Below are 121,896 nucleotides of genomic sequence, written 5' to 3'. Positions count from 1 at the left end.
TTCCATGGAAGCAGAGAGCTGCCCAATCCACAGCTACACAGCAATCCCGAGGTGCTTTCCTGGCAGGACTGTAATCAGAAAGCCCAGTGGGTGAGGTAAGCAGGCAGCTGCCCCCGGCTAAGGGTTGAGAATGGAGACTCAGGTGCCCCAAAGCAGCTCTGGGGGGTGGGGGGGGTCAGGGGCCTGCCCACATGCAGGCTCCCCAGGCACGCCCATCCAGCCACAGGGAAAAGACCAGACTGGTCCCTGCTCCAGCCCTGGCGGCACTCTGAGTCTCCGACAGTTAGAAGCCCTCTGGGGAGTCCAGTGGGGGTGCAGACAGCTTCGGGCCAGTCCTACTGTTCAGCAATTACCACATCAGAAAGCAAATGAAAACAGACATGGAGAGGCTCAGCTTGTCACTGTGACTTTGGATCCCCTGTCTCTTCATTTCAGATCAGTACCTGACCCCCAGCGGCCCCCACACCTCCTGTAAGCTCCTTCCCCCGCCCTGGGGTCCGGCTCCCTAACAACCAGGTGTACAGGTGCCATGGGGGCCCCAACAGACCCTTCCCAACGGGAAGAATCTCTGCCTAACACCAGCAGAGTCCCAGGGTCTCGTCTGTAAGACAGCAGCAAGAAATCCACCCCGTACAATCTTTTTTTTTCTTCTCCCAATTCTAAATCCCCAAAAGCTCTTGGCTGCTCAGTTTTCTTTCATAACTTATGCCAAAATCGGTCCTGAACCAAGCAAGGTAAGACTATGTATGGTTTTTATTGAACCCAAATCGTCTGACTTTTCACAGAATTCTTTGCAAAAACAGTCACGTGCTTGATGGTGGGGAGCTGCTTTAGAATGCTGGGGTGTTAGGAAATGCACAATAAATGGCTCTTATTCTTTCTCAAATCCAAGTTTTCTGATTTCAGAGACCCATCCAGCCCCAAGGATTTCAGGAGAAGGGCTGTGACCACGAGTGCTGTTAAGTATAACATGAAAGGCTGCTGACCCGTGCTTGCTCACATCTGTGCTGGGGATTCTGTGTATGGACACCTGGCCATTCTAGCAGTTTCACCCATGGATGGAGTCATTGGCAACTTTCTAGGGAAACAAAGGTCAAAACACACCCAGGCCCAGAGATTTCAGTGGTGAGAAGGGGGCGGGTGAAGGGTTGGCTGCCACGGGAGTGCAGGGCCAGGAGAGACTTTCGGGCACCCGTCCCCAGGCAGTCCTGGGATGGCTGAGGGCAAGCACTGGGCTGGAGTGTGTGCATCCTCACTCCTGCCCTGGCTCGGCCCCCGGGGAGACCACAGTGCAAACATTCAGACAGGGGCTGGGGACCCAGAGGAAGGCTCGGCCACATCCTGACCCTCGGTGAGCCCCTGCTGCCTGGCCTGGAAGTCCCAGTGCGCCCTGGCAGTGGGCAGGGAGCTGGGCAGGGCAGGGGTGAGCCACGCATTCCAGCCTCGCTGCCAGTAATCTGGCCCCCACTCCCCACCCCACCTGAGATACACTGGGTGCCTGTGTCTTTCTGGAACAGGGGGAGGGGCTGGCAGCCTCACAGCCTGCCAAGAAAAGCAGATGCGTTTTCAAAATAAATAATGTTTTTTAAATCCCCCCTTTCCACTCCAAACCCAGGAAATGGCAGAAGAGAATATGTAAAGGTCCTGGTGCCCGCTGCTGCCTGGTGCAGCCCTCATGGGATCACCCTGGAATTCTCGGTGGTTCCTTCGGGCTCACAGCTGCTGTGGGATGCCCTGCTCCTTGTAGCCTGTGAGGAAGAAGCAGAGGAGAGATATTTAGAAGCCTGCTTCCTTTAGGATTGCTCCAGGAAGTGCCTGTGAACTGCCATATGGTCATGAGATCTTATTCACACTGAGGTGTGAATGACTGCTATACTCAGGGTCCACCTGTTCGCAAGGGCATGGACTTTACAGTCCCGAGAGAACTGCGGGACTTTGGGTTTAGCAGGGATAGAGGACAGGAGGGCATTGGGGTGGGGGTGGCAAAGTGATCAACGTGCCCCTGAATGCACATCCGTGAAGCCACTGCTCAAAAACCCGGCCTGGCATGACTTCCCGAGGCAAGTCTTGGGAGATAGTGCTCAGCCAGCCTTCCTCCCCAAGCACCAGGCATCTGGGACATATGGACAGAGAGGAGGACAGAAAGAAAAACAAGAAGGTGGAACACCGAAGACTGTCACTGTGTGCGTGTTCCACCAGCCGGACATCTGGGACACAGACAAACATGAGTGAAGGTGCTGAGCCTTTAAAACACTGTTGATCGTCATGAGACCGGTGGGGAAATTTAGCCGTGAAATATTTAGAGATGAAATTATGAGTTTGGAATTTGTGAGATGCCCCCCCTCCAACCCTGCCATGAGCTGGCTTCTGTGGACTGGATGGTTGTTTTCTCTCATTATTTACCAAATTATTCACCAACTTTAAGCCTAAATAGAGTGGGGGAAATGCAGGAAAGAGATAAGATGTCACAGATAACAGGACAGTGACCATGAGTTCCTGAAGCAGGGGTAAGGCCTGAGGGGCTTAGGACGCTAGGCCCTCAACTTTTGTCTGCTCTACAACATTTTCCAAAATCAAAAGCTAGAAATCCAAACAAAGACGCAAAAAGAAAACACCACAGAATAAACAGCAGCACACAACAATAAAGAAAATAGATAAAAAACAGAAAGAAGATAAAAGCCTGGCAGCTGGCTGGGGTGAGAGTGGGGGAGGGGTTCAGGGGCGCGAGGAGGGGAGCAAGGGGGGGGTGGCAGGCAGCGCCCATCAGCAGACTCACCTTGGGAAACTGGGACAACACAGGGATGTGAGGCGGCAGGAGGGAGAGGAGGAAAAGAAAAAGAGAAAACAGGGTGAAAACAGAGGCCAGAGGGCCTGGCTGAAGTCTAAACAGTGGCCAGCCGTGTGCGTGCTGTGCCTGTGGTCCAGGGGCCGGCAGGTGGGTGCGGGGCTGCAGGGGTGTGGCCCCTCCCCTCCCCTCCCCAGGTGCACAGCCTGCAGCCCCACCTAGAAGCCCCCTTGGGGGCCACCTCCTGCCCCTCGCTCTGGGTTGCCGGGTCCACCTGCAGAGGGACGACTGCAGGACACACTCGGGATGTGAGGTGCTCCCTCCTGGCCCCAGCTGGGCTCTGCTGGAGCCGCATGGTCATCCCGCATAGGGACAGGAGCCACGTTCGAAGAGCCTAATGCCTTGGGACAAACCGAGGCCAGGCCACGGGGCAAATAGGTTTTGTTGTACAGACATCTCAATCCACAGGCGGTGGCACCCGAGCTCCGAGCGGAGAACGCGTGGATGGATGAGCAGAAGGTGTCACGATGAGGTTAGCGGTGTCTGCCGTGGGCATGGCAGCAGGGAGAGGACAGCAGAGGAAGACCACGTATCTCTCCACCCTCCGGCAGGATTGGCTCTTGTTGGCTTGTTATTATCAGAGCGGCTTGTAAAGTCCCTGGCTTTAACTTCTACCTAGATCCCTTCTTGTCCTCTTGGGGGGTTTTCTTGATAGTGTGTGTATAGATGACCCCCCGGACACTCCTGTATGGAAGTCATCCTCGGGGCGTCTGGGTGGCTTAGTCGGTTAAGTGTCTGCCTTCGGCTCGGGTTGTGATCTCAGGGTCCTGGGACTGAGCCCCAGGGAGGGCTCCCCGCTTAGCAGGGAGTCTGCTTCTCCCTCTCCCTCTGCCCCACCTCCTTCCTGCGCTCATTCTCTCTCTGTCTCCTCTCTCAAAAAAATAAAAATAAAGGACGCCTGGGTGGCTCGCTCAGTGCTTGAACATCTGTCTTCAGCTCAGGTCATGATCCTGGGGTCCTGGGATCGAGTCCTGCATCAGAGTCCCTGCAGGGAGCCTGCTTCTCCCTCTGCTTATGTCTCTGCCTCTCTCTCTCTGTCTTTCATGAATAAAAAAAATAATAAGTCAATAATAAAAAATAAATAAAAATAAAATCTTAAAAAAAAAGTCATCCTGTACTGTTTCCACTGAGAAGTTTCCTTCATTTCTGCAGGAAGAGCCTGGAGTGGCCCTATCCAACTATCAATTAGGACAGACGAGTCATTCACAGGACCTCCCTTCAGGGTGGGCATCCTGGGACATGGACGCTGCTCTGTTGCTCAGAGCCATCCAAGCCTGCAGCCCCATCCCAAGGGTGGCAATTCCATATCCTTCCAGGGTGAGTTTTCTTTCTGGAACAAGCGGGAAGGCACCCTGGGGAGATGGGTGGTTGAGTCTGGCAGGCAGAAGGGGTTGGTGGGCAGCAGTGAGATGTGGTGAGTTTTCTTGTGCAGCCAAGTCTGAAGAGTCGGGCACAAAAACAGCATCCCTGGAGCCTGTGTGCAGACGTCCAAGAAGTGTACTGGCCACAGCAAAGGCCTGGGGCCCTGGAGCAGGGTGGGAATGTGGGTATCCTGCAGCCTGATTATACCAGACGCACCAGCCATAAGATAAGGGTTTCTGACTGAGCCCACCATCTGGGGTGATGGAAAGAGAAGTCACCAGGTCCCCATCTTGCTTCTTGGGGTCCACAGTCCCTCATCTAGGACCTGACTGGGGGGCCCTTTCAGTTATCTCTAAGACACAGACACTGTGGTTCCTGGGTTTAAGGGTAACCAAGATAAAAATAACCAGAAAGCTCTATAGATTAGGCGCCAACTCACTTTTATTAAGATGTGGGTGTGTTCCACTTTAGCAGAAAGTTCCCTTCCTAACATGTCCAAGTGCCTGGCCAAACTCTGGGGTGATATGGAAAGAAGAAGTCGAAGGAGTCAGGCCTTGCAACCGCAGCTGAGGATGCTTCCCAGAGCAGGCCTCCCAGGTTCCGGCCGGGAAAGGGTCAGAAGCCTGCAGGCCGTGCCACAGGCCCCTAGGGAAGTGACCAGCATGCATCACTCCCTGCCTGTCTGCAGTGCTCTGCAGGCTCTGCTCAAGTGCACAGGGAGAGGCTCCCATAAAGGGCCTGCCTTACTCGCTGCCTTCTCAGCCTACTCCCCTCCCGGGGTCCGTGTGCCTCGATGTCCTGACAGGGCAGCACAGCCCTGAGAGCAGCCTGCACAGCCTAGCCCGCTATGGGGCCAGCCCACCCCCAGCTGCCAGCCAGGGCTGGTGTTCCCCTGCTGTTTCTCTGGCTGTCCCTGCCTCCCAGGACCTGCCTGGTTTGCCCTGACTCTGGGATGTCCCGACACAACATCCACCCACTCCTTCCCTGACCTCTGCTGCTGAAGACCTGCATCCAGGCAGCCACTCTGTCCAATCCACTGGCTCTGCTGGATCTCACTCAGGCTCCAGGACTTGCATTTTCTCTGGCTGAGTGGCTTGCCTGGTCACTGACCCGAGGCCTCGCCTGGCCCTGGCATCTGTGTGTGTGCCCTGCATCCTCTGAGGATCCTGAATGCACAGTCCGCTACAGGTGATCCTAGATCATTCCTCTCCTGTCTCTGCTGTCCTTCTCTCTAACATTGACAGTCCCATCTATGAATGGTTTTGCTGCTAGGACACCAGGAGGCGCCTGGGGCATGAAGAGAGGCAACGTGGTGCCTGAGAGGATTCGGATTCTCCTGGGCAAGGGCCTCGTGGACAGGGGCCCTGTGCCATAGACAGACGTGTGAAAATGCAGGAGACGCACACGGGTGCCTGGCCACCCGCGGGGCTGCTTCCAGGCACGTGCGCTGTCTTTCTGGGTTGTTTCATAGATGGTAAGTCGTTTTGGTAAACTTAACTTGGTTCCGTTAACACTTTCACAAAACAGTTTTGTGTCTGAACCATAAAGTGCTAAGTGATTGGCAAAGGTCCCCTCAACAATGAACAAAGCTTAGATCAAAGGAAGGAGAAAACCGTGCTGTCCCGGCTATAAAAACAAAACAGAACAACAGCCGCAGCTACAGGGTTTCCTGTGGGTGGAGAGGCCATATACACTTTCCTTCTTTCTGAAAACCCATGATGGAGATGGGGCCGCTAGGCACAGGGTCATCACCTCACGTGGGCCACACCCCAGCTACCCAGGGCAGTCAGGGTCTATTCCTTTGACAAATAGGATGCCCCATGCATCCAAGCTGAACAGAAGCTCTGTCCTGTCTTGTTCACATCCTCTGGGTGAGGTTTCGATGGGTCTACACTTGGGACTCCCTGCAGGCATTGGGCTGGGAGTGCAGGAGAGGGGGAGGGAGGGTCCCCTCTGCCAGGCGGCTGCAGACTCTAGTGACGAGGACACAGGGGAGCCCCCTTGAGTGCCCAATCTCCGGGGAGGAGTAGACCTCGCCACAAAGCACCAACACCCTGCAGGAAGGATCACAATCACCCAGACCATTGGGCTCCTGACCCTCCTCCAGCCCTGGTCCAGCCCCTGACCCAGAAGGCACAGTATAGGTGGCTACTCACTGGCAAGGATGACCATGTCCATGCCCCAAAAGATGCTCATGATCCAGCCCACCATGACGATGGCCGTGAGGGTCTGGATGAGGGCCGCTGCGATGTTCAGCCAGAAGACACAGCACACATGCCTGTCCGGGAGGTCGGTACGGGCTCCGCACAGCACGGCAAAGGCCGAGACAAACGTCCCTGTGAGAGGCGGGATGGACAACCTCCTGAGGGCACTGGGGGTACAGCCACACGTGTGCTTCCAGCTGGCCTGGGGCCCAGCCACCCGCCCCCTGGCAGCTAGGAGAGGGGCGACCCGGTGTCCAGCACCTTTCCACTCAGACCCAGCCCGCCTCTCTTCCCCGTGCTGGAGGGGCTGATGTACCAGCCGCAGGAGGCCCGGCACAGTCCTGGGACCATCACAAGCTGTCCGTCCCATGTGGGAGCCACAGTGCAGCCACCTGCAAGGACTCTGAACAGCCCAGTGGAAAAGGTATTGATCTTGTGTGGCAAAGGCTATAAAGGGCCTAGCAGTTCAGAAGAGTCAGCATCACTGGGGTGACACAGAAGCCACCCACAGAGGTAAATTAGGAAGTGACCCCCAGCACACACACTAATTGCAAAGGGATGGGAGCTCAGGCCCCAGGTGCCTGCAGAGTGGAGAGAGCACAGGCCAGTGCCAATCCTTCAGAGACCCTCCTCTGATGGTATTCCCCCAGAACCTCCAGACCTGCAGCAGGGGGCGGGGTAGGGTTAGAGCCCAAAGCGACATAATGTGTGTGTCCAGCTCCCTTCCCTGGCATGACTTCTCAGATCCCTGCAGGTGACAGCGCTGCCCTTAATGACATTTCCCCAGAGTCAGGCTCTTCTCCAACACGGGCTCTGAGCCTGCAGCATCCCGCAGGGCAGCCGACTCCTGCCTTCCTCTGCTAGGGACCCTTTGCATTGGGCTCACCAGATAATCCAGGGAAACCTCGCATCTTACATCACATCTGCAGACCCTCCCCTTGATTGTATTAAGTAACATCCACACAGGTTCTGGGGGGGTCAGTGTGTGGACATCTTTGGGGGAGCATGATTCTGCCTCCCGCACTAACACACTGCATTAACTAGATGTCCCTTGTGCTTCAACACCTGGAGTCTTGCTGCCCCTGGAGAGACAGCCCCTCAGGGCTAGCTGATTCCTAGACCTGGTACTCAACCCCCGAGTCCAGAGCCCACACCTCAAGCAGCTCCTATATGGGCCCTCACACTCCAAGCTGCGAGACCCCCACCCTGATCGCTCAGGGCCAGATTCAGGAGAGCCCCCTGAAATTGTTCAAACTGGTCAGCCCCTAGCCTGCTGACCCTACTTTGTGTGTTCCTTCCCTGCAAACTACAGCGAAGGCCCATGTTTGCCCCTTGTGACCTCTGTCTCCTGACCATCTCTGGCACCTCCTCATGTGGACACCTGCACCATGGCATGACCCCTCCTTTTAGGAAGTGTGACTAACTATCCTTTCAATGACTGTCATTTCCTGATCTGTTGGCCTCTCCATATCTAAATAATAACAAAACCTACATTTTAAAGTACATGCACACTACTGGGTATTTACCCTAAAGTTACAAATGTAGTGATCCAAAGGGCCCCTGCAGCCCAATCTTTATAGCAGCAATGTTCACAACAGCCAAACTATGGAAAGAGCCCAGATGTCCATCGACAGACAGATAGATAGAGATGTGGTACATTTATACAATGGAGTATTACTCAGCCATCAAAAAAATGAAATCTTCTCAGGTGTGGAATTTAAGAAACAAAACAGAGACTTAGAAGAGAGGAAAAAAAAAAACAAGACGAAATCAGAGAGGGAGACAAACCCTAAGAGACTCTTAATCCTAGGAAACAGACCGAGGGTCACTGGAGAAGAGGGGAGTGGGGGGATGGGGTCACTGGGGGATGGACATGAAGGAGGTCACATGATGTGATGAGCGCTGAGTGTTATATAAGACTAATGAAGCACTGATCTCTACCTCTGAAACCAATAATACATTATATGTTAACTGAATTTAAATAAAAACTTTAAAATGCAAAAAAAAGAGACTAAAAAAATCCCTAAAAATAAGTGCACACATTCAAGAATCAAGTATCCTGTGCAAGGTCATGGTCATAGGCAGGGACTGACCCCACGGCCATCTGAGGCCATGTTCTTGCTGGCTGTCTCTGCCTCACAGTAAGTGCAGACGAGAGAGCAGGACATTTGCAAAACCAGTCAACAGAGCAGTAACCATCCTCACACTCCCCCTCTTCCTCTTCCTCTGGAGCTCCTGCTCCTCAAGGAAGCTGCCTTGGCATCCATATTTCTTCCTCTCTGCACTCTGGCTCCTGGCCCTTCCCTGCCCAACCCTGGTGGCTCCCACTGGCTTCCAAGGTGGCCTTTCCCTGGCTCTACACCCATGTGCCCCAGATCCAAGGCTGATCCCTCAGGTGCATGTGCTGATTCCCAATCCCAATCCTGCCCATCCTCCTCCTCTTTACAATCACCACCAATTGGGTGTTTCTGCCTCTTGAGGGCCTGATGGTCCCTCTTAGACCCCAGGTGGCATCCCATACACTTTCTGGCGGGAAATGATGTCACCAGGATGATGACACAGGTCCTTGCTGATATCATTCTGCTTCACAACAAGAATAGCCAACGACTATGTATGAGCAAAACACCACTAGAGGATCCCACCCTGCCCACCCAGAGGTCTCCCTTGAGCATTGCAGGTCACTTCTGGGGGCCCCTACTCTGATCTAGCTGTACAGGGATTGCAGGCAAATCTGTGGGGCCGGAGCACCGGAATCTGACTGTGATGCGGGTGGGAGCATCCAGTATGGATCTACGACAACCAGCAGAGACCTTGGCACATGGAGTTCACACCAGCACAGCCCAAGTCATCATCCCAACAGTGGAGAGGGTCTACCTACCACATGTAACCCGAGGGCCGGAAGGAACACGTGGAAGCCATGTGGCCCTCTAACCCTCCAGCCAAGAGACAGGCGGCAAGCAAATCATCCCTAGGGCAAAGCCATTGCCCATCATAGAGGGTTTCCCCACTCTGCATAGGCAGGAGGATTAATTCATGGCCAAGGCTGGGGGTAGCTCCCAGACCCTCCCAAATGGAGAGTCTGGGAAAGTGAGAGGAACCCCCCTACCCCCACCCAGATAAGGCATGAGACATAGGGGCAGCCCTCAAGGGATGAGACATGGCCCTAGCTGCTATGGCTCTCAGCCCCATTGGACCAGAAGAGCCTGCGAGCACACCAGGAAGCTGTATTTGACTGCTCTGGCTGGGGAAATGGCAGGCAAAGCCAACAGAGCAAAGCCACTGTATCTGTTCATCCAGGGCACTGGGGGCATGGGTTGGCCTGAGTGAAAACAACAAGCAAAAAGCTTTCCTGGCATTAGAGCTGCTTCTCCCACTGTGCCAGGCAGGGAAGCTAATTCTGCTTTTGCCAAATACAGCCAGTATTTGGCCCGCCCGACCAGAAACTTCACCAGGCCATCCTGTAGCCCTGCTTACAGCAGCACCTGGACAGAGAGCCTGACCTGTGGCTTTCCCCATCTTCAAAGTGAAACTGATAACCACACCTGGGAAGTCAGTGAAAGAATAAAGTGGGAAGCATCACACTTCCTGATGTCAAGCTAGACTATAGAGTGAAGCGTCTGCCTTCGGCTCAGGTCATGATCTCAGGGTCCTGGGATCAAGCCCTGCATCGGGCTCCCTGTTCAGCAGGGAGTCTTCTTCTCCTTCTGCCTTTGCCCCTTGCTTGTGTGCTCACTTGCTCTCTCTCTCTTGCTCCCTCTCAAATAAATAATTTTTTAAAAAAGATATACTGTAGAGCAATAGTAAGCAAACCAATATAGTACTGGCATAAAAGCAAATAGACCAATGGAACAGAACTGAGAGCCCAGAAATAAACCCAGGCATATATGGTCAACTAATCTTTGACAAGAGAGCCAAGAACACTCAATGAAGAGAAGACAATCTTTTCAGTCAATGGCGCTGGGATAACTGGATATTCACATGGAAAAGAATGAAGCTGGACCCCTACCTCACACCACTCACAAAAATTAACTTGAAAGGGATCAAAGACTTAAATGTAAGACCAGAAACCAAGAAACTACTGGAAGGAAACAGACACAAAGCTCCCCAGCGTGGGTCTTGGTGATGGTTTCTTGCATGTGATACCTAAAGCTCAAGCATCAAAGTAAAAAATATACAAGTGGAACAACATCAAACTAAAAACTTCTGCACAGTAAAGGAGACCATCCACAAAGTGAAAAGACAACCTGTGGGATGGGTGAAAATATGTGCAATCCTTATATTTGATAAGGGGTTTATCTCCAAAATACAGAAAGAACTCATACAACTCTGTAGCAGAAAAACTACTCAATTAAAAATGGGCAAAGGACCAGAATAGATGCTTCTCCAGCGAAGACATCCAGATGGCCAACAGACATGAAAAGATGCTCATCATCACTCAGTATCAGTGAGATCCCACCTCACACCTGTCAGAATGGCTAAAATTAACGACATAGGAAATAACAGGTGTGGGCGAGGATACAGAGAAAGGGGAACCCTCTTGCACTGTTGGTGGGATTGTAAATGGGCGCAGCCACTGTGGAAAACAGTATGGAGGTTCCTCAAAAATGAAAAATAGAATGACCATATGGTCCAGCATTCCAATTTGGGGAATATATATATTTAAAAAATAAACACACTAATTCAAAAGGTATCTGCACCCCATGTTCACTGCAGCATTACTCACAGTAGCCAAGACACAGAAGCAACCAGTGTCTACGGATGGATGAATGGAGAAAGACATTGTGGTACGAATGTGTACAATGGAATATTATTCAGCCATTAGAAAACGAGGAAATCCTACCCCCCGTGCAAACATAAAGCCTTCAGTACACTAAGTGAAGTAAGCCCGACAGAGAGAGACAAATACTACAGGATCTCACGGATACCTGGAATCTAAAACAAAAACTATAAGTGAACTCAGGAAAAGAGATGAGACATGTGGTTAGCAGAGGCGGGGGGCGGGGGGGGAGCCGGAGGGAGGGGGTCAGGAGGTGCAAACCCCAGGTGCGAGGGTCGCAGGCACTGGGGGGTCACGTAGCGGACACTGTTATGGGGCGCACACGAAAGTTAAGAGTCGATCCTGAGTTCTCACCGCAAGGATGAAAGTTTTTTCTCTCTGTCCTGTGTCTGCACGAGAAGCTGGGTGTGAGCAGGACCCCCCGTGGTGACGGTTTCACAACGACTATAAATCAACCCACCGCGCTGTACGCCTCGGACTTACCCCGTGAGGGATGTCAATTATTTCTCAGGATAGCGGGAAACGATGCAGATGCCTGAGTCCCACCTACGATCCAAATTTAGATCTGGGGGTGGGGGTGGGGGACAAATCTTCATTTCTAAGCAAGTTTCTCCCTCCTCGCAAATGCCCACTCAAGTGTGAGCTGCACGGATCAAACAAGGAACCGGCCCCTCTGTGTTCCCGGCACAGAGCCAGCCAGGAAACTCGGGACCTGGAAGTGATTATTCTCTCACCCATGGACAGCCGGTCGGGGACACAGACAGCTGCTGGATCCTCCTTCCTAGGAGATGTAGCTGGTTGCAGCACCTAGGTCTCTCTGCAGCCCATCCAGACACCTGACTTGGTCCATGCCCTTGGACTCCCCCAGATGAGTGAGGAAGCTCCTTATCCCCACCTGATGGAGGAGGAAGGGAGCGAGGGTAATGCCCTGGTCTGCAGAGGGGGGATGATGGAAATGGCACTACAGCCTCCTCCCCCAGGCAGGAGCAGGACAGGGTGCTGTGGGGGCAGGGCCCGTGACATGGCCAGGGGTGGCCAGCTGCTGGGTCCTGGCCAAGGGTGCTGCATGCCCAGAGAAGGTGCATGCCCCTAAGCTGGGGGCAATGGAGCTCTGGCAGGGTTTTGAGCAGGAGAGCGAAGCAGGAGAGGGATACAATGGAAGCAGTGATGGAAAACGATCATGTGTCGGCAGGGTGCTGGGTGAGTAGGCAGTATCTGAGATGGACAAGCAGGGCTGCGGAGGGATGGGACATGGACTCAGCGCTTGGGAGTGGACACAGAAGGAAACAGAGGACTTAGGGCCCCGCGGGAAGTGTGCCTCAGTCCTTAACCTCTGCTGGCATACTGTGCATGGTGGGAAATGAGATAAACACATGCTGACACCATTAAAAAAAAGGAGAACACTAGAGAAGTGGCATGATGGCAGAGCTGAGCAAGAGCAGGTGGGGGAAATATTAAGTAAAAATAACACAGATGCCATTCCCCCCACACCTACAGTGTGCGACACCGTGTACCCTCCCTCTGCCTACCTTACCTCTAATCCTTACAGCTCGGAGCTAATTATTAACACTCCCAGTCTACAGATGAGGGGGGTGGGGCCGGGCAAGTCTCAGAAAGGTTGAATGATCGGGCCAAGCAGCGCAGCCTTGATTTAGACCCAGATCTGTCAAGTTTAGAAGGCTGAGCTCTGTTTAGCCAGAATGTTGCATCTTTACATTAAAAAATAAGGAAAATTAGTACAGCTGCTGTGGAGAACATATGGAGGCCCCTCAAAGAAGTAAAAATAGAAATACCAGATAGTCCAGCTATTTCACTTCTGGATCTGTACCCAAGAGAATTGAAAGCAGAGTCGCAAAGCAATATCTGCACCCCCGTGTTCACAGAGGCATTGTTCACAAGGGCTGAAGCATGGGAGCACCCCAGGGGTTGAGAGGTAGATGAGTGGATAAACAAAAGGTGGTGTACACATACACTGGATTATTCATCCTTAAAAAGAAAGGAAATCCTGACACCTGCTATAACATGGATGAACCTTGAGGACATCGTGCTGAGTGAAATAAGCCAATCAAGAAGGGACAAATACTACGTGATTTTATTCACGTGAGGCACCCAGAGGGGTCGAATTCATAGGGACAGAAGAGGATGGTGGTGGCCAAGGGCTGGGGGCAGAGGGAATGGGGGCTTAGTGTTTCATGGGACAGAGTTTTAGTTTGCAAGACAAAAAAAAAAAAAGATATCCATCTGGAGATGGATGATGGGGTTGGTTGCAAAACAGAGTGAATAGACTTCATGCCACTAAACTATATGCTTAACAATGGTTAGGATGGGGCGCCTGGGGAGGGGGGGCTCACTTGGTTAAATGTCTGCCTTCCTCTCAGGTCATGATCCCAGAATCCTGGGATAGAGCCTCGAGTCAGGCTCCCTGCTCAATAGGGAGCCTGCTTCTTTCTCCCTCTCCCTCTGCCTGCTGCCCCTGCTTATGCTCTGTCAAATAAATAAAATCTTTTTTTAAAATGGTGAGGATGGCAAATTTCTTGTTATGCATATGTACAATTAAAAAAATGAAAAACATAAGTAAAGAAACCTCATCCTTCCTGATTTTCAAAATATCCTTGAAGCCCTCCACCACCCTCCTGCCCCAGCCAGAATCCCTGATGGGAGGCCCTGGAGCAGACGGTGCCCTGACCTGTGGCCAAACCTCAGCCTTCCTGCCTCCTTCCGCTGGGCTGAACCACAAGAAATGGCCATTTCTGTGGGTTGATCCTCAGCTGAAGAAAAGAAATTTGCTATGGCTTGGCCTGCTACATGTATGGATATTTTGAGCATAACAAAACTCTGTCCTTGAGCTCAGAAGTTCTGAGTTAGAAGCCATCTGGTCCATCTCTTGTCAAAAGATGGAAGCTCACCAGAATCACCAAACTGATGAGAGGCCCCTGGGCCTCTCCATGCATCTGCCTGCCTGCCACGGGGAGAGGACGGCCCAATGAATCCACTGCTCTGCAGAACTCAGAGTTGTACAAAAGGCAACACCAGCAAAGACCCAGGCTCTGCAGGGAGGAGACGGGTTGGCCCACATTTCGTCTGAAAGAGGAGGCAAACTCAGGGCACCTGGGTGGCTCAATCAGTTGAGCATCCGACTCTTGGTTTTGGCTCAGGTTGTGATCTCGAGGTCTTGGGATTGAGCCCAGCGTCAGGCTCTGAGCTCAACACAAAGTCTACTTCAGATTCTTTCTCCCTCTGCCTCCCACTCAGATTCTCTCTCTCAAATAAATAAAATCTTAGAAAGAAAGAGGAGGCAAACTTATGTGTGTGAGGTGTGGGGGGGACTCCTGGTCACTCCTTTCACCCACATGGACATGTTCAGGATTACTCTGGGATATACATAGAAACACAAGCACCACGTGTTTACTTACTGATTTGTACAACATTTATATGCACATATGTTACCAGCAGTTGCTTTCATTTGGATAAACTATTCATCAATTATTAATTAGGATCAATAATTTTACTAATTAGGAAATGATGGTAATAGGTCCCTTTGGCCATATAAAGTTAAAAGTGCTATAGAAAGGATTAAGTGAATGGATTTATAATATAAAAACATCATTTTAATCTTTCCAGCAGTAAGTTTAAAGAATGATTTTAGCACATTTTCATATGAAGAGGTGTTAATTGTTTTAAATGAGTCTTACCCGCTAAATAAAGAGCCCTACCCAACGGCAATGTGTTAGTTCTAATTTATCCCTCTGAGTGCCAACCTCATGCCAGTGAGCATTCCAGAGTCCGGAGCTAGAGCCCAGCCAGGCGAGGGGAGCCCCCCCCTCTGGTTGGCACACCAGGTCACAAAGGGAACAGTGACAAATTCTGTTCGGTTGTATCAGGGAAGACTTCACAGGCAAGTAAGTGATTGTGGGGAGAGGTCTGGAAGCTGATGGAGATGGTCCACGGAAGAAGGAAAGGAAGAGCATTCCAGATACAACCCAGCATGTCCCTCTAGGAGCTCAGAGGGTGGCACAGGGTACAGAGAGGGGAGCGATGAAAACAAGGCTGGCTCATACTCTGTCAAAAAATATAATAAGTTGGGGTGCTTGGGTGCTCATTAAGCATCCAATCTTTTTTTTTTAGCATCCAATCTTAATTCCAGCTCAGGTCACAATCTCAGGATCATGAGATGGAGCCCTGTATCAGGCTCCGTGCTGGGTGTGGACCCTGCTCAGGATTCTCTGTCTTTCACTCTCCCTCTGCCCCTATCCCTAAATAAATAAATAAATAAATAAATAAATAAATAAATAAATAGGATACCTTAAATATCCTAAATTAAAAGAATGAGGCCAAGGTGGGCCAAGGGCCTTGCTATGGGGTTGGGCTACCCTCTCCAGGCAATGGCAATCAACAGGGAATTATACATTTGGGTTTTAATTTTATTATTTTTTTTAAGATTTTATTTCTTTGTTTGAGACAGAGACAGAGCAAGAGAGAGAGCACAAACCGGGGGAAGAGCAGATGGAGAGGGAGAAGCAGACCTCCTGCTGAGCAGGGAGCCCAACATGAGACACAATCCCAGGACCCTGGGATCATGACCTGAGCCGAAGGCAGACGCTCAACCAGCTGAGTCACCCAGGTGCCCCTCAGATTTTAATTTTAGAAGAAACACTGTGACCCCAAGGGGAGGACGGGGTGGGGCGAAGGGCTGAGGCAGGAGGCTGGGAGGAGAGACATCGCCAAGATCTCTGTGACAGGCCAGAGGGGGGACACAAGGAGTGGCAGCAGGGACAAGCTGGGAAGGAGCTCAAGGAGGAAGAGCACATCGTCGTGTCCCCAGGACCGGGTGACCAGCTGCATGACATGAAAGGAAGAGGAAGAAGGTCCAGACAGGTCTGGGCTTCTGGTTTTCCACACTATGCTGTAAGGGGGAGGTCCCTGGAGAACTGGGGGGCATTGTCCAGGAGAGCCTGAACAGGCAGCCCAAAACCATACCTGTGCATGAGCTCCCCGGGAGGCTGTAGAAGGCAAGGACAGAAGGTCAAGGCAAAAGCCAGGGAGACATCAAGACCCCCAGATGAGCAAGGACAGGGAAGGTGGGAGGGATGAGGGCATAAAGGTGGGGGAGCAGGGCAGAGGGATAAGGCTTGGGATCTCAGAAACAGGAGGCCGACTCAGGGAAGATGAGCCAGGGACAGGCCCCTGCAGCAGAGAGGGCCAGTGACAGGTACTGGGTGGGAGCATGGCCACATGCGGGTTGGAGAGGAGCCCTCAGCTCCGGGTCTTGAGAGCAAGCCAAGGTAGGAGCAGGATGTCAGAGGCCTGGGAGAGAATGAGGTGTGGATTCCAGGATAAGAGAGAGGACCAACCACTCTTTCAAAAAGGATATTCAAGGGGCACCTGGGTGGCTCAGTGGTTGAGTGTCCATCTTTGGGTCAGGGCATGATCCAGGGGTCCTGGGATCAAGTCCCGCATCGGGCTCTCCAAAGGGAGCCTGCTTCTCCCTTTGCCTATGTCTCTGTCTCTGTGTGTGTGTCTCTCATGAATTTAAAAAAAAAAAGTATATTCTAGAAACATAAGCCAGTTTACCCATTGGGAAGTCACTGCGTGGCAGGAGAGGCTAAAGCCCTAACTAGGCAGGTGCAGGTGGGTGTGAAGCCTCCTGATAAGATGAAGGGAGGAGGAGAGAAGAGGAGGAGGGGAGGACGGGAAGACGGGAGGAGGGGAGGAGGGGAGGAGGGGAGGGGGCCTACTGCAGTTTTCCAAACCAGTCTGCTTCTCAGCATGAACTGGGATCTCTAACAATGCAGCTCTAGGGCCCCACCTCCAGACCACCAGAGGCATAGCGATGAACCTGGGAATTAGCTGTTTAGAAAAATAAAACCCACCTCACCTGACCCTGATGTACAATCCAGTTTCAAAGATTTTTTTTATTTTATTTATTATTTATGTATTATAGTCACAGAGAGAGAGAGAGACAGGCAGAGACACAGGCAGAGGGAGAAGCAGGCTCCATGCACCGGGAGCCCGATGTGGGATTCGATCCCGGGTCTCCAGGATCGCGCCCTGGGCCAAAGGCAGGCGCCAAACCGCTGCGCCACCCAGGGATCCCCTGCAATCCAGTTTCAGAAGCCTTCTCTGAGGCAAAGAGAGATCGGCCTCTGAGACACAGAACCCAAAAGTTGCACACCCTCGCAGGAAACCTGCACACGATTCCAGCCATTCCCACTGCCCAACAGTGTCCCCACAACGCCGGGCCGACCTGGGGAAATTACTCTCCACTGCACAGGCAGGACAGGGAACTCTTCCCGGGGGCAGGGGGTGGGGGGAGGCCAGGCCACCACCACCTGGCACAGAGGGGTAATGATACTAGTGAACTGCCACCCAAATCAGCCTGTGACCAGACCGTGAACGCTGGCCTGGACGTGAGCCTCGCACACAGGTCCTACTGTGACCCCAAGGGAGGAAGGCCTGACGAGGAGCCCAAACACACACAGAGACTTAGAGCAAAGATGCCCCAGGGCTTTGCAACCACAGCCCTCTCTGGCCACCACAATTCATGTGGGAGCTGTGGGAGGTGCTGGGCTGGAGAGGAGGTCTCAGGGAAGGTGATCCCAGATGCCATCTGCAGCTGGCTCTGCATTCAGAGGCACCACTGGCCACCTGCATGTTCCCTGTCACCCTCCAGGAAGGGCTCGCTGTGCACAGCCCTCTTTCGGGCAGAACTCTCAGGAGATGTAAAGGACAGCTCGGCCCAGACTTTACAGCCAATCTGGGAGGATATGCCACTCTCTAGGACAGAGGTCCCACAGCTACCTGCTATCTAGTCCAGGCAAGAACGAGACAAATGGAAGGTCACACTTGGGGTCACACTCCAAGCAGCTTTGCCTCTTAGACCTCAGGGGGCATAAGAAGTAGCAGAGATGGTTTTAAAACACCATCCTGGGCCCCAGCCTCCAAGACCCGAATGCAGCATGTCTGGGCATCCAGTTCTTCATCACATCAGTTATTCCCACCTGGAGGCAGAAAGGGAAGGACGATAAGGTCACAAAGGATTCTAGAAGGAAGTTCAGGGCAGCGTGGACATACACAGGCCCTTGGTGAGCCACAGTGGGCGGCAGAAGAGGAGGCCTTGGCCTCCGCAGGGCTCAGCGCATCCTTCCATCCTGCACACACACACCCATCCATGCTGTTCTGGGGAAGGGGCAGGATGGGGCGGATCTGCCGCTTGTGTTCACATGGGAAGGCGCCGCCGGTCTGCAGGCTTCAGCTGCGTGCGTAGAGCAGAGTGAAGAGAGTGAAGGAAGAGAGGGACAAAGCAGGAGAGGGCGGGGTGCCAGAGCAGGTGGAGCGGGCCGGTGCAAGTCGTGGAGGGTGAAGGACGGTTGCCCAAGGTTCAAGGCTGCAGAGGGCAGTGGGGGCGGCTGTGTCCTGGGGCTGGAAGCATTCTGTGGACCCAGCACTGCCCTGAGCCTCATGCCCTGCCTGGCAGGGAACTCGCAAAGTGGAGACTCTATAAAAGCCAGAGACAGAGGAGCACAGAGCAAAACACAGACAGTTCTGGGACTCTAGTCATCCTGACCACACTCAAAGTTCCTGGAAATGAACCTGCCCATGCCTTCGACCGGTCTATGCTGGACCAGTGGTAAAAGGGTCTGTGGACGGTCTTCCACATCCCGGCGGCACACAAACCCCCCAGTGAGGTCACTCGGGCCCATTGCACACTAGAAGCACATCATCTCCCGGCAGTGACCAGACTGCCCCCTGCGGTCAGCAGCTCCTATTGACCCCTCTATCCATCTTTGATCACTTACAGATGAGGAAGTGCACTTATTAGGACTTAAATATTTCTGAGCACAGGTATCAAAGAAGAAAACCAAAGGAGGGCCTTGTGGTCCCTCCACAGGGAGGAGGTGGAGGACATTCCGAACAAACCTCCTGGCATTCGACCTTGGCTGCTGCCCCATGCCCAGTCCCTCCAGTCCCAAATGGGGGGAAGAAAGCACCAGCTCGGGGTACACACTCCAATTCTTCCCGGGGCCACAGAAAATGTGGAGGGCTCGGGGAACGGTGGCAGCAGAAGCCTTCAGGTGAATGGGGGGTTACAGGTGACACTCGGTGGCCACCACAGCCATGGGGTGGGCCTTGCATTCCCCACCTGAAAAGGCCTCGTGGCATAAAAGTGGTCGGGCAGGGAGCCCCCTCTACTGCTACAAATAAATCTGTTGTCCTTCTGGAGGACGGAGAACCAGAGACCAACTCCCTGTGTCCACTGTGCCTTCACCGTGACACCAGGCTGACGATCCTGCTAGAGGCTAGGTTGACAGGAGCCGATAATTAATTTTAACAGCGCTGCGTGTTGCATCAGCCTCCCTGCACCAGTTTGCAAAGCTCCCCTGCCCTCCACCATGGCCTACACCCCCAAGTCCATGCAGAGCAGAACAGGACGCCTCAGGTCTCTCTCAGGGGGCCCAGGGAGGCCCCCTGATCTCTCCCAGGATGTGGAGCCCGAGTAGAAATGTAAATGCATGACTCCAGGTTCCCCAGTTCCGAGCTGGGTCACGATGGGTTCTGGGCATGAATGCCAGAGGGTGAGCTGGGAGAAGTGGGGAGGGGGCGCACTGGAAGGTCTACAGGGCTGAGGCCCTTGGGGGCCAGGTTTGTCCTCCCCACCTTCCAGCAGGGCCAGGGTTATGGCTGGTCAGTCAGGTGGACAAGGGCAGGGAAGGACAGGCGTGGGAGAGGATGACACGCTCCCGTCTGCTCAGAATCTGCAGCCTGATGAGATGAAATTTCCATGGATGGGCAGACACTGAGATTGGAAACAGAGAGGGGCTCGGCCCAAGGTCACAGCTGCTAGGAGCCTCGAGATCCATGCAGGGAGAACCCACCACATGAAGAGCCCATGGGTGGCTCTGTGAGCAGGGATCCCCAAGTCCTGCAGTGACCCCTGGCCTTTGCGGGCATCTTTTAAATGTTTTTTTTTTAAGATTATTTATTTATTCATGAGAGACAATGAGAAAGGCAGAGACATAGGCAGAAGGAGAAGCAGGCTCTGCAGAGTCTGCGAGGAATCTGATGCGGGACTCCATTCCAGGACCCTGGGATCACGACCTGGGCCAAAGGCAGACATTCAACCACTGAGCCACCCAGGTGCCCCTGCAGGCGTCCTTTATCCACAGGCTCATGGCTGAGCCTCAGTCAATCGTTCAGGCCTCCAAGTCACATCTGTCATTCATAACACGTCTACTGCATCCTCAGCTCTGAGCTTGTAAAAGGAGTCACCGTGTCCTTATCCACTCAAGTCCTGAATGACCTGGGCCTCCAGTGCCAAGTGTGCATGAGGCCAGGCGTGCCAGGCACCAGGGAGGCTCACAGACTAGAGTGACAGCCCCAGGAGGGTAGGATTGAGCTGTTTCCAGGCGCCCTGAGTTGTGCCACACACCGCGGCATCAGGAGGACAGTGCAGCCCTGCATCTTGCCCCTGAGCCCACAGCAGCAGAGGCTTCCTAAGCCTCCCAGGTCCTGAGCCTCCCAGGTGCACTGCAGACAGCAGAGGAACATTTGCAGTCAGGGTCCCCAGGCGTGGACACCCACATTCCCAGGCACAGAGCTGCCTCTTCCTTACAATCATCTCCAATCATTTTGTCAGTTTGGTTTCCCCACATACCATTTATGAAGCACCTGCTGGGTGCCAAGAACTGGGCTAAATTTATATGTGCCCAACAAAAAGGCAGCATCCCGGCCCTCAAAGATCTCCCAGGGTAGTGAGGACAAGTAAGCCACGGAACACAAGGCCACATAGTTGGTCCTCGGAGATGGGCAGAGGCGGGATGCTGCCCACAAAGCTGGGCCCCAGAGTCAGAATGCCAAGAGCCCGAATCCCAGCTGAACCACAAATATGCCATGAAGCCTTTACTGGAAACATGATGTGTTCAAACCTCAGTTTCCCCATCTGTACAATAAAGATAATGATAACAGCCTGCCTCACAGGGTGGGCATGAGGACCGAAGTCGTGTGTGTGAAGCACTGAGAATACAAAGTGGCCCTGGGGGCGGGGGGGATTTGTAGGTAAATGAAGGGGGCCGCAGCCCTGTCCCATGGGGGCAGGTGATCAGGAAAGTCTTCCCCAGGAGGTAATACCTGAGCAGAGCCCTGAAACAAGGAGTGATGTGCTGGGAACATAGCGATGAGCTGGAAGATCCTAGTCTGTCATCGTGATTTGTGGCCAGTGGTGATACTTTTCACTCCACCTCCTAAAGAAACCTGTTACAACTGCAAAGTTCACTCTGCCAGCTGCATGAAGCCCAAGGCCTGGGGCGTCAAGCTCCAAGTCTGCAAGGCCGTCCAGCAAACAGCATCTCAGTGGCCATGGAGAAGGCCACGGAGCAGTCAAGCAAACTACAAGATAGAAGGCAAACAGACACTAGACACAGAAAATAAATGTGGCTGTGTGACAGTGCCGGCGCTGTGCCAAAAAGCCCCTGAACTTCCAGGAAGGCATCTGGGACGCAGCCCCAGATCAGAGAGCGTCATTCCCGGTGAAGCAGAAAGAGCCAGGCTCTCAGCTGAATAGATGGTCTGAGCTGACCTGCTGGAGGTGGCACAGCGGGGGGATGCTAGGGGTTCTTGTTCAGAAACCAGGAAAGGACTCCAGTCCTAAGGGACCCCAAGGAGCCACACTGTGCATCATCCAGGTGGCTGCATGACGGCAGTAGAAATGGGCGGCTGGGCTACACTGGCGCCCCAGCCTCCCAGAGGAGCAAGGAGGAAGAAGGGAAGTGGAAGGAGGCCCGTGGGGCTCATGCTCAGCTGCGCCCTGCTGGGCCGGGGACACCTCGCATGCCTGGCAGATGCACCTGCTCCTTCTTGGAGCCAAGCAGTGCAGGGTAGCACTCCCAGGCCAGAGACAGCATCCTGCAACAGCTCAAGTGAGTGGGCTCAGGATGGCCTTCTCCAAGCACTCACGCCATGGGGACTGCCACACTTGCAGGGAGGGGACCAATGCTACTAGAAGGACTGGATAGTACTGACACGGGGCTGTGGGGCCACACAGGACATGGCCTTTGACCCACACAACTGGAGGCCACGGCCTGGGATGGGGAGGCTGGGCCACTCTGACTCCTGCAACTCCTAGACACAGGACTGGATGTCTTCTTGCCACCCCTCCAGCCCCTCTTCCCTGGAAGCATGACAGGCTGGCTGGGGCTCAGAGAAGGACTGCAGCTGACCACAAGGCGTGAGGGAGGAGAGGAAAGCTCCCTAAGGATCCCTCTAGGGGCACAGGGACAGACTCACAAGCCACCAAGGAGGGAAAATAAGGAACTGCTTTAGGCCATCTTTTGGGCTAACCTGCTCCCTCGATGGTCCCAAGAAGGGCCTTTCTACCACCCAATGGCAAGGTAGCAGCAGCAGCAGGATCAGGGGTACAAGTCCATGCTGCACCGAGCCCTCGGGAGAGAGGGACATTCCACCGAACTGACCCTGCCCACTTCCCCCCATAACCCAGGGCTGCCTCCTCTTTGAACAGATAAGACCTAGGACAGAGGGTGCATTCCCCGACTAGAATGCACTAGAATGCTGGAGTGGCCCCAATTATGGAGAAATCCCCCTGTACCTACGTCCTTCGAAATGTGACCCAGCAACTCCTTCTATCACAAGGCAGTCTCTGCTTCCCCACTCTCTGGACTTGTGATTTTCACAGGCCGACATCATGTGGTATAAGTTGCATTGTGCCAGTTCTGAGTGGAGGCCACAAGGGCTGCGTGGGCCTCCACTTGCTCTCGAGATCTGTCCAGCCTCCATAGGATGGGTCCAGGGAGCCCACTGGAGGACGAGGCCCAGACATCCAGCCACCCTGGCTGAGATCAATTAAGCTTAGAGCCTCTTGAGCCCAGCCCAAATGCAACCCACAGAATGTGGACTAAACCAGTGGCCATTGTTTTAAGCCACTAAGTTTTGGGGAGCAAAGTCAACTGAGGCACCAGCTGTGCCCGTTTTTCCAAACCTGGTGGCCCCCAGGACAGGGGAAGGAGAAGCCACCACCCGGGCTTCTGCTGGCGCCCCTACCCTACAACTGCAGAACGCTTTTCCAGAACAGAAGAGCCGAACAAACATGTTCTGGTTTCCCATGGGTTGTCTCTTCCAAAGAGCCCACCTCTGGGGCAGCACTTCAAGACTCACTTGCTGGTTTCCTACAGAGGCAAAGAACAGAATGGATCTGATAAACCTACTTTTTAACAGGAAACTTAGATCAGGAAAGGATCCAGAATTGCAACCAGCTTTGTCCTGATGGAGGCCTTCTGTCCCCAGATCCAGGCGTCTTAGACTTGACTTCCACTGGAGCAAGGCCCCTAGGACCACAGCTTCCAAAAGGAGAGCCAGCGAGGCTGCACGGGGAGGGGCAGGAGGCGGTGATGCCGATTGGGAAGACATGTGAGTAGGGTGGGAGAACACAGGAGCTGGGTGGGCAGCAATTAGAAATGGAAAACAGAAGGAGTTCAGTGGAATCCCAGAGAAATCCTGGCAGCTTTGGAGGGAGCACATGCTGTGCCACTAAGGAAGTCCAGGTAATGGCTCTGCCTGAGTCACCATAGCCTCCCAGAGACCCGAGGGACCAAGCCAGGCCAGCTGGGGAAGGAGCTCGCTTAGCAGGGTGGTGGAGTGGTAGGATGGCAGGCCAGCAACACCAGCTCCTCCCTGAGCACCCCACTTCCTACCCCAGCCACCTCTTCCCAGCTGCCTTTGCTGGTGTCCTATTCTTCTCCCCGCCCACTGGCTGGCTCCCCGTGCTCCCCAGCCTCTCTGCTTATTCTCCCTCCCACTGCACAAGCCACCGAGCGCTCCAGCTCAGAGCCCAGAGCCCAGGCGGTTTGCAAGCAGCCCACACTCCACCCTGGACCCACAGCTCAGATCACCCCTTCGTGCTATTTATGTGCAGATCTCCTCTCACCATGGCACAAGACTTGTCTGTTCATCTCTGAGGCCTTCCGAGTTGCCTACAAGAAGAAATGGCACATCAAAGACGCTTAAACACCTAATGAATCTGAACTTCCTAGAATCCCTTCGTGTGACTATAGTGAAGACAGTTCCCAGGTAGATGGCGGTTCTGAGAAGGTACACCTGGTCCTCTGCACTAGCTATGAGCCCCCTGGGGTGGCACAGCCCCGAAATAAGAACACCGACTCTCAACATGGCCTGCTTGGATTTGAGCCCCGACCTAACCACTTATCAGTGTCCTGTGTGACCTTGAACAAGTCACTTAACCTCCTTATACCTTGGTTTGCTCACTTGAGAATGAGAGCAATAACCTCCACCTCTCTGTGTTGTTCTGGACATTACATGACATGCAGGTGCTTAGAACAGCAGTGGACACCCCATGGGCACTGTAGAAGTGTGCATGTTAGCTGTCTTTCACCAAAGCTGGGTTTGCATTAACCCCCTTTCCAGCCTGGCACATGGCAGGCCTTTAGTGAAGCTTCCTGAATGAACAGATCTCCACTAAGGCATCAGCTGGGGCCTGGAGTTCTGTGCTCCTACAGGACTGGACAAGCTGCCCTCCTGTCCTCTTCTCGGGCGTCACATGGCTGGCACTGGGTGGACCGTGTGCTCCCTGAGGGTGAGCCTGGGCACTTGGCTTACTTTGTAGGGACGTCTCCACCACTGGGCTCCCACCACCACCCACACCACCACCACCCCCCACAACAGGTGGCATGCACAGGAAAAGTGGTGCCCTTGCGGCCCATCCTAGCTGAGAAGCCCATGGTTATTCAGGCAGAGGAGACTGATCTGCCCTGCTTGGTCCCTGCGGTGAGGGACGGGCTGAGGTACCCCCCAAGACAAGCAGGCTGCCTACATGCCCTCTGACCTCAGCGCCACATGGTAAAGGAACATGGAGCTGCTGTCCTGGCTTCCAGCCCTCATCAGGCTCCTATCACTTAGGACCTTGGCCATCACGCCCTCTCTCTGAGCACCCTCCCCCCGCCCCCTCCCCCTGGGACGGTTCTTACTGGTGTTATTATGACTGGCACCTCACAGAATTCAGGGCACGGGATGCTTGGGCAGGGCACCACTTTGCCTTCTGAATGACCCCGCTTCTCTGGTGGTGGCACAGTTCAGCAGATAGCTTCCTCCCCCTCCCACGGGCCTGGCAGGGTCTGGGAAGGAGACAGGAAAGGGACAGAAGCCTTCAGGGGACAGACAGCCTGACAGCAAGACACCAAAGCCCTGCGGGGAAGGCTACTAAGCAGCACAAGGACTGTACATCCCTGACCATCACACACAAACTGGAGCACACATCTGGGGAAAGGTCCCCGAGGGGCTTGGCGCCAAATCACAACCCCTGCAGAGAGATGCCAGAAACGACAGAAGATATGGGGAACCCCCGCCCTTAGCCCCAGAGCAGGTGCATTCCCTCTCTGAGCAGCTGACTGTTCACACTCGTTCAGGTGGAACTCAAACCCTGCGCAGTGGCCCCAGGACCCAGGTCAGGGTGCAGAGTTGGGGGTGCCTCGCAGGTTCCCCCTTGACAGAAGTCCCTTGACAGATCAGCCACTGTATTCACTTTGCTTGGCTGCAAACATCTCTGGCCATTTCCAGAAATGAATTTCACCCTTCTTGGGTGCATTTTTGGAACAATTTAGAATTTTCAAAAGACTGCGGTGCTGAACATGACAGCAGCTCCCCGGGGGGTCCTCAGCTTGTTCTGAGCAGCAGCCACCCCACTGGAACTGCGGAGACTCAGGACAAGTGTCTCCATAAATGTGCATCTCGTAAATGAGAACGGATTCCACTTCTGAGTCACCCCTTCAAAGGTGACAGTGTTCAGAGGCAGTTCTGCTCTCATATGTTCTTTTCCTTGTGCTCCGCCTGGGGATGGGCACCCAGGAGGTTTGGAGGCTGGGGAGCAGTTGCAGCCTTCAGTCCCACCCCCTCCAACCTCATCTGGAAAGGGGAGCTTGGCACAGAGTCAGGCCTTCCCTGCACTTCCCACTCGGCATGTCCCCCACTGATGTGCCCCAGGCCACCTCCAAGGGGCTCAGAAACACAGGTGCCAAGGGACAGGGTCACTGGGACTCACACAGCACTGCCGGGGGTAGTGCTAGCTCTACCCACTGAGGTCCTGGGGTGGGAGAATATGCATTCAGCATAACTGGCTCGCAAACCAAACATGGTAACATACTCTTCGTCATCTGTATTTACAATTAATGGCAGGTTTATGTCATTATTGTGAGTGGTGAGTTGCCCCTGATTTTATGCATTGTTTCCCAAGATAAGCAATGGAAGGATCCAGTATCACTACCTACAGGTGGTGTCTCTTAGGGTACCTTGGGTTGGAAGTGACACAAAGCCAGAGCAGGGCTCACAAAGCCAGCGGTTTCCCTTTCCCTTCCTACCTCAGGGGACCCCCTCCCAGGCAACCAGATGCTCCGAGTCATCCTCCTCAACGCCATGAACATGCTCAATGCCACGGAGCTGTATGCTGAAAAATGTCGACAATGGTAATTTTATGCTACATATACTTTAGCACAGTAGGAAGAGTGCCCTTGGGACGTCCGCTAACTCACCAGTTACCAGGAATCTTAGGGAGAGGCAGGTCTGTGCCCAGGATGCACGCACCCAACGCAGCCACCCTGGGGAGCCTCCCTCGTGTACGATCCCATCAGGACTGAACTCCATTCTCGCACGGCTTCTGGATTTGGGACAGAATCCCTTTTCCTTCCCTTGACTAGCATGCCAAACTAATTAGAGAGGACCGATGCACAGGGCTGTGGGGTGTGCCCACCAAATCAGGGCTCCGGGCCACCCAGGAGCACCTGGGCTGGGGACCCCAGGACACACTGTTCCAGCACTGTCCCTCTAACTCTACTCTGCAGCCACCCCGGCCAGCAGCTCCAGGAGACTGTACATCACCCCCTCTAATGAGGTCCTTCTGAGCCCTGCCGTATGGACAAGCCATCCATCCACCTGCCAGTGAGCCACTGGGAGAGCAATGCTCCTCCTGGTGATCGTCTGATTGCTGAGCCAAGGAGAGAATTACAGGGCCAGACGGGGCTGCTGCGACAGTGGACGGATTTCTCAGAGCAGGGCTCATTAGGTGGAGGAAGACTTATCTGGGGCTTTGCAACCCTGGGCAGTACATTCTGGAGCTGGGGCGGGCAAGACTCGACCCTGGGCCAGATGCCAAGGCAGGCTCTGGGGAGAAGCTCACCAGCAGACATTTCCTATTAGGGCAAGAAGACTGCAATGTGACAGGTTGTATTTGTGTTCAGAGTGTGGTTCCCTTTGATATTCCGGCAGTGAGAACTAGCTTCTGTGGGCTCCAATCCGCCTAATGGGGGGCTGAGAACAGGTGGCTGGTAAAGGTACATGGTTCCCGTGGGAATGACCATTTATTTCTTCCTCCTGGAGATGGCACAGGGAGGTCTTGTCCTCTGCTGGACTCCCAGGAGCACCCTCACATTTCCCCCCATGGCCACCATGTAGGAAGAGGCTGGCCCATGCATCCATTTCCCCTTACCCTGCCCCTGCTGTCACCTGGCCACTCCCACTGAGTGCCACCACTCCCACTGAGCTCTCCAGTGCCAGACACCAGCCGGGGCTAGCCACATGCTTTGGGGATCAGCTCACCTGTGTCCTGCCTGCCTCTCACATCAGCCACCCAACCGCCCCACCTGGAGAGCCAGGCCAGGCCAGTCTGTCTTTCCAGGAGCTCTCTGTCCCCCAGGGGTGGTGGTGGTGGTGGTGATTGGGCCCCACTGCTCACTTGTCACTGCAAGCTTGCTCTGTACTCCTTACAAACCCCTTGAGGTGGATGCCGCCTGGAAGGGAGTTGGTGGGGCAGCAGCCAGATGGGTGGCTGCCACTGCCAGGCTGTCCCTGTCTACCGGGTTCTAACCCCAAGCAGGTGGATCAGGGGCTTACTGTCTCCAGCTCTCCTTCCACACGATGACGGGGCTGACATCACCAGTACGTGCTGCACAGGTGTCTGCTTGGGTTGCCAGAACCAAGTACCCAGATGGGGCAGCCTAAACGACAGGCATTCACAGCTCATAGTTCTGGAAGCTGGTAGCCCACAATCAGGGCGCCAGCCAGTGTGGTTTCTGGTGAGAGCTTTCACCTTGGCTTATAGACACCTGTGTTCTCATCTGGCAGAGCAGAAGAGAGCAAGCTCTCTGGTGTCTCCGCTTTTTTTTTTTTTAAGATTTATTTATTTATTTGAGAGAGAGAGAGAGCACATGGGGTGGGGGCGGGGGTGGGGGCAGAGGGAGAGGGAGAGAGAGAAACCCAAGGAGACTCTACACTGATCATGGAGCCCAACGTGGGGCTTGATCTCACGACCCTGAGATCATGATCTGAGCTGAAACCAAGAGGTGGACCCTCAACAGATGACTGTCCATCCAAGCACCCTAGTGTCTCTTCTTATAAGGGCACTAGTCCCCTCATATCAGAGCCCCATACTTAGGACTTCATTTGACTTTACCTCCTCAAAGCCCTATCTCCAAATACAGACATTGAAGGTTAAAGCCTCCTGCAATATGAATTTGCAGGGGGGACAAAATTCAGTCCATGGCAATTAGCCAGATGTGATGAGCAAGTGAGTTAATACACACAGAGCTCCTGCAATGGAGCCAGGCACATGGGAGCCCAGGCATGTGACCCAGACTCTGTGCCCTTCATCCTGATAGTGGGGACTCTGCCTGTCTCATAACTGGCGAGGGATGGGCACTCTATCCACTTGTCACCAGTGAGTATGGGGCAAAACATCCCCTGGGGGCTTGTGAGGCCCCCAGCCCCAGGCCCTGATCCCCAGCCCTATGCCCCGCTCCATTTCTCTGGCTCACTCACCGCCAGAGCCTGACTCCCACCCACTCTGGGGTTCCAGAATCCTATCACTGCCACAGGCCCGATCCAGCCCCAGGGATGGTTAGATTTCTCGATAAGAAATTCCACAAGGGCCCATCCCTTCACCCTCAGAAAGGCTCCCACTGCTCACACAGGGCAAAGACTAGAGGACGGGAACCAGACTCATGGGCCACAGTCTATTAGGCAATGTGAGTAACCCCCCCGCCAGGGAAACTCCTCAATGCCACCTTGGGTCTGTGTCAGGGACAATCTCTCCCAACACCACGTCCATTTTGCAGGGCTGCAGGCCAGGTGCAGTCACCATGTCCCCTTCCTGGCACCAGGATGCTCCCTAACCTTGGCTCCCCGAAATGTGCATTTCTGTGAGGTCACCATGACCCTTGCCTTGTCTGGTCACCTGTCATTTTTCATTTTTGCCTACTTCACTCAGTTTACTCTGGAAACACCTGTAGCTTCCTATGGGGTCCATCTGCCCCTCACTCTCCAGCCATGAAATCTGAGCAGGACCAAGCTTGGCCCCCAACTCCTAAGGTGGGTGTACACCACAGGCCTGGTCAATCCAAGCACTCTGGTCCCCAGGCCATATTGACTGGCTCAGAGATGGGCACATGACTCAAGCCAGGTCAGTTCACTGGACCAACTGGGAAGAAAGCCCCCTTTGGAATTCACTAGAGTTCACTGGAATTGCTAATTTAAAAGACAGAGTCACCACGGAGAACCTAGAAGCCACCAAGTAGAAAGAGCCCACCTCGAATTCAAACAATATAGGGCAATGGAAGTAAGATCAAGAGTTAGGAAGGGAAACTGAGCCCAAGGACATTCCCTGAGTGTCTGGATCCAGCCAGGCCTGAAATCCAACAGTCAGTGGAGCAATACCTTCTCTCTTCTGTTTAAGCCCATTGACCTGGTTTCCTGATCTTCTAACAGAAAGATGGTCACCCACCACCATCTATTCCAAGAGCACTATGTGTATTAACTCTCATGCTACGACGACAAGCCTGGGAAGTCAGTACGACTACCATCAGGTTCAGAGGTACAACAAGCTTAATGGACCTGCCCAAGGTTAGAAGGGGCAGAGCCAGGGAAGGCGGGCTGGTGCCCCGCTCTGGGAAAGCTGCAGCATGCAGTAACCAACCTGTGCAGGCCTCATGACCAGCAGTATCAGAACTGCCCAGATAACAGTTCTGGTTGCTAAACTGACTCAGCTGGTTGTACACAACAAGCCAAACGGCATAACCCTCAACAGGCCCAGGGCCCAGGCACGGCCTCCAGCCTGCCTCCCCCAGGGTGCTGGGTGGGGGGCCAGAGAGGGAAGGTGTGGCCACCTCCCACTGCTGGTTCTCACCCTGGCTCTGATGCTGCCCTGTGACCTGGGACAACCCCTCTTGCCTCCAAGCCCTGGGATCCGTGTCTGCAAAATGAGACACATGGGGATCCCTGGGTGGCGCAGTGGTTTGGCGCCTGCCTTTGGCCCAGGGCGCGATCCTGGAGACCCGGGATCGAATCCCACGTCGGGCTCCCGGTGCATGGAGCCTGCTTCTCCCTCCGCCTGTGTCTCTGCCTCTCTCTCTCTCTGTGGCTATCATAAATAAATAAAAAAAAAAAAAATGAGACACATGGTTGGCACGTTCCCCAAGAGCCCTTCCAGCTCTAAGTTTTTGTGACCCTGGTCGTGCAAAACAGAAGAATGCCATTTGGGCAGAAGCGACCCCGTGGGGCCTGTGGCCCTCCTGCTCAGCCATGGGACGGAAGCACCTGGGTGACATCTAAGGCTCAGAGGCTGTCCCAGCAGCCTGGGGGTGGCCGTGCCCGGGGCAAGGCAGCCAGAGTGCCTGGCCAGCATGAACCCTGCCCTGCGGCAGACCCAGGGACTGGGGGCACCTCAGGGTGCTTGTCCCCGCCCTCCAGAGGCACCCCCTGTACCCTTGCACCGCATGCACAGCCTCTGCGGGGGCCTCTCGCCGCTGCTCCGTCGCTCCCTGGCCAGCTCTGCCTCCTGTCTCCCCTGGCACTCGGCCACACTGGCTCCACTGGACAGTTATAACCTCCCCACGTCGGGTCTCCCAGCTGCCACTGAAGCCCAGTTTCACGAACATGACACTGGGGACCCCGTCGAGAGCCCGCTGCATCCAAGGCACCTCGTAAAACACCTGCTGTATGCTAAGTGAACATAGTCGACATCAGAAAAAAAAAAAAAGGCCCTCGTTCATGTTCCCCAAGAAACTCATGGTTCATGGCTCTCGTATTTCCAAGATCAAAGGACATTCCAGTGACCTTGACCCTGGACATCTGTGCTTTGCTGTGAATGTCCCTCTGTGGAGGAAGATGACTGCGTGGGCCTCTTGGGTGAGCGGGCTGTCCGGTCCCCACTGCGGCCCCAACATGCCCATGCCCTGGAGTAGCTCTTTATTGGCTATGCTTCTTCACCAGCATCTCCCTGCCTCTCTGTTCTGCCCATCTGTCTGTCCATGCCCGAGGGGCAGCTCTGACAATGCGGATTCTTTGGGTTGGGTTTTTTGGTTTTTTAAAATAGGCTCCACGCCCAACATGGGGCTTGGACTCACGGTCAAGACCAGAGAACAAGAATTGGGTGCTTCACCACCTGAGCCACCCGGGGGTCGTCCTCCCACAAGGCAGGTTTTTAAGCAACTTTGTTAACAGGCCTTTCGGGAACGCAGCTGTAGGGAGAGGATCTACAGGATAAACCCATGGTCCCCAACCCTCTGGGGATCCGTGAGCTGGGACGGAAGAGCATCGCCTCTGTATTTACACTAACCTCTAACTCAATTCTAGCATTTCCTTTCATTAGAGATGCAGACAACAGCAACAATAATCATCAACAGAAATCACAGATATTTCCGTACGCTGGCCCAGCTGGGGAGATTTCTCAAAATATCATTGACACTAATCACTATTTCAAAGTGACAGCACAATTCGACCCATGGCTGGATCTTCCTGTTTAATAAATTAATATAGAAGCACTGTGTTTCGCTATACAAATTTGTTTTTTTTTTAAATAATTATTGTGGATAATTTTGATAATTACTTTTCTGTAACTTCAGTTTTCTTTGTGATTCTCTGTATTAAAGGCACTTAAAATGTATTTTTAAGAAACTCACAGCTCTGAGAAGGGGTCCGAGTCTTTACCAGATAGCCAGACAGCTAAAGGATCCAATGGCTCCAAAACAAGGTCTGGAACCTTTGGATTTGGGTGTTTTTTTTTTTTTTTTATTCTATTTCTTTATTTGATAGAGCAAGCGCCAGTGTGGAGGGGCAGAGGTGGAGGGAGAAGCCGACTCTGCACTGCGCAGGCAGCCAGATGTGGGGCTCGATTCTACAATCCTGAGATCATGACCTGAGCTGAAATCAAGAGTCAGATGTTTAACCGACTGAGCCACCCAGGTGCCCCTGGATTTGGGTCTAATATCTCCTCTGGACTCAAACCTGGCACTCCTCCAGTTCAACTCTAGAAGGGCATTTGGAGGCTCCGGGTGCCAGGGAGGAAGGAGGCATAACCAGAGAAAGGCCCCCGGGAGATGCTGGTCAGAGAAAGGGAGCCCCAGAAAAAGGCTGCTAGGCAGCCTAGCAAGTGGGTTAGGGACTTCCACCCACCCCCAAGACCATTCTGGTCCACACCTGATCTCTGGTCTACACCTCTGGCTATGACATCAGCTCAGGAGTTCTGAGCTTTTTTCTCCTACTGGAGGCACTCTGCTTAGATCTTCTCTCCTCCTCTCCAGATTTTTATTGTATTTTATATGGTGCTTGTGGGCATCACTAGATGTTCTGACACTGCCAGCATGCTCTGGATGAGCCCCGTTGCTAAGAAACAAATCCCAGATGTATCTTTAAACACACAGCTCCATAAAAGCACATTCCTCCACACTCAGCTCCATTCTGCTTGTTCTTGGGCCACTTAGGTTAAATCAGCAGCTGTTCTCCAAAGGTCTCATTCAGAGCCTCAAGGAAAACCCAATAAACTGCTCTAATTACCCAGAGGAGCCACTCTCAGAGCTCAGGGTAAGGGCTTTGGGCAGAAAGGAGGGCACCATGCTGGCCACAGCTGCCTGCAGACTCCAGGCAGGGAACTTGTGAAGGGGGGGCCTCCAGGAGGCAGAGGGGGTGAGAGGGGTCCTGATAAATGGACACAGCCCAGGGGACCAGCAAGCCACAGCCCTGTCCTGGGCTGTCCTGTCCTTTCAGTATTTCTAGGAACCACTGGGCTCACCAGTCCTTGCAGAGCAGTTCCAAGTTAAACATGCTTTAGACCAAGTCCGAGCATAGCTTCTCTCCCTGGAAGGCCCTAGGCTTCTGTGGTATTTCCACCAGATAGTGTGGACCAAGGCCTTGGGTGTGGGACCCCACCCTGCCCTCTCTGAAGGCCCAGAGGGAGTGCAGGCAGGCCCAACTAGCAGCACTCCTGGTTTCCTCCTCCTCCTCCCCCAGCTCGGCTACCTACTGGGGCATTTTAGGGAGCCAAGGACCAAGGCTTCCCAGGAGTGAGTGTTCCTCAAAGGGAGTGCTTTTGTAAAAAAAAAAAAAATGCAAGTTCCCTGGTCCCGCCCCACTCCTACAAACACTAAATCAGACTCTTCCGGGGAGGGAGGGAGTTGGAATTTCCTGGGAGATCCTGATGCGTTGTGAGGGTCACAGGACTTCCCATGGGTCATGTCCCTGGCTAGTTATTCTGTTTTGAAATGTCTGAGCACCTGCTGTGAGCCAGACAGTACATGGTGCCCTCGGGGGAGCAGGGTGGAGGGCGGATGGTCCTGTCTCCACTGGCCCACAGTCTAGCGGCCCAGCTGGTTCTCACAGCATCTGTCCTCTCACAGCAGCCCCACCCCAACACACGTTCCAAGACGAGAATGATATCTAGCTGGAAAAGAAAATAATTAAAACATGGCCAGAGGACCTGAACGGACATTTCTCCAAAGAAATACAAGTGGCCAACAGGTACAGGGACATCACAGATCACCAGGGAAATGTGAATCAAAGCCACAAGGAGCTCTCACCTCACAGCTGTCAGACCAGCAATCAGCACAAAGAGCAGAGATAACAGGTTCCTCGAACGGAGAGGGAAAGGGACTCTGGTGTGCTGTCGGCGGGAATGCCAACAGGTGCAGCCACTGTGGGAAACAGCGTGGAGGTTCTTCAAAAACCGGAACCACCATGTGATCCAGCAATTCCACCTCTGGGTATTTACCCAAAGGGAGTAAGATCACTGCCTCGGGGAGAGCTGCACCCCCATGTTCAATGCAGCCTGATAGCCAAGCTAAATGTCTGTCAATAAACAAACAAAGAAAATGAGATACAGGGATGCCTGGGTGGCTGAGTAGGCTGGGTGTCTGCCTTGGGCTCACGTCGTGATCCTGGGGTCCTGGGATCAAATCCTGCATCAGGCTCCTCACAGGAAGCCTGCTTCTCCCTCCTCCTATGTCTCTGCCTCTCTCTGTGTGTCTCCCATGAATAAATAAACAAAATCTTTCAAAAAACAGAAAAGAAAAGAAAAGGTGGTACATACACAGTGTAATATGATTCCGTCTCAAAATCAGAATGAAATGCTGCCATTTGCAACAACATGAATGAAACCTGAGGGCTTGAGGATAAGTGAAATAAGCCAGAATCAGAAAGATGCACGCTGTGTGATCTCACACATGGAGCTAAAAGAATGCCAAGCTCACAGTGACAGAGAGTAGAATGGTGGCCACAGGGGGAGGGGGAAAGACAAAAATCAATCCTTTGGAGCCTGGAAAATACATGTAATCCTCACTATGCTCCAAGCACTATTTCAAGCAGTTTATGTGTAACAATCCATTTAGTCTTCAAAAGAGAACTGTGAGCCGGGTCCTATTATTGCCCCCATTTTGCAGATAAAGAAACCAAGGCACAGAGAGGGTAAGTAACATGCCCAAGGTTACACAGCTATCCCATGGTAGATTAGGACCTGGGAGGGGTTCCCTCAGCAAAGTAAACAAGTTGTACCCAGCAAGGGGTCACCAGGATTCAGGGAAGCACCCACTCACGAAAATTCTGGATCTTTGGCTCCCCATCATCAAATGCCCTTCTGCTCAAGGGCCCCCAGGGAACCTTTTTCTCCCAAGTCCCCTCCTCTGAGTGCTACTTCTGTTTGCTGTTTCCTCCCAAAGGATGAAACCTTGCCATTCCTGGCCAGAGGAGGGAGGGCCAGGCCTCCCGGCACCCTGGAGCATCACAGAACATCTCGGAAGGCCACGCACCGAGGGCAAAGCTCCCCACTGCTCCCTGCACCTTGCCTCAGCTCAGGGCCCACCCATTGCAGAGGGATGTGACCGCCACACACACCCCACCCCCATCCATCCTGGGATGCTGCATTTTGCCTCTGCTGGAGCCTTCCCTCTGCTCCTCACCACCTGCCAGCCCTGGCCCAGAGCCAAGCTGCCTGCTACTGAGACTTTAAAAAAAAAAAAAAAAAAAAAAAACCTGTACATTAACTGTGTGTTACAAGAGGAGGCTAGAGCAGTGCGGCAGGCCCTGTGTGGGTCCTGATCCCAGCTCCAGCTGGGACAGGGAGCCACTCTGCAGCAGCGCACCATGCCACACTCCTCCAGGCAATTTCACAGCAAACAACAGTGCCCGGGACGCCCTCAGAGCAGCCCTGGAAGGCATCGCTGGCCTCCTGCACGTCACCCCAGCTGGCGCTGCCAGTGAGCCAGGCATGTCCCCGCAGCCCAGGCGGGGAAGCCCTGCAACAGAGGCGCCAGCTTACTGCCTGGCGGCCCCAGTGGAGCTCAGCCCAGACCCCCCAGAGCGAGCCCTGCCCCAAGCCTCCCTCCTCCAGAGGCACAGAATGGCAGCACGCGCTTCTAGCTCTTCTTCGTCCTCTTCAGAAGACACACTCGACAAACCTGAAGTCAGCAGCAGCAGCCCCCGTGGCCACAGACTCTGCAGACTAGTCAGTCCACTGGCCTCTTCCACCTCGTGAGGACAAGGCTGTGCATCACTCAGCTGGTGCTCTGTGCCTTCCTAGCAAACTTCTGAGCGCACCCTTGCTCACTGCACATTCCAGGCACAGGTGTGCTGGCTGGCACGTGCACACGCAACCTCTCCCAGACACTGGGGTTTGGCTTTCAAGAGATAGAGATTGGTACTCCACCGCCCGGGGAGTCTGGCACGTTCTCCTCTGGGTGGCCCTGTTCACATTTCTGGTACTACATAAATAAAAACAGTCAATGCAATGGCTTTCTAGTAATTCATTATTCCTCATGATTCATGATTCTGTATGATTCAAATCCCTCCACTCCGTTTTACACAGTGCCTGGCATCAAGTGCCCGGCCCGACACTGCAGAGTCTCTGTGCAACCATCTCAGGCTGACACACTTCCACCTGCAACTTCTTTTCCTGGCCATTTCTTTCCCCAAACGTTCTTAGTTATTAAAAATTCCTCTCTCATTTGCTCTGCCTCTCCCTTGATGTTTCTGGTATATTCCATTCTCTGGGAAATGAAGCGTAATGGTGAAGCCTCTCCGTGAGCCAAAGCAAATGTCTAGCATCATTGATAAAAAGTTTGGTGCCACTGGGACCATCTAACTCTTCTTCTAATTAAACATTAAACCTGCTTTTTCTTGACAACTGGCATTCTAGAGGACTATAAAATGCTTTCTTGTTCAAGGTCTTCTTGCCTTGTTTAACAGCTAATATTTTTTACATTTTTCCTTCATATTATTTTCCATTGCAAATGTTCAGCATTTTAGCAGTATTGTGAATTAAAATGGAATTTTTTTTTTTTGGATGAATCTGATGCAAAGGGAAAGAGTCTCTTTAGGCTCTCTACCACCCCTTGGGCAGCTCGAAGGACAGGTCCTCCAAAGCTCTGTGAAGCCAAGGTTTGGCAAGAGAGTATAGGTCACCCTGATCAGCCAAGCGGGCACCCACAACCCACCACTCGGTTGGCTGGCTGCCTTCTCCCCTGACCAGGCCCACTCCCCAGAAGCCTCGGGTGTCAGGTGTCAGGGTTAGGGGTCCAGGTCTCTGCTGATATGGGTCCCTGGAATTTGCAGCATTTGAGGGAGGCAGCAATGAGGTGGCTGCCAAATTCACCACCTACTCCCCCCGCAACACTGCGTATCAACCTCAGCCTTCAATGTGCAAAAATCCCCACAAAAAATCATGTTTATGGAAATTATATCACCATGGCAACTGTAAAGGTCTCACAAGTATTTTTAAAATAGCAAATTAACAAAACCCACTTATAAAAATCTAAAATCTGTTCCTTTATGAGCATTAGTGAATATACAGATTCTAACAAACACAAAATGTGTTTTTGTGGCATGAGGGCCAGAAGTCGGTAAAAAGGGCTCCTAACCTTCGATTCACTGGGGACGGAGGGCTGAATCTGTGAAAACAAACTTTTATTTTCCTAGTGAGAGCTCGCACTTTGTATTTATTCTGGAAAATGACACCAAGATCTCCTGGTGCAGAAAAATGTGGGTAAGAGACCTGCATTGCTGAAATACTAATTTTTTACTTTCTATTTTCACATCACTGATATTATTACCTTCCCCACTCTGCAAGACTATTTCCATTTTTAACTCATAGGTTTTTAGCAATTGCATAAGGTTCTGCTGCTGTGATTTAGCCTGACTGAATCTCTATTATAAAACCTGCTCCTTAGAAGCCTGCACACAAATCACACAGGAGGGGGAGGAAGCCGGAGTCAGATGAACCCAACTAAAACCTCTCTGCTTTTTAAAAATGTAATTGGTATGGCTGGTAAAGGGGCTCCTTGCAAGAACATGGTGCGCTGGTCTTTGGTGTCTTTTGTGAAGACTTAAAACGTAATGGGTGCGTTTTGATGACTCTTCTCATAAGGAGGAATCCCTCGGGGGCTTAACAACTCAAACACTGGGGGTTCTTTCTGGGCGAGGAGGAAGAAAAATCAAACCACGCAATGAGGACTACATTCTTTAGCAGGTCCCAGGCTCCAAAGGGGCGAGGTGGGGAGCAGAAGGGAATGGGGCTGGGGCGCAAAGCAAAATGCTGGGTCTCAGGGAGTGATCAGTACACTGGACAGAGGTGGTGACTACTTGTAGCACCTTCTTGTTATCTGAGGAACTAAAGCAGAGGGGCTGCGCCAGGTGTGAATGGTGCCAGACGGTGCGTCTTCCAAAGTGAGCATGACGATGGAGAAGTAACCATAAGTGTCACTGATGGATAGGAAGGAGTTCTTAGAAGTTGGATGTCTGCAGACTGGGGCTGGGGGGGAGAGGGGCAGGAGGGAGGTGGAGTGGGTGGCAGTCTAGAGGGAAAGGCAAGAGAAGCGGAGGGCCCTAGGCAGAGGAGGCAAGGGTGCTCCCAGGATGGCGGAGCTTCCAGAGCCTGACTTCCCTCGAGGAAAGGTCAGGCCAGAGCTGCATGAACCAAGCACCAGGCCCAGATCCGCCCAGAGGAGCCAGACCAAAGCTGGTTGCAAAACAAGAACATGAAAACCATAAAGAACACACAGAAGAGGACCCCTGGTTGGGAAGCCGGGGAGTCACGCTCAGCCCTGCCCCCGGCCCACTTGGGAACGTGGCATCTCACGAGCATGAGAGCCATTTGGGAGCTGGACGCCCACTCTCCTCAGCCAGCAGGAAGCTCTGGCTCCGAGTACTGGCTGTTCCAGAGTTTCCAGGCGGAAGACTGTGTTAGAACCAACTTCTGTAGGAAAACAGGAGGTGGGGGGCTGTTGTGATGCCAAGCTGGCAGGTCAGGGTCCCCCAGCCCAGAGAAGGGGGAGCTTGCAACAACCGGCTCTGCACTAGGGGTCCCAGCAGGAACTGGGCTTGGGCCAGGCATTGAAGGGGCTGTTGCTTTCATAGAGATCTGAGTGGGGCAGGGGGAGCCCATGGGGAGAGTGAAATGCTGGGGACCCGTGGCAGTAGAAGGCCATTCCCAGGCTGGGCTCCTAAGGCCCAGGGAGACAGGAGGGGGTATTGTGTGATTCCATAAAAGGCTGGAAGGCAGAAACCATGATCCCAGGCAGGAAGCTGGAGGAGCCAACCCCAGACCTCTCTCCCCATCTCGTCCATTCCCTGCCAGGGCCTCCCATTGCCCAACACACCTAGAGAAAGTGAGACAGGTGGTAGAGATCAGCACCCTGGGGCCCAGAGCAGGCCAGGGAAGAGATGCAGGGTGAAGGAGACAGGTGGTGAAAGCCTCCTCTCCTGCCCACCTGTGTAAGGGCAAGGCTCACTCCTCCAGAATACGCAAGCATGAAATCAGCCAGAACCAGCAGAGCAAATGACCAGAGCAGAGCCTCCACTCGCCTCCTGACTTAAATAAAGGTACAGAATGCCTGTGGCCCTGATCTGATACTTTGACTATCTCGCCACAAAGAAAGAGGCAGGACTAATAAGCCTAGACAGGGATGGCGAGCTTCATCAGGCCACAGGTACCCTCACGGCAGAGCTGGAAGGAGAGGCCAGGATATGGGCTCTCAGCGCAGCAGAGGCCATGCTCTCCTCCCAGCTCATTGTCGGTCAGCATGTATGCCGGGATCCTGCTGTGAGCTCTGCACTGGACCATCACTAGGGGAAGACACACAGAAAAGGTATCATCAAAGAGACAAGGCTAACCCACATGATACATGGGGAAGCTGAAAATGATGGGTAGACCAGATAATCCCAAAGGGTAGCTGCTGGATTTCAAAGCACATTCTGCACGTTGTCCTACCTCTTACCTCCAGTCCGCATTAATGGTTAAGAATCACAACTGGAGCTGACGTGAAGAATCACGTCAGTTCCCTGATGGCTGGGGCTGGAGTGTGGGGAACCCTGAACAGAATGTGAAATGACGGGATGCAAACAGCACTGGGGAGACCTTCCCCCAGTCTGCCTTCAAGGAGTGCTTTGGTCAGTCCCCAAGCATGCGTGAGAACCTACACAGGGAAGGACTGGCCCTTGAACCCTCAGGGGAGCCCACGCAGGGAGATCAAGAACATCCCACAGCATCAGCTGCATTGGGCTCAAGGGAGAGCTAGCAGGGAAGCCAGAACACACAATAGTCCCATCCAAGAGTGGGCGCAAACTATCGGGTATCTTGCCAAAGCCATGGCTGTCTCTGCTTCCCTTCAGTTCAGATCCATTCCCACGCACCGAGTCCCCTCTTCTCAGTGTATATCGGACTCAGAGTCCACCCCCAGGTACTGAGACCCAAGACCAACCAAACCAGGCCTCACCCACCTTCGAGCTTTGGTGATGTCCTCCACGGCACCCTTTTCCCTTTGAACCTCTGAGAACCCCAGTTATTGGGGCCTACAATGGTTGTGTTTTTGCTGTTTATTTTTCCACCTCTGAATCAGGCCACAGAGTGATTCCTGGAAAGATTCCACGTGTGTGTTCAACCACAGGACCCCTCAGAGCAGCCAAGGCGAAGGGGAAGCTCTCCCACGCTCTCCTGGCATGATGGCGTGACGTGTCCAGTGGCTGTTGCTTTGAGACTGATTTCTTTGAGGTCCATGAATGATTCTCAGACTCCACAGGGAGATGTCAAGCAGGAATAACCAAGAAAAGAAAGACTTCTCCAAAATAGATCTGTGGCATTGGGATCTGCTCCAGCTCTGGCTACAGTATTCAGATTGCTGGTCAGCCACACAAGCAATGGGATTAGTCCCAACCAGCCACTGCAAGGGAAGCCCGCTGTGTGCTCCTTCTATCTCCCAGCCTCCGGGGAAACTCATTTCTGTCACACTTGAGCCTGTGTTGATGGGGCAGAACAGCACATACTCCCCAAGAGCTGCAGTAAACTTCTGCGTGACCTTGGGGTTTACACGGTAAGAGTTTCCCTGGGAGAACCTCTTCTGGGGGTCTGGGCCCTTCATGCCAATGCCACCTGCACATGACTTTGTCCCTGCAACCCCAGATGGCCCCTGAGTCAGTCAGAACTGGCAGGCTGTACATGGTAAGACACAACTTACTTAGGGTACAGTACTTGGGAATTTGCTGCAATTGCTATGTCTGAACTGTAGGCTTTTTAATATATAATTTTGTGACTTTTATTTTTAAAATATAATTTTGTGACTTTTATTTTTAAATACTCCCAAACTTGCAGAGAAGTTTCACAAATCATAAGGGAAACTGTCTACCCTTTACCCAATTCTTAATATTTGGCTACATTTGTTTTGTCATTCTCTTTCTCTCCATATTATTATTCCTTTTTCCTGAGCCATTTGTAAATAGGCTGCATTACATTGTGGCTCTTCATCCTAAAACACCTTAGTGTGTTTCTAATGACAAAGTGTCTGTTCTTCCATATGCATAGCACAGTTACCAATTTCAGGAAATCCTAACATGGATACGGTATTTATCTAATCGACAGCCCATATTCCAATTTTGCCAATTGTCTCATAGCATCTTTCTGGGTCTTCTTTTTCCCTCCAGTATGGGATCCAATCCAAGATTATGCTTTGCATTTAGTTCTCAAGGTTTTTTAGGCTTCTTTAATCTTTCATGACAATGATGTTTTTGAAGAATATCGGCTAGGTATTTTGTAGAATGCCCATCAGTTTGGGCTTCTCTGGTTATTTCCTCAGTAGATTCCGGTCATGCACTCCGAGCTGGGATACTGCACAAATTATGTCCTGTCCCTCCCAGGAGATCCCACCAGGAGGCGGGCGATGTCTGGCTGTCCCACTTTGGTGATGCTAACCTTTTAATGCTTCATTGATATATAATTCACATAGCAAAACATTCACCCATTTGATAATTTGGTGTGCAACCATGCACAACCGGTTTTAGGACATTTTTGCCACCTTGGAAGAATCCCCATGTGCATTAGTAGTCCCTCCCCATGTGCTCCCAGCCACACTCCTTGGCTGCCCTACCTTCCACCTCTATGCACCTGCCCATTCTAGACAGTCGATATAAATGCAATCATACGGAGTGTGGTCTTTTGTGACTGGCTTCTTTCATCTGATGTCATATTTCTAAGGTCTAGGCGATGTGATTCTGTTCACCGTCAGGATGCTGTATGATTTTTCCCCTTGCAAGTTATAAGCATTCTGTGGAGGCACTTTAAGACAATGCAAATATCCTGCTCCCCACAAGAATTTCCCCCTAGATTTAATTTGATAGCTATTGCCCAAACCAATCTTTCTTAAAGCGGTTTACTGAAGTTGATCATCTCCACTGTCCCTGTCCCCCACTTCTCAGCCGTTAGCTATACCATACCACTTCGAAGGATGGATGATGGCCCTGCTCTTCTCAGTAACCTCGTGACTGTCCCAGTGACTTTCCCACATAGAGGCACTCTGTCTCAGCGAAGGGACAGCCAACATCGGTCTTCTGCCCCATGTCCCTCCCCTGAGTGGCCAGGACACCAAGGACTACTCAGAGACAGACCCACATGCACTGGTGCAGCATCCCTGTATCCTGCCTCCAGCCCTGAGAACCTTATCCCCTACTTCCTTCTGTGCTGGGAAGGCCGAGAAGTGACATGAAAGCCTGTGTCCCTTGGGTTTGGGTTCACTGGGTTAAAGGAAGAAGGACCCGCTCTCCACTCTGCCTTCACAACCAGAAATCAGTATGCATATAGTTCAGCTTGCATGCAACAGGGACACTAGGCACCCAGCGAGGCAGAAGATAAGTGAGGCATAGTCCCCACCCTCAAGGAAATTATTCTCTCGTAAGATTAAGACAATAGGGGCAGCCCGGGTGGCTCAGCGGTTTAGTGCCACCTTCAGCCCAGGGCGTGATCCTGGAGACCCGGGATGGAGTCCCATGTCAGGCTCCTGCACGGAGCCTGCTTCTCCCTCTGCCTGTGTCTCTGCCTCTCTCTCTCTCTCTCTCTCTGTATATTCTCATGAATAAATAAATAAAATCTTTTTAAAAAAAAGATTAAGACAATAGAGGGGCGCCTGGTCAGCTCCCTCAGAGGAGCGTGTGACTCTCAGTCACGGGGTCATGAGTTCATGCCCCACGTGGGATGCAGAGATGACTTAAATCAAACTTAAAATATACTTATAAAAGATTAAGACAACAGAAAAACCAGGATGTCGGGGGGAGGAAGAGGAACATCCTAAGTGGCCTGACAGTCCCAGAAGGAGGAGCTCACCACACAGAGGGCTCAGGAGGCCATATAAGGTGGGCTTGACAGCTAGACTAAAGAAACCAGGGAGGGAGAGTGGGTCCAGTTCATAGGGGCCCGTGGGCCCGCTGTGGGGTATGAACTGAGCCCATGGACAGCGGGGAGCTCAGAAGGTTTCAGAGCAGAAGAGGACGTGGTCAGAGCTGAGATGGGAGCAGAGCTGTAATCCAAGAACACAGACCCTGCTGTCACAGTAACGTCAGTCATGCCGTCATGCCAGCCACACTGCCCTGTGACCTGGGAGTGCCTGCGACCATCGAGGGGCCGGCGGCGCTCCTCTGCAGCCAGGACCAAGGGGACAACTTCTCACAGGCCCAGGCACGGCCAGAGCCCACCTGTACCCATGGGGAGGGTCTCTCTCCACCTGGGAAAGGCCCTGGCTTCTGCACCGGTGTCATGCTGCCATGTTTTCCTTGAGGTTTTCCTTCCTGGCTTCAAGATGCTTCTTGGTCTCAGGAGCCTCCGGCTGCCTGCCTGCATGTGCCCAGTCGCTGCACTGACGTGCACCTGGCCCACCCAGACGTGGCTTCCCGCACCAGCCGACCTCAGGCAGCGAGGCCAGAAGCTTCCTCAGAGGTACCTGTATTAATGTGTTGTCACATTCCACGTCCTACGTTCTAAAAGAATGTGGTCAGGGAGTAAGATCGGAAGATGGGGCAGGGGAAGGCTCAAAAGACGATGAATTTACTAAAACCCATGGAATTGGACATTCTGAAAGAGTAACTATTATGGTGTGTGTGGGTGGACCTCAGAGATACGGCGGGTTGGGCACCAGACCTCTGCAACAAAGCAAGGGTCACCACCAAACAAGTCAAATGCACTGTTCAGCTTCCAGGGCACGTGAACGTTATGTCCACAGTCTACTGAGGCCTATTCGGTATGCAACAGCATTAGGTCTAAAAAAAGTAAATACAGGAGCGCCCAGGTGGCTCAGCCTTCAACTCAGGTCATGAGCCCAGGGTTCTGGATTGAGCCCTGCATCAGGCTCTCTGCTCACTGAGGAGTCTGCTTCTCTCCCTGCTTGTGCATTCTCTCTCTCTGTCACTCCTCTCTCTCAAATAAATAAATAAATAAATCTCTTTTTTAAAAACTTAAAAAAATAAATAAAATTTTAAAAGTACACAGCTTAATTTAGACTTTGTTGCTACAAAATGCTAACCGTGTGAGCTTTTAACGAGTCACAATCACTGATCACAGGCTGCTATAGCACATACAACACTGAAAAACCTGAAATAGTGCACCAATCACTGAAATGCGATACACAGACTTAGGAAGTGAGCAAATGCTGTTGGGGAAATGCTGTTGGTCCACTCCCCTAAGCGGAGCAAGGGGCTGCCACAGACCTTCCCTCCACGGAAGATGCAGTACCTGCGACCACACGCAGTAAAGTGAGGCACAAGAGAACAAGGTGCCTATGAAGCCATCTCCTTAGTGTGTCATGAGGGAGGAAGAGCTGGCAGCGACGAGAAGGCCCTGGTGGCAGAGGTTAATTAATGGTCTCTGGCAGGCTGTTCCTCATCAGGTCTTTGTAAGGCCCAAGCACACATTTAATTCTATACGTGGCAATTATGTGCCCCCTACACTCCAGCACTGAGGGGACAGGAGGGCCTCGGCAGGCATCGGCGAGGTGACACCGTGGGTCAGGGCGTTGGGGGCAGACGAGGACCATCCTGGGTAAATGAAGGCAGTGGAACAGCCCTAGAGCTGCCTGGCCCCAGGAATTCTGGGCCATTTCCTTGGTCGAGGTTTTAGGGCAGGGTGTTCTCCACCAACACCAAATTATTCTTGGCATTGAAGCCAAGCTTCTCAGTGAATGGCCAAAGCCCATGGGGTGGTTGGCTGCACCAGAGAACCCAGGCCAGGCCCACCCCACATTCCAGGTTCCAGGACAGCCCTGGTCTTGCAGCCATTCCATCCAAGAAAAGCCCCTCTCCCATGAATTTCAAAATGCACAAGAAATCCCTGTGTTTGGTCATTTGAAGAAGAAAATACTGTCCCCAGACCATTTCTCCTGGAGGACCTGGGTGGCTCAGTGGTTGAGCATCTGTCTTTGACTCAGGTAGTGGTCTCAGGGTCCTGGGATCGAGTCCCACATCAGGGTCCCTGCTCCTCCCTCTGCCTAGGTCTCTGCCTCTCTCTGTGTCTCTCATGAACAAATAAATAAAATCTTTTTTTTTAAAAAAAAAAAAAGCAAAATAAATAAAATTTAAAAAGAAACTTGGCTCTTGATCAGCAGAGCTTGGCCTGGGGTGCTGAGGCCCGGCACCTGGGTCTCACTGGGAAGCTGCCATGTTAAAGACACACCTGTGCAATGTACATCCTGGTAAGGCCACATCCACCCCACCCAAAGGATGGAGTTTCACAGCTCTGTGCCACCAACAGGTGCCTCAGGCTGTGAAGTAAAGGTAAAGCCTGAGGTGGCATTTGTGTGTGCACATGCAAGCACACACTCATACTCACACTCATCAGCAGCTCCACGCACTCACAGCCTCTCACCCAACAGGAAAGTCAGTGTTGAGCCCCGGGTTTGGGGTGTGCACCGGCACCTCCAGTGTGTCAGATGTGTGGCCAGTCTCAGCTCTGAGGGTTTAGAACACTCCAAAGAAGGAAGCGCTTACGGGTGTCCTGCCCACCCTGGGGGGCCCCTGGGAGGATGGCCCCAGAAATAACCTTGGGAGAAAAGGAATTTTGCCAAAGTGACTTGGTGACAATAACCCCCTCTGGCCACAAGTGATGAGTTCCATTCTGTGGACGGAGAAGCAGAGACTCAGAGAGTTTAAGGGGCCTGCTCAGGGTTTCGTCTTCTTTGACCGGTCCTCAGCTTGAGCACACAGTCAGGGCACAGTGCCCACCTGGCAAGCAAAATGCTGCTGGAGGCACTCAGAGTCACTCTCCTCTGCTCAGTGCTTGGGTGACACCTGATTGAAACACAAACTTCTTCAGTGGCATCTGCTTGCTGACCCCTTCCAGCAGCCCCGTCCCTTGCAACATCTCAGAAGAAATGGGGGCACTGTTTGCCCAGTGGGTCTGAATGTGACCAGTCACCCCCAGCCTAAGCCACAGTGGGACACATCCCATGGGAGACTCGTGGAGCAGGTGTCATTCAGGTTCCAAGAGAGGCAGGGCACCTCCAACCCCATTACCACACCTGACACGTGCCCTGCAGACACTGGATTATAAACGATCCTGTGGTGTCAGCAAGTGTCACCACAGTGGGGTGTGGACATGGCAGTTCCAGGCATTTCCAGCACTTGGCCATTGTGAAAACACTGCCATATCCGCATGACACCATCATAACCCCATGAGAAGAGGTTTACTCCAGATAATGCTTATACAGTTTTTCTAACTACAAAAGTAATACATTTCATCTCATCTTAGGAAATTTGAGAAATACATAAAAGTATCAAGAAGAAAATAACCTCCAGGCTCTCCTCACCTGTTAACATCTCAGTGTCTTCCAGTTTTACCTACTTGTCTTTTTACCTAGCTCTACCTGGTATGCACTTGATTTCAAGATTCCATTGATCATAAAACACACTGTGAATTTAGTAACAACTTTTTAGGAAAGAAAGAAAAAAAAAGAAATCATTTCTCTGACATCAGATTCACACTCAAAAACATCCACACTGTAGGGAAAAGAGCTGCCTTAGAATCATGGAAATAAAAAAGATGTGAGAGCCTGCGGATGGCACAATTGCAACCTACATTTTTCCCATTTCTCCTAAAGCTTGCTGCCCCAACATCAGAAACGTTTTTGCAAACACCATTTCAATGCATAAATAACATTCTCCCATCCTTCTATTGTTGCTGTTTGGGTTTGTGTATAATAAATACTATTTTTATAAAGTCATCTCTATGCCCCACGTGGTGCTTGAACTCCCAACCCCAAGATGGAGAGCCAGATGCTCCACCCACCGAGCCAGCCAGGCGCCCAGGTTTGTTTATAATTTTCAATGTTATTAATAATGCTTCATGGCACATCTTCATGCATAACTTTCTGTCTCTGTTTTTGATTGTTTTCTTAGGGTGAGTTCCTACAAGTGGAATTACTGCTTAAAGGGTACGAACATTTGAAGACTCTTGATACCTAAGTGCCAAACTGGTTTCCAGAAAAGATGTCCCAATTTACATTCCTATCAGCCATGCATAAAAGTCCCTTCTTTTTCCATGGCATTGATACTTAAACTTAAAAAGAAAGAAAAGCAAGTAACACAGGTATTCAGCTTTTTAAAAATCAAATAGGAAAAAACAGGGGCTTTTAGAGAAAAGCAATAGTCCCCTATACTCAGAGCTCTCCCTGCTGAGTCCAGCTTCCCAGAGGCAGGCACTTCTATTTATGGAGCCCCTATCATGAACGAGGCACTGTTCTACGGTGCAGGGATACACAATGAGCAGAACAGACCAAAACCAGCCAAACAAAAAACAGACAATAGAGAAAATAAGCTAAATATATAGTATGTTTGATAACAAGAGTACTCTCAAGGAAAAGGAAGTAGGTAAAGGTAGGTATGTGGGGAGGAGACAGAGTGGGGAGGAGGAGAGCTGCCATCTTTTAGTAAGATCATCTGGGCAGGTGTTTGGACTGAACTGTGTCCCTTCAAAACCCACAGGTGGAAGTCCTCACCCCCAGCACCTTGGATTGTGACTGTATTTGGAGATAAGACCTTTTTTTTTTTTTTTTAAGATTCATTTAGTTGTTTTAGAGAGTGGGGGAGCATGGGAGAGGGGAAGGGGCAGAGGGAGAAGCAGACTCCCTACTAAGCAAGGAGTTGGACATGGGGCTCGATCTCATGACCCTGAGATCACGACCTGAGTCAAAGAAACCAAGAGTCAGATGCTCAACTGACTGAGCCACCTGGTGCTCCCGGGAGATAAGATCTTTAAAAAGGCAATTAAGTTAAAATGAGGTCTTTGGGGGGACCCTAAGCCAGTATGACTTGTGTCTCTAAAAGAAGGGGATACTGGACACAGATGTGTGCATGCACAGAGAAAGACAGCAGGGAGGACAGGGAGAAGGTGGCCATCTACAAGCCAGGCAGAGAGGCCTCAGGAGAAACCAGCCTTGCCTGCACTTGATGTGGATGCCCAGCCTCCAAAAGTGTGTGAAGATAAATTTCTGCTGTTGAAGCTGCCAGTCTGTGGTGCTTGTGGCGGGGGCTCCAGCACCCCAACACAGGCAGCCTTGCTGAGTCTGTGACATTAGAGTAAAGCCCTGAGTATGTGAATGAAGGAGCCACATAGGTATCTGTGGGATGAGTCCACTGGGCAGAAGGAACAACAAATGAAAAAAGCTCTGAGATAAGAAGGTGCCTCTTAAATATTTGAGGAATTTCAAAGAGGCCAGTGGGGCTGGAACAGAGTGAACAAGAAGGAGAGGAGCAGGAGGTGAGTCCCAAGGACAGAGGGTGGCTGATGCTATGGAGCCCTGCTGCCCCCTGCAGAAGCCGCCGTGGCCAGCAAGCCCAGGGAATGGAGCTAGTCTAAATGGAGACGTGCTGTAAGTGCTCAGTGCACATCAGATTTTGAAAACCTAGCATGTAAAAGAGGAATATTAGACATGTCATTAATAATTTTTATTGATATGCATTGGATGATAAATACATTGGCCATATTGATTTAAATAAAGTATACTAGAAAAGTTAATTTCACCTGTTCCTTTTCATTTTTTCTAAAATAGGCACTAGAAAATTTTAGCTTATACCTGTAGCTCAGGTTATATTTCCTTGGGAAAGTTCTGGTCCAGGGACTTGTGGGTTACGATAAAAACTTGAGCTTTTGCTCTCGGTGACATGGAGCCATTGGAGGGTTTCCAACTCAAAAAATGACATGATCTGGGGCACCTGGGAGGCTCAGTCAGGTTAAGCATCTGACTTCGGCTCAGGTCATGATCTCAAGGTCCTGGGATCCAGCCCCAGTCAGGCTCCTTGCTCAGCGGGGAGGCTGCTTCTCCTTCTCCCTCTGCCCCTCCTCCACCCTGGCTTGTGCTCACTCATGCACTTGTGCTCTCTTTCTCTCTCTCTCTCTCTCTCTCAAATAAACAAATTAAATCATTTTTAAAAAAATAACATGATATGACTTACTCATGTTTTCAAAGGATGGCCCTGGTGGCCATGTTGAGGGCAGATCACTAGGCACATCAATAAAGATGTGCAGACCAGTTATGGGGCAATTGCAATAATTCAGGAAAAGATGGGACATGGTCCAGCAAGGCAGAAGCAGCATAGTAAGAAGTGGTCAGACACCAAATAGATTTTCAAAGCAGAGCCAGGGGAATTTCCTGACAGATTACGCATGAGGTGCAAGAAAAAGAAGTCAAAGATGAGTCTGGGTTTTTGGCCTGAGCTCCTGGAAGGATGTCAGTTGTTGTAAGGAGGGAAAAGAAGGGAGAAGCAGGTCTGGGGAACAACAGTGGGAGCTTGGTTTTATATTAGTTAAGTCTCAGATGCCTTGTGATTTCCAAGTGGAGATGTCAGGAAGTCAGGTGAGTATAAGACTCTGGAGTCCAGGGAGAAGTCTGAGCTAGAGATCTGGCTTTGGGAGTGATCCTTATAAAGATGCCACTGAAAGCCAGAAGACACTATCAAAGGAGCTATTGGGGCGGAGGGGGAGGCAAGGTCAGAGAGAAGGCCAAGATCAAGAGCCCCAGGGCCCTGGGGACCACCTAGTGTGGAGGCTGCCAAGACTACCAAAGAAAACAGAGAAGAAGCTGTGAGGTCCAGAGAACACCAGGAGAGGGAGATGTTCCAGAAGCCAGAGGAAGATAGTATTTCAAGGAGGGAGCAGGCACTGCGTCCAATGCTACTGAGTGCTCCAGAAGAAACAGACAGAGACCTGGCCATGGGATTTAGCAACCTGGACATGCTGGGGATCCTGAAAAGTATAGTTCAGGTGAGTGATGGAGACAGAATGACTACAGTTGGTTCAAGAGAAAATGAGAGGAGGGAGATTGGTGACTGCCAAACCAGGTAACTCCTGCAGGGAACTGTATGTAAAGGAGAGCACAGAGAAATGGCAGTGGTGGGAGGGGGACGTAGGATCAAGGGAGGCTATTTTTAAAAGGTGGGAGACAATGTCAGCAGGTGCGTGTACTACTGGGAATGAACCAATAGGTAAAGAAACAATGGGGATGTCAGAAAGAATGGGAATTCTTCTGATGTTTTTCTAATCTTCAGAGTATACTTATATTGCTTCCTCATGTTTTAGCCACATTAGATATTGACTTTCTCCTAGGATATGTAAGACGAGCTTACTTATATCAGCCCTCATCCTCCTGCTGCTCTTGTTCCAGTATTATCCAAGTGTATCACTATTGTCCCACCGTCCCAACACAGCCTTATTTCAGTTCAACCACGGATCACCTTGGTAACCTTTATTTCTTGGTCTACCAACTACAGACAGCATCTTTTGATCCCCTCACTTTATACGAGGTGGATATTCACATCTCCACTCTACCCTCTCCATGTCAGTTTTGGTAGGTTGTTGCTAGGATGATAACAATGTTAACAACCACAAAATCTCGGCAACTCGTGCTTATTTCTCATTCATATGACATCTGTGCCCTGCTTCTGATGTCCTTTTTATTCTGGGAGGCAGACTGAAGAGTGGTCCCCGTCTGAGACCTGCCATTCTCATGAGAGAAAGAGAAGAGGAATGCCAGAGCGTCACAATGCCTCTTTAAAAATATATATTTATGTATTTATTCATGAGAGACACAGAGAGAGAGAGAGAGAGAGGCAGAGACACAGGCAGAGGGAGAAGCAGGCTCCCTATGGGGAGCCCGATGCGGGACTCGATCCCAGGTCTCGGAATCAGGACTCAAGGCAAAGGTAGACACTCAACCGCTGAGCCATCCAGGTGCCCCTCTCACAATGCCTCTTAAAGTGTCTGCTCAGTCATGGCATATGTCACTGCCATTCACATTCAATTGGCCAAAGCAAGTCACGTGCCCAAGCCCGGTATCAGTGGGCAGGGAAGGAAGTATTCCCCTCCCACAGGAAGCATGGCCAGCCATATGGCATCAGGTGGGGATGTGCCATCCTCTTTTCAGGGAGGACAGTGAATAATTGGGAACAATAATCTATCAAAATTCACCTGTCAACTTCTACAAGCTTTAGTTTTCATTATATATTGTGAAGATGGAAAAACTTTACGTCTTCCTGTATAGCTATTATTAAGCAGTCTTCAGTGCCTTATCTATGGTTGCTTTTAAAAATTGAAAACCAGGATGCCTGGGAGGCTCAGTGGTTGAGCATCTGCCTTTGACTCAGGTCAAAATCCTGGGATCCTGGGATGGAGTCCCACATGGGGCTCCCCACAGGAATCCTGCCTCTTCCTCTGCCTATGTCTCTGCCTCTTTCTGTGTGTCTCTCGTGAATAAATAAATAAAATCTTAAATAAATAAATGTTGAAAACCCCTAAGCAGCACTTATATTATTATGACTAAGCAAATATTCTTTGCTGCACAAAGAGGCTAAGAGTGTATATTGTGCATACTGTTCCAATGACACAGATCCTAAGCACTTAGAAGAGCCCTTTTTATATTCCATCATTTGCTGAATATCAGGCCACATTTTGATTTACTTCATATTTGAGCTATGCCTTTCATCAAAAATTTTTGTTTTTCCTGAAGTTGCTGATTACCTCTCCCTTTTCATTGTTGGTGGAAGAAACATGTGTTTTCTACACTGTATGCTCAATATCCTCCAAATTTTTTCTCATTCCATTAATTGTTTGGGATATTTTTGTTCTTCTTTTTTGAAGTCTGCTGCTGACCTTCTGATCTAATTGAGCAGGTTGCTTCAGTTTGGGATCTTAACACTTTTGCATAGCTTTTTGTCTTTAATGCTGTTACTAATTGCCTTCTGTTTTTTAACAAAGGTTTAATTTCTGGCAGTTCCCCATAATACTCTTAACTCTACAGAATGTCCCCTTCTCACACCATTCTCAGAAAACTCTTTCCTGGAGCTTTCATCCTCCCACTTAAAGAAGACTGACTGCTCTCTCAGGCCTGTTGAACAATTATATCCTCAATTTTCATGGCTGCCTTAAATTGGATCCATTGTTTCCCAGATCTCATATCTTCTCTCTCGGTTTACTCTCTCATTTTACTGAAATGCATACTTAAGTAACTTCCTTAAAAAGGTAAAATAGGAAGAAAAAAAAAGGTAAAATAGGATGTAAACTTCCCTGGTCTTTGCATCTTTAGGACCATCACACTTACATATAAAATAAAGGCACAGGACCAGATGATCTCTAATGCCTATTCCAGGAGTATGATTCTAGTCAATACTCATTCATATATAGCATGCTATATCAAGGAGAAATTTAAAATGGTTGCTGTTTTCAAGGAACTTACATCTAGAAAGGCAAAAAATAAACTCCTGAAAAAAGTAATAAAAAGTCAGCAGCAGATGCCACAAAATAGGGCAATATTCAATATCAGTTTGAGCCTCAGGGCTAGAGGAAAGACAGAAGCTGAGCCAGTCTATGGTGCTCTTACCAGGGAAGCAAGACTTGAGCGTTAAAGAGTAGGCAATATATTAGAGATAGATTAAATATTTATGAATATTCAGCAGTAGATTATGGCCAACGTTAGTCTAATGGAATGGTTAACAGTCAAGGGAGGCTCTCCTCCCTACCACTGCCCTGTCACCATCTGAGTTATCAACATTTTTGTTTCACCAAGTCAATTGAGAAAGATAAAATTTTTAAATATGAAAGTAGAACTTTGCCCGTGGCCAACAGACAAACTCTGTTCTGGAGCATGACGATGAACTTTCATTACACATATGAATTATGTATAAACTTATAAATGCCCTATTTTTTGGATTATGAAGTTACTGACGATGCTCTTTATTAGTAGTGTTTCACTGACCAGGACGGGGTAGGGGGCATTCTCTTTACCATCATCCTTTTTTTTTTTAAAGATTTATTTATTTGTTTGTTTAAGAGAGTATGTATGTGTGCTGGCAAGCAGAGGGAGAGAGAAAGAAGCTGATCTCACAACCCTGAGTCCTGACCTAAGCCGAACCAAGAGCTGGGTGCTTAACCGACTGAGCCACCCAGGTGCCCCTACTATCCTCCATTTTTAAAATTTGTTTTGTGAGACACCTGGGTGACTCAGCGGTTGGGTGGGTGCCTGCCTTCGGCTCAGGTCGTGATCCCGGGATCCGGGGATTCGGGATAGTAGAGTCCTGCATTGGGCTCCCTGCATGGAGCCTGCTTCTCTCTGCCTATGTCTCTGCCTCTCTCTCTCTCTCTCTGTCTGTGTCTCTCATGAATAAATAAATAAATCTTTAAAAAAAATAGAATAAAATTTGTTTTGTATTGTTCCAATGAGGAGTCAGACTGACCATAAATCGCCGCTTCTTTCTATCCCCTCCCAGGAAATGAAATATCCCTCTGTGGCATGACAGCACTGCCTGTTGCACCAGAGAAGGCTCTGGGGATTGTAAGGATTGGGCTTTTCCCACTGGATGAACCCAAGGCATTCGCATCAGAGGAAAAACATGCCTTCATCCAGCTCCCCCACCCCACTGTCCCATTCGATTTGCAAATGAAGATAAGACTTGCAGAGAAGAAAGTTTTCAGAACAAAGAAAGGATCTTTGGGTCAAGGGTCTGATCAGTTTCCAAAGAGTAGGGGTAAAGAGAGGACAGCAAGTGCCTGGGGCCTTGAGGTTGAGTTCCTAAGCAGGGTCTAACCTCCTGCAACACCTCCAGGAGGCTTTCTCCAAACCCTGCTTCCACCTAGCAAGAATTAACTGTGCTCAAACACTGTTCTTGCTGCCATGACAGCATTTATTAAATTCAAACAAAGTTTGCATCAATTTTCCCCAACAGTGTGTGTGACACCTCGACTGACTTATTCATCACCACATCACAGTGCCTGGCATGTAGTGGTTGCAGTGTTTGTTGAATGAATGAGAGCAAATGCATTGAAAAAAAGCTGCATTTCATAAAATGACAGAGCCAGACATAAATATTCAGTTTTCACAGGAGCTTCACATAAGCCAGAAGGACCTAGAGAAGGAGATCTAGGCCAAGGAGATGAGATTTCCAGGTTCTGGGCCACTCATACCATTCACGGAGGACAAAACAAAATAAAACAAAAAATCACCTGCAAGTTTTGTCTGGGCTGCTTTGTCACCCTGGGCTCTGCTGCAGGTTCAGGAGAGCAAAGAGATCAAGAAGGACTCAAAGCACCCCCATGCACCCAGAGGTGGGGGCGGTACTGAGCTCTGCAGAAGAACCAAGAGCAAGAAGAATGAACCCACCATCCCTGGAGCACTGCCTCTGTGCCCAACCCCTAAGCTTCCTAGAATTTCATTCATCCTCTCATAGCCCAGAGTGACAGGCATCCTTGACTTCCAGGTGAGAAACACGACCCAGGATCAGGAGCCCCTCCTTCAATGTGGAGAAGGCGGGGAGGGGGGGGGGAACCTGTGTGCCCAGCAAACAGTTCAGTGACAATGACCAGCAAAACGAAACAAACAAACAAACAAACAACAAACAAACAAAAAAATGCCTGGATACAGTCATTGAAGATTCAGAAACCTATACACCCTTGGCTCACTTGTTTTTATTAGTTTTGCAGTTTGCTAATTTTCCCTGTATTTTCTTCTGGCTTCTCAGATAGGTTTCTTACAAAAATCCTATAGGATTCTGATCTAATGGAAGGGAGGTGTGAAGAGGAAAGAGCAGGATGCCCAGGGCAGGGGCATAATCTAAGGAGGGGAGGGAGGGGGAGGAAGGCCTGCAGGGGTCCACAGCCGGGCAGCTGCGTCCTTCTGCAGGTGGTCTGCCGGGGGGAGGAGGAGCATAATCCCCTCCCCCAGCAGCGGTTTGGGGCAGCCGCTCCTATGGGGCAGCAAGGCACCTGTTTCCCCAAAAGACCATACAGGGCGCCATTTACTTCACCACTTTTAAAAAGTGGAATGAAGACACCTCCCTGCTCATGATCTTCACCTCCCCAGAGAGACAGCCAGGCAGTGCATTTGTACTCCAGCAGGTGGGAGGTCCTCCCGGTGTCTAACTGTGCAGGGAGCTGGAGAGCCGGCCTGGTGACACGGCCCCCCGGGGGGGGGGGCAGGCTGCAGAGGTGCCACGAGGGGAGAGCCCCGCTGACGCCCCCCTACCTTCCGGCTGAGACACATCTAGGGCCCTGGGCACCAGGACGAGCGAGCACCAAGGGGAAAGTGAACACGTCCCGCGTGGATGGGTGTGACCTTCGCTACCACGGCCACGGCAGGGGCCCCGGGGAGCTGGCTCAGCGCGGGGCCGTGGGAAAGGCCAAAGTAAAACAGAAAACCGCTTCCAGCTGACTCTGTTCTTGGGAACTTGGAGCCGTGCGCTGGCAACCGGCTGGCGCAGGGGCAGACTTTCTCCGGGGAGGGCACCGGGGTGCCCGGCGCTCCAGACCCGCACGCAGTCGGGGTGTGTTGGGGGGGCCTCCTGGCAAGAATGGCGAGTGGTCCCCAGCAGGCCGGCCGGGCTTAGGGGGAGGGCGCGCTGGTCAGGAGAGGGAGGGCCAGGGAGGGTCCCCTTCCCTCCTCCACAGACCCCTAGGCTCCCTACCTCTGCGATGGACTCTTAAGATGTGGGGCACCGGGGACCATCAGGGCGCTCCGGGCACCCGAGTCCCACCAGGACTTCCACGGGCGCGCTCCCCACTTTCTCCGGGGTCAGCTCTGGCCGAAAGCGGTCCGGCCGGGCACTCCAGCCAGTGAGCCGGGCCCGGGCCGGTGCCCGCGGAGCCCTGCGGCGGCGGCGGGCGGGACCGCGGACATCCGAGGAGGCGGAGGACACTCGGCCCCGCACGGTCGGCTCCGCGCGAGGGCAGGCGGCTCGCGGGGCGTCCCGAAGCCCGGCTGGGGCCCCTCTTGCCCAGCTCCCGCCGGAGCCGGGTGGCCGCCGCGCTCCCGCTGCTGGGCCCGCGCCCCTCAAGGGAAGGGGCTCGCGGGGGGCGGGGGCGGGGGCGGGGGCGCGCCGGGAGCCGGGGCCGGGGCCGGGAGCCGGGAGCCGGGGCAGGATGTCGGGGCTCCGGAGCGGAGCCGCGCGGGGCCGAGGGAGCCGTCCGTGCCGCCGCCCGCCGTCCGGGGCGGTCCGCGGCGCTCACAGGTGGGAGGAAGGGAGCGCGCGTCGGGGAGGGGAGCCCACTCGGCGGGGGGTGGCGCTGGAGCGCGGCGCCCGCGCAGGGCGTCCCCGGGGCGCGGGGGGCGCAGCCGCCGCGTCTTACCCAATCCCGGCACGAAGGTGTTGAGGAAGAGGCAGATGACGGCCACCGGGAAGGGCATGTAGGGGATGGCGGCGCGCAGGGGGCCCTTCTTCTCGCGGACCTGCACCACCACCCCGCTGGACGAGGACGCGGCGCGGGGGTCCGCCGCCGCCGCCGCGGTCTCGGCGTCTTTGTGCGAAGGCTCCATGGCGGGGCGCGCGCTGGGCGGGTGCGGCGGCTCCGGGCCCCGGGCTCCGGCCCAGCTCCGGCGGCCAGCGGCTCGTCTACAGCCCGCACTCCCGGCCCCACGCGCCCGGCCCTCCGCCGCGCTGCGCCGCGCCCACACCCCGGCGCGGGGCGGAGGGGGCGGCGCGACACCCGGCGACGGCGCCCCGACGCCCCTCCCCGCCGGGCCCCTTCCCCGCCCCCTCGCGCCTCCCCCTCCGCGATGCCGCTGACGGATCCGGCCGAGGCTGCCAAGTGGAAGAGCCGCGCGCGGGGGCCGGCTGACCCGGGGCGGGTCCCGGGAGGGCGGCCGCACGCCCCCGGGGCGGCTCAGCAGGCGCCAGCCCCCGCCGGGACGCCGCCGAGGGGTGGCGGCTCGCGGGCCGGGTCGCCCAGGTGCAGCGCGGTCCTCTCACCTGGAGGCGCCCGCAGGGCTGCGCCGCCGGAGGCCGGGGTCGCGCGGCGCCGGGGCCCACCAGGCCTTCACTCTGTCGGATTTAAGTGGACTTCGCCCCAGTGGACAATAGAGCTGCAAGCGGGAGGCACCGCTTTCCAAACAGGTGAAGACTGCTTAGGATGGGGCCCTCTCCTACACACACGCACGCGCACACGCGCGCACAAAGGCGGCAGGAAGCGCACCTGCTGCGGGAAGCTGGGACGGTGGGGACCAGCCCCTGGACCGTCCTGGAAGAGACCCGGCCTTTTGTGTGCTCGACGTGGTGGTTAGGAAGCCAGCGAGGACACAGCGCCGTCTGGTGTTGACAATCGGTAGAAGCCAGAGGGTTCTCCTGTGGAGTCCGAGCTGGGGGAGCAAAAGGTCCCACACTGAATTAGGGTTTGGGGTGAATGTTTTTAGGTGGGCTTCCTGCCCAGCATTGGAGCCCAGCGCGGGCTGGAACTCGAGATCCTGAGATCAAGACCTGAGCTGAGATCAAGGGTGGGAGGTTCATCCTACTGAGCCACCCAGGCACCCCTGAATTAGGTTTTTTTTTTTTTTTAATAATGCTGCCCTCACCTCATCTCCACACCATATGGAAAAAGTGACTGGATGAAAGCAACTGCCTCCTACCTTAGGGCGATGTTCAATGACTCAGAATTACCCAAATATTCATCCCAGAATGATGGGAAGAAGGCAAATCGACTTCCTTCCCCGTGACCCTCCTTCTCCAGGAATAACAGTGACTGTATGACCCTAAAACAGCACAGGAGTCAGAGGAAGGATGCTGAAAGTCTTTCAGATCATACATGACTTTCCGGGTATCTGAATAAAATGATTTAAAAGCAGATGCTCAGCAGGGGGTAGTGGTGATACCATGGCCACACAAGTACCTGCATGCTCATATCTAACTCAGGCCTGGCAGGCAGAGTGAGCAAGTTATAGTCTCTATTGGGCCACTGATTACCTGCGTGACTTAAAAGAACTCATTGAGCCTTTTCTGGGCTCAGATCGCAACATCAAAGCAGAATTTAATATGCATTTATTGAAGGCCTAATACCACTCAGGTTCCGGGGAGAGAGGAAGGAGGTAAACCCAGGCTCTGCCTTCAAGGGTCTAGTAGATGAACTGAGCACAGTGATAGAATCGGACAGTGACAGATGTCCTGGCTGTCGTAAGCTGAAGGTGCTGAACGAACGAAGGCGTGTCTGCGGAGCTGCCACCCACTGTGGTTGTACAGTGGCTAGAGCCAATCTTGGTCCAGAATCCATATGGATAGGATATTTCATTCAGAGGCCCAGGAAATAGCCCACATTATTTGAATATTCTTTCACAGAGCACCTGAACTATTTTAGGGCCATGCAAACACTATTATTCCTAGAAGGGGAAAAAAAGGATTTCATGGAAGAAAGTGGATTTACATCTCCCAATTTGCCAGATGATTCACTTAATATCTGGATGTCAGAAAGACATCCAGGCAGAGCAACGACACATACAAAAGCATGGATGGAAGTCTAGGAAAGCAGGGAACATTCCAGGGATTACAGTTATGTCTGGGGCTGGAGCTTTTGTGGAAGGGATAGGAGTTGGCTCGAGTTGCCCAGAAGCCCAACAATGAAGGGCAAAGAAATCTGGACTTTATCCTGGTGGCCGTGTTGGGTCACTGGAATGTTTTCAGCAGGGGGCAGCGTGGCATGAGCGTTGCGAGTTACTATTACTATGTAACAAACTACCCCAGAATTTGGTGGCTTGACACAACCTTTTTGTAATGATCACAAGTTCTGTGGGTCAGGAAATGTCTGGAGGCTCAGCTGTGAAGGCACCTATGGTGGCAGCTGGAGCAACTAGGAGTGAGGATTCCTTCCCAGAATAATTCTCAGCTCTGAGAGCTGGCTCAACCAGGCCTATTCCCTAGACCTCCTTTTAGCTGAAAAAAATAACAATTTTGCTGAAATCCACTTCCAAACTGTTTCCAGGCACCGTTCTAAGCACTTTACACATTTTCACTCATTTCACCCCAAGAAATTCATACAGCAACTGGAATGGCTCCTTTTGGCAAAGACTGGCATTGTGGCATTGGCAGGAGAAAGACAGGTTTTCTTCAAGTTCTATGTCTTTGAATGATGTCTTCACCTCTCTTAGCCTCAGGCTCTGAAATTATAATACCTATCCCATTTGTGTATGCATAAGGATTAAGTGAGAGAATATGTGGAAAGCACTCAATAAATGCCAACTGAGTGAGGAGGTTTTGCATCCCAAGTGATAGCCAACACAGGGGCGCCTTCGTGGCACAGTCAGCTGGGTGTCCAACTCTTGGTTTCGGCTCAGATCATAATCTCAGCATCATGAGATCGAGTCCCACATGGGGCTGCACACTCAGTGCAGAATCTGCTTGAGATTCTCTCTCCCTCTGCCCTTCCCACTCATACTCTCTTTCTCCCAAATAAATAAATAAATCTTTAAAAAAAAAAAAAAAAAAAGGAAGAAGAAGAAAGAAAGCCAACACAAATTTCGCTTTTAGGGTAAAAAGAGGAATTTATATGGTGATTTTTGGATGTATCCACTTGGAGAGGCTGAATTTCAGTCCCCAGAATCCCCTTTCCCATTTGTTTCCGTTCCAGGTGGGAACGGGTGATGATCCCTGTCAAGGGCCGGAGGACAGAAGGGAGGCCATGGCCATTCAGTGGCAGATATGCACCTCCCCCAAGGCGCTCAGTCAAATGCTAACATAGGTGCTGTGGTGGAGGAATTCTGCAGGTGTGGTTAGAGCCCCTAAGCAGTTAACTGTAAGTGAGCCAAGCATGCTCCCTGCTCTTGGGATCTTCTCTCTTCGGTGTGACCTATGGATGTCTGGCTTTGACCTTGCCACGGCGTTTCAGCCTGCTTGCGATCTTCCCACCCTGAGCACCTGCCCTGTGGATACCAGCTTAGCCAGCGCCTACAATTAACAAATCCATACCTCCATAAATCTACCTGTCTGCATCTCTATCTATCATCTATATGATTCTGCTAGTTCTGCTTCTCTGGTTGAACCCTAACTGGTATGGTATAATGGGCTCATGTGGCTGGAAGGTCCAAAGAAGGCTCTAATTATGTCAGTGAGTCATCTAATCAGTTAATACTTCTCTGTCTCTTTCTGTGTCTCTCTCAAGCTCTATCTCCACTCTGCTGGCCTCCGTGTGAGGCTTCATTCAGTCGACTGGTTCTCCCTATGTGGGGAGGAAGAAGATGGCCTCTGAACAGCTGGGACTCACATCTTCCCAGGCAAGCCCAGCAGAAAGACACATCTTTCTCTCCAAGGGTCCTCTTGGATCAGTCACTGTTGCCAGGGTACTGTGGCTGGATACTCAATTTGACCAGGCCTGTGATGAGGGGGATTCTAGAACTGATAGCCCCCTCCACCCTCAAGGATTGGGTAGAAGTACAGCCAGAACAGGGGTGTGGGGATGCATGCTAGACAAACAGCCGTAGAGACTGAAGCCTACTCTGCATGACAGTGAGTGGGTTTCTGGATAATTAATCTTCTCAGCCACTGATCTTGACCTATAGGAGCTATGTGTTTGGACTTCCTTCCACAGGCTAACTTGCACTGACACATCCTCTGGTTGCCTTTCCCAGATGCAACATACTCCTGTGAAAACAAAGACAGAGCCCAGTCTGGCTGGTACCACATCTCTCACCACTTCTTTTTTAATATTTTATTTATTCATGAGACACACACACAGAGAGGCAGAAACAGAGGCAAAGGCTGCCTGCAGGGAGCCTAATGTGGGACTCAATCCCAGGACCCCAGGATCACAACCTGAGCCAAAGGCTCAACCACTGAGCCACCCAGGTGCCCCATCTCACACCACTCCTATACCCAGCTGTGTGATCTTGGTCAGAGCACATCATCTCCCTGTGCCTCCATTTACCCATTTGTGTAATGGAAATGGTCATGCCCAGCCTTCCCATTCCTGAAGACCAGGAGTGTGAACTTAGAACCACAAGTTAGAAGAGGAGGATTATTTCAGATCTTTCAATCTGGCGGTTCATATCTCTGCTCCCTCTAGGAATGGAACTTCTCATCCTCCTTCCCAAAAAGATGTTTGCCCTCCCCACTGTTCCCCTGGAGCCCTAATGCTGTAATATTTACAGAGGAACGTGATGACAGAAAGTTCATAAGGCCAAGGACAAGAGAAGTGAAGGCATGGGACAACCCATGGTCCCAGCTTCCCAACAAGAGGCACACTGGAGCCAGTGTGCTCTACTGGACTCAGAGTGGTTCCTGTTCTAGAAGAGAGGCACCCCTCTCGGTTGGTGTCCTTTTGTCAATTTAACAGGGTGAGGATGATAGTAACGTTGGCAGTGGAGCAATAATAAGACCAGGCTGTCTAGATTTGGACACCAGCCATTTACAAAGATATTTGAAAAGCTGGTGCTCACAAGAAGTCACCCTCACAGGGACAGGTGACGGTCGCAGACCTAACCCATCCTGCAGGAAGCTGAGCTTGGGCACAGCATCTCTCTGTGGGGGGAGGACCCAGAACCCACGTGAGCGCCAGGGACACTGTTACACCACCTTGCTCCTTGCCCTACCCGGTCTTCAAGGACCGAGGGGAGAATCATTACCACCCTGAATTCCGAGCCTCAATGACCTGAGAAAAACATTAGTTAAGAGGAGCTCCCGTGAGGGCAGGGAGGAGACGTCTCTTCAAGAGTCGCAAGACAGACAGAGCTGGGGTTCACCTTGGCAAGTCCTGCTTCTTATGCAAACAGTTTCACATTTTTCTAAAGTTGGTAAGGCTGCAGCTGCAGACCAGGTCATCAAGAAAAATGTGAAATGCTATTAGGAGAGAGAACAGGAAAGCCAGCAAAAGCCTTTCTGATCTAAAACCTGCTATAATTGGGCAGATTTGCATTCTCCTTGGAGAACCAAGGACTCCTGGATCCCTGCACACTGAAGCTTGAGCCAAGTTCTGAGCTGCACCAGAGACAAAGGGGGCCTGTCCCAGCAGGCTTCTACCTACCTGGGGCAGTACCCAGCTTACTGGGCAGAGGGGTTGTCCTTGGAGGGAATGGAGCAGCATGAAGCACACCTGGGACACGTACTAGCTAGTAGTAGTGGTATGTAGTAGTTGCAGCGGCAGTAGTAGGTAGTAGTAATAATATGTAGTAGTAGTAAGAGTACGTAGTATATAATAGTATATAGTAGTAGTATGTAGTAGCAGTGGTATGTAATAGTAGCAGCAACAGTTGTAGTATGTAGTAGTTGTTGTAGTATGTAATAGTATATTGTAGTAGTATGTCGTAGTATATACTGTGTAGTAGTATGTAGTAGTATATAAGTATCATGTGGTAGTATGTCATCATAGTAGTATGTGGTAGGTATACTAGTAGTGTGTAACAATATGTAGTAGGATATAGTATGTAATAGTACGTAGAAGTATGTTAAAACCATGTAGTAGTAGTGTATGGTACAAGTATATGGTGATATATAGTAGTACTATGTAGTAGCTACTAATAGCATGTAGTATGTGGTAGTATGGAATAGTAGTATGTTGTAATAGCATGTAGTGGTACCAGTACTATGTGGTAGTACCTCATGGCAGTAGTATGTAATAGTCATAATATGTAATATTACTAGTACTATATAGCAGTAGTATGTAGTAATGTGTTATAGTAGTAGTAATAGTAGGTAGTGGTAGTAGTAGAATGTAGTAGTCATAGTATAAAATACTAGTAGTATGTAGTAGTCTGTAGTCCTAGTATGTTGTACTAGTACAATGTAGTGGCTCAGTATGGGAGGCATTAGCCACCTGTGTCTATGTAAAGTTAAATAAATTAAAATTCGGTAGTAAATTTACGCTTCAGTTACCCAGCTGCCCTGGCCACCATTCAAGTGCTCTGTGGCCACATGGGCCCAGTGCCTGCCATATTGGATGGCACACATGGAGACCATTTGCACCCTCTCAGGAAGTTTGGGTGGACAGCACTGAGTTAGAAATAACTGGGCTGCATGTGAGAGATGCAGCATCAGACTTGCCTCACCAAGATGTTGGTTTATTTCTCTATTTCATAAAATTCTAGGTCAGTAAAGTAGCTCAGTTCTGCTAAGTGACCAGGACTGGCGATGCTCACATGGTGTGCTCTGCGTCAGGGAGCCCGGTTCCTTCTGTCTTGATGCTCTGCCATTCCTGGAGTGTTCCCCTATCCACGTGGCTGGAATGGTGCACCAGCCAGGGGAGGGGGAAGGAGAGCACACTCCCTCCTTTGCAAGGCACCCCTGGGCTGTGCCTCCATCACTCCCACTGGTCTCTGCTGGGCATAAACTGTCACATGGTCTCATCCAATGACGAGGGAGGCTGGGAACCCTTCTGCTGGTGGGTGAAGAGGAGCCCATGGTGGCGGGGGGGGGGGAGGGGCACACAGCAGCCCCTCCCTGGCAGTTCCGACAGCAAGAGCCCATGCCCACCAGCCCTGTGTTCCTGCAACTGTTCTGTGTGTTGCCGTTCTCTCCCCTTCCTTCCATCCTTTGCCCCCCTGCACCCTTTCTGTGTAGTGGGCCCCGCATCCAGCTGTTCCACACATTTGCTCTCCCTTTACCTTCGCGGCCACCCTGTGAACAAGGCATTCCTTGTGCCCACTTCACAGATGGACATGTCATGGCTCAGCAGAGTGAAGTAATGAGAGGGGCCACATGGGTCCCGGAGCTCTCCCTCGTGTTCACATGGTCCACTTGTGCTGCCTTCCTACCTGCCCTGGGGCCCCCTGCCCCCCATCCCCAGGGTTCCTGCCACCCCTCTCTCCTGCACTCCAGCTCCCACCACCAGCCTGCTGGCTGGCCTTCTGTCCTATGTCCAAACAGCAGGCCAGCCTCACTTGGCCTGCCGCTTACCGGTTCCACGCTGCTCCTAATAAATCCATCAAGTTGTAATCAATCTATAGATCAGCTCTCCTGATTACATCTGGTGGAGATTAGGTTTGCTTAATTACAGCCAAAGACTCAGGCAATAAAGCACAGTGACAGGACAAATGAGGTGACCTCAGAATACCTGACCTCTTCTTCCCCTGGGGTCTGTCTGGCCAGGCCCTGGCCACAGGTGACTGGCTACCTGCTGTTCTCCTCCCCACCTGTCCCCAAGGCTAAAGGCTGTGGCGGTCACAACAGACCTCTGGCCTCAGGCTGGAAGTCAGGACCCTAAAGGTCACAGAGAAGAAGGTCTCTGGGGGGGAGGGGGAACAAGACTCGTGCAGAGCATCATCCTCCCACTCAGGAGAACCCTTCCTCCTCCGTGGGTAATAATTGTTTCCCTCCACTTGGGTACAGGGGCAGCAGAGGCCCTCTGAGAGCTGGCCAGCCCGGAACTAGTCTGGAAACTCTGCATTTGGTCTGGGCTATCCCCAACCAAACAGGAAGGGACCGCAGACAGCAGGGGGACACAGCAGTGGGTTAGGGACCAGAGTGGACCGGGGGAGGGAGGGGAGGGACACTTGTGCTAGGAGGACAGATGAGAAGATACTTTGGAAACTAAAAATCAGCCTCCTTCCCCTCTCCCTCTCCAGAAGCAGGCTGCCTGGTTGAGGCAGGCACCCTGACCACTCACCCTGCCCTCCTGTGAGGCCCCTTGCCATCCAGCTTGGACCTTTGGAGCCTTCTGCCCCACCCCCACCCTCTTCCCTGCAACACCCCCACTCCCAGGCTGTAAACAGAGGCTGCACACCCTGAGTGTTTGTTCAATGTGAATTGACTTCGCCCACTCATGCAGGCACCAATCAATTCGTATGTCTCCGCGATTTCCTCACTCAGCTTCCCAGAGTCCCCCAAGCCATTCCTGTCTTCTCGGAAGCTGTGGGTGTCCTAGAACTGATGAGTCGCCAGAGGATGAGAGGAGCCAGGGAGAAGAAAGGAGAGAACTGGGTTTGGGAGTGGGGAGTAAAGAGACAGAGAGGGTGCATGCCTTCCACCCTAAAGGTAATCCACGCCAGGACACGAGGTGGCTCCTGCCCCCTTACACTCACTCACCTCTGGCAATCAGAGTGGAATGAGTGATGGGGATGAAGGCGCGCGCCTCTCCTGAAAAGCATGGTGTGATGTGTAGACTTGTCGAATCACTATAGTCTACACCTGAGCCTGATGTAACACTTAACTAGAGTGGGGTTAATAGAAGGGAAGGGAGGAGGGAGAGTAGAAGGAAGGAACTGTAGGGGTGCCTGGGTGGCTCCGTGGTTGAAAATCTGCCTTCGGCTCAGGTCATGATCCCAGGGTCCTGGGATCGAGTCCCGCATCACACTCCCCGTAGGGAACCTGCTTCTCCCTCTGCCTGTGTCTCTGCCTCTCTGTGTGTCTTTCATGAATGAATGAATGAATGAATGAATAAATAAATAAATAAATAAATAAAACCTTTGAAAGAAAGAACTGTAAAATGAAACGAAGAGAAGCAATCAACCACAAAGCCGCCCACCTAGAAGGCAGGGGCTGCCAGCCCCAGACCTCCTCTCCTCACTGAAGACGTGTGTGTCATGTGGAGACGAAACCCTATGTCTTCTTACTGACCCGTCACCAAGTGTCTCAACTGAACTGCCTCTGGCCCTAAAACCGGGCAGCTTGGCCTAGTGCCCCCGCCCCTGCCAGTGACCCCTTCAGCTGGGCTCCCAGTGCCTCGAGGGACAGACTCTACACAGTTGTGTGGTCTCATGTCTCCTGTGATGACACATGGGGACACGAAGCTCTGTGATTCTGGTAGGCACCACAGACTGGTCTCTCCTGGTGTTCGGTTCCTGGGCGTGGGTTGGTTTGTTTCCCTCCTAGACAGGCAGCTCTTATGTCAGTACCTCCCAGGCTTCTGGGAGGCCCTGGGGCTGCCTGCCACAAATGGCCCCCCAGGAGGCCCTCGGGCTGTGCCCAGGGGCAGCTCCTCCTGCCCGGTGCCCAACCCCCCCCCACTCCAGGGGCCCCCGGGAGCTGCAGTCTAGGGATGGGTACTAGGTTCACTCGCATTTGCAACCCAGGCCCATGGTGAGCAGTGTCATGTGGAGTCTGACACTCCATGGAAGACGATCCTACTTCTGCCTCTCACCAACCATGTGACATGGAGCAAAGGAGAGAGACTCTCAGGGACTCAGTTTCCATACCTTAAAGACAAGGACAACAACAGTACCCAGCTTGTAAATTCGGCATGAGGACTTCCTCGAGAGGACTCAGCACGATGGCTGCACACAGTAAGTGCTCAATAAATAGTACTGCAAGGTCGTAGGAAATATATATATATTTCTCTGCCCCCGGCTCCTATAACCCTGTAATAAGGTTCTTTGACCTCCATTTGTGACTCAGGGCTCCTGAAACCCTTGTCAACTTCCTGGGTGACAGGAGAGTCTTTTGACTGCCATTAAGAGGAGTGACTTGACCACAGGGGAGGGGACACACCCCACCTCCACCGAGACAGAAGCTCCTGGGATTGGGACCCTCCCAGACCTCACTCTATGTACCCCTGCATTGGGCTATTCATCTCTATCTTTTACATCCTTTAATATACTGGTAAACATGTTTCCCAAGTTCTGTGAACTGTTCTAGCAATGAGAGGGTCCTTGGAACCTCTGATCTATAACGGGTTGGTCAGAAGCCTAGGTGACAGCCTGGACTTGCAATGTATCCCAAGTGGACGTGGGGATGGGGGGCGATCTTGTGGGACCGAGCCCTGCAGGGTATGATGCAATCTCTGGGTCGACAGCATACTGAGCCATGTCGTAGGACACACAATTGGTATTGCATTCGAGGACCAGAAGTGGCAGAAGTATGTGTTCAGCATGAGTAGAAAAGGAGAAACACGAGGAAAAAAACAAGGAGGGGAGGACTCAGTTTTTCCATACACAGGAAGGTAGAAAACTGAGTTTCTCCTTTCTGAGTATGTATTACCACTGTCATCACAAACACTTTATGGAGCAGACTAGGACAATTCCCTTGGTACCAGCTTGTCATCTCATTTGCAAAGCAGAGACACATGGAGTGAAGGGGGTTTATCAGGCTAGTTGTCCTCTGGGGTGGCGGTAGGAGGGAAGCATGCCCCCAGAACCTTCCGAGAGATGACCTCATAGAGTCACTAAGTAGGTGGTCATCTAAACCCATTACCAGCTGAGAAGAGCAATCTGGAGGAGCTGGGCATGTGGAGGAAGGCAGGGAGCAGAGGGCCCAGCATGCAGGGAGAGGAATTAGGGGTCTGGAGCCTGGGGGTTTCCCAAAGAGGATGTGAGGGATGCAGCCTGGAAGGCCTCCACGATTTCCATCCCCTGTTGTTCACACCCCTTCCTTTGAGCCTGGGTGGGACATGTGACTTATTCTAGCCAATAGAACATGGCAACCTTAGAGTGATTTTGCCGATGTAATTAAGGTGCCAAATCAGTTGATTTTGAGTTAAAGAGAGGTTGCCCTGGATGGGCCTGACCTAATCAGGTGAAAGCCCTTCCAGGAAGACAGGGCCCTCCCCAAGGTGAGAAGCTCTTCCTGTCTTCCTGTAGGCTTGATGAAGCCCAAGGCCATGTCAGGGAGGCCCACATGGCAGGGAGCTGAAGACAGCCTCCAGCCAAAGCCAGCAAAAAGCAGGAGCCCTCAGTCACATAGCTGCCAGGAGAGAAAATCCTTACAGCTCCAGAGAGAAGGAGAGGAGGTAACACGAGAATTGCAGCTGGTGAGACCCCAAGCAAAGGACTCAGGCCAGTGGAGCCCAAGCTCCCGACCCACCAACACTATGAGAGAATAATGTGTGCTGGTTCGTGTCCTCAAACTTGTGGCCATCTGTGATAGCAATAGAAAACGTAAGGGAGGGAAGGCTGCCTGGGGTGTGGGGTGGGGGGGCCGCCTGGGGTGGGGAGAGGACCTGGGGCAGGGGGGTAACCTGGGGTGGGGGGGCAGCCTGGGGCAGGAGGCAGCCCAGGGCAGGGGGTGACCTAGGGCAGGAGGGCAGCCCGTGGCAGGAGACGGCCCCAGGGCAAGAGGACGGCCCAGGGCAGAGGGTGACACCTGGGGCAGGGGGACAGCCTGGGGCAGGAGGCCTGACCCTGACCACCTTGCTGACCCTCCTCTATTTCTGTCTTGAGGTGGAAAGAGCCCATGTCTGTGGGATCTGCTTTCCTGAAAGCTTTCTCCCGAACTGCAGTGAGGAGGGTGTCCTCCCTGCATCGCACTGGGCCATAGGGGAAGATCCCATCAGATCTGGCCTGGTGCCCTGCCCCTCCCTCGGCACTCCCAGGGGTGGCCACCCTGGCATCCCTCCTGCCTGTGTCCCCCAGGGTCGGCCAGGACAAGAAGGGCCACCTACTCACTCAACTGTCATCCATGAGAACACAATTCACAGAGATGAGTCCCTATGACTTCAGCCCCTGAGCTCTTTCCCACTGCAGGCCAGGATCCCTGCTGCCCCCCCTCTCCCCTAGCAAGTGCCCTGACACAGGGACCCGCCATCTGGGAGGTGATGTGCTTGGCCTGCCACAAAGGGCAGTAAACAGACCAGGTTCCAAGGAACTTATGGTCATTTGGTCCAGCCCCCCCCCAACTCAGTCCATCCCCATCAAGAGGTACTCCAGACTCTCTTTGGATGCTTCCCAAGACAAGGAACTCATTATCTTACAAAGCAGACATCGGCTTGCTGAGCAGCTCCCATGAAAGCTCTCCATCTCCCACTGGCCCTGCCTCTGGGTCTCAGGAGTGAGTCCTCTATGGCCTATACTACGAGCTCCCCACTGTCCTCAGAGGTGTAGACTGCTACACGGTGGCCCAGGGACCCATGCCTCCCAGGATCATGGCCTGCAAGTTCCCCTGGCTCATGACTCCCAGTCTGGCCATGTAACCTGCTTTGGCCACTAGGATACTAGCTGGCATGAGGCCTGACAAGCCCTCGCAAACTGGGGTTTACTCCTTAGAAAGTCCCTTCTCGAATGCCAGCTGCCATGCTGGGGACTCAAGGTAGGGGTTGAATGGTGCAAGGCCATGTGTGAGGGGGTGGGGAGGTGAGAAGCCACCATGCCCATGCCAGCCACAGGTGGGCCCCAGTGGGACACCAGTGCTTGAGTCACCCCAGCAACCACCCGACTGGGCCCAGCCGGCCTACAGAATCAGAAGAAACAATAAATTGTTATTTTAACCCACTGCATTTCAAAGTGGGTTGTTTTGCTGTGATAGATACTACCGAAAAGCACTGATAGGTTTTTTCTAGGAGCAAGTTTCTGGATCGTATGGCCGGCTGAGCATTTTCAACCCAGGTCAGCCACTTGCAAAGAAAACAGATCAGCTGGCTCAGCTGGGAGGGAGGCAACGTCTTTACTGGGGACACTGGGAGCCCTGCCACTTAAAATTGAATCAGAAGAAGCCAGTCAGAGATGGGGAGGATGTGGGAGCCATTGGCTTAAGCAAGTCAGAGAGGCCTGGCCGGTTGACAGATTATCCAGAACAGCTTGGCTCTCCGCACCAAATGGAATTATGGTTCAGTTCAAGTTCTTTGCCGCTTCTAAATCACTTCTTATTTTATTACCCTACAAACTGCCAGCCAGACATGCGTGAATGCTGTTTTGGATATTCTGGTTGTTCCCCAGAACTGTGAGGGTTCAAATCATGCACCATCCCCAGGGGTTTGGGAAGAGATGCTGTTTCTTTCAAAAAAAAAAAAAAAGAAGAGGAGGTTTGGGTACATTTTTGTGGTAATGGATTCAGAAGTGAAAACACAGCAAGATCAGTGGAGGTCTGTAAGAGCATCGTGAGCAGGGAGATTTAGTGTGAAATGTTCTGGAAAGAAAATTGGCCCAGCCTCCAGAAGCATGCTTGGAGCACCCACAGCCCCTACCTCCCTGGAGCTCAGTGTTGATGAGGAGAGCGGGACAGGTGAGCCAACAGGTGCCAGGTGGTACGACAACCAGTGAGTCTCAGGCCAGGGCAGGACCTAGGGGAAGCTCTGTCTGAGTGGAGAGCTAATGGGCCAATAGAGCAATCCAAAAGGGAGGAAGGACACTGAGTGGAAGAGTTTACTTGTTCCTGCCTCATATGTGTCCATCTCTTCATCCTTAAAATTAGAGAACCATTTTATTCCGGTGGGCAGCATCTGGCTAAGAGACGGCATTTCCCAGCCCCCCTCGTGGCTAAAAGCGAATAATGAGATATACATGGAAGCGTATAGGGTTTCTTAGAAGGAGTCCTGTCTCACCTAAGAGATGCAGCCTGGTTCCTCCATTTTCCCGCCTTGAACATGGACCCGATGGCCTGAATTCCAGCCATTTTGTACCGCCAAGTGAACCTCAGGAGGGAAGCTAACTGCCAAGAACGACAGGGCAGAAAGCTGAAAGGAGCCTGCGTCCCTGGCAGCCGTGGAGCAGGACCAGCCCTGGAGAGCCTTCCTTCCAGCTGCTTTCACAGGTGAGAGGGTAAAGGTCGCGTTTAAACTACCTGTGTGGCTGGGAGCCTGCTTCTCCCTCTGCCTGTGTCTCTGCCTCTCTCTCTCTCTCTCTCTCATGAATAAATAAATAAAATCTTTTAAAAAATAACAAAATATTAACCACCTGTGTGTTGGTGTTGTCATGTACGGCTACACCCAGCCCCGACTGATACAGCCTCCTGTGCGGGGGCCCAGTGGGGAGAGAGCCCGAGGAGTGGTCCTCTGTCCACAGAGTGTGTGGTGGGGACACTCTGTGAGTGTCCACAGAGGGGGGTGAGGAGCCAGAGAGGGAGGTGGGATCACACTGGAGCTCTCGGGCCAACAGGGCACAGCGGGGCCTGGAAATTGCTGGCCCTGATGAAAGGGTTTTATTTTGGTTTTTTGGTTTGTTTGTTTTTTAAGATTTTATTTATTCATTGAGAGACACAGAGAGAGAGGCAGAGACACAGTCAGAGGGAGAAGCAGGCTCCCCTCAGGGAGCCTGATGTGGGACTTAATCCCAGGACCCTGGGATCACACCCTGAGTGGGATGCAGATGCTCAACCACTGAGCCACCCAGGTGCCCTTACTTCCAGTCTTCATGTCCCTCCTCTTCTCTGGTCCTGCAGAACTGCCCACATGCTTGAGGATAGTAAACCTTGTGAAGGAGGGGTCCTGGTCTCACTCCTGGATCTAAAGAAAATGCATCTATTTTTCCCCTTACAAGGATCTTATGTTAGTGTTTTATACATACCTGTTATCAAAGAACTTGACCTGTATTCCTTAGAAAATTTTTAGCATGAATCATGTTCAAATTTATCAAAAATAAATCTATTGCATCGACTGAGCTGATTAGATGGCTTTTTCCCTTTAGTCTGCTACTAGGGTAAAGTTGTATCTGCAGTTTTCTGGTGTTGAACTGTCCCAAACCTCCAGGATAAACCTAACTTACATGTAGTGTATTATTTAATGCTGTGTTGGTGTTTTATTTACCAATATTTTATTTAGTGTTTTTGTATCTATATTCTTGAGTGAGATGGGCCCATAATTTTCCTTCTGATAAAGTCTTTGGGTTTAGTGTCAGCATAGGCGGAGGAAGGTACTAGTATTCAGCTTTAATCTCTTTGCACAGAAATCCCTGAAAGCTCGTTTTCTAAGAAGTGTTTATTTATTTATTCATGAAAAACACAGAGAGAGGTAGAGACATAGCAGAGGGAGAAGCAGGCTTCCCTGTAAGGAGCCTGATATGGGACTCGATCCCGGGACCCAAGGATCATGCTGCGAGCCAAAGGCAGACGCTCAACTGCTGAGCCACCCAGGCATCCCTCATTTTTAATAAGTAATCGATGACAGCTGGTGAGGAGTGCTTTGTTTCCCTAAGCATTTAAATATCAAGTCCTTAAAACTTATTTTTGTAGCATTTTCTTATGGGTCGACCTCATAGTCACCAAAATGTAAAATCTGTCTTTTTTTTTTTTTTTTAAAGATTTTATTTATTTATTCATGAAACAGAGAGAGAGAGAGAGGCAGAGACACAGGCAGAGGGAGAAGCAGGCTCCATGCAGGGAGCCAGATGTGGGACTCGATCCCAGGACTCCCGGATCACACCCGCTGGGCTCAAGGCAGGCGCTAAACCGCTGAGCCACCCAGGGATCCCCCCTAAAATCTGTCTTATTCCTTTTTTTTTTTTTTTTAGATTTTATCTATTCAAGAGAAGAGAGAGAGCATGAGTTAGGGGAGGTCAGAGGGAGAGGAAGAAGCGACTCGGCGCTGAGCAGGGAGCCCAACACGGGACTCAATCCCAGGACCCGGAGATCATGACCTGAGCCCAGAGCAGATGCTTAACCACTGAGACACCTAGGTACCCTCTGTCTTGTTTCTTTAAAAAGACCTGGGGAGTACCTGGGGGGCTCAGCAGTTGAGCATTTGCCTTCGGCAAACGAGAGTCCCACATAGGGCTTCTCGCAGGGAGCCTGCTTCTCCCTCTGCGCATCTCTCATGAATAAATAAATAAAATGTTAAAAGAAAAAAATAAAAAGACCTGGATATGTTTCTGGTTCTATTCCCCCAGCACCTTCCCTCTTTGACTCCTCAGAGTGATCCACGGTTGTCCCACACACCTGTGAGACTTTGCCAACACCCCAAGGCCTGGCAGGTGGCTCCTGAAAGCCCAGAGCTGGCTGGATGTGACAGGTGGGTTTAGGCAAAGCGCAGAAGGCTGCCAAGTTTCTTAGGAGAAAGTTCGCGTACAGCAAAGTTATCCCAAGTTGTGGGCTCCTAGGTGAAGGCGCTACGGTCATCATTGACATGGAACTTTCTCAGTTTACTTCTGAGCTGGCAACTCTGGGTGCAAGCACTCTGCACTATGTGTCCCTGCTGATAGGTGCTGCTCGGCTCAGGCGGCTCCCCGGGCAGGGTCCTGCCTCCAGCAGCTCTGTGGTCCTCCCAGCCCCGCAGCCCCAGTGAGAGGCTCCGGGAAGCCTTTCAGGCCGTGAAGTCCAAGAGCAGGAAAACACCTGCACCTGTGCCGCCTCCCGCCCTGCACCCAGGGCATTGCTGGCTTCCCTCCTCTCATCTCCAGCAGCACAAACCTGAGCCACACAGGCCACCTGATCCCCCCTGCCTGCTCCCTCATGGAAATCCAGGGAGGTCCCGTGTGCTGGCAACCAAGCCAGGCTCCGCTTGGGACTCCACACAGCGACTCAGCACGACCTAAGGGGTTCCTGAGGTCCGAGGGGTCGTATCATGAGGTGGCTGGTCCCCTAGAGAGAAAGGCTTGCGCTTTTTTTCCTCTTGCCCTTTCTTTCCTTTCATACTAGAAGGAGAGAAGAAAAGAAAGTAGGAAGGGAGAGAGGAGAGAAGGGAGGAGGGAGGGAAATGACAGAGGAGAGAAACATGGGAAAGTATAGGAAAGTTTTAAAAAGAGAGAAATTTGGGACACCTGGGGGGCTTAGTTGATAAACATCTAACTCTTGGGGCACCTGGGTGGCTCAGTGGTTGAGTGTCTGCCTTTGACTCAGGTCATGATCCTGGAGTCCTGGAATAGAGTTCTGTATGGGGGTCCCTGCAAGGAGCCTGCTCCTCTCTCTGCCTGTGTCTCTGCTTCTCTCTGTGTCTCTCATGAATAAATACACTTTTTAAAAAATCTGACTCTTGATATTTGGCTCAGGTCATAATCTTAGGGTCATGAGATGGAGCCCTGTATCAGGTTCTGCCCTCAATAGGGAGTCTGCTTGGGATTCTCTCTTTGCCCTTCCCCCTGCTCACACACGAATTCTCTCTAGCCCACTAAAAGAAGAGAGAGAGAGAGAGAGAAATAACCCATGGTTCTTCTACTCAGAGACAGCTGGCATTAACATTTGAAGGAACAGCGGTGCCTGGGCAGCTCAATCACTTAAGTACCTGCCTTCTGCTCAGGTTATGATCCTGGGGTCCCTGTTTGGTGGGAAGTCTGCTTCTTCCTCTGCCTCTGTGAGCTCTCTGACTCTCTCTCTCAAATAAATAAATAAAATCTTTTAAGAAAATATTTGGAGGAACAATCATGTCTCACCTGATGTCTTTTAATTTTTCCCAATTAAGAAAATAGAAGTAAATAAACAGGGCTTCAACAAAATGGCCATCATCAACACAGAAGCATTCCCAGTAAAAGAACTGGCCTCCTGCCACCCTGGGGCACCTGGGTGGCTCAGTGGTTGAGCATCTGTCTTTGGCTCAGGTCATGACCCCAGGGTCCTGGGATTGGGTTCCGCATCGAGCTCCCTGCATGGAGCCTCCTTTTCCCTCTGCCTATATCGCTGCCTCTCTCTGTGTGTCTCTCATGAGTAAATAAATTAAAAATTAAAAAATTAAAAATAAAATCTTAAAAAAAAAAGAACTGTACTCTTTAACCCGGTAGCAGAATTCTCCCCCAAAATCGCTCTCTTGAACTACTTGTGGGGGGGGGGGGAGGCCCCCTCTCTCTGTCTTATACTTTCAAAACCAGCTCTTTAATATCTGTAATTCTCCCCTGTCACATTCGTATCTGAGAGATGATAAATGTATTCTGCAGCGTCTCCAGCAGCCTCACAAAGGGAAGGGACAAGTCAAAAACCAATGTGGCAGATTGGAGACAGTGGCAAATCCTTGCATCCACCAGAAGTCTCATGTTAAAGTCCTAACTCTCAGCATCCCAGGACACCACTAGTTTGGAGACAGGGCCTTTAAAAAGATGATTCAGTCCAAATGAGGTCAAGAGGGTAGGCCCTCCTCCAGTGTGATGGGGCCCCTGGAGGAGGAGGGAATCTGGGCCCCAGGGAGAGACACCAGGAATGTGAGGACACAGGGGAGAGACCATGTCAGAAGGGATTTGTCTGTAAGGCAAGGAGAGAGGCTCAGAAGAAACCAAGCCTGCTGGCTTCCTGGACTTGGTCTTCCAACCTCTGGAACTGTGAGGAAGTGAATTACTGTCATTAGGTGTTTTGTTATGGCTGCTCTAGCGGATCGTATGCTGGCTGTGCAGCCCTGGGCAAGTCACTCAGCCTTTCTGAATTTCTCCTATCCATCTGCAGCCTGGGTCATCACAAAGATGAGTACCCATGGGCAACACCATGATCTCCAGTATACATTAAGTGATCAGTGCAAGGTGCAGAGTCACGCAACTAGAATGCTTCCCTCTGCATTTATTATTTTTTAATAAATTAATTTTTATTGGTGTTCAATTTACCAACATACAGAATAACACCCAGTGCTCATCCCATCAAGTGTCCCCCAGTGCCCACCCTCAAGTGCCCCCCTCAGTGCCCCACCCCCCACCCTCCTCCCCTTCCACCACCCCTAGTTCATTTCCCAGAGTTAGGAGTCTTTATGTTCTGTCTCCCTCTGCATTAAAAAAAAAAAAATTTTTTTTGATTATCTACTGCTGCATAACATAAACCATCCCAAAACTTAGTGGCTCAGCACATCAACAAAGATTAATTCTCTCTCATGAACCTATGGTGCTGCTGGCATCAGATGGTGGCAGGGCTAGACCAGCCAAGGTGACTCACACACATGCCTGGTGCCTTGGCAGGGAGGGCTGGAAGGCTGGGGCCTCTCTGTCTCCACACAGCTAGCTTGGGCTTTCACACTTGGCAGCTGAATCCTAAATCCCAAGGGTGAGCTTACCAAGGAGGAAATGAAAGTTGCCAGTTGGCAGAGCATCCCTTGCCCTCATTCTATTGGTTAAAGCAGCCACAGAACCAACCCAGGTCAAAGGGGAAGAGAAATACTGGGAAGAGTGACAATGTGAATACATACTTGCTTATGGTTTTTTTTTTAATTAATGAACAGATAAACTAAATAATAAAAATCACTTGTGTTAGTAAAAGTTACCGAAGCAGGGTGAGAGAGCAGGATGCAGGAGCTAGAGATGGAAGCCAGACTTCTCAGAATATATTCTGTTATATAGTTTTGACTTTGAATTCATAATTTCAAAAACTAAACATGGCAATATACCTAAAACTAACATAACACTGTATGTTAATGATGCTTGAATAAAAAACTAAAAGTGGAAAAAAATGGCAAAAAAAAACAAGTCTTAAGAATTGAAAACAGGTGGGGCACCTGTGTGGCATAGACAGTTGAGCATCTGACTCTTGGTTTTGGCTCAGGTTGTGATCTCAGGGTCATGGGATTCAGCCCTACGTCTGCTTGAGATTCTCTCTCCCTTTGCCCCTCTCATTCATGTTCTCTCACACTCTCTCTAAAATAAGTAAATATTTTTTAAAAAATTAAAAACAGGGGCACCTGGCTGGCTCAGTTGGGGGAATGTGCAACTCTTGATCTCAAGGTTGTGAGTTCAAGCCCCATACTGGGAGTAGAGATTACTTTAAAAAATTCGTTAATTTAAAAAAACTGATGGGACACCTAGGTCCCTGCCTTTGGCCCAGGGCATGTTTTTGGAGACCCGGGATCGAGTCCCACGTCAGGTTCCCTGCATGGAGCCTGCTCCTCCCTCTGCCTATGTCTCTGCCTCTCTCTCTGTGTCTCTCATAAATAAATAAATAAATAAAATCTTTTTTAAAAATTAAAATTAAAAAGTTAAAAAACTGAAAACAAGGGAAAGAAATTTACCTCACAGCTTATCAAGTCACTAGCTTAATAACACAGAGAAAATAATTATTCAAATGACTTTAGAATGTGGAATTACAATTATACAGTCTTGATGGCATATATTCTAAGGACAAAACAGACCACAAAGAAATTTTATACTGTACTCAGCAATCTTACTGTTAGCCCAATATGCATATAGCTATTTTGAAACTATTATAGTTATATTGTAGAACAAGTCAAACAAGCAATTGTGTTGAATTCATTAAAAACCAAGCCGATTTTCAGCAAAGAGAAAAGAAATGAAAGCATAAATTCAACCAAGTTAAGTAAAGAGCCTGTAATCTTACATTTGAATTGGAAATAATCACTATGAACTCATAATTTTTTCCTTTAAAAAATGTGAGAATAAAACCATTATATTTGAATTAAATTGGCATACATTTCAAAACCAAACAAAATCTATGATGGTAGAAATCAGGCAGATAGTCTTCCTTGTGAGGAGATAGTGCCTGGGAGGGGAGATTAGGGGACTTTCCAGGTGCTCATCATCTATCTCATGATCTGGATACTGATTAAAGAAACATTCTCACTCTATGTGAAAATTCATCAAGTTTAATGTTTGTGATTTATTCACTTTCCTGTTAGAGGTGCTTTGCTTCAATGAAAAGTTTAATTGAAAACAAACAAACAAAACCATGGGCTCCAAGTGCTGTCAGGTCTGCAGGTAATGATGACCCAGCAGCAGTAACCACCACCAGTAACTAGCTCAGGTTCTCTAAATACCATTTTCTCCCAGAGTAATGCAGGTTCCTTGGAGAAACTGCTAATTCTAGGTCTGGGGCAGGAAATGCCCAAGAGGAGCTTGGGGTACCGTGTTGTACCTGAAAAAAAGGAAGCCCTGTGTTCACATCAGGAGGGCAGAATATGTACCTACCAACCTGGGCAGAGACAATCTGAACAACACAAAACAATAATAATTGCAGTAGATTGGAGGTGTCACATATATAAAAACCTGATTGCCCAAATGTTACCAGGTCAAATTCAAGGCTGCTAGGGCAAATCTTTACTCTGAAAATTGAGTAGGAAAATTGAAAAGGAGAGAAATGTTTCTTCATAAAAAGTTACCTCAGATAACAAATTGGAAGAAATGATAGAATGGAAAAATCATTATTTTGCAACCTCCAAGGAAATCATGAATCTGAGCTGCCTAAGCCCATCTCGCAGGTATGACCTGAAGCCACTTGATGAGACAAATCGGACCCTGTGCCTCCTGCTGGGATGTGGGATTTGACCAAGTAACATTTGGGCACACAAGTTTTTATACGTGTGATGCCTCCACTGATCAACATACCCCTTCCTCCAGGAGATCTGTCCCCAGTCTTCATACAGCTCTGCCTAAGTAACACTCAGAGAAAGTATGAAACATGGAAGAACAAGTCAAATGACATCATAAGGAAGCATTCATTCCAAATCAGAATACATTCTACAGGGCAGATAGCCCAGGGTCTCTAAGTAAGGAAAGTAAAAGAGTGGAGGGGTCCAAGGACACTTAACGAGGGAATGAATCTGCAGACCTTGGGTGGCTGCTGATTTGGACAAATCAGCTGGTTTACATAATTGCATAATATAATGGCAGAAGTTAATTTATGCTAGTATGATAATGATATGATGTTATATCTTAACACAAGAACATATAAAATCAGTTCAAAATGACTAAGATCATTTATGATCAAAATGTCATCACATCTAGGATTCTTTTCTTACAAATATTGTTTATCTTTTTTTTTTTTTTAATATTGTTTATCTTTTTTAAAGATTTTATTTATCCATTCATGAGAAACAGAAAGACAGAGAGGTAGAGACACAGGCAGAGGGAGAAGCAGGCTCCATGCAGAGAGCCTGGCGTAGGACTTGACCCCGGGTCTCCAGGATCAGGCCCTGGGCTGAAGGCGGTGCTAAACCACGGAGCCACCACCGGGGCTGCCTGACATCTAGGATTTCTTTAAAATACTCCAGTAAACAGGGACGCCTGGGTGGCTCAGTCGGTTGGGTGTATGACTCTTGGTTTTGGCTCAGGTCATAATCTCAGGGTTGTGAGATCAAGCCCTATACTGGGCCCTGGGCTCAGTGCAGAGTCTGCTTGAGATTCTCTCTCTGCTTCTTCTCCCCTTCCCCCCACCCCCCCGCTCATGCACACTCTCTCTCCATAAACAAATAAAATCTTTAAAATAAATAAAATAAAATATTCCAGGAAACAAATGAGCAAGCAGCCAAGTGGGCAGATCAGAGGAAACAGGATAGGCCATGAGTTGGGGGATGGATACACGGGGTTCCTTACTATTCTCTCTTTTGTGTGTAGGTATGTTTCAACTTTTCTCATGAGAAAAAAGAGGTGATGTAGATACAACGGTAAGTTCCATCATCTGGAAGAGCAAGGCAGCTTCCAGATTCTGGATCTAGGATGGAGATGGCAGACTCCTGCATTGGTGCCCAGGGGCGGGGCTCAGCTCTGGACATCCTCCAGCCCAGGACACAACCGACCAACCCCAGAGGGCAGGGCATGGGGGAGGGGGACCGTGAAGGAGACTAAGTGCCCCAGAGGGTGATGGGTAAAGCACTGAACTGACTGACCACTCATGTGAACTTCTCTCTATCTCACACACACGCATAGATTGCTTATATTGATGACATGATACTCTACATAGAAAACCCAAAAGCCTCCACCCCAAGATTGCTAGAACTCATACAGCAATTTGGTAGCGTGGCAGGATACAAAATCAATGCCCCGAAATCCGTGGCATTTCTATACACTAACAATGAGACTGAAGAAAGAGAAATTAAGGAGTCAATCCCATTTACAATTGCACCCAAAAGCATAAGATACTTAGGAATAAACCTAACCAAAAAGGTAAAGGATCTATACCCTAAAAACTATAGAACACTTCTGAAAGAAATTGAGGAAGACACAAAGAGATGGAAAAATATTCCATGCTCATGGATTGGCAGAATTAATATTGTGAAAATGTCAACGTTACCCAGGGCAATTTACACATTTAATGCAATCCCTATCAAAATACCATGGACTTTCTTCAGAGAGTTAGAACAAATTATTTTAAGATTTGTGTGGAATCAGAAAAGACCCCGAATAGCTAGGGGAATTTTAAAAAGAAAACCATAGCTGGGGGCATCACAATGCCAGATTTCAGGTTGTACTACAAAGCTGTGGTCATCAAGACAGTGTGGTACTGGCACAAAAACAGACACATAGATCAATGGAACAGAATAGAGAACCCAGAAGTGGACCCTGAACTTTATGGTCAACTAATATTTGATAAAGAAGGAAAGACTGTCCACTGGAAGAAAGACAGTGTCTTCAATAAATGTTGCTGGGGAAATTGGACATCCATATGCAGAAGAATGAAACTAGACCACTCTCTTGCACCATACACAAAGATAAACTCAAAATGGATGAGAGATCTAAATGTGAGACAAGATTCCATCAAAATCCTAGAGGAGAACACAGGCAACACCCTTTTTGAACTTGGCCACAGCAACTTCTTGCAAGATACATCTATGAAGGCAAGGGAAACAAAAGCAAAAATGAACTATTGGGACTTAATCAGGATAAAAACTTCTGCACAGCAAAGGAAACAGTCAACAAAACTAAAAGACAACCTACAGAATGGGAGAAGATATTTGCAAATGACGTATCAGATAAAGGGCTAGTATCCAAGATCTATAAAGAACTTATTAAACTCGACACCAAAGAAACAAACAATCCAATCATGAAATGGGCAAAAGACGTGAACAGAAATCTCACAGAGGAAGACACAGACCTGGCCAACAAGCACATGAGAAAATGCTCCGCATCACTTGCCATCAGGGAAATACAAATCAAAACCACAATGAGATACCACCTCACACCAGTGAGAATGGGGAAAATTAACAAGGCAGGAAACCACAAATGTTGGAGAGGATACGGAGAAAAGGGAACCCTCTTGCACTGTTGGTGGGAATGTGAACTGGTGCAGCCACTCTGGAAAACTGTGTGCAGGTTCCTCAAAGAGTTAAAAATAGACCTGCCCTATGACCCAGCAATTGCACTGTTGGGGGTTTACCCCAAAGATACAGAGGCAATGAAACTCCAGGACACCTGCACCCCAATGTTTCTAGCAGCAATGTCCACAATAGCCAAACTGTGGAAGAAGCCTCGGTGTCCATCGAGAGATGAATGGATAAAGAAGATGTGGTCTATGTATACAATGGAATATTACTCAGCCATTAGAAACGACAAATACCCACCATTTGCTTCGATGTGGATGGAACTGGAGGGTATTATGCTGAGTGAAGTAAGTCAATCGGAGAAGGACAAACATTATATGTTCTCATTCATTTAGGGAATATAAATAATAGTGAAAGGGAATATAAGGGAAGGGAGAAGAAATGTGTGAGAAATATCAGAAAGGGAGACAGAACATAAAGACTCCTAACTCTGGGAAACAAACTAGGGGTGGTGGAAGGGGAGGAGGGCGGGGGTGGGGGTGAATGGGTGACGGGCACTGAGGGGGGCACTTGACGGGATGAGCACTGGGTGTTATTCTGTATGTTGGTAAATTGAACACCAATAAAAAATAAATTTATTATAAAAAAAAGATTGCTTATATTGTTGAAGATGTATTAGAATCATCTTGCATTCATCCTTATTACATTAGTAGCCTGTGCTCTCTTAAATTTGTTTGCACAGCTTCAGCACATGGAGCTTCATTACATACTCCCAGGTTTTTTTCAAAGTAGAAATGCCCAGGGTGCCTGGATGGCTCAGTTAGTTAAGCATTCAACTCTTTTTTTCTTTTTAAGATTTTATTTATTTATTCATGAAAGACACAGAAAGAGAGGCACAGACACAGGCAGAGGGAGAACCAGGCTCCTAGCAGGAGCCAGAAGCAGAACTCGGGGATCACATCCTGAGCTGAAGGCAGATGCTCAACCCCCAAGCCACCCAGGCGTCCTAGTATTCGACTCTTGATTTCACCTCAGATCATGATCTTAGGGTCTGAGACCGAGCCCTGCATCTGGCTCTGCACTCAGTGGGGAATCTACTTCACCCTCTCCTTCTACCCCTCCCCCTGTTCAGACTTTCTTTCTCTCTCAAATAAATAAAATCTTTAAAAAAACAAACAAACAAATAAATAAAGGAGAAATGCCCTCCCAGCAGACAGGAAAATCAACATGTGGATCAGCACCCCTCGTTTGGGCAGCAATGCTGGCCGTCTAAGTGTTGGGACACCTGCATCTGTAAGATGAGATAAGAGGCCAGTTCGGATCTGCCCCTGAGGCTGACAATGTCGTCGTAGGACATGAAATAGCAGAGAATTACACTGGCAGCTGCAGGATGAGGGACAGCCTGGGTGATTCTGAAGGAGGCCCTTCCCCTTCTCTCTTCTAATCCTGGACCATCAGTGACTTGTGCCCCAATGGTGGTGGCAGGGAAGGCCAGCCAAGCCCCTTGGGCTCTGGGCTCGGGACACCTGCAGTGTCAGGACAGTAGGGAAATGACTCAGGCCCTTCTGGCCCAAGGAAACTACCTAAGCCTAAACCTTTCTTCAGAATTCAATTGGAAAATAAATCCTTGTTTTAAAAGAAATGCCAACATTTGAAAATCCAAATGGACAAACTATTTCTCAACGCAGGAGTGTTCTTTGTCAGGTAGCTCATGCTTGTCGGGCACCTGCCAGGGGTGAGCTTGAATATAGTTCTCCACCAACGGCTCTCCCCCAGAGAGACTGCAGATGGCCTACAAGCCGATCTCTCTTGTCCAGCAGTTAGCAGAACAGCACGGAAGAGTCTCAGTGCTTGCTAACTAGTCATATTTCAAAAGCAATGGTCAGGACCCACAGCTGGCTTTGTTGTTAGAGCTTGAGTGATGGTCAGGGAACAAGGGTCCTGTCACACAGCCTTCCATCTGCCTGTCTTCCTCTTTTCTCACTCCTCTCTTCCAACGGCTGTATCTGAGAATGCATGTGTGCGTGCATGTGTGCATGTATGCATGTTCATGTGCATGTGTGTGCTTATGTGTGCATGCATGTACACTCATGCGCTTGTTCATGTATGCATGTACATGTGCATTGTGTGAATGTGTGCACACTCGTGTGCGTTTGTGTGCATGTGCATGCATGCTCGTCTGCATGTGTGTGTTTATGCATGAGTGTATGCACATGTGTGTGTGCGTGTGTGTGCGTGCACGTGCACACATGTGCTTGCACCTAGGGCAGGAGCAGATGGGAAAGGATAAGTCCTCCTGCCCAGCATGGAGATGATCTCTGGGCACTCCTGCTCCCTCCTCCCTGCACCCCGGGTACAGTCTCCTGACTGTACAGGCAGCTGGGGCTAAAACAGGAAAAAAGAGGACCCAGTGAGCTGGCCAGAGTGCAGCTCTCCTCGAGGCTTTGTCACCCTGGGCCACCTGTGTGCAGGGCTGATATCCTCCTCAGCTGAAAGCCTCTGCAGTGCTCACCCCTCAGATGCAGGCAGTGGTGTGGGTGTTGTGAGATGCCTGCTGTGTGAATGAAAGCCCACTTAGGGACCACATCCTGCTTTCTGCCCCCCAAGCCCCACTGACACCCCAGTTGCCTGAATTGGCCAGCAAGATCCTCTTCTCAGGGCCAGAGGAGTGACCGTGACAGCACCCCTCACCTCAGAAACCCCCGCTGCACTCGCTAAGGATGATTCTCTCAGAGAAATCTTGGCATGTCGGCTCCATGGAGGCGCTCTAATTTGTTGCAAAGCTGCTAATTAAAGCCACGAGCTGCTGCGTGCGGGGGCTGTCCATGTGCTGGGGTTAAGGCACTGTGTAAGCCAGCTGAAGCCAGAGTTGCTGGGCCCTGTGCTCAGTGGTGAGAGCTCTCCAGAGACAGGCCCAGGAAACAAATGAACCTCCAAAGACCCCTCTATAAAGTCCCCCTGGAGCTGTTTCTTGTTTTGTTAAGAGACCGAAGCCTCGTCATGAATGCCTGGCTACTTTGCAGACAAATGGGGTACACGCTCCAGAGCTGGAGCTCACTCTGCTCTGTGCCCAGGATGAGCTTCTGTTTTATGTTAATTGGGGGCTAATTAATGTCTCTAAGGAGAGGCTTTCAGACTTCCCTGCGGATTGAAGGATGGTTTGAGCGGGCAGTGAAAGGCCAGGGCAGCCTGGCTTGAGCTGGCAGAGACATTAATAGAACTTTCAAGACACTGGCAGCTTCAGAGCCAGTCTTTTGCCCACAGCCCCGTGAGAGTGAAGAATGGAAGCCAATCCTGCACCTGCCTGGAGAAGGCGTGCCCAGGCCGTGCCCAGGCCACAGACTCGCCCCAGCCTGGCTCCTTGCCTGGGGGTGGGGTGGGGGCATGCAGGGGGGATTTGGGAGAAGAAAAGAGGCTAGAACGGAGGAGAGCAAACAGAAAAGGGAGAGAGAGAACCAGGGAAGGTGTCTCTGGTCAGATGGGCAGGGGTTCACCCTGCAGCCAAGCCCCCCTGAGAACCTCCCCAGGGCCCCAGGACCTTCTCTCTCTCTCTCTCTCTCTCTGTCTCTCGGTAGGGGCTGTCCCTCCTGGTTCCCAGGCAGAGGCATCTATGTGGAGATGGGGATCTTGCCCCCTCTTCTGGGCGAGTGACGCTGGGTGAGTCATGTCCCCTTTCTAGGCACCCTTGAGGGCTTGGTGGAATCAGCTAATGGATCCCTTCTCAGGGTGGAGGGCTTGGCCCAGACATCCAGTGACCCCCTTCCTGCCCCCGGAGGGGCTCACACTGCCCATCGGCCTCCATCTCAACTGTGCAGCCTACATGGCCCTCTCTAGCGTGGCACCTCACAGGCCCCCTCCCCTGGTCCTCCAGACACGACACTGGGCTGGCAGTGCCCTTCATGCCTGCTGCCCTGGCTCTGGCTCTGCAGGGACTGCTTCCCCCCACCAAGCCCCACTGTGTCTCCCCCCCACCCCACGCCTTCTTTGGCTTTTCTTCCAAGCACCTTCGCTACCAGAGATCATTAAAGCCTGCCTCTGCCTGTTGCCTATCTCCCCGATGGGTGCCGCACACACACCTGGGACACTCCCAACATGGGATGCGTGAACGTGCTGCCTCCACCCCTTAGCACCGCAGCTCCCCCCTGCCTGCCTCCCTTCCCTCCAAGATCAGCTCCCCAGAACTCCCCACCCGCCTCTGGAAGCCCTCCTTGAGGAGGGCCTCCCCACTCAGAGCCCCCTTTGTTCTAATGCTCCAGTACCAGGATTTGGGGGGCCCACTTCCCGGCGGGTCACAGCAGCACCAGTGCCGGGGACTCAGGGACTTGGGGACTCAGACGTGCTCACAGTGCCAGCCCCGAGGCCCAAGTTTTAGACACGGAGATTCAAAGGAAAGCAAACGCATGCACATGCTTGGCACGAAAGAGAAAAAAAAAAATCTTCTCAAAGCCTCCAGCCCCCAGAGCTCCGCTAGTCCCTTCCGGGTACCACAGATGCTTAGTGACAGCCGAGATCTGTCTTCCAGAAGCAGGAACTAGGGAGTATTTCTGGCCCAATTAAGCTTCAGTGCTTGACAAGAAGTAAATGCAGCCTCATCTCTTTCCAAGCCTAATGTGAGAAACATATGTACCCTGCGAGCATCTGGGATGCATTGTCTGCCTTCCAGCAGGTGCCTCACCCCAAGGGCAGGGTGCACCCAGGTCACAGGTGGGCAGGCAGGCACGATGAGGGCATCTCCAAAGGATGTGACTGCTGACAGCAGCAGCCTCAGGCAACAGGGACCAATATCGTTCTACAGATGATCAATATTAGGAAACCCAGCAATTCTCTCCACTTCAGAGGCAGGAGAACTCTTCCTGCAGCTATCGTCATGAACGACCTCCGGCTTGTAAGTGCAGACAGCGCTGCCGGGCATAAGGTAGGAACTTTCAGGCAAGATCAATTTGACACCATCAGTTTTCACAGGGAGTTCAGACTCGAGTCGTGATCTCTGATTGAAGACTGGCTCGGGAGGGAGATGCAACGACTGAGCAGGTGGTCTGGGTCAGGACACGCATTTTTGATATAGAACAGCCCTACTCTACCAGCTTGAGTATGAGTGGCTTTCCTTCAGACAGAAACCACAAGCAAGCAGGCTGTCCTCAGTGTGAAGAAAGCCTCTGTCGCCACCTCCTCTAGGCAAGACCCACCTTGCCCTGATCCCTAGAAGCCTGTCCTTGGGATCAGGCTGGGGGACCCCTGATGTTTCCAACCCAGCCCCCCAGGGCTGAAAAGCCCCTCCTCAAGGAATGACTACCTCTCAGGAGGGTCAAAGCTCCTCTCTGTGCCAACCACCCCTGGCCTTTGTGTGGACACTGGCCCTGCTATGACGAGGGTCCCACTTCCTCTTGGTCTCTGTGTGAGAACACAGGACAGGGGGCAACTGTAGTAGGGATGTCTCCACGCAAGATGGGTAAGAGGTTGGCATAGGGAAGGGAGGCAGGAATCTGCAAGCACTTTGTTCATTTACTTAAACACCTCCAAGCACTTGCTTGGCATGTAGCGCACCGTGTTCACTTCTGAGACCCCAGGGTCTCACATGTTGTGTGGCTCTGGGCAAACTCCCAGGAGCTGCTGGAGTGAGCATATGTGTGGTCAGGTTGGAGACAGAAAGACTCAGCTTGGACCGTCAGTGGTAAATTGGTTATAATAATATTAGTTGCCATTGATCGAGCACTGATTCTATGCAGGTGCTTTCCAGACTTCTAACAGATGGATCCCACAGGTCCCCAGTGAGAAGTGTTATTAGCCTGATGTTTCCTCCTGGGCCCTGTCACTCTGACCACTCAGGAGCCCCTGCTGGCACCTAGGAGCTTCCCGGGGTCCCACAGCCCAGGGGTGAAGGGCCAGTCCTGTGTGCCACCCCCAGGACCCTGCTCCAGGGGAGCCCAGTTGGTTGGTGCTGGGTCCCTTCCCTGCATACCCCTCGTTCATTACTTTGAAATTCTCCTGGGGACCCTGATCTCTCAGGGAGCTGCTGGCCTGAAAGGGCGTTTCCAGCAGCCCCCAGGCCCGGGGATGATCAGTCCTCCCCACCCTACCCCGTGGGGGAGGTGCAGCTGGGAGGGTCAGCTTCTGCCAGTGCAGAGGGAATGTCTCCAAGGCTGGGAGTTGGCCAGGCCAGCTGTCTCTCCTCAGAAACCCCAGAAACCAGGTAGGGCCAGACTCAGGCATCCCTAAACCAACTGCAGGAATTGGGTGAGCCAGGCTGCCTGGAAGAAGAGGCCAGGACAGGGGCAGGGGATCTATGTGGGCCCAGAAGTAAATTCAAAGCTGGAGGATGGTCTCTGAGCATGGGTCTGTGGAGTGAGGCCAAACAGGGAAAGAAGGCTCAGAGACAGAAGCCGGAGGGGCGCTTGGGTGGCTCTGTGGTTGAGCAACTGCCTTCAGCTCAGGGCGTGATCCTGGGGTCCTGGGATCGACCCTCACATTGGGCTCCCCACAGGGAGCCTGCCTCTCCCTCTGCCTATGCTTCTGCCTCTCTCTGTGCCTCTCATGAATGAATAATTTTTTTTTTTTAATTTTTTAAAGAGAGAAGCTGGAAGAGTAAGAACAATTTGGTGAGGGGTTGGGGAGGTGGCTCAGAGTGAGAGATTCCTATCTAAAAATGGGTGTATTGTAAGGGTGCCTGTGGCCTACATCCCATGGTCCCGGTGCATGGCCTGCAGGCTCCAGGACTGGGTGTGAGGACAGGAGCCATGAGAAGCTCTGAAGAAAGTGGCTCTGATTGAGGACAAGGAAAGGACGGCCTGGGCCCCTGGTCCTGTCCCCAGAGCCCCCCCATCCCCACCCATGCTGCCCAGCATGGCTCCTGTCCCTGCATTCTGATAGGACATCCTGGAGCATATGAGAAACAGTGAAGCCCTGTGGACCACCCCCTCCCAGGCCTGCTGCTTGGTTCCAGCTTCCTGCGGCCTTTATGTGTAGTTCCATGGATTTTTTATTACAGTTGGAATTAAATAACAGGAAGATAGCTCCCGTGGGCTGAAGAGAAACAATTAAACAAGTTTAATCAAAGGAAATGCAGGTGGAGCTGGCTATGGAGCTGGCCCTGGAAGCTTCTCTTGAGCTGGCCCAGGAAGTTTCTCCCTACCTGGCCCTGGAGCTGTTCTGGAGCTGGCCCTGGAGTTGACCCAGAGCTGCTCTGGAACTGGACCTGGAGTGGTCCTGGAACTGGCCCTGGAGTTGGTCCTGGAGCTGCTCTGGGGCTGCTCTGGGGCTGGCCTTGGAGCTGGCCCTGGAGCTGGCCCTGGAGCTGGCCCTGGAGCTAGCCTGGAGCTGACCCTGGAACTGCTCTGGAACTGGCCCTGAAGTCGGCCCTGGAACTAACCTGGAGCTGCTCTGGGACTGGCCCTAAAGCTGGCCCTGGAGCTGGTCCTGGAGTTAGCCTGGAGCTGCTCTGGAGCTGGCCCTGGAACTGTCCTGGAGCTGGCCCTGGAGCTAGCCCTGGAGCTGCTCTGGAGCTGGCTCTGGAGCTGCCCTGGAGTTGCTCTGGAACAGGCTCTAGAGGGGCTGGAGGTCCTGCAGTGTCCAGCAGGGCCCACTGGCCACCACCTCACCCTTTCTCTCTGAGCCTTCCTATTGGGGAGATTCACAGGTAGGACAAAGAGTGGGCCAGGTCAGGGCAGGCTTTCAGGGCCACCATGGTGCTCAGGGAGTATCAAACCCAGGCTCTCTATCTCTACCACCAGAGCTTCCCTGAAGAGGATAGAGATGAATGGGATTTGAGGCTGCCTCCCTCCTGCCGTAGGAGACTGAGCAAGGCCCAGAGAGGCCGAGAGAAAGAGGTTGGGGGCCGTGGGGACCACGGCTTACCACCCTGGGCTTTGACACAAGCACCGGGGCCCATCAGGACCCCACCTCTGCTCATCATCATGTGCCCTGGCAAGTCACCCTAGTTTCTCATCTGTAAAATGAGGATAAAAGTTCCTGCCTCGTAGGGTTGGTAGGAGGAGTGAATGAACTCAGTGAGTGGCAGCTGACTCTGGTGGACGTTTGCTGGGGGGCTGTGTCCATCTGCCTGTCTCCAGCAGTACTTGCAACTGCATCCATATGCCTAATATATTATTTCTACACCCAGGTCACAACCTATCTCCATATTTTCCACCCCCTCTCTCAGAATCCTCCTCTGAGTTCAAGCTCTGAGCAGACCCCTCTATGGGGGCCCAGGCAGCAGCTGGAGATGGATGTGGACACATATCCCAGGACTGGCAGGACCAGCCCTTTCCAGATAATGAAGATGCTTCATCACGGGTCACAGATACCCCAGACCCAATTAACTCCGCAGACTTAGGAAAGCTCAAGACAGGCTTGCAAATTAAATCCTGTTACGGGTTCCAAAAGGCACTCCTACAGGAGTGCTGGGGGAGGGGAATGGCAGGGGAAGCAGCCTCAGGGCTCCTGCCTAGCTGCCTCTGGCACACCAGGGTTTCAGGGTGTGCTGGTTATCAGACAAGCACACCCACCAGTTGACCCAGCTTTGTTGATTTCAACAGCAGCTTCGGGTGTTGGCACAGGAGAGTGGCAATCGAGGCTCACGACCCCACCCCACTCGTCTCTGGAAGGAGCATGAGTCATTTCTGGGGAAAGATTCAGGCAGACCTAAGCTGGCTCTCAGTCTGCCACCTACCAGCTGTGTGATCCCATACAACACAATCAACCTCTCTGAGCCTTGGTTCCTCTTCTGCATAATGGGGGTGACAACAGCACTCAGAGGGCTGATGGCAAGATTAAATGAGATAATGTCGGCATAGCAGCTGCTCAACAGAGGCTCCTTCTTTCCTCTACCCGGGGTCCTCCAGATAGTCAGCATTGCCAGCAGATCACAGTGAGGCTCCCTCCTGCTCACTCTGCCACAGGGCCAGTGGGGGGTCAAGGTCAGGCCCCGCCCCAGGAAAGTTCCTTGAAGAGGAACAATTTATTTGAGTCCAAGCCCTGCAGGTGAATGAGACCCCTCAAATCCATCACCTCCAGGTCCCTGTGTTCACCTGACATCACCTCCAGGGTCTCTCTCTGACCCCTGCTTGAGCATCAGTCCTGTCCCAGGCTGTTGTAGAAGGCTCCACTGTCTGACTTGCTGGTACTCTGGCTCAGATTCCAGGACACTTGGCTTGTCCCTTTGTCCCTCCCTCTGCCTCTCAGTCCTCAAAATTGGACCACCACAATCTGCCTCAGTATCCCCACCTGAGCGGTGCCAGGGGAATCCTACCTTCCCCCACACTCAGTCCCCAAATATTGAGGTAAACCCTGCTCCCAGGGGACAAAGCTCCCCAAGGTCAACTGCCTTTCGGCCTGGCCACTGCCACAAGTGCCTGACTCTGAGCATCCAATGTCTGCTGTGTGAGACTTCGACCTCCCTCTGCCAGCCCCCTGCCTCAGCTGCCTTGCTACCACCTGCTGGCAGGACCCCTCTCATCACCTGCTCTGAGCCCGCCTCTGTAATCTGCTTCCCCTTGCTCCCCTGACTCAGGCTGCGACAATCTTGTCGTTGCCCTGGGATGAAAGAATGCCTAGAAGTGCCCCTGACAGGGAAAGGCTTCTGGCTTAATGTCATAATGTCCCCCGAGTGGGAGGAGAGGTGGCATTTTATTTCTTATAGGTTCCAACTTCCGGATGTGAGAACCCCAAGATAGGACACCATCAGGAGTGCCAGGAGGGCTCAGATGGTGGGACAGGGCAGCAGCTGTGGCAAGCCTGAGCTCAGCCACTGCTCAGATCCATTAGAAGATGGGGGGAAGCCCTGGAACCCCAGCCTAAAGAACAAGAGGTGTGCTTCCTCCCAAATAGGTCGACAGGTGTTTATCCTGTCCTCCAAAAACCCCCTCTGAGATGAAAGCAAATGCATTCTTTGAAAGTAAACCCAAAGACTAAGAGAAAATGAGAGGAGATAATTATAGATGAGATTTCAACAAAGCTTAAAGGAAGATGGAAAGCAGATGGAGGAGGGAAATTGGCAAAAGGAGCTTGAAGCTAAAGCTCCTGTAAAGGAGACTCCAGATGAGAAGCAAACCGGTTCTCCTGCAGAAAACCTGAGACACTCGCGACCTCAAGGCAACAGGTACGGAGAACTGTGACCACGTGTAGCACTGAGAAGGGAGGCTTGTGTGAAAGTACGAGTGAGACCCCAGATTCCCTCCTCAGCTGCACCCTGGGCCAGAAGCCCAAAACTTGTTCCTTGGAGAAGCAGAATGATGACTCTGAACTTGGAGTTCCCAGGGAAAGTAAGGGGTGGGGTGGGGTTCAGGACTGTGGTCCTAAGGCATCATGGGGAACATCTGATTCCTCTCTTCTGCACCCTACCCCCAGGCAAGCAGCTACAGGCTACTACCCCAGAGAGAAAGATCCCTGAAGACTGACATTTGGTAGTTTCCAGGGTAAAAGCCCACCAGCCCCCATGTACTGCCCAAGCATTCAGAGCAGTCGGCTTCATGGAACTTCTCTGAAAGATGGACAGACAGACAGACAGTCAAGAACCAAAAGACATTTGAGGAAGGATTCCAACAGGAAAAAGAGACCAAAACCAAGGCAGATCTGGTTCCCTGGATCCCAGGCACAGTGCAGGGGCCAGGAGACGATTTCAAAGAGAATTCTAGTGAAATTCTCAGAAAAGGAAGAGAAACTTTGCTCTTTATGAGAAAGGAAATCATGGAGAACAAGACAGAGCTCTTGGACAGTAAAAAAAAACAGGGTGATCCTTGGGTGGCTCAGTGGTTTAGCGTCTACCTTTGGCCCAGGGCGTGATCCTGGAGTCCCAGGATAGAGTCCCATGTCAGGCTCCCTGCATGGAGCCTGCTTCTCCCTCTGCCTGTGTCTCTGCCTCTCTCTCTCCCTCTCTGTGTATCTCATGAATAAATAAATAAAATTAAAAAAAAAAAAAAAAAACAAGGGATCCCTGGGTAGCTCAGTCAGTGAAGCATCTGCCTTCAGCTCAGGTCATGATCTCAGGGTCCAAAAATAAGTAGAAGACCCTTAGGCTTGCAGAGAGCTGCAGCGGGCACCATCCAAGAGGCAGGAGCTGGGTGGCACAGCTTTGGCAGCAGCAGCATGATCAAAAACCAGCCTCTGTGCTCAGGAGCTGAAATACATAACAAAGAGTTTGCGTGTAGAGAGGCACAAGCTTTATTGCTTTGCTGGGCAAAGGAGTTGCAGCCTGCTAGGGCCTTCAGACCTGCAAGCCCACCTGGAAGAGGGGCTGGGGAAATACAGGATTTCCTTTTTTTTATAGGGAAATACAGGATTGATCTGGTTTTGGCGGGAATTACATACATGGTGCCAGCCTCCTTCATCATGTTTTCAGGGTCGAATGGGGTTCCCAGAACAAAAGGCTAAGGAGGGAGGATGGAAGGCTTGCAAAAGGTTTACTTAGCTTAAAATTGAGCTTTGCTGAAGCATTAAAGCAGCTTTTTGATTTTTGTTCAACTTTATGCTTTTAAGCAGTTCCAGCAGTGCTAGAAGCCAGGAGACAGGAAACAATGGCTTCAGCATTCCATCATGCAGCCAGGAGGAGGGGGGGGTAGGCATCTCCAACCTGGAAATCTATATTCAGCCGCTATAGATCGATAAGCATGAGGGTAGAAAAAGACAATTTCCAGATATAAATGGACTCGAACAAATTGACCTCCCATGTGCCCTACTTTAAGAAACTCCTGTAGGATGTGCTCCAGCAAAACTAGGCTGTAAATCAAGAAAGGAAGTCTAGACTGAGAAGACAACAGAGCTGGGGCTGAGCAGAGCAGCGGCAGCTGGGCAGCAGACCTCACAAGTGTGCAGCACGGTTTGGAGTGAGAGGGAAGTCTGCTCCAGGAGAGAGACCACCAGGGAAAACGGGATCCTTACACCACTCAGTGAGTCTCGCCATTCAGAAATACTATCGCAGGGCATTTGCTAGAACTGAAGGAGACACTGGAAAACAAATGAGGCAAGGTACACAGACAACTAAGTAAAATTTTAACTAAGATAATTATTAATCCTAAAATAAAAAGGAAATGTAATCACAGCATACTACTTGCTCTGCCATAAACATACTTGTGCCATTATAATAAGTAAACACTGACCATTGGTATTAACTAGGAGTACTGAAGCCGCTATCCTAGGAGGATAGGAGGAGAAGGCAGAAAGGGAACAAATCCTTGTCTCCCAATACAGCATCTGAAGGTGTAATTCCTAATTTGATTAATCAAGAAAAGCAATAGAAACATGTTACTTAGAAATACAGAGGCAAATACCAGAAGAAATAGTTCCAAGAGTGTATTATTAGTTTCCCAGTACTACATAACAAATGACCACAAGCTTCGCAGCTGAAAACCACAGATGATCATGATCTCGCAGTTTCCCTGGGTCAGGAGGCTCGCGTGGATCCTCTGCAGGCTCATCAGGCTCCAACCAAAGCCTCTTCTGGGCTGCATTCTCATCCAATGGCTCGATCTAGGAAAAATTCTCTCCCAAACTCATTCAGTTTGTCCACAGTAGCATATCTTTGTGGTTGAGTGACTAAGAGCCCCAGCTTTTTACTGCCATCAGACAGACCTGCAGGCTACACAAAGTCCCCAGAAGCTACCACAGTTCCTTGCCATGTGGACTTCTTCACCATGGTCACTGGCTTTGTCCAGGCCATAAGGAGAGCCTCTTGCTCCAGTTTGCTACAATGGGGCCTTCTACAATTATAAACATGGTGGCAACACTCCATTGCCTTTGCCACATCAAAGGGTGTGAATGCCAGGAGGCTGGGATCATTGGAACCACCCTATCTATGTTCTATTCGCCACCAAAAGCGATTACAATTTCATTTTTTGATAAGCAATCCAAAATACATAAAGAGTATTAGTGACTCCCTCCCACCCATTTCCTAGCCAACCAGCTCTCTTCCCTGGGAGGCCACAAATACAATCCGTTTCTCTTAGAACCTCACACACAAGTCTTCATATACAACACAGTCCTCACTGCTCACTCCTTTGGCCCCCTGCCCACAATGACATGGCCAGCCATGACTTCCCAGAGCACTAACACACACATACATCTCTTTTTCTGTAACTAGCAGCATGCTGTGCAAACTCATCCACCCCTTATCTTTTGCACTTAGCATATCCCAAGATCATTTTATATTGGTACATAAAGAGATTCTTCATCCTTTTGCTGCTACTACCCAGCATTCTTTGACCACTTGATGGACATTCAGAGCTGCCTCTGGGGAGTGGGACAGGAAAAGACAGGATCCATTGTTTTCATTGTAACCTTTTTTACTACCGCTTGATTTTTTTTTTAACACTGAACATATATTACTTTGATAATTATACTAAGGGCCATGGGATATCTTTGGGGACTGAGGCTGGCTGCATGGGGAAGCCCTCTTGGCCTTGCCACCATTAGAACAGGCCTCCAAGTTGCTTGGAGATGCCAGCCCCCATCCCACTCAGGCCTCTTTCTTCTCAATGGATCAACATTTATTAAGCATTTGCTCAATAAATGTCAGGAGCTTGGAGGCCGGGACTCCAAGGGAAAAGAACAATTCTCTTTTGAAGAAAGACACTCCACTCGTCCCTCTTAATTGCAAAGCCAAGCACTGACACGGGCCCTGAGTGTCCAGGAGGACCTGAGACCCTGTGACCCTCCATCTGCCATCTGGCTCTGTCCCAAGTGGATGACAGAGTATAGTGTCTGTAGGAGTGAGGCAGGCATAACAGCATCTTAACTGGAGAACACCACTGGGCCTTCCTGCTTAGCTTTCTGTGCCCATTCTCCCATAGTAATGCCACGTGAGGAAGCCGGTCACTGTCAGTGATGTGCACTGAGTGCCCTCCTGGGCATTAGGCCATTTAAGCCTCACAACAACCTTACAAGACAGTATCATCTTTATCCCCACTTTATAGATGAGGAAACTAGACCCCTGGGCAGTGCCAGTGGTCCACCTGCGGTCACAAGGCTAATAAGTGGCAGAGCCTGTATTTTTTTTAATTTTTTAAAGACTTTTATTTATTTATTCATGGGAGATACAGAGAGAAAGAGAGGCAGAGGGAGAAGCAGGCTCCATGCAGGGAGCCCAATGTAGGACTCAATCCCGGGTCTCCAGGACCACACCCCGGGCAGAAGGCAGCACTAAACCGCTGAGCCACCAGGGCTGCTCAGAGCCTGTATTTAAACCTGGGTCTAAATAAATAAATAAATAAATAAATAAATAAAATAAACCTGGGTCTGCTTGTCTCCAGGGGCCACAGCTCTTAATCTCAATCCTATAAATGGGCAGCACAGCATATTTTCTGTTCTCTTTCTAGTGCACATTAGCCCTATCAATGACCCACGCAACACTGCTATCTGCTGGCCCACGTTTCAAGGGCCTGAGACCACTTTCAAATGCCTTCCTGAAATCAAGGCTGCATTGCAAACTGAGAGCCCATCAAGGCTTTCCCTGGAGAGCTTCCAGAGGTGACAGCAGCAGGGCCCCCGCAAGCTCCCTGCCCATCCTGCCCCTGCTTCATCCTTGGCCAGTAGGGCTGGCCCTGGTCAGGGAGCTCTTCTGCCCTCCCGGAAGCCAGATCACAAAGGCACTGCCACTTGGAAGTGACAAAGAGCAGTACAGAGGAGGTAGAGGGGGATGCGATGGCCATTGCCAAGTGGTGAAAGTGAGATTAAAATGAATCTAGAAGCAGCTGGTGCTGGGGAGATGCACTCGTTTATCAGCCCAGGGCAGCGGCCTAGGGGACAGGCCAATGGGGCTGGTCTCCCCCAACAGGCAGCAGCTCCTCCTCCACCTCCTCTCATTCCCCTCTTCCTCCCCCCTCTTCCTCTCCCCCCCATCTCCTACCTGCCCCTACTCCTCCTACCCACCCATTCCCTCAGCAGGCTTGCAAACTGAAGCCAGCAGGCTTCAGGCCAAGACCCCAACCAGGAGGGGCAGGTCCTGGGGGTGAAAGAATCTCTTGGCAAGTGTGCCTGACACAGGTCAGAGCTCTCACCACGCTGGTTATTGCTAGAGGGGTAGGTGTGGCTCAGTCCCCCAGGGCTCCCATCCTTCCAGAAAGTGGACCACTATGATGCCAGATCTTCTGGTTTGTCAAAGAAGTTGGGACTCTGGATTTTTGACTGAAATCTCCCAGGTTTTTCATACTGGCAACGAATGCAATGGAAAAAAACCAAACACATGTGTGGATCTGATGAGAGCAGGCCGTGGGCCGCCCTCAGGCTGCAGGCCTTGCCCCAGAGCCCATGGTAGAAGTGCTGAGACCCTGATCCCGCTTCCACCTGGGGGCTTAGGAACCTGGCATAGTAGTCTCTGAGCCTCCTGGGTCCCTCATCCTCCACAAGCATAGATCCCGAAGCACCCCAGGGGTGTTGTACTCCAGCCGAGGCCTTGCACCTGCAAGGGGCCAACTGCCCTTCCAAGCTGGCAAGAAGAGCAGCAGAGAGAGTGCCAGGGGGGCTGGAATGAGGTGCCCCCTGTGCCTGGTGGATGGAGCAGCAGGACCCCACCAAGGAGTATTAGAGGCCTCAGCAACCCTGGGCCTGTCTCACCTGAGCAAAAGGGCTTTCAACTGCCCTCCCCCTCTCACCTCTGATGGGGACCCCAAGAGGCTCTGGTTTGCCTCCCTCCCCACTCCCCCCACTCCCCGCTGCTTTAGACCGTGACCACAGTTGGCTGCTGTTTTTGATGAGGTGGCAGTAGGTACAACAGATCTGTCAAACCACAGAGGAAGAGAAGCACAGCTGTAAAGCTCAGAGAGCTCCCACAGCTGTAGTCTGTGGACTGCTGCCCCCAGGTCAAAGGGACAAAAGTGACCCCTGCAGCTCCCAGCAGTCTGTCCCTCCACCACTTCGCAACTGGGAGGAAACGTCTCCCAAGAGGAGCAGTGGTCCATCCCCTCAACTTCCTTCGCCCATAACTCTACTCAGTGATGGGGGCTGCTTCCCAGCATCTTCTAGAACCTTCCCTGGGGTCATTGATCCCCGAAGGACTCTGGAGGAGTCTGCCGGTGTTTTAATGTAGGTGTTTTTTTTTTTTTTTAAATTTTTATTTATTTATCATAGTCACACAGAGAGAGAGAGAGGCAGAGAGAGACACAGGCAGAGGGAGAAGCAGGCTCCATGCACCGGGAGCCCGACATGGGAGTTGATCCCGGATCTCCAGGATCGCGCCCTGGGCCAAAGGCAGGCGCTAAACCGCTGCGCCACCCAGGGATCCCATGGGTGTTTTATTCCTTAAGACCCTCCTCGCAAGGGAAATGCCTCCTGTCTTTGAGAAGGGCGATCTTCTCTCAATGCCAAGGGCAGTGGTGGGAAGAGACAAGTCAGTATCATCATCTCCATCAGAATGGCACTTGGGTGGTTTCTGATGGCTTTACCGGCCCTGGAGGGGAGGAAGTCAGAGACGGGCAGAGTCTGCCCCCGGGAGGGGGGCCTGAGCCCCGCCTGAGCCCCGCCTGAGCCCCGCCTGAGCCCCGCCTGCCCGCAGCCCCCACCCCCCTCCAGCCCCGCAGTCTGCCGGAGGAGCTTTTTAATAGACTCCACCTGGTTGGGCGCCGAGGCGGAACGAGCTCCCGGGGGCCTATCAATAGAACGCGGCGGAGGGTGACCAGGCGGCAGCTCGAGGGGTGGGCGGAGCGGCTCCTCCAGTCGTGCTTGGGGAGGGAGGCGGGGGGGGGGGGGGGGGGAGTGAGAGACCGCGGCTGCAGGCGCCCCCGCCCCCTCTCTCCGCCCCTAGCGTCCGCGCTCCCGGGCCCCGCGGATCCGGAGGTCCTGCCCAGGCTCCCCGGGTGGGCTGCGCCGGGGAGGAGCACTGGGCGGGGGCGGGGGGTGCAGAGGCGACCCCCCAGAGCCGCGGCCGCGCAAGGGCAGGGGTCCCGGACTCAGCCAGCCGCACCCCACCCCACCTGCAGCCTCGGGACCCCGGCATCTGCACCTCGCCCCTCTCCCCTGTTCCCCGGGCTGAGGGCAAGTCCCTCTTCGCCAACCAAAAAGCCTAGAGCTCTAGAGCCTGCTTGCCCTCCGCAGGGCCATTCCCTGCGGTGCTTCTTTAGCATCAAACTTCAGAAGCCCTCCCCGCCCCCCTGGAGATGGGTCCTCGCGGACCACGCGGCGGATTTGGAGCGAGTCCCTGCTGGGAATTGCCCAGCAGGCTGTCCACCCCCGAGGGCAGGGCTCCCCCATCCCGTCCACCGTGTCTCCCCGACACCTGCTGCCTGCCTGCACCCAGCAGATGCTCCGCGAATAACTGACTTCTTGAAATAAAGGTTTAAAACTTGCAACATTAAACAATGTGTTGTTTAGAGGTACATACGTTTAGTAAAACTACTAAGAATTGAAAGCTCAAAATCAGGATGGCAGTCACCCTCACTAGGATGGCTATTAAAATCACAAGTGTTAGGGGTGCCTGGGTGGCTCCGTGGGTCAAGCTTCTGCCTTCAGCTCGGGTCATGATCTCAGGGTCCTGAGATCCAATCCCGCATTGGGTTCCCTGTTCATTGGGGAGTCTGCCTCTCTTTCTCCCTGCTCATGCTTTCTCTCTCTCATATAAATAAATAAAATCTTTAAAAAACATAACTAATGTTGGCCTGGATGTGGAGAAATTGGGACCCTCCCTGGATGTGGAGAAAATGGTGCAGCCACTACTGAAAACCATATAGCAGTTCCTCAAAATATTGCACATGGAATTATTATGATCCCACAATTTCACTTCTGGGTATGTACACAAAAGAATTGAAAGCAGGGACCTTGGGACAGCTGGGTGGCTCAGCGATTGAACATCTGCCTTCCGCTTGGGTCATGATCCCAGGTCCTGGGATTGAATCCCACATGGGGCTCCCCACAGAGAGTCTGCTTCTCCTTCTGCCTGTATCTCTGCCTTTCTCTGTGTCTCTCGCAAATAAATAAATAAAATCTTTTAAAAAGAGAGAGAGAGAGAAAGCAAGCAAGCAGGACCCCAACAGGTGTTTGTACATCTATGTTTCACAGCAGCATGATTCATAATAGCCAAAAGGAAGCAACACGCATACCCATTGACAGATGAGTGGACAAGCAAAGTGTGGCACATATCTACAGTGGAATATTATTCAACTTTAAAAAGGAATGAAATCTGACACCTGTTCCAACACGGATGAACCTTGAGGACATCCTGCTCAGTGTAAAAAAGAGCCAGTCACAGAAGGACAAATAATGTGTGATTCCACTTATATGAGTGGTCACATTCATAGAGACAGAGTAGAACAGTGGTTATGAGGGACTGGGGAAGCAAGGAAAGAGGAGTTATGATTTATTTCAGCTTCTTTGGTTTCAGTTTGGGGTAAGGGGAAAGTTCTGGAGATGGATGGGGGTGACGGTTGCACAACAGTATGAATATGCTTCATGTCGCCAAACTGTACACTTAAAAAACAGTCTAATGGTAAATTTTATGTTATGAATTATTCATCTTAAAAATAGATACAGCAAAAGATGGTATTATTATACCACATTAAAAAAGAAAAAAAAGATGATGTCCCAGCAAGGGGAGGGATGCATGAAGGAAGATGACATCACAGCAGGGGGAGGAGGGTGCATAAAGGAAGATGATGTCACAGCAGGGGGAGGGATGCATAAAGGGCACAAGTGTGCTGTGGGAAGTACCAGGGCTCATTCTATTAGACTTGTCTAGTTCCCTGCCTAGATCCACCCACACCTGCCTCCTCCACAACTACATATGTATGCTATATATCTTGTTTCATTGATTCTAAGACACACATTTTTAAAATTTAATCTCTCTGAAATTGGGATGCATCTCACAGCACAGCGTGCTAAGAACAAAATAGCCTTGTGCCATAATTTATGTGGTAGGTGCTATCTTTCTCTGTGGCAGATAAAATAATGATGCTTCTGGCAATCAATGGTTCCTCAGAGTAGAGGAAACATAGGGTATGTATTTGTAAGGGAAATATTTCCTAATAAATGTTGATATAACCGCTTTATTGAACTATGATTCACATACAATATGATTCACCTATGGAAGGTGTGCAATTTGATGGCTTTTAGTATGTTCAGAGAACTGTGTAACCACCGCCAATGTTAGAACATTCTCATCACCCCCAGAAGGAACCGTGCACCTGCCAGCAGTCACTGCCTGTGTCTCTCAACCTCCTCAGCACCAGGCAACCACTAATCCACTTTCTGTCTCCACAGATCCACCTGTTCTGGACATCTTGTATCAGTGCACTCAGATGGTAGATGGTCTTTTGTGACTAGCTGCTTTCATTTAGCATATTTTCAAGTTCCACCTACACAGTAGTATCTTACTTAATTTCCAAAGCAGTCCATTCACTCCTCAGCTCACTGGAATTCGGCTGTTCACCACTTCATTGAAAGGACCCATGTTGGGTGCCTGGGTGGCTTGGGTCATGATTCTAGGGACCTGGGATCGAGCCCCACGTCAGGGTCTTTGCTCGGTGGAGAGTCTGCTTCTCCCTCTGTGATCTCTGTCACTCTCATCCTCTCTCAAATAAATAAATAAAATCGAAAGAAAGAAAGAAAGAAAGAAAGAAAGAAAGAAAGAAAGAAAGAAAGAAAGAAAGAAAGAAAGAGAAAGAAAGAAAAGAAAGAAAGAAAGAAAGAAAGAAAGAAAGAAAGAAAGAAAGAAAGAAAGAAAGAAAGAAAGAAAGAAAGAAAGAAATGACTCATGTTGGTCACAAGTCATTTCTTCCCCATCAGACAGTCTGGGGGCCATGCCTCAAGCATCCCTTAGAGCTCATTCTGCACAAACCCTGACCGAGCGTTGACTACATGCCAGTTCTCCTGGGGATCACTCCTCTCCTTCTCCCTGAAATGCTCCTCCCTTAAATTCCACACCTCAACTCTGCAAAGTGGTCATCAGGACTCGTCCCCTCCACGGTTTTGCCGGGACCTCCAGCAGCCCGGCGTCCTCAACGCGCTGCAGCAGGAGGAGGTTGTATCTCCAGCTCTGCCCTGTTTCCAGCCATCTGCTGGACCTTTCTCTCCAGTCTCCGCAGGTGTCCCGTATGCCACATGATATGGAATCCCTCCCCTGTGTGACCCGCCGCTTCCAGCTCCTCTTACACCTTACACTTACATCCTGCCCAGTTCTCTCTCTCTTTTTTTAAGATTTTAGTTATTTATTCATGAGAGATACACACAGAGAGGCGAGACACAGGCAGAGGGAGAAGCAGGCTCCTTGCAGGGAGCCAATATGGGACTTGATCCCGGGTTTCCAGGATCACACCCCGGGCTGAAGGCGGTGTTAAACTGCTGAGCCACCGGGGCTGCCCCTCAGTTCTCTTTGATTCAGTGAAAGTTAGCGAGCATTTGCTAGCTGTCCAAGTGCCAGAGGCATTTAAGAGGAGAAAACCAATCCCTTCTCCCAGGGATCTTCCATTCTGGTTACAGAGACAGATGGTAAACAACGAACTTTGCAATATGGCAAGTGGGGATGTGATCCTTAAAACACAGTGGGCTTTGGGGATGAAATGGGATGGTGGGCTGTGTTGGACATTGTTTGTGTGCAGCCCTGCTCTCCATATAATCTGCCCATTATCCTGCCTCTGAGCCCATTCTATGCCTCCAAGGGCTCACCTGTAAGTGATTCTTGTACCCAAGCTCCCTGGGCCTCTGACCTCCTGATGGATTAGGGAGAAAGAAGGGATGAGAGGGTGGGGTGTGGGGGTGGGGCAGTGGTGTGCTGATAAATGTTCATCAGCCAGCTTGCCAGGGAGAAACATCCAGATGTGGAGCATTTGCCCCACCTCCATGGAGCAAATACTCCACCTGGAGAGATTTCAGATGACCAGCTTGACAGCAGGATTGGAGACACACATGTAGCAGGTGCTGGTGAGTCAATAGGAGCTGCCAGTTCCAATACCCCAGTGGTGTGATGAGAGAGAGGTCCATGGTGGAGTGCACCCCATTTCCCATGGGGTCTGGACTCACACTGGAGGGTCACCCTTTCTCATAAAACAAAGACAGCTGATGTGGTCACACTGAGGCAGAAGATGAGTGCAAGGGATCTGTGTGTTGCCCTCCCCAGGTCCCTGGCCCCCAAGCCTGGTAACCCTGGCTCTCCGACTCGCTCTCCTGCGTGTCAATCCCACCCCCCACGTGTATCTGAAGTACCTGCTGAACTGTCCAGCAGCAGAACTGTCCGTTGCTTTTCCTCCACTCTCTGAGAAGTATTCCTCATTCCTGTGAATTTCACTAATGCTCTTTCATTCCCATTTGAATCTTCTGCTGGGCCCATGCCAGGGAGCCAGTGCTGGCAGGAGCTGGTACAAAGTCCTCCTCCAGAAATCACAGTCGTCAAGGAAAACACCACAGTCCTCTCACACAAATTGCTGGATTTGGGGAGCAGAGTGGATAATTTACATACATTTAGAAGATGAATTCAAAATCCACTAAATCCAAGCCAGTGAAATAGAAATCAGTGTAATTCACTGCAATTGTACTTAAACTCGACATGAAGGCCAAATCTGTGAAATAATATTCTGAACTTTCTCCTTATACAGTAAACATCACCAGTGTTCATACTACCTGGTGTGCCAAGGGTCTGAGCAGATCCCACTCCTTCTGTGGTCCTGCCATCCACTCCCCTGGCTGGCCAGTAGCCCCTCTGTGTCAAGGCAGGCTGGCTGCATGAGGCCCGTGGTGTCCACACTCATGCCACCAACCTCTCAGGCTCCTTGCATCCTGTCAACCAGCCAATCTGCAGAGGCAAAGGCAGCTTGGAAGAGAGAATGGGCTCTTTTTTTGGAGGAGATTAGGATTAGGGTTGTAATTTACCTTGAGTTTGCTAATGGCTAATCCTATGTGTCAACCCGGCTGGGCCACAGTGCCCAGGTATGTGGTCAAACATTCTGCTGAATGTTTCTGTGAATGTTTTTAGATGACATTAACATTTAAATTAGGGACTTTAAGTAAAGCAGATTGTTCTCCATAATGTGGGTGGGCCTCGTCTAATGAGGTGCAGGCCCACATAGACCAAAAGACTGACCTTCCCTAAGCAAGAGATAATTCTGCAGCATGTGGCCTTCAGACCTGACCTGCAGCATCGACTCCTCCTGGATCTCTAGGCCCGCCTGCCCTGCAGGTTTTGGACTAACCAGCCTCTATAACCACATAAGCCAATTCCTTAAAATACACTTTAATATGACACACTCAGTTGGTTCCATTTCTCTGGAGGACCTTATATAAGGTTGAAATTGTGGTTGGGTTTAAGGGTTAAAGTGAGGGTTGGGATTAGGTTCTCTGAGGTTGGGATTAGGATTAAGGTTAGAGGAAGGGCAAGAATTCTGGTGGGGGTGGTGTTGTGGTTGAAACAGGGATTAGGATCAGTGTAAGGTCAGGCCTCATCTCAGAGGAGGATTAGCATAGGGTCATATTGGAGTTAGGGCTGGATTAGGGTTAGGGTTAAGATTAGGTTCATGGTGGAGTGGATTTACGACTAAAATTGGGGTTAGTATTATAATCATGAGTGATGTTATGGTTGTGTTGGAGAAGAGGCATGGATGGGATACTAATCAGGTCATGGTTTGAGGCTAGGTGGGAAAATTGAGTCTGAACATGAGTTGGAGGACTATTTTGGCAACCAGGAAGCTTACCTGCTCTTCCTCCTTCTCCCCTTCCAAATGATCACCTAGACATACCTCATTGGCTTGCAGCTTTGAACTTCAGGATTCTTCTGTAAAGTCACCAGATTTAGTAGTGGGATCTTTATTCCCCTGGGAAGTATCACCCACCTGCTTTGTGACAAGATATGCTAACCTAACATCCATTCCCCCTTCTTTTAGTAAGAGAATCCAGAATTAGTTTGTGTTTCTAGCAATGCTCTCAGCTAAACACCCCATTAACAGTGTCTCACTGTTGGTGTGGCCTGATGACATCTGGGTCCATGAGAAGGGCAGGACCTCTGGGACATCTCTTTGAGGAGGTCATGTGCTTCCCTCCAACCCTTCTCCTCTGCTGTGAACCACAGCTTTATGACTGGTGGTGCATCTATCACCCTGGGCTGCCCAACGCAGGCCTGCTTTTGCAATAAGAAAGAAAGGGGACATTTCTGAACCTGTGCTGTGTCTGTGGCTGTACCATCAATGCACTGAGTCATGGCCCCGTGGGCTCCTGTCTATATTTTCTTGTCTGCATTCCTACGCAGTTCTGAAGCCCCAGACAGCACAATCATCGGCTCCCAGCACATGCATAGTGCCTGGTCAGTACCCCACAGAGGGTCCTTAGTGTCTTGTCCTTACTATTAAACATGGAATCTTGGGGGCACCTGGGTGGCTCAGTTGGTAAAGTGTTTGCTTTCCATTCAGGTCATGATCTCAGGGTCCTGGGATCGAGCCCTGAGTCAGGCTCCCTGCTCAGTGGGGAATCTGCTTCTCCCTCTCCCTCTGCACCTTGTCCCCCCTCATGCTCTCTCTCTCTCTCAAACAAAAATCCTATTAAAAATAATAAAATAGGGAAGCCTGGGTGGCCCAGTGGTTGAGCATCTGCCTTTGGCTCAAGGCCTGATCCCTGATTCCCAGAATCAAGTTCTGCATCGGGCTCCTTGCACAGAGCCTGCTTCTCCTCCCTCTGCCTGTGTCTCTGCCTCTCTTTCTGTGTCTCTCATGAATAAATAAAATCTTTAAAATATAATAATAATAATAATAATAATAATAATAATAATACATGGAATCTTGGCCTAGATATTATTTCCCCTTTTTACAGGTGCATGAGGCACCGAATGTGAGCCAGGAGATGTCTGTACATGGATGGGGACCCAGGCAGTCTGACCCACGCTCTCAAGCACCATGCTCTACCTCCTCCCGAAGTGACCCATTCATTCGGCAAATAAAAATACTTACTGTCTGCTGAGCGCTATGAGCTAGGCTCTATTCCAGAGGTTCTCAACGAGGCATAATTTGCCTACAACCACTCTCGTGGAGGGTACTATGGTATGGAGGATGTAAAGGCCAGGGGTGCTGCCAAACACCCTACAATGCACAGCACAGCCCCACGCCTGATGAGAGGAAGCAAAAGAAGGACCCCGCCCTGGTGCCAACAGTGCAAAAGAAGGACCCCACCCCGGTGCCAACAGCGACCGGTGGGCAGCCCTGCCCTACCTAAGCACTTCACATTGGCTCATCTCGTGAAAAACTAGCTTCGCCTAAGATGAAGTAATTCACCCAAAGTCACAAAGCAGGTGGTGGGGGTGATAATTCAAACCAGGAGGGCTGCTATAATAAACTACACCAACCCGGTGGTTAAAACAACAGAAACGTATTCCTTCCCAGTTCTGGAGGCCAGACATCCAAAATCAGTATGCCTGGAGCAAACTCCAGGCAGGCAGGGCCGCGCTCCCTCCAGAGGCTCTGGGAGAGAAGTCCATGGCTGCTGGCCAAGTCCTGCCGGTCCTCAACATCCCTCCTCCAGCTCCACACTGGCTGCTCCCCTGCGTGCCCACGTCTCCGTCTGCCTCCCTCTTACCAGGTCGCACGTGGTTGCATTTAGGGCCCAGCCGGGGAGTTCCAGGGAGCTCATCTCCCCATCCCAAGACGTTTAACTTAATCATGTTTACAAAGGTCCTTTTTCCCAAGCACAGTAAAAATTACAAGTTTCAAGGCTTGTGGTCTGACATCTTCGGGGGCCCTTATTCAGACCACCACACATGTATCTTCCCGACAGGCCTGCACTGTAGTCATATTTTGTCCATTTTACAGTTAAGCCAGGCTCACAAGGGGATGACGTAGCCTCAGGTGCAGGTGGCTGAATCTCTGATGTCTGGGAGCTTATGTCAGGAGAGGAAGCAAAAGCTGGGCAGGAACCCCCCCCACACACATACACACATGTACACACACACACACACACACATGCATGACACGCACAAACATTCACTGATCTGACCAGACTTGGCCTTAATCATCTTAAGTTCAGAAAATATTTTTTGAAGATTTATTTATTTAAGAGAGAGAAAAAAGAGAGCCGGAGCAGAGGGAGAGGGAGAGGCAGACTCCCAGCTAAGCCCAACATGGGACTCAACCCCAGGACCTTGGAATCATGACCCGAGCCAAAGGCAGATGCTAACTGCCTGAGCCACCCAGGCGCCCCCAAAAAGTATTTTTAACTGTAAATTGCATAGCATTTTTAAAGCACTAGAGATTACTTTTTAAGCCACTTCTGTTGACTTTACTTTGAAGTAAAGTAATATAATAACATAATAATATATAATATTATATTATAATGCAAATGACTGCTCTCAAGGATTTTATTTTATTTATTTGAGAGAGAGAGAGAGAGAGAGGGAGAGAGAGAGAGAAAGCATGAGCAGGGGGAGGAGCAGAGGAAAAGCAGACTTTCCCCTGAGCAGGGAGCCCAATGCGGGCTCAATCCCAGGACTCTGAAATCACGACCTGAGCCAAAGGCAGATGCTTCACTGACTGAGCCCCCAGGTACCCCTCCATTGGTACTTTATATACCAATACCTTATATTTGTTCTGCCTTTTTGTTTAGCACTTCATACCGAAATTAGTTCCTAGGCTCTACATGCTGAATCAAGGGAGTGGGGGATGCCCACAGTGAGAAGTCAAACAGAACAGGTAAACGCCAGTAGCAGGACGCCTGGATGGCTCAGTCTGTTTAGTGTCTGAGCTTGGGGTCCTGGGATGGAGCCCTGCATCAGGCTCTCTGTACAGTCTGCTTGATCTCCTCCCTCTGCTCCTCTCTCCATTTGCACAAACTTTCCCTCTCTCAGGTAAATAAAACCCTTTAAAAAAAAAAAATCTGTGGCTATTGGGCTCCAGGCAGCTTCAGGGAGAGGGCTTAGGACACCTCTTCTTCCTCTACCTTCAGGGGATGTTGATCCAAACTCATTAAAACACAGGTAACCACGCCTCATCAGAGAAGGTAAATAGATGGCAAAGAAGCACATGACAAGCTGCTCATCACGTGTCCTCAGGGAAATGCAAATTAAAAGAACAGTGAGACATCACTGCTCACCTATTAGAAGGACCAAAATGTGAAACCCTGAGGATCTCAAGTGCTGGCAAGGATGTGGAGCAACCAGAAGTCTCACTCACTGCTGGTGGAAATGCAAATGGGTGCAGCCACTTTAGGAGACAATTTTCTGGTTTCTTATAAAACTAAACATACACTTACCATGTGAGCAATTGCGCTCTGTGGCATTTCCCCAAAGGAAGTGAAAACTTATGTCTGCATGAAAACCTGCACATGGATGTTTATAGCAGCTTTCTGCGTAACTACCCAAGATGTCCTTCAGCGGGTGAGTGGATAAATAAACCGTGGTCCACTCAGACAATGGGCTAATATTCAGCGCTGACAGGAAAGGAGCCATCAAGCCATGAAGAGACTGGAGGAACCTGAAATGCATATTGCATAAGTGAAAGAAGCCAGTCTGAAAAGGTCACAGGCTGCAGGATTCCATGTCTTTGACATTCTGGAAAAGGCAAAGCTGTGGAGACAAAAGATCAGGGGTGGCTGGTGGGGGGAGGGGACCCAGACGGGGGAGCACAGAGGATTTTTAGTGCTATAAATATACTCTGTATGATATTACACTGATGCATGCGTGTCATCATGCACCTCCCCAAACCTACAGAATGAGAGACACCAGGAGCAATCCCTAATGTATACTGAACTTTGGGTGGTTCTAGTGTGTCAATGTAGGTTCACAACTGAGCAAATGTCCTGTCTGGTGGGGATGTTGGTAATGGGGGAGGCCATGCACCAGGAGGTTAGGTAAATGGGTACTCTATTCTGCCTCTCAATTTTGCTGCAAAATGCTCTAAAGAATGTAAAGTCTTTTTTTAAAAAAAACCTCGCACACCCTGGTAACCTCTCGTCATGAGACACTTTCATGTATTCATTCCCGGGCCAGCATTAGTTGAGGGCCTACTCTGTGCCTGGCACTATGGAAAGGCGGGGGTCGGGGGGGGCAGAAACATGTCCAGTCCTTGATTTCATGCTGCCCCATGCCTGAGTAGGAGCAAACTTTGCACCAGTGACCAGGAAGGAACCCAGCTTCAAGAGAGGGGTGGCCCTCACAGCTGTAACATCCCACCCAAGGCTGGCCTTCCTCTCAGATGAGGAGCCAACACCCCATTCCACAGGCTGCCCAGGGCCCCGCTCTCACTGAGCTGTGGCCACATCAGGAGTGGACACCATGTTGCCACCCCTCTGATCCAACACAAACCTGGGAGTGTGCTACCCAAAACAGAGGGAAACCACTGAAAATGATGTGTCCTAAGCATTTTATTTTTATGTAAATTTTTATGTGAATCACAGAAATATTCGTCCAACCTTTTAGTGTGGAGTCAAGGCCTTTCTTTGTGTGTAGATTTGCCATCTGGAGCTTTGAGTCCTCTTTCTTATGGGAAGCTTTCCTATAATTTATCCTTGAGATTTCCAGTTGACACATTTCATTAGTGAAGGGAGGCTGGCTGCCTTCAGAACCTTGGTGTTTCTTTTTTCTTTTTCTTTCTTTTAAAAATTTTATTTATTTATTTGAAAGAGAGCACAAGTGGAGGGGAAAGGCAGAGGGATAAGCTGACTCCCCGCTGAGCAGGAAGCCAAAAAAAAAAAAAGAGAGAGAGAGAGAGAGAGCTGGATTCCAGGACCCTGAGATCATGACCTGAGCCAAACACAGACACATAACCGACTTAGCCACCCAGGTGCTCCATTTTCTGTTTGTTTTTTAAGATTTATTTATTTGAGAGGGAGAAACCATGAGCTGGAGGGGCAGAGGCAAAGGAAGAATCACCAGCAGACTCCTTGCTGAGTGTGGAGCCTGATGCCAGGCTTGATTTCATGACCTTGAGATCATGACCTGAACCAAAACCAAGAATCCGAAGCTTAACCAGCTGAACCACCCAGGTGTCCCAGAACCCTGTTTTGTTTTGTTTCGTTTTTTTTTTTAATTCATAGAGACACAGAGAGAGAGAGAGAGAAGCAGAGACACAGGCAAAGGGAGAAGCAGGCATCATACAGAGAGCCTGACGTGAGACTCGATGCAGGGTCTCCAGGATCACACCCTGGGCTGCAGGCGGCGCCAAACCGCTGCACCACGGGGGCTGCCCAGAACCCTGGTTTTTCAATGTGGTTTCCCCAACCTATCTTTCAGACTCCCATTGACTTCTGATTTTTTTTCTTTTTCTTTTTCTTTTTTCCTTTTTTTTTTTTTTTTTTTTTGTTGTTGTTGTTGTATGACTTGTTTTAGGTAAATCCTTCCCAGGCATTTAGGTTCATTTTCCAAGAAAAGTTTTTGCACTCAAGTTTTATCAGTTTACATAATATTAATTAACTTATATACAACTTCAACTAGCATAACCAGGTTTAAAAGCAACTGATTCTTGGTGAAAATATAGGTCAGCTATGGGAGCAAAATTGTGCAAGGTGCTGACGGGTCATGGCAGTTACATTTTGCAGAGGGCATGGGAAGTGAAAGCTCTGGCCTACGTAGAGGTTGGCTGAGAAGGCTCCCGCTCAGGGCTTGCCCTGAAAGCACACAAAGCTGAGGTGGGACGGAGCCAGGGCGTTGTGCATCAGGGCCAGAGGGCTAGGCCCCCACAGAAGGCTCTCCCAGGGCCCGTATTGTGTTTCTAAGGCCGGAGTTAACTGGAGAGGATGAAGCCCAATGGCCAGAGCCAGTGGGAGGGAGGCGAGGCAGGGCTCCCTCTGCAGCTGCCACTCGAGCATCTGGAAGCCCACTGGAATGAGTCTTTGCAAGCTTGTTCTTACCACAGAAGAAAAATCACTTACTACTCATTTCTCAGCAAAAATTCTCCCTGCTGGGCTCCCATTGCAGGCAATAAAGGAAAACTACTCCTTTCTGGCAGTGCTGGCTCCCAGCTGGTCTGGTCCGGCTTTGCATGGCCAATGCGGACAGCCTTGGACTGTTCATAGGACTGAGGCCCCAGTCCCAGCACCCCTGGGCCTAAACTGGGAGGGTGCCTCCTCCTTGGGCACTCATTTTCCTGCTACAGGAGGGGGGGTCGTGCTTCACCCAGGCAGTCCCCAGGCATCACCCCACAAAGTCCCCCATACATCTCGAGCAGCAGTAAGTACCCCCACACACACCCGCCAGGCTGAGGCTAATTAAGGGATATGTCCATGTCTCAAGTCTCAGGAGCAACAGGTGCTTCCGTTTTATTACTAGGAAAATGATTTACTAAAGTATTTTTATATTTGTGTCAATACAGGCTTAGTAGAATAAGAAACCCCCATGATGATTTTTTAATACTTTTTAAATTATTTTATTTATTTGAGAGAGAGAGAGAGAGAGAGAGAGAGAGCATGCATACCAGCTGGGAGAAGGGGTAGAGGAAGAAGCAGACTCCTTCCAGAGCCAGGATCCCAAGGCAGGACTCAATCCCAGGACTCAGGGATCATGACCTGAGCCGAAGGCAGACGCTCAACCAACTGAACCACCCCGGTGCCCCTCTTATTTGTGTTTCTTGCTGTATGTTAGTCTTGTGGCCCACTAGATTGGCAGTGCTCAATAACAGAAGCGATGTCTTTTCCCTCCTGAGCACCCTCTCCCTCTTCTTCCCTCTCACTGCAGATGCTCGATGCCCAGCACACTACAGATGCTCCCTAAATACACAGGTGATGAGTGCAGTGAGGAGACCTTAAGTTTCACGGGGAGACACCTGGTTTAAATAAAGTCCCGCTGAAATTGACAGGAGTCCCAGGAAAGAGGCCTGACTGCCGATGAAATCCTTCATCCTCCCTGAAGGGTCAGGCTCAAGACCACCTCCCAGGCTTCCTGTGCAGCAAAGGAATCAAGGAACTGGGGAGGCCTTGGGAGATGGGAGCAGACAACAGGACAAAGGCTAAGCCCGTCTGCAGAGAGGGGAATGTCCCCTGTGGTGGTGGCCTTGGGCCAGGTGGGCTGAGGATCCATGGCCCTGCCTTGGAAGCCAGCTGTTGGTGGTGAGGAATAAGGGATGTGTATCCATGGCGGGTCACCAAGGGCAGGAAAGGATAAATATCTTACATGGTCCACTGTGGCAGGGGATGTCATCGATATGTCCATACAGACACCTGGACCTATGGGCAGCCACAACTGAATGAGGAAAAAGATGAGGACACCTACATCTATCCAGTTCAGCAAATGAGGAGATGTGAGGAGTCCGGATGGTGAGTACAAGCATCACCTCCACCAGCCTCATCCTGCTACTCCTCACAGAGGGCAAGTCCTGGCCCCACCAGCCACAGGCATGGCAAGAAAGAAGGGAGGAGCCCCAGGAACCTTTATAGCAAAATCGTTTCTCTAAGTGCCCCTCCTATGCTTAAAGCGTGTAGGCTACGCTGGAAACGAATAGCAGCTATACACATTTGCGGGAATGGATCTCACATAATGCTAGATTCAAAAAAGCAAGTCTCCGTCGACGGACAGGTGGGCAAACAAAATGTGGTACATCTGTACCAGGGAGTGTGATAAAAAGTGATAAAAAGAAACAGTACTGACCTGCTGCCACATGGATGAACTCAGGAAACATTACACTAAGTGAAAGCAGCTGGTCTTCAAAGACCACTAACCACCTGATTCCATTTGTGGGCAAGGCCAGAAGAGGCCAATCCTGTCTTTTCTGCTCTGGAGATGGCAAGTAGATTCCTGGTCAAGGAAGGATGGGGGGGGGGCTTATTCGAGGTGATGAAAATGCTCTAAGGTTGGCTACAGTGGGGTTTGCACAGCCTGCGAACATAGGAAAACCACTAAACTGTACTTTTTGTGCGTGAACTGTACAGTGCGTGAATTATATCTCGACAAAGTGATCTTAAAGTAACCAAAAGGCAAGTCATAGAAGATGTATGTTGTTCATTTAGGAAGGAGTTCAAGGGCAGCCCTGGTGGCTCAGTGGTTTAGCGCCACCTGCAGCCCAGGGTGTGATCCTGGAGACCCAGGATCGAGTCCCACGTCAGGCTCCCTGCATGGAGCCTGCTTCTCCCTCTGCCTATGTCTCTGCCTCTCTCTCTCCTCTCTGTGTATTCTCATAAATAAATAAATTAAAAAATAAAACACACTTCTCTGAAGTCAGAATTACAGGCCACACATACATTAACTTCTAGGTGGTATCTGCGATGGTTCCTTAGTCACCTTGTAAAATCAATGCCCTCCCCTCCGCCCACCCCCCAGCAGGTGTGGAGGGAGACTAGGGACTAGGTTCTGTATGAAGATACGCATCAGACACGGTGGATTACATGCAAAACAGCAAACACAGTTACACAAATCCTAGGTTCCACAGCTGTATCTGCTGGCTCTGTCACCCTGCCTTCTGGTTGTGGGTCTTCTGGGCATGCAAATTAGGCACCCAAATATATTAATGCAGTCAGCATGAGGTGGCTTTCATCAGAAAAGCCCTCATGGGCTGGTACTGACTCAGGCACTCTATGCAAATGTGCTTCAGTCTCCCTTAAAACAGAACCAGAATTCTAAGGCCAGTCCTGTCTCTCTTAGTTCTTTTTGTCTGTTTGTTTAAAATTTTATTTATTTGAGAGAGAGACAGAGAGTATGAGCATGGGGGGCGGGGTTGGGCAGGATAGAGAGAAGCAGGCTCCCTGCTGAGCAGGGAACCCAGTGAGGGGCTCGATCACAGGACCCTGAGATCATGACCTGAGTGGAAGGCAGGCGCTTACCCAAATGAGCCACCCAAGCACCCTCTTTGTTTTTCTTCAGCCACCCATCCCAACAAGCCCCTTTGTGAGCTGGGAATGAAAGCTGACCCTAATCAGGCTTCCTCCCAGCCCAAGACAGAGCTTGTAAACATCTAGAGTACAGTAATCATATCTGTCTGGCTTCCCACCTCCCAGCCTGGCATCCCCTGTAAACAGCGGCACAGGGACACCAAATGGCTTTGGGTGATATTGGCAAAGCACATCCTCTACCAGAACCCGGTATCTCTGGGTGCTGAGGGTCTGGAATGGACCAGTTGGCGTACCTCATCCTCTGGCCACAGCAATTTGTTTGGAAAGGGACACAGGACCTAATTAGGGCCAAAAGTAGGCTTCCCTGAGATTAATTTATAAACATGGGGTACAATCCTTCTCTGTCTGGAGTTGCCAAGCCAGGAGTATGCCAGGGGAGGGCAGCCAGCAGCCACAGCGCCTGCGTGCAAATGACACAGAAGGGTGAGCTAGGTCAATGGAAACGAAGATCCTGAGAAAGTAATTTGAGCCTAAAGGGACAGCAACCCTGTTCTATAAGCAAACAGAATTTTTTTTTTACAGGACAGCTTGGTAGGACACCTAGGTGGCTCAGTGGTTGAGCATCTGCCTTTGGCTCAGGTTGTGATCCTAGAGTTCCAGGATCAAGTCCCACATCAGGCTCCCCACAGGGAGCCTGCCTCTCCCTCTGCCTGTCTCTGCCTCTTTCTCTGTGTCTCTCATGAACAAATATATAAAATCTTTGAAACAAACAAGCAAAAAAACAAGACAGCCTGGCTCTGATAATTGTGTATCCATGCTATGTTTTTTTCTGGTCTCCTCATGGTGTTCACATAGGCAGTGATTAATAAGTGTTCATTGACTTACTAATTAAAGTGATACACAGCAGCAAAACCTTTTCTGCACCTTCAGTGGCCCTCATAAGGCAGCTAAATTAATCCCTTGCAGGCCAGGTCATAAGACACAGTTCCTGACTTAGGTCACTGCAGCTCCTGCCCCACTCCTTGAAACACCTTGTACCTAGAAAATGTCCAAATGTTTCCTGGACTGTATTACTACCTGTTAACTCATCAACTGCCACCTTGGCCACCCAGGTCTGTGTAGTCAGGTTGAGAGTAGGAAATCCTTGTTAGGATGGGTCCACTCAGCTTGTGGTCACTCTGTTACGATCGCCCAGAGCCCGCCAATAGTTCACAACCACAATCAGGATAATATTCCACATTTACACTTACCTAGGCATTTTATTTTTATTTTTAAGATTTTATTTATTTTAGAGATAGAGGAGGAGAGTGGGCAGAGGGAGAGGGATAGGCAGACTCCATGGTGAACACAGAACCCGATGCATGGCTTGATTCCACGACCCCGAGATCATGACCTGAGCCGAAACCAAGAGTCGGCCGCTCAACCGACTGAGCCACCCAGGTGCCCTGACATTTACCTAGGTATTTTAATGTAGGTACAGTTTAGTTATTCAGTTCAGGAGATCCAGATGTCCCCAGTTCTCTAGGGGTCATGAGGCCTTGGCCAACTGATTTAACCAAAATTTCAAAGGAATTATTTGAGGAACCAGAAGGACTATTTATTAATTTAGAAGGAGAAATAAGACATTTAAGATTCAATTGACAAGAAGGTCAGAAACTTACATTGTCCACTCTGATCACTCTTCTTGGTAAGAAAATCTACTTGAGGAATTGAATTAAGAAAGCCATCAGGTAAATGTGAAGCAAGATGAATGGTGTTGGGTGGTCACGTGGCTTATTTTCTCCAAGCTGGAATAACCAGATGATTGTGCTTGTGCAGTGGTCAGACGGTCATTTCTTCAGGCCAGAGCACCATGGACACACGGAGCCCCCACGGTTCCCTTCTCCATCTCCTCCCCCCGTGCATTTGCCTGTTCTCATCGTCCAAGGCCAGTTTCAACAAGACTCAGAAGAGGATAACCATGGAGGAGCACCTGGGGGCTCAGTCAATTGAGTCTCTGTCTTCAGCTTGGGTCATCATCCTAGGGTGCCGGGATTGAGCCCCCCATCAGGCTCCCTGCTTATCGGGGAGTCTGCTTCTCCCTGTCCTCCTCACTTGTGTACTCTCTCACTATCTCTGTCACTATCTCTGTCTCTTAAAAAAATAAATAGAAGAGAATAACCACAATAAGAAGGACCTGCACCCCTCTCCGGTGGGCATTGCTGATTGCCGACCCAACACTCATTCCCCACCCTCCCAACAGAACTCCAGTGCAGTTCAGGCATCATGCTGACCCCACACAACCCACGTGCTTCATGGGAAATCCAACTATCACCAGCATTAAGAGTAGGTCTGATCAATCTCAGGGCATCCTGAGGGTCTCCCCCTCAAAGTGGTTGGTTCCAGAAAGGGACAGTGACCTAATTTAAGCCAATGAGGTAGGTAGACAGCTTCTGGACATTAGCCTCTCATTCTTCCTGTGGAATGTTCTGTTTGACCGTGAGGCTGAATTGGGGCTCCCATCTCCCACCAGGCTGAAGATGAAGCCAAGCCAGAGAACAGAGCCAGAGGCGCTGGATGCTGTCCGTCCTGATGTCTACCCCACCCTGGGATGTGAGCATGCAGGATGATGGCTGTCTTCATTGTTCAGTGAGTGGAGTTGTGTTTTTCATTACTTGCCTTCAGAGGCAACCGAGGTGAAACATTCCCTCATTTGAGGAATATTTGGGGAGACAGGTGTATTTGCTTGGTACCCTAAGGCAGAGCATAATAAGCTTCTCTCCTTTCTCAGAGCTTTCATTAGACTCTGAACCAATGTGTATAGAACAAGGACCTTCGAGACCAAATCCCTAATTAGCTCATAACCTTCATTTCCTCTCATTCACAAAGCCTCTCTAAACAAAAGAGGACGCCAACCACCTCCATTTTGACCTTGGTCTGTACTTTATAGCTTATCATGTTCTTCTCTGCAGCTTATCTCTTAACTCAGGCAAACACCCGGCAGGCAATGCATCCCCTGATGGGAACTGAAACTGCCCCCTCCAACAATAGGAACTGCCCTGAGCCTCCTGACTGATCCGAAGACAGTGATTGACCGACTTCCACCGCCCACCTGCATGGACCCACCGACCTTTGTCCCACATTTTCTGTATTTAAACCTAGAAGTATTTCCAGAACTTTGGAGACTGTCTTTGAGACACTAGGCTGCTGTCCACATGGTGTGGGCCTCACTGAAATGAATTCCTCTCCTGTGTCACCATCACTCGACTCTTGACCTTTGATTTTGTCAGGGAGTGGTGGCCAAACCGGGTCTGCCTGAGACCACTGGACCCTGGTGCTCTCTCCTTCTACTCCCAGCTACACAAACCCAAGAGGAAAAGAACAGGAGGAAAGATGAGTTAATGAATGGTCATGCTAGGGAGAGTGTGAGAGTTTTCCACAGGACAGCGTGGCCTTCAGGGTCAGACTGTCCCTCTAGCCAACAAGCAGCTCAGCAGATGACAGATTCAGAAAGCTTGCAGGGTGAGGGGACCTTTCCAGACCTGAGCTGGGGGTCTGCTGCTCTGTCTGGGGTAGTAGGAGGGAGGGGAAGGGGAAAGCAAGAGTTACATTATTCTATGGGACGCCTGGGTGGCTCAGCAGTTTAGCGCCTGCCTTCGGCCCAGGGAATGATCCTGGAGTCCTGGGATCGAGTCCCACATCAGGCTCCCTGAATGGAGCCTGCTTCTCCCTCTGCCTGTGTCTCTGCCTCTCTCTTTCTCTGTGTCTTTCATGAATAAATAAATAAAATATTTAAATTAAAAAGAAAAGAGTTACATTATTCTAAAAAGCCATCCAGAGGATGGGTGGCTTAGTCGATTAGGCACCCAACTCTTGGTTTCAGCTCGCATCCTGATCTCAGGGTCGTGAAATTGAGCCTGCCAGGCATCCTGCTCCATGCTTAGCAGGGAGTCTGCATGAGGTTCTCTCTCCCTCTGCCCCTCCCACCCCACTGATATGTGTGTGCACACGTGCTTTCTCTCACTAAAAAAATAAATAAACAAATCTTAAAAAAAAAAAAAAAAAAAAAAACGAAAACTAAAAAGTTGTCCAAAGCCAGCCCCAAGGCACCCAGAGCCTCATCTGTCTCCTGGATGCCTGCCTCACCCTTCCCAGATAAGACTGTTTCAAAGTTTCTTTCAAGTACAAAATCATAACATGTGACTATTTGCCAAAATACCTTTAAAACAGTATGATGAAGAATAAAACTGGAGAACAAACAGGATAAAACAAAATTGGCTCAACAGTGCAGGTAAGCCAATTATGGAAAGCACCATTTATTAAAAACATTAAACGAGGGGCGCCTGGATGGCTCAGTCGAATGAGTGTCACACACTTGATCTTAGCTCATGTTTCCATCCCAGGGTCATGAGTTCAGGCCCAGCTTTGGGCTCCACTGTGGGTGTGGAGCCTGCTTAAATAAAGGAAAGAGAACATATTAATAAAGGTTGACTGGAAGATGTTGAACAGAAAACATACTAGATATTAATACATATAGTAGAACTTCAGTATTTATTCATGTATTTATTTATTAAAGATTTTATTTATTTATAAATAATTAGACTCTGAACCATGCAGGGAGCCCGATGTGGGACTCAATCCCAGGACCCCGGGATCACGCCCTGGGCTGAAGGTGGCACTAAACCACTGAGCCATCCGGGCTGCCCTAGAACTTCAGTATTTAAAACAACTTGAACAGACCGAGGGATGGAAAAGAAATTTTGCACTGGGCTGTCAGATACAGAGATTTTGTATACGACACAAGAGACTCTCCAATGGACAGGAGAGAAGATGAACCATGCAGTGAAGGGAGTTGGGAACACTCAGTGGTTGTCTGGAAAAAATATTAAGTCTAAGTCAGGCCTCGCACCACCCAACAGCATAGGCCAGGAGAAAAATCCAAATAGGCTAAATATGTAAGTGTTTAAATACAAGGAGGTGGCTCAGTTGTCAAGTGTCTGCCTTCAGCTCAGGTTATGATCCCTAGATTCTGGGATCAAGTTCTGAATCGGGCTCCTTGTAGGGAGCCTGCTTCTCCCTTTGCCTCTGTCTCTGCCTCTCTCTCTCTCTGTGTCTCTCATGAAAAAATATATAAAATCTTTAAAAAAAAAAAAAAAAAAAAAGGAGGTGGACGAGAACAGAAGGAACCAGAAGGTTCAGGCATCTCCCCGGGCCTGCGTTATATGTTCCTGCAGAACACCGGCTGCTGCTGTGAATGCGCCAGTCCCAGACTCCCAGGTAGGGGCCAGGTTCTGGCATGGCCTCCATGGCGACAAGATCAGACCCAGGCAGGCCTGACCCTCACCACTTCCAGATTGTGATGAAACTCCAGCTGGGGCTGGGCCGGTGAGAGGTCTGGCCCCCAGAGCAGAAGTCCAGGGCAGTAATGGGCCCTGGGCCCCCAGACCAATGAGACACAACAGACAAGAAGGAGCCAGTGGATGAGGCCTCTCGCTCCTCCCCTAAGGGGCTTCTCTGCAGCCTGATGGTGGAAGCCCCCACTGGGAAGTAATCTGCTCTATCTCTTGTGGGTCCATGGTTGGCTGGATAACAGGCTATCTTTTCTTTTTAAGATTTATTTTTATTAATTTTAGAGGGAGGGTTAGGGGCAGACGGAGAGGGAAAGAGAAAATCTCCAGCAGACTCTCTGCCAAGCACAGAGCCCAACTTGGGGCTCGATCTCATGACCCCGAGATGATGACCTGAGCCGAAATCAAGTCAGATGCTCAATGGACTGAGTCCCCCCCGCCCCCAGCACCCCTCAATAATGAGCTATCTCTCCTGTGCCTTCCTGCCTTGTTTCCTCTCACACCCTCTCCTGTTGCAGGGGAGCTACATCACCTGATAAAGCAACGCCCAGCTTTGCCCTCTGCTATTCTCTGGGTAACCTGGCTAAGACATGGGAGAAGAAAACATGGTGAACTTCTTTTGCAAACTTGGGGTGAGAAAGACCCTTCTCACTAGGAGTCAAAATCCTAGAGCCATAGAAGAAAAGACCAGCTAATTCAAATAAATAAAAAATAAGAACACCGTAGGCTAGGCAAAGGCAAACCACAAATGAGGGGAAGTAATTACAATTCTTATCTCAGACAGGGGGTTAATCCGCCTAACTAACGTATAACGACTTCTTGGAAATCAATAGAATGAAGACTCATAGCTCAGTGGAAAAGTGAGCAAAGGATTGCGATGTTTGCAGAAAAGGAAGTACTATTGGTGCTTACACAGGCAAAGAGCCACTCCACCTCATTTATAACCAAAAATGTAAAATATATCCTCCCTGAGAAATATATCAAGAACTCTCATAATTCAGTCTTTTTTTTTTTTAGAGAGAGATTTAATTTATTTATTCATGAGAGACACACACAGAGAGGCAGAGAGAGAAGCAGGCTCCATGCAAGGAGCCCGATGGACTCCAGGATCACACCCTGGGCCGAAGGCAGGCGCTAAACTGCTGAGCCACCCAGGGATATCCCTCATAATTCAGTCTTAAGACAAAGAACTAAATAACAATATGGGACAGGAAAAAAATGGGACAGGGCTTTGAAAAGACAGTTCACAAAAGGTTACAAACGGTCCATGTACACTCAAAAGGATGCTTGAAGTACTAATCACCAGGGAAATACAGACTGAATCTATGATTAGTTACCACTCTATGCACTAGAATGGCTGTAATTTTGAAGACCGTACAAAGTGTCCATGAGTATGGGAAGCTATTTGAATTCTCCTCCTTGGGAGTGTGAAACAGTACAACTACTCTGGAAAGCAGTTGGCTAGTTTCTTATCAAGTTAAACATACATGTTTTGTATTACTCAGAAATTCTACTTCTGAGAAACTGCTTAAATGAAATGAAAGCATATGGAGAGGGGAGAAAATTCTCCCAGTCTCAAGGTACCACCTAGGACCTTACATGACCACCCCCACCAGCCCTGCACAAAGGGCAGGATTTGGCCAAGCCCTCTCCTGCTGTGTGTCCAGGCGGTGATAAGTCCTCCCTGGGGGAGGAGCGGGAGCTGAGAGAGAGAGCTGCATGCTGTGCTCTCCCACCCAGCCCCCCAGCATCACACACGTACCCAACGTCAGGGGACAGTGGATCACTTTGCCAAGAAAAGCCCAGCTCTGCTAGCTCCTCCTGTCCCATCTGTTATGCTCAGACACCAGCCGCCTGCAGAAACCCGTTCAGTTCCCTGGGGACATGTCAGATGTACTAGGGAACAAGCCCTGGCTGCCCTGTGCCTGCTAACTCTCTTCCTCCCTCTCCTGCTTTCTGGGGGCAGGCCTCTCCAGGCCACCTCCTGCTGGCACCTCGGCTGACTACCCAGCATTGTGGAGGTGCTGCAGCAATGCACCCACTGTCAGCCCCACGAACCCTGAGGCTACTGCCTGGGCTGCCACCTGGCTCACCTGGCGGATATGCTGGACCCATCAAGCTGCCCATTCTAAGCAGTGGTCTGTAGCAGTGGAGGAAGGACTGGGTCTTCCAGAATGTTTCCAGAGAGGTCCTGAAGCAGGGCTGCCTGTGTGCACGAAGGACTGGGTACATCATCGCTGACTCCTCGACACCCATTCCACTCCAGAGGAGGATCTAATGCAGGCCCAGTGGCCCCATCCACACGTCACACAAACAGCTCTGGGATCAACTGGCCCTAGAGCCTGGTTAGCTGTGGATTTTCCTTTTACATGAAATAATCATATTGTTTAGATCATTTTGAGTTGAAGTTTTTGTTTCGAGCCATTGGAAGTATCCTAATTGATTCTGAATTAGAGAATTTAGTGAATACAGCTTTTTCGCTCTCTCTCCCTCCCTGGTCCATGGAGAGCAAAACTATTGAAAATCCACATAGTAAATCTCACGCAGGGCTCCCAAACCCCTTCCCCTTGGACCACCAGAAGACCATCCCAGCAGCAACTCTGGTTCCCCGGGCAAGTGGCCCTGGCAGGTGGCCGTGGACTGTGATTTCAGACTTGTGGGTGGAGGGCAAGATGGAGTTCTGACGGGCACTCAAATCTCATTATTGCTGTTGGACCTCCAGCACATTGTTTGGTCTCCCTAAACCTCCAGCACATTGTTTGGTCTTACCTATAAAACTGCAGAGAATGCAGTATGGCCCCAAAGAGTTACCCATTCGTGCATCGACTCCCCACATGCTTTCCGAGTGCCGCCCACATGCCCATGTCCAAGGCACCAGGACCCATCGTAAAGAGCCAATGACCCTTGAGGGAAAAGGTGTATTCCATAGGTCGGCCTCCTTCTTTTTCTGTCAGGGAGCTATCACTTTCTGGGAGTCGGGAAGCCAGGCCTGGGAGAGTCGAGCCTCCGCCCACTCACAGCAGAGAAATCATAGGAGTAAGCTGGGTGCCAAAGGTCACGACGGGCCTCTGCCCATCCCCTCTGCCAGGTCCCCAGCATATCATCACCCCTGGTTTCCAGCTTCCTGAGGATCCAGGCAAAAGGCAAAGGGCTGGCTCTGTGCCCTGGCCTTGTGGCTCACCTGGAGCGCCTCAAGATTGGTATCCTTGGACATCCCAAGCCCTCTGTGCAGCCAGAGGGGAGAGAGGAGGCCAGAATGTGCATTGAGTTCTCCAGAGAAACATTGTAGTGGTCATTAACTTAATTTTTCTCAGCAGATGTCTTCTTGGGTTTTATGAAAACCTATTTGCATCTGATGGACTAGGGCAACTCAGTCAGGAAAGCTGATACTCCCTGGGGGCTTTGCCTGGGAAGCAAAGAAAGTGTGGGCTCCCACACTGACTCCCTAGCAACTGCCCTGGATCGCGTTGCCGCTGTTCTGACAGGAGAGATGGCACTTTCCCAGTCCCTGCTGGGTTCTGCCTTCAGACAGGCTACCAACCATGGGGCCTGGGCCATCTCCATCACTGGGGAGGGCGGACCGTTCCCATCCATAGGGACGGTGGACACAGCCACCCACTGGGACACCCCTCCCCCAGGGGTGGAGAGTTCTGAGATCCTAGTGATCCCTCTGCTGCAAGCCCAAGATGACAGAAAACCCCACAGCTCTGTCCACAGCTCATGCTGGCCCCTCTAAGAAGGAAGACCCAGGGCCCTGAGGCTCCTCTCTGCAACCCCCCCTCCCCCACTCTCCAGCCCAGAGGAAGACATTGGGCAGAGTTCACCCTCCAAGCCCAGAGAAATGTCCAGCCCTGCCAGAGGTAAGCCAACAGCCCCAAACCAAAGCCTGGCTGTCCCTCTACAGGGATAACCTAATTTGCCTCCCATCCTGGTCCAGCGCTGTCTCCAGCAGGGACAGCGCCTTCATTAGCATGCTGGAGTCTGGAGCCTGGAGCCCCAGCTGCCTGCCCAGCCTCCGGCTAATTGAAAATTGCTGACAGCCTCTGGGTGAGGGATGGGCTCAGCTGGCCACAGCCCCAGGGCCGGTGGCGGGGCCTCACCCCAAGCTGTGTCCTTCAGCCCTGCTCCCTCTGCAGCAGACACTGCCATTTGTCCTTCCAGCAGTGCCAGCCCATCCCATGGACACAGCACCAACCCCAGGAGCCCAGACAGGGAGCAACCACAAGGGTAGCATCTATAGCCCACTGGCCGTTCCTGCACAAAGGCCCCGATATTCACTTGCTGTCCGGGTAAGAGTACACGTGCACTGCCACCCTCCTGCTGCCCCTTTGCCCCCCATGGACCCCCCACTCCCCACACCTCTGCCATGAGCCACACAGCAGCATTGAACCCCAACCAGGGCCAGGGTGGGAGGGCCCCCAGCTGATGAGCCAAGCCCTCCCCATCACGTCCCCATCCTTGTCCACAGCCAGAGC

At 50.9% G+C, this 121,896-nt stretch overlaps 1 protein-coding gene across 2 annotated transcripts; it reads right to left on the bottom strand.

Moving 5' to 3' along the window:
* Positions 1 to 735: 735 nt before the first annotated feature.
* STUM (stum, mechanosensory transduction mediator homolog) lies at positions 736 to 56,716 on the bottom strand. 2 transcript variants are annotated; one of them, XM_041723543.1, is made up of 4 exons: positions 56,373 to 56,716; positions 6,364 to 6,543; positions 2,777 to 2,785; positions 736 to 1,748 (listed from the first exon to the last, which is right to left on the bottom strand). In XM_041723543.1, exons 1-4 carry the CDS (start codon positions 56,557 to 56,559, stop codon positions 1,714 to 1,716), a joined length of 411 nt encoding a protein of 136 aa, XP_041579477.1. In that variant the 5' UTR covers positions 56,560 to 56,716; the 3' UTR covers positions 736 to 1,713. The 2 variants fall into 2 exon arrangements, with proteins under 2 accessions (XP_041579477.1, XP_041579486.1); XM_041723552.1 differs by lacking the exon at positions 2,777 to 2,785.
* Between the last annotated feature and the right edge of the window lie 65,180 nt (positions 56,717 to 121,896).

This window comes from Vulpes lagopus, chromosome 1 (assembly GCF_018345385.1).
Source record: "Vulpes lagopus strain Blue_001 chromosome 1, ASM1834538v1, whole genome shotgun sequence".
In the NCBI taxonomy this organism is placed as follows: Eukaryota; Metazoa; Chordata; class Mammalia; order Carnivora; family Canidae; genus Vulpes; species Vulpes lagopus.
The sequence above is the reverse complement of the archived record's forward strand: the minus strand, read 5'-3'. Positions and strand labels throughout refer to the sequence as shown.

What these genes read in the sequence shown, in the direction of transcription:
- STUM (XM_041723543.1), bottom strand. Translation starts at nt 56,559, where the DNA reads ATGGAGCCTTCGCACAAAGACGCCGAGACCGCGGCGGCGGCGGCGGAC. An exon ending in CACCTTCGTGCCGGGATTGG is followed by an intron (nt 6,544 to 56,372) that starts GTAAGACGCGGC and finishes CGCCTCTCACAG; the next exon opens with GGACGTTTGTCTCGGCCTTT.